Raw genomic sequence first — 144,179 nt, 5'->3', positions numbered from 1 at the left:
AGTCTTTGTTTCCCCAATTCTGCAAGTTTTAGTCTATGTGAGCACTTGACTTCCTTTTAAAAATTACCTTTTGCTTAATTTAGCCAGGGACAATATCTAGTGCTTTTAATCCAAAGAGTGTTAATTGATATACTAATCAAGTTAATAGAAATCAATTGGATTTTTTGCCTTGATGCCTGAGAAAGTTATTTAATTTCTTTTGTCTTCTGTACAATGGAGATATTGACACTTAAGTGAAAGTTATTTGGGACTATCACGTGAAAGGATATAAAGTGCTTGGTTCAGAGCAAGTGTTCAGAAATGGTAGGAAATATACAAAGTGCTCAGTTTCTGTGTGTGCACTTATAAGTGTGTATTTTACTATATATATATTTTTAAGACATGTATATACACATACATCTATAAATATACTTTGCATTATACATATTTAAACCTACCATATATGTTATATAAACACATGCACACACGTAACCTAGCACTTACATGTATGTATATCTCTGTGTGTGTATATGAGTGTGTAGTTAAGTATTGTGAGTTTTCATGGCTCTGTCAATTCTCTGGAGTTGGTGTTTGAACAATAACACACTTTGCAGTTGTTAAAAGTCCCTAGAAGATTTCTTGTTCACGCCTTTTAGTTGGTTTAAGAAATTCATTTGGCACTACATTTTTGAGATAGATAAGTTATAGTTTTCTGAGGTTCCTGTTAAATTCTTTGGATCTGTTTGGTGTAACCCTGGTGCTAAATAGTATATCGTTTTTTATCATAATTAGTGTTTTGATGATCAATTTTGCAGGCTGATTCTGCCCATTATTTCTTGCCCTATTATTTCTTACTTACAAGAAATTAACCTTTAAGGGTTTTTGATCATGTATCTGACTCCAGTAGTAGAAAAATACTGAAATTTTAGCATCAAGCTAAAAATGCTTCATTTTCCTAACAGAGAAACATCAATAATGAATCAATACTATTAGATTGATTATTCCTAAAGCATTTGTTTGCAAAACTTGGGTTATATTTAAAGGAAAATATGGATTAAAAAAACAAAACATGAGATTACAAACTGCACAACTACACAAACTTGAAGGGAAGAACAACATTCATAGTTCATAACCCTTTGTCATTCATGCGTATAGTATCAACTGCTAGATTTTACCAAGGCCTAGGCTCATTGATGTTATACTTCCTTTGCCAATTTGTCCAGCTTGTGGTACAATAAAACATGCCTCTTAGCACTAGCTGTTGCCAGAGCCTGAAAATTTTATATTTTTTGTAGTATTTAATATAAAATAATAGCATTCAAATGTCAGCATTTTAAGTAGTAAGAATTTTAACAAAAATACTGAAGAGAGTGTACTAAACAAATTTTCCATTAAGGCATATTCTTTGAAGACTGGAAATGCTAAGTCTCACAGGAATGTTACGTGTTGCCATCTGTAGGAAGAGATTACAAACATCTTGACTTCCTAAGAAAAACAGACAAGCAAATAAAACAAAAATGACTTTTATATATTGTGTACAATGATTAACCTTAGAAATCACAAACATACACAAACATGGCCACTTAAGTATTTAGTTTGATATATGTAATTTAAAAAAATTTTAGTCCAAACTATGTTTTGCTAAAAAATTTGTGTGATTAATGCATTGATTTAACTTCCCAATGTAGACTGCTGCTAGGCAGATTCTGATATTATTTATTTTTATTAGTTTATAATATGTCAATTTTTCTTGCTTATCTGTCAACTCCCAGAAAAATACATAAATCAAAAATGTAGCAATGTGGACACTAACAAGGCATAATTATTGTAGGGTCTGTCCTCCTTTAAAGAAAAAATACAATTACCTACAAGAATGCTGCTGGGATTAGGTCAGAATTTGCATAATACTGACTCATATTTTCTTAACAATTTTAATATCAGACAGTAGCTTTTGCAAATCTATAATCCCTTATTATATGCCAGCTTCACTTTTTGGGCTCAAATAAGGAGTTCAGTCAAAACATGGTTGTTAGAATCTAACCCATGGAAAACTTTAATTACTCAGTGGCATGTTGTTAAGATTAGGTCAGGATTTTATAAATTTTATATATTTAAAGTAACACAAGGCAATTAAGCTTGCCTAAATGTAATTTTTTAGAGTTGAAATATTCATTTTCTATAGATAAATATTTAATAGAAAATACTTCATTGTGCAAGCTTAAGTTAAAAAAAATTCTACTTCAGCATAATCTCTAAACAGCAGTTCTAAGACTGGTGTTATTAAGCAGTTAGAAGGCTATAACAATCAAGAGACGATGAAAATTTGGAAAATGCTAACTGCTATAAAATAATAGCTGCTAATGTGGAGGATTACGAAACACCCAGTAGCAGAATAAGTAACAAATAGATCCTTTCTGAAGTCCTGAAGTCTGGGGGTGGGATCTGGGGTTAAGTAACCGTGATATATTTATAGAGGGCAAGGGATCACCATAAAATAAAGCAGCAAATAGTAAAGAAGTCAATGTAAAAGAGAGGCCAGGGATTTGGGGTATAGAGATCATAAATTTTCATCGATATAAACAGCCTGTGTACCTCAGGAGTTGAGGTTTAGCTATAATTTCAGGTCTGACCTATAGGCCTTCTGTGTTCACAGTGCATGCACGATCAAGATGCCATCTAAGGAGGTGTAAAAAAAGGGAAAGAAAGAAAGGAGAAAAAAAGCTTTCAAATCTGTGTGATTTACTCATTTAATCATCTCCAAATCCATCCCAAATACAAGAGCACAGTAGTTGAGAAGATTTTATTGTCTCACTAAATTACATTTAATTCTTACCATAGCATATCCTATAAACAAGAAGAGTGAATGATGTCTTCTAGACCATGTTCGTACAAAGGAAAATTGTTAAGTTTTTAGGCATGTCATCTCAGAAGGTCATTTTACCTTTCTCTATATAATTCAGAAATCCATATTTACATGCTTAAATTTTAAATATGTATTTTAAAGCCTGCTTAAAACTTAGTGGATTAAAAAATCTCAGTGATAAAATGAGCTTGTTTAATGGTTTAACAGAAGCAATAAAAGCAAGCAAATAACACGAAGGAAGAACTATTAAGTATTTAGCTTTTAGATATTACCCTGAAACAGAACACTGAGTGGCTTTAAAAAGAGTAAGTAATCTTCATGAAGACTTTGACTTTTTATTTAGGAACATTGATGTTAATATATATAGGCACTAAAATAAACTTTCTGTTCTAAATTGCCACTTAATGAGCAAATCATATTATTATACGTGTATACACATATATACACACACATATACACACATATATACACATATACACAAGTACACATATAGATATATACATATATGATAATATATACATATATTATATATGTCATATCAATATATATGTCACAGATATGTCATCTTTTTCTCTGTGTGTGTGTATATAATATATATACACACATAGAGTATATATACACACAGAATATACAGTGTGTATATATATACAGTGTATATGTTTTAGGGATATAACATGTACCATTACACACAAACACTCTCAAACACACACACACTTACAAGTACACGCATACACATAATTCCTACCAGGGTATGCCAAGCAATAGTTAACATAAAAGTAATTTAAGTAAATGATGTATAGTGTTTATTTTTTATTGTGAATAGTTAATTCAGTATTTTTAAATTAAGATCTCAGAAAGTATACCTCAAAAACATTCACTTGAGTGTTCAATTATTAATATTTAAAGCCTTAGATTTGTTTTTCTAGACATGTAATGGGATCACTTGTATTCTCAACATAAAAAATGTAGGAATTTCTCTCTTTTTACCACTGTGAGGAAATATAAATGCATTAGGAAAGTTGAGAATGATCTTAATTTAAAATAACAAAATCTGTTGAAGAGCTCTCATGGCCTGCCTTGGTTGGCCCTGAAGGGCAGGGCTCTTTGCTTCTTCCACTAGGTTGCACTGTTGCACAGAAAAACAAAACAATGCTTGTTGTGCTCTGCCGCATAAGCATAGCTGCATGCTGTGAAGAAACTCGTAAATGCTGTTATGCTGATTTCACCAACAGAAAGAAAGAAGATTAAGATAGGAAAACTGACATTTGAATATTTGTGTAGAGTTTCCTTGAAGGTAGGCAAAACACACTAAATTTTATTTTTTGTAGTGAAGGAAAGGGTGTGAATAAAGGTTAGGGAAGAAATGTTGGTCAACAGTCCTCCAAGATGAAATGGCCTCCTTACATATTCCCTTAGATGTTGATCTTTCCAGGAAGTGGCAAATCTAACGTTTCTCATCATTTTTCCTCTACAATCAGGTATTGTTGAAATGTAAAATTCCAGGAAGATGAACTGTAGATTTTCCTATTGGTGTCACATTGAGATGGCTAATGACTATGTTTAAGTGGGTGATTATGGCTATCTCATTTATTCCTTTTTCCCCCATGGCATCATTTGAAATATTGATCTTCTTATATGACTGAATAAATTAATGAATGAATAAATAGAAGCAGAGTTCCTTTATACTAGTTCATATTATTCAAACCTTATTAACAGAACAGTTGTATCAATTCCCTTGTATCTGCTAGCATACTTTTCAGTCTACATATGGGCTATACTTTATCAAGGAAATTACTTACAGAGAATCTAGTAAGAGGTGGGAAAAAAGCTACTCCTTTAGTTCTGGTGTAAATCAATGGGAATTTTTGCTTCATGGATTAGCACCTCTTGTATCCCTCATCTCTTTAGGGCAGTAAACTGAGACAATCATAATGAAGACCAGAACTATTGGCTACCACCATCACAAAACTTTTCAGGGGAATAGGTCATCAGAAAGACCTGAGTCTGGAACTGGTTATTTCAGTTGGCTTGATATACATCCCACATTTGGTAATTGACCTACTTTAAGGTTTTGAATATTTTACTAATAACTTTCAGCTACCTAATTAATTTCTTATTGTTTTATGAATGTAACAATGAAAACCTGATTAACTTTTGCATCAAAGGGCAGAGGGGAAAACAAATCCAATGAATTATACAAGTATACATTGCATGTGTATTAACTCACATATGACATGGACTTTAGGAACTATGCTTATGAAAAATCATGTGTCTCATTTTTTGGAATAAAGGCCTTGTGGGATTTGTGTAATTTAAATTTTCCCCAAGAGGCTGCTTTCCCTTGGCTACTATCTTTAGATAAAGCTTTACCTTTATATCTTGCAGACACATAGATTGCATTCATTTTTAACAGTTTCCAGGAAATGAAATTTTATAGTTTTATTTCATTGTCAGCATTTCCCTTTATAGTCAAGCTCTGATCTACACAGTGTAGTTGGTCAGCTTCCTTTCAAACTGTATTCCAAAAAAAAATAGAAGTTAATATTTTTTGTGAACTTAAATGTTGTTTATATATTCTTTTACTTTTTCTCTTTTGAGTATGCCTATTCCTTTAGACTCTCATTGAAGGTGCTATTGTCCAACATTTAAAACACTTAAAATATGACCAGTAGAGTAGCTGAAATTTGATTGGCATTCAATAAACATTGAATGGCAAAACACATGCATTTACTAGGGATCTTCTCTTTCCTGAGCCCTTAGTATTTGTCAGTTGCCCTGGGAAGTATTTTACATGCATTATCTCATATGACTCATACTATCAATGTAATGAAGAGAGTATTATACTCAGTGTTACATATAAAAAATGAGGCTTAGTGTGGTGAAGGCACTTTCCAAGGTAGTGAAAAATAAATTTAGGATTTCAACTTAAATTTGTTGTCTGCTCTTACAACTCTGAGAAATTAATGTTTTTTAATTAAACTTTTCCTTGACTCCAGGCTCAATCAAAGTGCATTTATTGAGCACTTACTCCATGCCAAACTCTGATGAAATTATAAACACCAAAAAACAAATTTTCTAACCTTGAGATATGTATGATAAAGATGGGGAAAGAGATAGCAACTTTCAGAAAGTATCTGAAAGCGATAAGAATTTAGGTACTTCATTATATGGTAAATATTCAAGTCCTCTTGGCATTCAGAGAAGAAACAATCATTGTTGGATAACAATTTATCATTCAGGATAGAAGCCATTAATTAAACCATTTATTCAGCAAGTATTTAGAATCCATCTGTCAAGTACTGGCAAGGTATTAAAGTAAAATATATTACATTCAGATACAAAGCATTCAAAGCAGATAGAACTAAAGAATTCTTGAGCGAAGCCAAAGAAAATAAGGAAGAAACATCATACTGAGGCACAGATCCTAGGGAAGTGGTGATTCTAACCTGGCATGAAAAAAATTATTATCTATTGAGGCCTTTGGTGGGAGGCTAGGATGAAATGTTCAAAAATTATCCAATCAGCAATTATGTCATACTAAAGATGCATAGGCAGGAAAATTTAAGGGGTGTCTAAAAAATTCATTGCTGTGTGGGATGGATTTACTGAGGTTAAACATGGAGGAAATAAGGTCACTTGTTCTTTAATTTTTTTGAAAGCATAGAATGCCTCCTGAGTTTCCATGAATTCTTACTAATACATTTTAGAACCATACCTGATTATATAGGATCATCCTTTTGTAAGACAGAATGTCGTTAATCACCGTTATATCATTAGTTCCTAGCATGGTGACCATGACATAATTCATACTCACTAAACACTCATGTTATTAAAATTAATCTGGATTTCTCATGGACTCACCCATACCTTAAAATTTCAAGTGAATCCAAATGTATCAATATTAAATAAATATTTCCTGGCCATTATACACTTTTTCCTCTCTACCTCAAGTATTGACTTTTCTGTATTACTAACTTGATTCATGGTTTCTCAATTGAGTAAAATTTTTATTAAAATATGTATTTGCAGAAATATCTGTGTGATATCCAGAACTGATACTGTTTTCACTAATCTATAAATTTTATTGTCTTTTAAAAGAGAAAGACTGCAAATTTATCTGGAGTCTAAAATAGTGATTTAGTTTAAACATTTACTAAATGTATAGTGGATATAAATACTAGCTGTATAAAAGACGGTAGAAATATTAGACTTGGGCAGTTGGATAGAAGACCACATCTCAAAATAATGGATAGGAATCCTTCATCAATCACATAAAATGGTGCATGACAGGGATACCAATTGCATTTTGAAATGCATGTGTAAGTGTGCTGGCAAACATGAAATACGAATCTGTTAGAGTCAGTTCAAATTTCTAAAAATTGTTTATCATTTAGCATGGACTTCAAGTCATATCTTTTAAATTATCCTTATAAAATGAGAAAAGAACTCAAAACGACCATACTCCAAGGGAGGACTAAGTCAACTGGTCCAGTTTATCAAAAAGTATAATGGAAATATCCAAGAAACAGAATTTAGAGAAATATGCAATGTATACTCTTTTTTTCTTCATTTAAAGTTGGCTAATAATTCCAACATATGCATTGGACTACTGTTATTGGTTCTATTGCTTTTGCAACTGCACAATGTAAAATACCTAAGAAGAAAGACGTTCTGAAGTAAATATGAAAGTATGGGTAAATCCCTGGTGCTTTCCAAGACTTCAGGAAGGTTTAGACTTTTAAAAATGCAAAAAACATTATGAAGGAGAAAGGTAGTGGTTGCATAAACTGAATGAGGCCTTAAATAAGCCTTATTTGTTCAGGTTCTTTCTTACGTAGGACTTTTTTCCTCACTTGTTTCTCTTTTTATCTTTGTATGGAGAAAATTGCTGTTTATGAATTTCCACATATTCTCTCTTCACCAGTCAACATCACTAAGCCCCTACTTGTTCAGCAAATATTTTAATTTTTAATTGAATGGCCGATTCTGTTGGGTTATTCTTGCTGGTAAGAGACCCTAGTCTCAAACATTTGATGAACAGGATAAGTACACCAACAGAAAAGTCCTTGTGTTCCTGTATTGTAGACATTATCTTCTCTGTAGGCAATCAATATGGACAATAAAACAATGACTTTGGCCAATAAAATTCACCTAAATGTACTTGCCCAATAGGTGCATCATAGAATTGTGGTAGCTAAAGATATACAATAAACTAGCCCAGCAATAGTGACTATGTGCTTCTTCGTATCAGTGTAGGTCATATCTAAATAAAACATGTAATAACAGAAAAACTCTCTCCATGAAGCACATAGATATTGTTAAAATGTTGACAGTAAATCCTGTATCAAGGTGTGCACACACAAAAACTTTAAAACATATACACTCATGATTATTTGGAATGTTTAATAAAAAATATAATATGAATCAAACATACTTTAGTGTACCATGTAATATATATATTGCAATTATTGACATAGATAATGTTCCTTTTTCCTTCAAAATCCTGACCCTGAACCTTCTGCTTACCCTTCCCCCTCAGCATCCCTCTCCTAGATTCTCCCCTTGACCTTACAAGTGTAATTTCCCTTGGCTAAAGCTAGTTTATATTTATTATAATAACTCTGACTCTACTCTCTCTTTCAATCTCTTTCAGTGGAAACAATAAACTGACTGATGGCTAGAAAATTAGCTCAGGGAACTCTCTCTCTCTCTTTTCTCCCTCTCTCTCTCTCTCTCCTTCTCCCTTCCTCTATATACTTTTCTTCTCTCACTTTTCCTTGTTAGACTAGTGGACAGATTTAACCTGTGATGATCACATCCTCATCCTTTTCATTTCTAGCACTTCTATAGCTTGTGACCAAGTTTTCTCATTAGAATTCAGTGGGTAGGAGTCTGTGTATAAAGTCCTGTTCATGTTATGCATATGAAATTACCAGTCAAAATATATCAGTTATCTCTTCCCTTGTAACACCTCCCTGCTAGAAACATAAAAACATATAAGGTTACCTTTCTTGGGATTTTGAAAAAATAAAATCATTTTAACCTCTCCATTTTGTGTTTCGTGAAGGGGGAAATAGCTGTGGCATCAACGAAATATGGGTCTTTTTATTAAGGGAATCACAACTATAAAAATGATAAATATTAACAACAGAAGACAAGTAATGGCAATAGAAAATAGAAATATAATTTTTAAGCTTGAACCGCTCCATTGGTCATACATCCTGATCACAGGGAAATAAATCATAGCTAAAATGTTAAATAGCATGTTAAACATAATGCTCTTCAAAAAATCGAATGCTGCAATCTTCTGTGTGATAAGCAATTCAGAGAATAGCATGATTTTATTTTGTGCAATTTTGAAATTTAAAACACAATTTGGCTTCAGGTTGTCAATGATTTCTTTAACTTAAGTCTTTTATTCTTTCTGAAAAGGTTAGACATGTTTATTAAATGCCAAGTTAATACAATTTATATAATTATTTAACATTATTAAATCTAAAAATTAAATACTGTAAAATAGGAAAATCAAATCTGTCTAGATTAAGAATATCTGTACATAATACAGATTATTGTATAGTACTATTGCTAGCAGGAGAAACACTGTTAGTATTACGGCATGACGTGCCCCAATGATGAATTGTAAACCAAATTGGGAACGAGGAAGAGCCTCTGTAGCTCTCTTATACTCTGCATGGAAAAGCACTGCCGTATTAGAGACTCCATTACAGAGTATTCCAGCAGTGGTTTTCTCCTTGTTCCTTCCTTTTCAAAGATAAAGCCCAGGAAGATTTTGCATGTGACGTTTCTCCTAAAGTCAGCAGCACTACTTTTATTGACATTAAACATTTTCTGGATTGAAAATTGAGTGGATTTTTATAAGGAGATCTTAATATTTAAATTACTTTTTTGGTGGTTTTGTTTTTGGCAAAAATTAGCTTCAACTTTGAAGAGGCTGCTCTGGTAAAGAATAATCTGAAGCTCTAGACATGAACTTGAAAATTGAAAGCTTGAGACTTCAATCTCCTCTAGAAGCATGTTTTGATTGGCTTTCACAGTACTTTTCTAGGCAGAGTATTTAAAATATCAAAATAGCTGCCAACATGTAAAATTAGAAGATTTACATAGAAAAGCAGATTTACAGCTTCTTCTTAAGAAATCAGAAGCTCTGACAACACAGGACTCACTTCTCCACAAAGCAACAGTCAGCAAAAAGTACATGATGACTGCCCTTTACAAAGAACATCTCTCTCTAGGTTACCAGGTTTCCCAATCTCATTGTTTCCAGCGTCAGCTGTAACTTATCATTATCACATCTACACTTCTGCTTATCTTATACTGGCCCCACTTCATTCATTTGTCATCAGCTTGACTCGTGTAGGTATTTGAGTATGTGACAGCAATCCCAGAACTGATGTGATAGATTCAAGAGGAGAAAGATGAACTGTCTAGGTGTGCTATAAGGGAAAAATGAAAGTTACTTCTGATACCTGGTCATACTTGGATTGAAATTTAGGCCTATTTAACTCCAATGCCCATGCTTTATCTGCCACCACACAACCTTTTCTCATCCAGTCACTCTTATTCATTCAACAGATCCCTGCATCATTCAGAACTATTGAATAATCAAATAATGAGTCAGATTTTAAAATCATAATTTCAAGATTTTGAGTTTCTATTTCTATGTACCACATATACATCTTGATAAACTGACCTGAACCTTGTAAAGGAGATCATCCTCACCCCTTTTAATTTCTGAAATTATCAAAAAATTCTTTAAGGTAGCCAGGAATCATCCTTTGAATGTGCATATTAACATATAATGATATGATGTTTGTATGATACAGGTATTTTCATATTCAGTACTGCCTGAGTGGTTTTAGTCAGAGACCACATTGTGAAATGTGTGGGACCTGCATTATCTCCTCTAAGACTTTGAACATATTTCTAGGACATTGTTTACCAGAGTGCACTTTTATTTACTTGCACAACTGTTTCCTTCTCTAGACGAAGGCTGCCCAATAAAACTTTCTGTGATTATGAAAATGTTCTATTATTTGCACTAATACAGTAACTGCTAGCCACTTATAACCAATGATCACTTGAAATTTGACTAGTACAACTGAAGAACTTAATTTCTAATCATATTTGATCTCAAATAATTTAAACTGGAATAGCCACATATGCTTAGTGGCTTCAGTTACATGACTGTAGACTGCAAACTCTCCTGGACTGGAATCCGGTCTGTATGTTTTTCTATCTTTGACATCTTGTGCAAGGAGCAGTGGACATATATTGAATGGATAAATAAAAGCAACATATAGAGAAGCAGAACATATGGTAGTAAAAAATTAACTAATTGCATAAGTATCAGTAAGTCCTTTTACAAGAGAGTGTTTGAATATGGGAATTTGGGATGACTTCCAATAGAAAAATGTGACTAAGGGACAGATAGTAATGGATGGTGATAGCTAATTATTTGTGTATAAGAGGCCCTTCTGAACTCAATTTTCTTTTTAGTTTAGAGGAAAACTGTAATGAGGTGAAATTGGACAGAGAAGAGATCGTTCCATTTATGATCTCTCTGGTTTTCTGTGTGTCTAATGTTATAATCATGAAACAGAAGGAGTATTGCCTACATCTCAAACCATTACTAAACGTGGGTTATTCTTAGGAAACCTTTCAGACTTTGGATTAGAATAAATAGGTGGACACTGAATTGTTTTGAGGCATGCAATAGTGATAGTCACTAAAATGTAAAATATTCCTTATTTGTTTGCCTTTATGCAGTTAAGCCAGCAAAGCAGAGTTTCGGGTGCTATAAATCCCTTGTAAATCTAAATAAGGATCACCTTATTTCAATCAGTTTAATGTTCTGGACTGCTTTTTTCAGGATATAAAAATGAGTCCTTTCAAAATCGGAAATTTTTAAAGATATTTTAATGTACAAAAAGTTTAATGATTCAGCCTTATGCAAACTCCAGTTGCTAATTCATGGGCCTAAGAATCATAGTAAACAGGTGAATAGAAATAGTTGGTTCCAGTAGGCCAAAAAACAATATTACACTGTGTTTTTACTTATCATAGAGCTTAATAAAGAGTAATTGCTCAATAAAAGTACTCTATAGTTAGTCTCAAAAATGATTCTCATTTTCCATTTGTACTAATCTTGGGCTCCATTTTTCAGAGCTCTTTGAAGACAGTCCTGTAGTTTTTATCTTCCATGAACATCTGAAAATTTTTTGATCTCATAGCCTTGTATAATATCGAATTTCTCATATAGCAGACATGTTTGTGTTTGGGTAGGACCAATAATTAAGAGTAGTTTAAAGTTAGTGTTCCTTATTAGCAAATGGGTGAAAGGGCTCACTTCCAAATATTCTCTTCATTTAAATTTTTTTTTTTAAAGTTGATTCAGACAAAGAGGTAAGAAAACTAAAGCCTTACTAGATTTTAATGTAATGCAGATACAGCCTGAGAGGGGTTAAGCATTTTAGAGAATACATGAAATTTAAATACTTACCTTTGAGGTGCCGTTTTAAATTCCTTTCCACTTACTTTAAAGCACTTCAGGTCTGTTTCTGCTTTAAAAATTTAGGTCAAAATAATTTCAGATTAAATTAATTTTCTTTACCCACAGAAGACTAAGGTTAGCTCAAACATAGTTATAAATTAACAAGAACCTCTCTTTTTCTAGCTTTGTACTTGCTACAAAGTTTTGGTCAACTTGATATGAATGTCTGTACATTAAAGTTTTATGTTCTCTTCTCCAAGATTGTTCTTGTTAATGTTCAAATGTAACTGTAGTGAAAGTTTTGGTAGACAGTGACTGTAGTTTCAGAAATCAAGCTGTTTCCTATCCAATTATAATGTTCAACTATTGTTCCCTCCAACGGAGCACATCCATTCTTTTGTAAGAACTTAGTGATGATGCTAGTGTTCAGTGTGCTGATTCTTCTAATCTGACAATAGAAATTACCCAAGCTATAATTCAAGTTGTGGCAAATTCATTTAGATTCAAAATGAATCTTGAATTATGTTATCTTTGTAGAATTTTTTTTTGGTCTTTGTTTATATGAGGCATGTGGCATGCATGCATCATTAATAGAAGCCTTTTTGTAACTGAACACACTTGAAAATTAATTTCAATTCATTTATGCTGCAGAAATAAGAAATAATAGGTTTCTACATAGGACAAGGAATTGGAAGCTGATGACTGATAATGACTTTCCCCACTATAAAATCATGTAACCTCCATTTGCATTTCTACGTATGAGCTTTTAATTGAAAAGGCCTGTATGCCTTCTACAGTTAAAATACTGCGTATAAACTCTTGTTTCTAATAGCCTAAAATGATACCAGCGAACTATCAGTGAGTACCATGAGTTTATTCTGATTTCACCATCCCTCTTTTATCTTAAGATGTATATCCTAAATACGATCAGTTGAAGAAATAGTGTCATGGTCAACATGATATCAGATTCAGTAAATTAGAATTTTATTATAAATGTTATTTCAAATTGATTGTTTCTGTAAACATCTTTCAGATTCCTTTTTTAATATGCTAAAAAGCTATAATGTCAATGTCTTGTTAGCCAAAATTATTATGATTTTATGATTTTTGCCTATGATAATCCCGTTTTTTAGAATGATATTTATTTGAAGGAAAAGTATTAGTTTACAACCGGTAACTTTGTGTATATATGTATATATTTAATTGAAGCCAATTTATTGGATATTTTTGGTTTGAGAGTTGCAAATATTAAGAAGCTTCATAAATCTCAAATGCTTATATTGCCTTTTGTATTTCATTTATTTTATGTTTTGAGGATGACTGAAAGTACAAGAGTTTAACTCACATATGCTACCTAAAAATTAACTCATTTGTTCTCTCCAGGCACAGTGGCACACACCTATAATCCCAACCTTTTGGGAGGCTGAAGTGGGAGGACTGCTTGAGTCCATGAGTTTGAGACCAGCCTGGGCAATATAATGAGACCCTGTCTTTACAAAATATAAACAAAATTAGCTGGGAGTGGTGGTGCGTGCTTATAATCCCAGCTACTCAGGCTGAGGCAGGAGGATAGCTTGAGCCTGGAAGGTTGAGGCTTCAAGGAGCTGGGATCATGCTGCTGCACTCCAGCTTGAGTGAGAGAGACTCAACCTCAAAAACAAAAACAAAAACCAGACACCTTTGTTCTCCCCTTCAGTGTGTTTCTGAAGTGGTCACAGAAAGAGCAGTGCCTTTAAAAGCATATTCTGTTATTTTTTCTGAAACTTCATTCTTGATAGACTCTCATACCAATTTGAAATCCATTTACATACATATACCCTAATTTTGCAACTGTTGGCCTTTCTGGTTTCATCATATACTATATTTAATAAATTCTAGCTTTCATGTGAGAGGGCTGTATACTAAAGAATTTTAGAACCTTAAGTGACATTTTAACAAGTACTTTTCTGTATTTTTTTTATCCCTTTAACAAGTAGTTATCCAGCTTTCTTTTCCATATCTGGTTAAATACTAATTAAATATTTAAAATGTGTAAGAACACTCCTAGTTTCTGGGTACACTGCAGTGAACAAATAAACTAGTTCTCTATAGTCATAGAACTTACGTATCTCTCATCTCCCTCTCTCTTTCTCAGTTTGTTGAAATCTTGCTCTCAACATTTGATTAAAGACTTAAAAAAGTACATTTACATTTAATGTTCTAATTTTTGATATTTGGACATTTGTGTTGCCTACTTTTAAATTTTTATTTAACAAATATTGGATATGGCACAGCCATAGTTGCTGAAGAATCCTGCTTACATTAAAACATTTTTAAAAGGAGCAGATGCTTTTTTTTTTGTCTGTTTGCAGTAGAACAGCCTTTCATTTTCCCATGATAGATACTCCATTGCTTTCAATTTGAAATTCCTGATACCAGATAACATGACCAAATGAATACATCCTTTTAAGATAACCTCATCAAACCTTATTTTCCTCAGAGGAAGATAATAATTTGCTCTCAGGGCTGTTTAAAGATTAAATGATATGAAGTAGATGCAAATTCCTGGCATATCACTGAATGAAAATTATTTTTCCCTCTTTAATTTACATGGTGGATTTTACCTATAGCAACTATTCATTCATTGTTCTAGTTCTGCTCCTTAGAGTTGTATAGAAAAAAATCCATTATCCATATATAAATTATTGACATATTTTACAGTCATCTCTTCTTCTCACTAAATTTCTCTAAATGCTTCAATGTGTTCTTAAACTCTACAGTAAAGCATTTACTCACCAGACACAGATAGGTTGCATCTGATAGGACTTTAGTTTGTTCATGTCAATGTGGTTCAGTCACTGAACACAATGTTCTAGAAGTGATCTGACTTATGCAAGGTAAAACCAGTTGATCATTTATCTCATTTTAAGCCACTGGATGTCTATAAGGATAACCCTGGTATAGACACACTTTTTAAATAAGCTTAGACACTCTGTTGACACATTTTGAATTATGGTCAATTAATCATCTTTCATTTAGTTTTATCTGAATTTCTTTGAAGACTATGCCTTGTCATCCTTTTATTTTCACAATTGGTTTTTGAAACAAAGAATATCTTTACATACAATGCATTTCAGTTCTTCATTAACCAATCCCATATATTAGTTGAATACCCACTATATGGCAACTGTAGTTTAGGCAATCCTCTACACACAGAGTTTGAAAAGAAAATTAAGACACAGGCATGGCCATGTGGACCTCACATGCAAATAGAAGAATGGATGTGTAAAAAGCTAAAATCAGTGCTGTAGATGTTCACTTTAAGTCTCAAAGACTCCAACCACTGACATGCCTCTGAGAATTTGAGAAGGCTTGGACTGAATGCTGAGTAAAGTGTCTAAAGGGGTCAGCAAAAATCCATGGTGGAGTGAAGTGAGGTAAGGACGGGGCATACTAGGCAGAGAATGAAGCATGGATGAAGGATGAAGAGGTGAAGTTCAATTTGGATGTGGTTTGGGTACATGGCTGTTACTTGAGAGGAAATGATCAATCCAGAAGGTGAAGGGGCTTGAATGACAAAATAAGTAAGTAAATAAATAAGTGGCCCGTATTTACCTGTGGGAGACAGTGTGCTAAAAATGATTCGAGGTCATGAAGACATTATTTAACCTTTTAGAGTATTTTATATAGCTTAGAGTACACAATGAAGTAGGGGAAATTAGTGATTAAGAAACCATTTATTATTGTATATTTTTATTATACTTTAAGTTCTAGGGTACATGTGCACAATGTGCAGGTTTGTTACATTTGTAAAATAAAATTAAATAAAATTAAAAAAATATTTTAAAAAAGAAACCATTTAAAAGGCTATGGTAATATTTTAGATGACAGGTGATGAAGGCCTGAACTAAGGTATTGTTTGCATTTAATTATATCTTTTCTGCATATTATTCATACGAAATTATTGATCAAAAGATTTATTTTGTCTAATCCCCTATAATACCTCCCTGTTAGAAACAGAGACACCATTCCAGGCTGACTACTACTTATCTATCATTATCTTTTGGTACAGCTAGAAATTCACCCAAATTATTATCATTCTGTTTATATCTTTGCATTTAATCTATAAAGATATAATAGAATTGTGAAATTGTACCTGTTACAAGTCCTCATTTCTTTGCAATTTTGAAAAGGAAACTAATTTCCATCGAAAAAAGTAAGTTCAAATTATTACATAGACTGCAAGTAACTTTTAAATACTTTTTTTTTTTTTTTTGAGACAGAGTCTTGCTCTGTGTCCCAGGCTGAAGTGCAGTGGTACAATCTTGGCTCCCTATAACTTCTGCTTCCTGGGTTCAAGCGATTCTCTTGCCTCAGCCTCTTGAGTAGCTGGGATTAGAGGCATGTGCCACCACACCTAGCTAATTTTTTGTATTTTTAGTAGAGACGGGTTTCACTATGTTGGCCAGGCTGGTCTTGAACTCCTGACCTCTGGCGATCCACCCACCTTGGCCTCCCAAGTGGCTTACAGGTGTGAGCCACTGTGCCCAGCCTTAAACACCTTTTTTTTTTTTTAAAGTTGTGAACAATATGTCTTTATGTAGGTACATATATACACATACATATGTATATATTTACACACACTATATATCTTCCATGCATATTGAAATAGTAGAAAGATATATATATATTTTGAAACCAGGTCTCTGTCACCCAAGCTGGAGTGAGGTGATGCAACCCCAGCTGACTATAACTTCAAACTGCTGGGCTCAAGCTATCCTCCCACTTTAGCCTCCCAAGTAGCAAGGACTAGAGGCATGAATGACCACATTTGGCTATTTTATTTTTTTAATTTTTGTAGAGTCAAGGATCTTGTTATGTTGCCTAGGCTGGTCTTAGCTCCTGGTCTCAAGCGATCCTCTTGCCTTCTGCTTTCAAAATATTGGGATCACAGGCATGAACCACTGCATTCAGCCTGAAATGATTGACTTTTGCTTAAACTCTAAAAGGAAAATTATTTCCAAAGTACAGTTTTGATTTGTTTAATCCTTTGGAGAGGCTTGTCAAAACCAAAACAAAAATACAAGACTTGTTCAGTTTTTGATATTTTATTAAAATTCATACTTCTGAACAATCTTATTTTAGCATCTGGAAGGACCAGTTCCTTTATAGACAATAGAAACAAAGCCACAATAAACAAATCACCTATGTTTACCTTCAAATTATGTTCCATAAATTGTTTAATAGCATGTTGCGTGTCAAATAGTTTTACAAAGCCTGTATTTTATATAAGAATTATTTTAGAATTTTATAAAAGAATTTGCTCTAAGAATAAAATTTTTCAATTGGCCAATATAAAACCAATGTAGTAAAACCTGAGAAGGCTTGCAGTTTCATATTTCCAAATCTGAACTCAGAACAGACTTCCAAATAGTTTTACAGAAACCAAAACTTTTGCTACTATTTCACCAAAAACACACAAACATACAAATGAGTTCTTTTCCGTAATAAGACTAAATAAATACAGTTTGTGGATTTTTTTTTCTTCTTAACCTTTGTTTCTTTTCTCCCTCTCATTTGTTCTTAACCATCTCCCTCTCTTCTATTCCGTCTTTCCTTTGTGTCTCTCTCCATGTTTTCTTTTTTCTCCATTGTTTTAATTTCTTATTTGTTTTATCTCCCTATCCATCTTCCAGGGCTATGTCTCTCTGGAGTCTCCCTTGTCTCTTTTTTTCCCCTTGTAGTATGCTTAATATGCCTACTCTCTTTCATTTTTAAGATTTGCTTCTTAGTTCTTGTTCTTTACTTCGGTCTTACTTGAACTGAATTTTTATTTCTCTTATTTCTCTGTTCCTTTCTCTGACTCTTTTGCTCTGGATCTTGTGTGTATTTCTCTGACGGGGTATATTTTTTTCTGACTCTTTCTTTGGTCCTTTTGCAGGTTTCCTATATTTTAACTTTTTCATTCCCTTCCCAATTCCACTGATGTGTTCCACATTTTCCTTCCGGATTCTTCAATTTTTCTTTCTTATTTTTTCTCTTGTATATTTTATTATCCTTTTAGTAAGTCACAGTGACAAAGCAATAATGAAATAGTTTCAGGTACCATTTCACTGAAAATAGCATAAAAGTATTCATTTTTCATTGTATTATTTTTATCTGATGAACTTCAATGGATGTAATGAAGTACTCTTGTTTTTTAAGAAATATACAATTTATGAATTGTTTAAAGATTGTTGTATGTGCTGTATATCCTACTCATCTTTCTATAGGTACCTGGAGAAGCTTAACTCTTTGCTTAGAAGACAGAACTGATATTAGTGACAAAATTCAGAAACTGAATTCAGATTATTCTTTGATGGAATTGATTTACAGTCTTTTGCTTTGTCTATGCAATTCAGAGAAATCTTAACTTAATCCACATGTTTTGTGCATGCATACCAGAAGGCTCTGCCCCTCTATTGGTGGGTGCTGTAAATGTCTCAGGATGGATTAGGGGAAATGATGATGCTGATCTCTCTCATCATAGCTTATAAGTTTATTCCAGCATGCGATGCTATTTTATGCCTGTCAGGGAAATATTACCTAGATAATTGTTACTAATGAAAAAGGTGCAACATTATCGTTTATCTTTGCCCTTGTGAATTAGAACACTACATTAATCTTGCCTTTATTAACAAGTAAGGCATTTTGTCCCATGTGATACACCAAATATAAAGCAAAATGTTTACCATAAATGCTACGGCTTCACCGATTTATTCAGGGTCAGCAAAAATGAAAATACCATATGGCTGTAATGCAGGCAACTACTCGAGAAGTTTAGCCACTACTTTGTAGTCTTGTGTCAGAAGTACTTCTTTCTAGACTATTGGACTGTTAGTATTGCTTGGGCAAGACAGACTTTCCAACTCTGTGTATGCGTGAGTGTGTGTGTGTGTGTGTGTGTGTGTGTGTGTGTGCGCTATACTGCATTACAAAGCACCATCCCTGTATTGTGCTATAATTAACACTGGCCTTATTCTATCTTGGTTTTATGTTAAGGTAAGTTATCTAAATAAATCCATAAACATATATGTATGTATAAATGAATAAATAAATATTGGCATACATAAATGGGAAGAATTTCTTCTTCTTGCCTCAAAAAAAATGAAAGCTCTGTGTGGGAGAGGGGCAAAATTAAAAATATATAGTAGTATTATGGGTTTCTGTTTTTAATTTTTAATTGTGGAACATTTTTATCAACTACTAGGAATTTTTAGTGAGAATTTAAAATATATAAGTATCTTTAAAAGGTTATGTCTTTTGGTGTATCTCTATCTATATCTGTAGCTCTATATCTACTTTTATATATATTTTGTGGGACTGAAAGCAGTCTATTCTGACATGAGGAAACACATACATATGTACATACATACACACACATATACATATTGGGAAAATACTATAGATGAAAGACATTGAGTAATGCTTAAAAGAAAGTATATATCTTGGATGACAGATTTTAGAAAATATTTTTAAAAATACTCTTTATTTTACCAAAGAGAGTAGATGAGGCTGATGAAAATTACTCTCAAAGACTGCATGTTGATTACAGCTTTACAGCTTCTGATAATTAAAAAAATTGAGATCTTTCTGTTTTAAAAATAAAATCTGCAGTTATACAGATAAAAGCTGGTGTCTGTTATTCACCTAGAAAATAAAACAATAATGTAATTCTCCTAACAGATTATTTTTAAAAATGAAAGAATTTTATTTGTTGAGAAAACATAGAGTAGGACACTTTGAATTTTTTCATCTTTCTTAATGTACCTAAATTCTCCTGATACTATTCTTTTAACACTTGCTTTACCTTTGGCTAGCTAAGTGAAATTTGACAGCTATTGAGTAGCATGATTAATTATTGAAGGGCAGCTATTTTATAACCATAGTTTTGGAAGAAAAAGCAATAAAAAGTCACCAAAATATAACATTAAAAATAGAAATGTTTTATTTGATGTATCATGATAACTGACCCCTTGATGTATGTGCTGCAAAAACCCACAAAATTGCCTACTAAACGTTATGTTTTCCACAACCAAAAGAAACTGCAAGTTAAGCTCAAATTGAATTGAAATAGAGATCTACAACTTTATGGATATAACCAGGCAGAAATGTATTACATAACCAATGCTCACAGTATGTATTTACACTAAAGATATAGTAAAATGAGTCTGTTTTATTTTAAAAAAATTTTACTTAAATGTTCTATTTTGTTTTGTTGTCATCACAATGAATATTTCATTCAATGTAGTTGCACACGTCAATGTCATCGTTCAACTTCTGAAAACATTATTATAAGAAAACAAAATAACTTTTACAGTTAAATAAAGTACATTCTCACTCTTCATTTAATTATTGAAGCTAGAAAAATCTAAAAAAATCTTCCAGCTGCAAATAGTATGAATTATGTGGCTAAAAAAGTCTTGTGTTCTTTTTTCTGAATTATTGTACAATAGAAATTTTGATTCTTAAGTATGACTTTAGAGAAATAGAGTTTTTTCTGCACATGAGGTAGTTCTTAATAAAAGAAATAGCAAGTATAAGATATGATGATTGGTAAATCTTTCATGCCTCTGCATTTATTTGCAAATTAATTCTAAGGCAATATATTTTTCCTTTAGATATTATTATTTATTTTTTTAAAAAATTAACAGTTCCTATGTTCGATTTTACACTTTTCAGAAAGATTTCTTTGTATTACATATTAATTTATTTAGTATTTTTCTGTATGCAATGTAAAATTTAGAAAACTCACAAAAGCTGTGTATTTCAAACAAGAGTCACATTATAATAATGCAAGTTCCTATGGAAACATATTCCTAAAAATAAAAGGTTTAGAAATTTTTATTGAAATTTTTAAAAGAAAAAGTACCTCTTTGTATAACCCATCTAAATTAGTTTATGGATGTGATACATAGGCAACATATGTAATGTACTTTATCACTTAGCTTATATTTTATTTTAAATTTATTGTTTTAAAGCATCTTTTGGCTACAACAACAACTCTATTTTAAAGCTTTGCTATTTACCCCTCTATCCATCCCCAACTTATTAGAACTATCCACATGTTTTTGGGAAGAGGGGAAAAACATATAAGTGAACATCTGGAAATTTTAGTGACTTAAAATATTGTCTTACATGTTGAAGAATATTGAGAAATGGGTGGGTCCAATATGGTTAAAATAAGAGTCGTTTGTGGCTTTCACATGATGTCTGGTACAAGGTATGCTACATTCAGTAGTTCATTCTGCAGTGGTGTGCCCCTTACACCCTACATCACACCATAACTTTAACAAAGCATTGTTCCTGCTATAGATCTGTGAGTGGAAATGACTGACTCACTTTCTTGGCTTTGATGTCTCCAGTAGCAATTTATCCTGGTGTGTTAAATGTGAAGGTAAAACCATTAAAAGCAGTGCACACCAGAGGTTTGGTTTCATAAACTCGTTATTTTTCTTTTCCTTTTCCTCTCTTCTTTTATTCTTTTTTTTTTTTAAGGGGAAAACTACTTTTTAGTACCTAGGCATGAAAGAAGCACAAAATGAGAATTTAAAATCATAAAGCCTGAATGGAATTTGTATCATTTCCTTTTCTTGCTTTAGCCTTTGTCACTATAATACAAATGTCATGGAAGTAAGAATAAAACATCTCAGGCATTAGGATTGAATGATAGCTCATTCATATGACAATGACTGAACTGAGGACAGAACATTTCTCAGAATGTAGCCATTCTTGTGGCAAAGATTATAATGACAAGGAGAAATGGTAGAAAATTAACCAATTCTTGGATCTTTATAAAGAAATCTTATGAGTTTCCTCTAAGGTAGTGCTATATATTATATTAGCTAAGGAGTAAAATGGAGGAGAAAAAAAAAAGGCCTTCGTTATGTCCAAATCAAACTTGTACAGCTTGAGTGTTGAGGAGCCCGCTTAGGAAGGTCTCTGTTTCGACCAGTAGATGTCGCCCCAAGCAACAGAAATACCCCAGGGGCTCAGAGCTGATTTAGGATGATAGAACCACAAAGGACACAATTTAAAACACACACACACACACACACACACACACACACGCACACACACACACACACAGAGAGAGAGAGAGAGAGAGAGAAAGCTCATCAGTGATAAATTTTGTATTTTAGTAAAGCATTAGATAGTTTGGGTTTTAATTTTCTCTAAACAAAATCCTATACATTCTTGCCAGGATGAAGGGTGTGTCTAATAGGGTCCCGGGAGCGTGGCTTTGAGAGCATAATGCTGTCAGGACCTGTAGCTACCCAGCTTTACTTCCCTGTTGGATTTATTGGGCCTGTTGCTCCCTTGGCAAGTGGCTGGAATTGCTTTTTAACCCTTGCCTGGACTTTGACTCACTTTGTGATCTGGGTTTACACTGAATATGAAACAGATTTGCTGGGGAAGGGTGTGTAGTTTCTATTGCTACTGTTTAGGAGCTGTGGGGGCAATGAGGGGTGCCAGTCGTGGGCACTTTCTCTTCTCTCTCTGTCTTTATAGGGTGAATTGCATTATTGGTTTTTAATTTTTTTTCTTTTGCTTATCTCAAAGGCACTATACCTGAGTACTGTTTGTGTGTGTATTTGTGTGTGCATGTGTGTGTACACACGTTCTACTCTAACATTTTTCTTCATTTGGTGATCTTTACAAATCATATACAATAAACCATTCTCTCTTGAGCAGCTTCAGCTTGAAATGCAAATGCCACAAAAAGCACATTTCTTTTCACCCAAGAGCCTCATTCAGTCTCATGTGGGCACTCATCATTCTGCAACAGTTCGCCTGGGGTTAAGTTGTGTACTTTCAGGGAAGATGACAAGTTAGAAAAGTTTATGAGGTCACAGAGCCTTCCTGCAGCCAACACAATACACATTTCCTCCATGTATTTTGGAGACTCCTTAAAATGTCTTCTGTTTGATGAGTTTAAGTGGATCAAGGCAGGAGTGACTTGAAACTATTTGTATTTTAAAATCACCATTTCCATGTCTTTACTGTAAATGCTGGATGACGGTTATGTATCTAATGACAATGGCCTAATTTATTACAGCCAAGTGTGTGCTGTGTAACCCTGTTAGCGAGAGCTCTCTTAATTCCTGTGCAGGATGGCTTCACCACATTCTACCCAAACTTAAAGGGGACTTTTAACATCGACTGAAATTCAGATAACCTGAGGTGATATGTTTAGCTTGTCCTGAAGCTTGTCCTAAGAGTGTTCTGGCTTTTTCTGTGTCCCTTGAAGTGCTGGTAAAGGTGACAGCCTCACAGATCTCTTTTGTTCCAGTCTAAAAAAATCAGTCAGTTTTCCATTAGTCCTCACTGGCTCTTTTGAACACCAGGCTTTTATTTCACACTTAAAAGAAAATCTGTCAAGTATTTTGGTCACCAAATATATCCTACCTACAAATGTCAGATGGTGATGATTAGATTCTATATACTAGACACCCATTTAAAAAATCCAGTGTTCTGTCACTCTAATTCTGTGCCTTTAAAATAATGACCATTATTTGCAATACTTATGATATTTTGTAGTCTGCTTGGCTTTAGGTGTGAGAAAAGGTTGGATAGTATATATATGTATGTATATATATAATGCCAGAAATCTTCTATAGAAAGAACACGAGCAAATGAAAGGTAAACAAAGCTGATATATTTTCTCTTAAAAAGTGTAGGTAAAAAAGCATGGAATAGCAGATGAATTTATTTAATTTCAGATGTAAAATGATAGAGCAAATTGATAACTATTTTCATATGAATATAAAATCTGACTATAAATTTTAAGAAAAACTATATATTATAAAGCTAAATGTGATGTTGTCCCTTTAAACGTTCTATCCTTTGCAGCTTTGCTTGTCTCCCTGGCTCCTAAGATTGCCTGATCCCCTTTTCTGGAATTCTTTCAATTAGTTTTGGATCTGTCACCCTAAAGTCTCTGAAATTGCTTATTCAAAGAGATTTCAATATTTACTCTGATGACATTTTTGATTCTCAACACATAGGAATTCTTAGCAGTTTTGAATTTACTTTGTATCCTTTAGTCCATATAAATCTGGCAATCAAGATTTCCCTCAGTTTAATTTGCTTTCTGTTGAGGATTTAAATGATATTATCCTGAAGCTTTAGCCAACCACTTCCAGCCCCTAATCCTTGGCCTTCCTCACTGGTAAAAGGCTGTTCTCAGTTCTCTTGGTTCAGTTTAACCCTCCTAGTTAATCTCTGACTTCTGGTAAATTGCCATCATGTTTAAAATCTGCAATTGTAACTCTCTTAAAAAAATCCTGTTCACAAAGGACAATATGACTAACTTATATCATCCTATTTTTTAATTTAACTAAGAGCGGTGGAAGAAAGTCACTGCCGATCAGCTGCAGGAATATCTTAACTGTCATCAGATCTAGAATGAATTTCAGTCAGGATTTTTGTCCTTTCATAGCACATAAATTGCACTTCTTAAAGTTAGAAATGGTCTGGCCATCTTACTGACACTCTCAGGCTCTTTATAGTTTCTGCTCCTAGGCCTTTGGCTGGGCAGCTGCTGCCTGCCAACAGGAAATTTATTAAAATGCATTTCAATCCTACAAAGGTCTATCTGGCATTGGTTATTAGTTTTGTTTTTTATTTAATTCCAGTTTCCTTTATCCAGGACTAGTCAACAGATTATGTCCCTTGCATAATAGAGTCCCTTAAGGGTTAGAGCTGAATGCTATAAAGATTTATACATTAACACATACAGAGTTCTGGAAGATACATTCTGCTTAGCCATATGCATGTAGATGACATACAGATCATTTATTCCACTTCAAGAAATATTATACAAGTTCATTTTAGTGGATCTGTTTACATGGATAGCTGACTTACTGTGGGGAAATTGCCAACATTTTCTAAAATTGAATCCAGATAAGACAGAATTCCTTTTGATTGGAACTTATCCCTAGTTCGATCAACACTCTTCCATCACGGTGAAATTTGGCAACTCATTCATAGCACTGGTCCCAAAGGGGAAAACCTTGGTTTTATGCACAACTCTACTCTGTCATTTATGAATTGTGTAAATATATATATTAAACTGTCATATTTTTCTTTAAGAAATATAGCAGGGATAAAGTAAATAATATCTACTCAAATCTGGAAGTGTTGCTTTATGATTACCTCTTTTCATTTATAGTACTGAAATTCCTTAGTATTTGAATGAATACAGCAAGCATGTTCTAAATGTATACATTTTAATACTAATTTTAGGAAAGCTAACAGTATTTTACTTCCTAGCAATGGCATATTGAACTTGATTTATTCTCGAATGGAACGTCCTTGAGAGAGGAATAGATTTGATGACCCCTTGGGGACAAAGTTCTTACTGTGCCATGTTCTTGTTAGCTAGATAACTAGAAAGTATAATAGAGGACAACACTGAACATTTCCCACAATGGAAATTCCAATTTTGGTTAAATTATAATAAGAATTTTGAGAATCACAACAGGAATATCCAACTGTCAGTGGATCAGAAGCTGTTTTTTTTTTTTTAATGTTACTACCACACTTTCTTATAGCTTGATGCAAGTAAGATAATATATAAATTCCAACGAACAGTCAGCAAGGATGCACATGATTAACAACTGGGTCTATTTTCAAGCAGAAGCTCACTTTTGCTGTTAAAAAATATGCAATGAGGAGGGTTTCTATTAAAGTTGTGTTTAGGGATGGCATTTGATGAGGGTATACAGCTATACAGATTCTGCCCAGAATCTGGATGTTCATCCTGAGGACTATAGGCAAAGGCAGTGAAACATGGTAAAAATGGCACTGCATTACCATCTGAGCTACTGAGCATCAGATCTGAAAGCATTCCTTGGATGGATTGAGTTAGACCTCAAGGAGATCCTTTTCTAGATTTGTGAAAGCTAAAAGTCTATAACAAAGGCAAACTGAAAGATACCTCTTGAAGTCCACACTTTCTTTCATACATATCCAGTGGATATTTGATGTTAGTGATTTACATATTAAATTTATAAATTTGGCCGGGCATGGTGGCTCACGCCTGTAATCCCAGCACTTTGGGAGGCCAAGGTGGCTGGATCACAAGGTCAGGAGATCGAGACCATCCTGTGAATGGTGAGAAACCCCATCTCTACTAAAAATGCAAAAACTTAGCTGGGTGTGGTGGCAGGCGCCTGTAGTCCCAGCTACTCTGGAGGCTGAGATGGGAGAATGGCGTGAACCCAGGAGGCGGAGCTTGCAGTGAGCGGAGATTGCGCCACTGCACTCCGGCCTGGGCTACAGAGCGAGACTCCGTCTCAAAAAACAAAAACAAAAGTATAAATTTATGGTCTAGATTTTTATTGTATACAAGGTGACATGATGCACTTACAAGCATGATTTATAAATGGAAAAGACTAGAAACAACCCAAAAGTCCATTAATGGGGGATGGTTAACTAGGTTATGATATACCTAATCAGTGGAATATTATGAAGCTGTTTAAAAAATGAGAAAATATAGGGAAATGGAAAATTCTTCGTAAAATATTAAGATTAAAAATGTATACAACTGTGGTTACATGTTATTTTTTGTGTCATAATGTAAGGAAAAAGACTTGCATGTATTTGTATTTATGTAAGAAAATAGTGAAAAGACAAACCAAAAGTATAATAAAAATGTTATTTTGGAGGAGATGGGAGCAGAAAAGGAGTAAGAGTAAAATTTATACTCTGGAGCTTTTTATAGTCCATGTCTTTTCAATGTAGTGCTTTTCAAAAAATTAAATGGAATAAATTGTATTCGTATGTAGTACTTACTGTTCTCCCTAATATTTAATTATTATATCTCTTTCACAACTTTCATGAAAATTTTGTGGCTCTCAATATAAACAATGGGAGCAATTTGTCATACAGTATGTATGGTTCCCACAAAACGCAGCACTTGTCATTAAATACATGGGCCATGCACAGTAGCTCATGCTTGTAATCCCAGCACTTTGAGAGGCTGCTGCTGGAGGATCACTTGAGCCCACGAGTTTGAGACAAGCCTGGGCAACATAGGGAGACCCTGTCTCTACAAATAATTTAAAAAAATTAGCTGGGCATGGTGGCATGTGCCTGTAGTCCCAGCTACTTGGGAGGCTGAAGCGAGAGGGTCGTTTAAGCCCTGGTGGTTGAGGCTGCAGTGAGCCGTGAATGTGCCACCGCACTCCATGTTGAGCAAGAGTGAGACCCTGTCTGAAAAACAAACAACAAGAACAAAAGCACACATGGTCTACAGTATCTAGTTGTATGACTTTATGAAAATAATACATTTTCTTAGACTTCAGTTTGCTAAAAGGGAATTGTCAGTGCTTCACAGGATTGGTGTGAAGATAAAATTATACCATGTAGGTTCAAATGAAGGCTGTCTACTTCTGCTGTTACTATGGTTACTAGAAGAATCAACTTAAGAAACATTTATCTAGAAGTTTCCTTTAAGGAAAAGAAAGTCTAGATTTTTTTTTTTCATTATTTGGTGTATCCATTTCTTTAGAAGTCATGGGATTATCTTGGCAGTTACCCAAAGACAACATATGCTTTTCCCCTCACTCATGCTTGCATAAAAGATACATGAAAACACTTGACAAGTGATAGCCCTAGATAAATACAAATGCAGATATGGGTGCAGCTGTTTAATTTCTGGTTGCTATTTGTTTCATATTTATGGTAACACAGTACATTGTAGGGACTGGCTAGAATATACTTTAAAACTCTTGGCAACTCTGTTGCTTGCAATCTATATGAGGGTTTTGCATGATTGAAGGTGGACTAGATCACATGAAACCAGGGTCAGAACTGTGATGACCTCTAATGCCTTGTCTGAGATGGCTCCACACTGTACAAAAGAAAAAGAGCTTTCTTCATGTGTCCTGAAATCAATCAGTTTGAATAAATAAAGACTCCTTAGATGGAGAAGGAGGAGAAACAGCATAAGCTATAGTTTCTATCATTATTATTACTGGTAAATGGAGCAAGGTTAAAAAGAATAGAAAGTATTGTAGCTTATAATAATGTTTTCATAGTCCTGGGCAAGGCTGTGATGCATGCGTAGCTGCAGAAATGAGAATCTGGATTACTGGAACATAATTCTCTCTCACCCTACCTTTCTTCCATTTTGATTCTTCCTTTTCTCTCTCAACCAGTTTACCATCAGTCCTCAGTATTACCTTATAGTGCTCTGTCCAGATACCTTCTTCAAGGACTGACCCAGCCTTCCACCAATTGCTGGGTAAATTGGTTGCTGAAGATTCACAGCTGCATTCTTCACTGGGCATTGCTCTGGCAACAGATAATTGCCCAAGGTTAATGCTCCTTCACTAGGTGATGGTGGGATAGCAATCCACTGCCTCAATTAGGAATAATTCTGTAGTGACATCCAAGTTCTCCACATGATTGGCTAAGTCCACCATGGTATCATATGGAGGGTCAGTTTCTTGCTTTCTCTGTCCCTACTTTCCTCATTTCCTAACCAGTGGAGTTGCTAATCACCTCCCAGTAAACCTGAATGAAACTCAAGGTTTTTTTCCTGAGAACCTAATCTAAGATAAACCTAGTAGTAGCTTTAGTAATGGTAGAAGTGTCTGTGTTTGACTTTCACTGCTTCTGAAGTCATGAACAATTAAGTATGCTCCTCTAAGCTCAAAGGTCCTGAGATACAGGATCAATTTGGTTTATCCTCTTCCTCCAGTCATTCAGTTATTTCAAGGTGTCTCTTCTAGATTTGGGCTACAACTCTTCAAGCCTAGAAAATGTTTCTAAAAATCCTCAGAATAATTCTTATAAAATATGTTATTCTCCAGAGAGCAATTTGGAATTTCTAGGCTGAACTTAATTTAAAGAAAGAATCATCTTCAAGTATTGTCTTAAATTTGACTTTAAGCTTGTTTCACACCAACATCAACCCCAAGATTGGTCTTAGATTTTCTCGTATTTCCCCTAGATTTTGATCAATATTTGATTAAGTCACTAATGGAAAAACCTGTCTTCAATATCTGACTTTCATCATTGAAGGGACGTAAGTTGTATCCTTATGGCTACTACTAAGTAACCAAAAATGACACTAAGTGATATTTATTTCTTTTTCTGAATCTTTACTGACTCATAGCCATTAGTAAATACTAGCTCAAATTCCACCATATGCCAGAACCCTTTTCTGACTAGACCATTCTCTTCCAGATTGTCTTCAATTTTGAAATTCTGGTAGTGATAAAACCATTATGACTTAGCAACTGCTAATATATTGACTTAATTTCCTTTACTGTTTCCACAACTCCAAAAGTAGATTAAAGAATTTAAAAAAATATTTTTGTTACTCTTGCCATTCACTAGAGCATGTAGTATAGGAGTCGTTAAACCTACATCAATCAATTCTTAAAATAAGAGGTAGTCAATCTGTGAAAAAGAAGGCTGAAATCTATATGATACAAATTATATGTTTTACTCTATAGAAAGGAAGCTCAGTTTGGGGGTGGAACTGTGGTTAGCAAGTAGCACTTCTACAACAAACTTGAGTTCAAATCCTGGAACCACAAGATTCCAGCTGGTGACTTGGGCAAATCACTTAATATCTCTGAACTTTAGTTTTCCCCACTTTAAATTTAGGATTGTAGCTATCTATATCCCAGAGTTATTGGAAGCTTGATGGCTCACAATGAATACAAAGCACTTAATACAGTGATTAAGGAATTATTATTATATCAAAATATTACTGGTACGAAATTATGAATTAACTATTGTAGAGAGAAGAGTATAATATTGTATTAAAGTGGTATGAAAATCAAACACCTTTCTAACATTTCATTATTTTTTAATTTTTTCTAATTATAAAGAACGTAGATCCTTAAATAGAATGAAATATTTTTAGGAAAAGGCTTTATGTCAGAACATAGTCATGCAAATCTTCCTTCCAGATATCTTGAACATTTTGATCAATGGAATAAAATAGAAGACACAAAATGAGATTCTGTACCCATATGCTCATGTTAGATCTTCACCATCCACTCTTCCACATTTCACTTCTCTATGCCTTTATTTATGATACTCTATGAAATCTCCTCTAACTACATCCTGTTTTTATATTCTCCGTCTCTTACACAAACTCTGAATCAAGATTTATCATCTTTCAGGCCCCAGACTTTAACGTTTTCTCTTCTAGTAAAGCTGGAGAAAGAGTTGAAGGTGGTCCATTGTATTGGTTACATATTGCTGTGGTACAAATTAACACAAATTTAGCAGCTTAAAACAGCAAACATATACTATTTCAAAATTTTTGAGGATTAAGGATCTAGACATGACTCAGCTGAGTGCGTCTGGCTAAAGGTCCCTTATGAGGTTGTAGCCAGGTTATCATTCTCATCTGAAGCAAAGGTCTTGTGTTAGTCCATGTGAATTGCTATAAAGGAATACCTGAAGCTGGGTAATTTATGAAGAAAAGAGGTTTATTTTGGCTCATGATTCTGCAGGCTATAGAAGAAGCATGGTACTGGCATCTGCTCCTGGTGAGGCCTCAGGAAGTTTACAATAATGGTGAAAGGTGAAGGGAGAACCAGTGCATCATATGGCGAGAGAGGGAGGAAAAGAGGGGGGCAGGTGTCACACTTTTAAACAACCAGCTCTTGCATGAACTATCAGTGTGGGAAATCACTCATTACCATGAAGACAGTGCCAAACCATTCATGTGGGATCCACTCCCATGACCTAAACATTTTCCACCAGGCTTGCCCTCTGACATAGGCAATCACATTTCAACACGAGATTTGGAGGGGAGAAAACATCCAAACCACATCAGGTCTCATCTGAAGGTTTGCCTTGGGGAAAACTATGTCCAAACTGACTCATGTGATTGTTGCAAGGATTCAGTGCCTCTTCGGTTATTATATTGAGGGTCTTGGGTCCTTACTGAACATTGGTGAGAGGCCTCCCTCAGTGCCTTGCCATGCGGGTTTCTCCACAGACCAACTCACAATATGGCAAAGTGACATTTCATTACTTTATCACGTTCTCTGCACATTCTGTTCACTTGAAACAAGTTACCCACTCCAATCTTCACTCAAAGGGAGGGGATTATAGATGGGCATGAACACCAGAAGGCAGGGATCACTGGAGTCATCTAAGAGACTGATTACCACACCAGTCATGATTGAGAAGCACTCTCTTTACTATGCTGCACCAATAGTAACATGTTAAATAGAACACTGCCCTTTTTTAAATGGCTACATTTTTTGGTATTTTTTCTATAATGTCTATCATAATTGTTTTCCAAGGATCCCTCATCTGTATAAATTTGGTCAAAATTTTAGCATTTTAAATGTTGTCTGGAGCAAAGTGAGTCATGGTGTGACTGGAAAATGAGAGGCCTTGTTTATTTTTATCCTGGATGCATCATGTACTTACTATTGTTGACTCTAACTTAGAGAGTTGCCAAATCGCTGGTTCTTTCTCATTTATAAAAATAAGGCAACAATTTCAGCTTACCAATAATGGGGCTATGAATAACAATTTTTTAAAGCACTTCTCTGTAGTGCTTTGAAATCACCCATGCGTTCGTATTACCAACAACTTTTAAACAAAAATAAAAACAACTAAAGCCACTTTTGCACTTGGGGTTCATAGATATATTTTAACAATTTACTGGAAAGAAATTCTTAATTCCATTTTCTTAATTTTCAGGTAACTTTTACAGTGAGCTTGGGGATTCCTATTAGTACATGCACTTCATTTGTAAATAAGAAGCATTCTAATAGAATAAATAATCAATTCAGTATACTTAACATGAACACAGAACCAGCTTTTTAAGCCTGGTACTTCATACTCTGTCACTCCATTTTGTCTTAAATATGAGTCTTTTAGACAGTTGATGACAGCTATCTCAACTTGGAAATGCAATACCAACATTTATTGAATTGAAAATAGACTCTTCAAGCCATATTTTGGCATTGCAAAGTTAAAATTAGACCCCACTTCAAACAGGTTTTTTAAATTAGGAAGCATCCCTAACAAAGGACCTCGCATCCCACTGAATATTGCACCATTATGCTAATTGAAATGGCCACTGTATAAGTCTTGGGTGGATCTGAAGAAAGTAGTATTTATTCTTGCCTGAGTTTCCAACCACACTCATTTTGCTAAATTGCATTTTCTTTTGGAAAGCAGTCTGATAGGCTACAAGTGTTACTAATTCTATTAAATACTCCCTTTTTCATTATTCTTTCATATTTAATGATCAAAAAACTTAACCACTGTCTATTTTAAAATGATGTATTTCCATAAACAGATTGAGATACTTGAATAACCATCTCATGGTAAATAGTTTTTCTTGAATTACCACCCTATTCCTTTTAATTTTTCTAAGCTGAAATTCTAAGTTATGCAAATGGTAAAATTATGTTTAGAGAAATATGTAATTATATAGTTGGTTGGGATAATTCACTTTGAAAATTGACAGGAATGATATATATGCTACAGGCTCAAATCTAACCAGTCTTCTAACAGTGTTTGCAACATACATATTCCTTCCCACTCTTCCTCTTTTCTTCTGCTTTTCAAATGTCTGTGATCCAGAAGGACTTGTCCATATTCCCTTGAGGGAGCATGTCGAGAAAAGCAAAGCTATGGCACATAATTGGAGACAAGTTATTTTTAAAAGCCTAATGAACCTTATTTTTATCTACTGATGGAGCCCTTTCAAAAATACACTCTCTGTCTCTTTCTCTCTCTCTCTTTCTCTCTCTCTCTCTCTCTCTCTCTGTGTGCATGTGTGTGTGTGTGTCTGAGAGAGAGAGAGAGAGAGAGAGAAATATTTGCCAATATAATATGTAACACAGAGGGAAATTTTAACAGGTTTCATTTTATACTATATTACTGATCAAAAATGTCCATAATTATGCTTCTTTTGTACTGTTTCCACATTTTCCCAACATTCTTTCCTTTTCTTTACTTAAGGTAATTCTCCACAAACATTTTAACATTTTATTTTTGTTCATCATTCTCCATTTCTTCAACAGGGTATATCAATTAGAGAGAATTTGTAATATACATGATATGGTTTGGCAGTGTCCCCACCCAAATCTCATCTTGAATTATAGCTGCCATGATTCCCATATTTCATGGGAAGGAGCCAGTGGGAGGTAATTTAATTATGAGGTAGGTTTCCTCATGCTGTTGTCATGGTAGTGAATAAGTCTCACAAGATTTGATGGTTTTATAAAGGGCAGTTCCTCTGAACACACTCTCTTGCCTGATGCCATGTAAGGCATGCTTTACTCCTTCTTCACCTTCCTCCATGATTATAAGGCCTCTTCAGTCATGTGTAACTGTGAGTCCATTAAACCTCTTTTTCTTTATAAATTGCCCAATCTTGGGTATTTTCTTCATAGCAGTATGAAAATGGACTAATACAGTAAATTGGTACTGGTATAGTTGGGTACTGCGATTAAGATACCCCAAAATGTGGAAGCAACTTTGGAACTGGTTAACAGGCAGAGGTTAGAACAATTTGGAGGGCTCAGAAGAACATAGGAAGATGTGGGAAAGTTTGGAGCTTCCCAAAGACTTGTTGAATGGTTTTGATCAAAAAGTCCAGGTTGAGGTGGTCTCAGATGGAGATGAGGAACTTATTGGAAACTGGAGCAAAGGTGATTCTTGCTATGTTTTAACAAAGAGACTGAAGGCATTTTGCCCATGTTCTAGAGATCTGTGGAACTTTGAATTTGAGATAAATGATTTAGGGTATCTGGTGGAAGATGTTTCTAAGCAGCAAAGCATTCAAGATGTGACTTGGGTGCTTCTTAAAAGCATTCAGTTTTATTCATTCACAAAGATATGGTTTGGAATTGAAACTTACATTTAAAAGGGAAGCAGAGCATAAAAGTTTGGAAAATTTGCAGCTTAATAATGCAATAGATAAGAAAAACCCATTTTCTGAGGTGAAATTCAAGTTGGTGGCAGAAATTTGCACAAGTAATGAGGAAGCAAATGTTAATCACCAAGGCAATGGGAAAAATGTTTCCAGGGCATATCAGAGGCCTTCACAGCAGCCCTCCCATCACAGGCCCAGAGGCCTAGGAGGAAAATATGGTTTTATGGGCAAGCCACAGTGCCTTGTTGCTTTGCAGTCTCAGGGCTTAGTGCCCTGCATCCCAGCCATGGCCAAAATGGGCCAGTGTACAGCTCAGGCAATTGCTTTAAAGGGTGCAAGCCCCAAGCTTTGGTAGCTTATATGTGGTGTTGGGCCTGAGGTACACAGAAGTCAAAAATTGAGGTTTGGGAATCTTCACCTAGATTTCAGAAAATGTATAGAAATGCTGGGATGTCTAGGCAGAGATATGCTTCAGGGACAGAGCCCTCATAGAGAACCTCTGCTAGGGCAGGGTAGAAGGGAAATGTGGGGTGTGAGCCCCCACACAGTGTCCCCACTGTGACACTGCCTAGTGGAGCTGTGAGAAGAGGGGCACCGTCCTCCAGATCCCAGACTGTTAGATCTACTGACAGCTTGCACCGTATGCCTAGAAAAGCCACACTCAATTCCATTCAATGAAAGCAGCCAAGAGAGGGTTTGCACCCTGCAAAATTACAGGGGTGGAGCTGCCCAAGGCTGTGGGAACCCACCTCTTGCATCAGCATGGCCTGGATGTGAGACATAGAATCAAAGGAGATCATTTTGGAGCTTTAAGATTTGACTGCCCTGCTGGATTTCAGACTTGCCTGGGGCCTGTAGCCCCTTCATTTTGGTCAATTTCTCCCATTTGCAATGAGTGTATTTACCCAATGCTTGTATCCCCATTGTCTTACTTTTGATTTTACAGGCTTATAGGTGGAAGGGACTTGCCTTGTCTCAGATGAGACTTTTGACTGTGGACTTTTGAGTTAATGCTGTAATGAGTTATTAAGACTTTGATAGACTATTGAGAAGGCATAATTCATTTTGAAATGTGAGGACATGAGATTTGTGAAGAACCAGGTGTGGAATGATATGGTTTGGCTGTGTCCCCACCCAAATCTCATCTAGAATTGTGGCTCCCATAATCCCCATGTGTCATGGGAGGGACCTGGTAGAGGGTAATTCAATCATGGAGGCAGGTTTTCCCATGCTGTTGTCATGATAGTGAATAAGTCTCGTAAGATCTAATGGTTCTATAAATGGCAGTTCCCCTGCACATGCTGTCTTGCCTGCCACCATGTAAGACATGACTTTGCTCTTCTTTCACCTTCCGCCATGATTGTGAGGCCTCCCCAGCCATGTGGAACTGTGAGTCCATTAAACCTCTTTTTCTTTATACATTACCCAGTCTCAGAAATTACCCAGTATTTTCTTCATAGCAGTATGAAATAGACAAATACAATACATATTGGTATTTTTAAACAGAAATACATAGTATATCAAGTTTGTATATGTCTTCATTTTACATTTTTATAACCTGATATTTTTATTATTCTTCCATGTCTTTTATTTTCATGTAACATTAAGCCTTTGTTTATTTTATCATCTTTTCTCATTTGCAATGAGTCCATGTCATGCCACAAGTAACTAGACATCCTGAAGCACTTTTTTTTTCTTTCAGTAATTTGGTGTTTGTCTTGTTTTGACTTTTTCCTTTTCCTTGAGTTACTTTCTTAATTCCTGTCCTTCTTTTAAAGTAAAAATTATTAAGAAGAAGATCTTGAATAATAGCTCTTCCTTTGTTCTTTTTTTCTGGTTGGATTGCTCACACAATAAAAATACAAAACACTTTATATAAAACAAAAGGCAAGAGTTTTTGTTCGTTTGTATCTTTGTATGTTTGTTTTTGAGATGGAGTCTCACTCTGTCACCCAGGCTGGAGTGCAGTGGTGGGATCTAGGCTCACTACAACCTCTGCCTCCTGGGTTCCATCAAGTCTCCTGCCTCAGACTCCCAAGTAGCTGGGATTACAGTCGTGAGCCTCCATGCCCAGTTAATTTTTGTATTTTTAGTAGAGATGGGATTTCACTACGTTGGTCAGGCTGGTCTCAAACTCCTGATCTTGTGATCCGCCCACCTTGGCCTCCCAAAGTGCTGGGATTACAGGTGTGAGCCACAGCTCCCGGCCAAGGCAAGGTTTTTAATCAAATGTTTCTTTATACAGCCTATTAAATAAAAAAGGCAATAACTAATGATCTATGAATATTTTATGTATATATGTGTGTATATATATGAGTATACATGCACATGAGTGCACACACACACACACACACACGCATAGTTCAGAAATCCCCCTTTCTAGAAATGACACTGCTAAGAATTTGGTTTGCATGATTTAAGATATTTTAAATAAACATATAATTCTTCATTTCTGCATGTATTTTTCAAATGTGTGCATTCAGTTATTAAATTGGCTTATACCCTACAAAATATTTTGCATATTATTTTCACTTATTTTGATGCCTATACTTGTTAGAAAATATGCATGTACATTTTTTTTCTAGTCCTGAACTATCTCAATGCACCATAATTTATGTAATAAATACTCTGCAGATGGGCATTTAGACTACAACCAATGAATTTCCATTATAAACAATGTTGCAGCAGCAACATATTTTTGGAAATCTCTTTTGATCATGGGAATATTCTTATATGATAAATTTCCAAACTAAAATTGCTGTGTCAAATAGTCATGCTGATTTTGCCTCTAAAACATTATACTCATTTATATCCTTAACATTATAATGTGTAAGATCATTGTCATTATAATTTCACCATCCAAAACTTAAAAAGTAATATTTACATTTTAGTTTCTGATTTTTGTTTATCCCTAGTAAATCTGGACCTATTTTTCCACATTTATTTTTGATTTTTACAAATTTTCTCTGAAATGCCTACATTTTTTGTCTAATTTTTAAATATTTTTTCATCATTTCCCATTGCTTTATATTATATGAATAATTAAAGTTTATTTTAAAACTTCTTTAATGTATAGTTTATCCCAGATGGATAATATTAGCATAGTGATTTATAAACATGTATTATACCAATGGAAGTTTATTTAAAAGTAAAGTAAGTCAGTAATAATTAAGCATTATGCTCAAGAAAACAACAGTTGTTGTAATAATTTCCTGTCCAACAACGAACATTTTTTAATGGCATTTCAAATCTTGGGGATTTCTCATGTAATTCAAAACACTCCATCAGAGTGTTTTATAAGTCAATTTGTTTTAATTTTTCTTTAGGTCCAAGTAAACTGCTTTCCACAGTAAGGATGTACTGTGTCTTGAAGGGTTTTCTTGTGATTTGGGTGCTTTGTTCTCCAATTTGTCAAGTATGTTGTGAGAATTATAGTACTTTTTGCCTGATATAACCTTGTAAGTTTTCCTAGTTCATGTAATTTGGAACATCTTTACTTCCACAACTGCTACTGCTGCTTGTCTCCTTCCCTTTCCCTTTCCCTTTCCCCTTTCCATTTCCCTTCCCCTTCTTTTCCTCTTCCTCATCTTCCTTCTTCCATTATTTCAGTGGTGACAACTGGGCCAGATTATTCAGGTGTCGTTTTTGTAAAATGTTAGCATGCATATTGCTCCTTGTCACACCTAGTTACTTCGTCCATGTTGGAAACTTTTCAAGAAATCGGGATGAGTTGATCATGTATTCTTCAATGTAATAAAATGCTAGTTCAATTCTGGTCATTTTACTGCTTACCTAAATATTATAAATATCTTACAAGAAAGGTATGGAACTGTGTCTCATCCAGCAAAACCTTCCTTTTCTCTTTTAGTCCTTTTATAAGTTTATAAAATAAGAAAATTGAGACATGTGTGCTCTCATGACAATAAATGCATCCTACCTGGATGTTAGTTCTGTACTTGTGAAGGAGTCAACTGCTAGAAAAAGGGGTTATGGTAGGTAATGGAGACATGGATGTACAAGAAGTTAGCCTGGAATTCTTTTGAATTCAATTTAGAGTTGAGAATCCCTTTCTTGTCTTTACTCACTCATCTCTATCCCTCACATAATGACACAGTTGTATAAGAAGTACTTCTACTTATCTACAAGTTTACCAGCACTATAAGCTATGAGAGTTTATACAAATTACTGCTGAGTAAAAATTAAACATTACTTGGAACTCTTATTGCTTGAGTTCTGGCATATCTTGGCCAGTCCAGGTTAAGATTATTCTTAAACAGAGACACCTCAAGACTTTCTGAAAACTCCACTAGGTATGATCGTTAGGGAAAGTTAGAAATCTTAATGCTTAGATTCCTTTATTAAACCACCTAATATTAACTAAAATATACTAAAATATATATTCAATATATATTTTATTAAAAATATATATTTAAATATTTATATTAAATATATTAATAAATATCAGTTGCTTAGAAAGTGCCATATCTGTAATACTGTGAAGATATAAAATTTGTCTCTAATACTTAAATGCTTGCCTATGGTTTAGCGCCCTAGAGTTGCAACCCTCTAGAAAATATTTATCCAAAAATTGTGGCTACCATAGTTGATAACATACTTTAAAGAATACATTTGAGAAAAATCAAAGCATAATAATACTAACCAACTTAACATCTTCCAGATTAGTGTGGTACATGAAAGATGGATGTGTGTGTGTGTGTGTGTGTGTGTGTGCTGGTCTCTCTGAGCTGAAACCATAGTACTTGCTGTTTCCAATACAAGAGTTGAACACAGTAAATTAGAGGGGAGGGGTGGTTAATCATTTCACTGTCAGTGTGCTTGTCAGTGGTATTTTTTTCTCCAAATCTTTATCAGAATTTCTTAGTTAGTTATTAATAAATTTCGGGTAACCTTTAGGTAAGTCTCTTAGCCTATTTCTGTCTCCTTTTTCCTCTATGAAAAGAAAAGACAGATACTTAGTTTGATATGCCTAACATTGTTGAGAAAGCCATGGTGAGAATGCTGAAGAGGCTGGAGGAATAAAAGGAATTCTAAACTCTGTGAAGAAAAACATGAATACCAAAGAAAACCAGGCCATCTGTTTTGTATTAACATAAAATTCCATATAGAGTAAGGAGTGAAAAACTGAGGGTAGGATTCAGAATTAAACAAGACCATGTTATTTTTTAAAATGTTAACACTACATAAATATGGTGTGTTTACTAAATTGTACTAATTTGAGCATTCTTGTGAATTTCTATTTTGTTATGTTTCCTGGTCTTTAAAAGAAAACAGAATTCCTTTAAATTCAAATATCAATTTGTCATAGCTTCTTTATTCACATTTCCTCAAATGTTTTAGACAGATGTCTGAAATTCCTACATGATGCCCCATGAATTTAGATTTGGTCCCCTGAATCCCCAATATAGTTGTAAAAGGGAGATACTGTCACTGCTTAGAGTCCCCTGGGCTCATTGTCACATCAGATTCTGAAGCACATATATTCAAACATATCTTAAATACCTAATTGTGGTCAATTTCTTGGCAACAAGAATTCTTCTATATTTATTTCATAATATGCCTTATTTCATTAAAATTTATAACTTCTCAATGATTATATTTCTTAATTAAATAAAGATGCTTTCCACACCCCACCTTATGGAGAATGTACTATTGTGCCAGTAAAATGATGACTCTGACAGCTAGAGTTCTTGTGTTTGAGAGTTTTAAGAATCTCTTAGAATATCCTGGTGCAGTCATCTTTTACCACCACCAAATGGTTTCTTCTCGTTTTGTTATATGTGGCAAATTTCATATGAGGCTTTTGGAGGCTGTTTTGTGGCTTCTTCTTCTGGGGCTAAAATGTTTGTTGCCTTTGCAATTTGCACAGATTGCTTAAGAAAAGAATGGTTTGTTTTGCAAGGACTGCTTTTAGTTTAGTGGGTTCTGTGCATAGTTAGCTACAATGTTTTTATTTTGTGGTGATGGTCCAGATTGTGTTTTTTGGAGGTATTTATTGCTTTCTTACAAATTACACATATTGTGAAAGAGCAGTTTTTATTCATATATGGAGAAAAGATAAATACAGTCATTGATCAAATGAAAACCCCCAATGAAATAAGCTTATATCACACTGTCAAAGAAAAATAATGGAGTCAAGAAGGAAAAAAGAAATACTTTCTAGAATGCTTATTCCAAATGTTGGAATATTTTCATATTTTAAATTAGTGTTATTGTACTTAATGTTATTGTGATATTCCTAACACCTTCAGGAGGAAAATCAACTTGTGTGATTTGTTCTATGATAAACAAGACTAATGCTAACATCATATCACTGTGTTACATGGTATATGATGTATAGTGTGTGCCAGTGGTATTTATAAACATAGTATCATTTAGATATTAATACAGCTTGTTGAAAAATTATTTTCTTCTATTTTACTAAGAAGGAAACGGAGCCTCTAGAAGTTAAGTAATTTGGCAAAGTTCACAAGGCTAGTAGCCGGCCAGAATTTAAACAGCTTTGATTGATTCTAAATCATCTGCTTACTTTGCTGTGCTGCCATGATCTTCCTAAGAGCAATTACTCCAATATATTTATGTTGCCAGTTGAGAAACCTCTTGTTACTGATTATTTTTACAAGTAGCTTTATGATTTTTAACTTATATAATTCCAAAAATGAAATATTAAACCTAGGCCACAAAAATAATGTAAAATTAGTTATTTCATCACCATCCAAAATGTCAAATGTAAACACAGCATTGATCAGATTGATGTCTGATGAGTTGTATGATTGCTTTTTTCAGACACAAAAAATAAAAAATAGTGAATTTAAAAAGCGAGGCACCTCAGCATTTGTACACCAATTGCTTATTAAATATATCAGCTGTGGTATCTTCTCTCTGGTGAAAGAAGACATTATTCCACAGATAAATATGGGTAGGGATGAATAACCCAGAATAATATTTGTTTGTCTTCACTGGCAGAGTAATGACCGTGATTCTCTATGCTTTCCTGGTAACTTTTTATATTTTTACATGCTTTCCCATTTGATTTCCAATTATTTTGTCTACCTCTTTCCCAACTACACCATGAGTATCTTGAGAGCAAAGACTGGTTTTGGCAGATTCTTTTTCCTTTTCTCGCTGTTAGGTGCATGGTAGTATTCCTAGCACATAGAAATTGTAACACTTAGAATTTGTACAAAAATTGCTGCTTGAATGAATATCTTTAAATTCAACAGTGTAATGATAAGATCTGAAGCTGCATTAGTTCTTCATTGTCTACCTGCATTTAGTATTTCTATCTGTTATTGATAATATCAATGACTATTTTAAGAGTTATTGATAGAACCTCAAAATTTCTGATTACTTAAAATAGGCTCTTTTTGATGATACTGATAATGATGACTATGATTATTGTTGACATTTTTGAGATTATCAACAATGTCATCATCACCACCACCACCTTCTAAAAAGGCAACTTATACAGATTCAAACTGAGGATAAAAACACAACATGAATCAGAATGGGTCATAATAACTAGAACAAAGAGAAAAGAATCGTATATTTATTGTGAAAGAATATGAGATTTACCTTCTGAAGGTCAGTATGCCTGCTTCTGCCACATAATTGCTGAACGATCTTGGCTCTGTCCACTTAACCTATTTAGGTTTCATTATCTTTAAAATGGGAAAAATTATGATTCCCAAATACATCTGTTCTAAGGATCAAACAGGACATTCTTTTTAAAGACCTTTGTAAACCATAAATATTAAAGATATCCATGCTAGCTAATATTATTCCTGTAATTTCTACTCTGTATGAGTAAATATAATTTAATTGCTGTTCTCTGGAAGACTCTATATTCTGTCTGAGCTTAATTAATTTTTAATTTTATTAAATAGATTGATATTTTATTCCTAGTATGATGGGGACTACTTAGCATCCCAGATTTTCCAAGAGATTATATTTATTCGTGCATTTCTTACTCTGATTTCCTGCCTCTGATAAATTCATTAAATCAGATATTCTCTTGCTTCCTGTATCTCTAGGGATGGTTGTAAACATCTTTACTCTGTGATACCCCCTCCACATTGACTCATCTCATAAGACAAGAGTAGCGCAAAAATCTTCTGCAAAACAGACTTAGAATGATGATTTCAAGTAGAATTTTAGAATGCATACTAGGTAGAAACTCAAAAGTTGAATATCAATCATTAGTGTAAAAATAAAAAGAAAACAGTCAATGAACCTTCTGCACCCTGGTAGTTTTTTTTTTCTTAGCTATTCATGTTTTCTTTAGATGCTGACTGCTGTCTTCCCATCCCTCTCTCCTTAGCAATGCTTTTCTTCCATCCCTCCACTTCTCTGCCAGTCCTGTTTTGGCCTTCTTGGAGAAAAAGCACTATACTTGTTAAACTGCTCTGAAAACGAAACTAACAAAACGATACAGGCTGTATTGATATTTTCGCTTTTGTTTTTTGCCTAAAAGGTAGAACAGTTCTATCCCCAAATGAAATGTGGCTGTTTAAAAGAGTGAACTCATATAAGCTGAAGACAGTTCTTAAACGAATATTTCTTTGTTTTCTGATGTTTATGTCAAATATTTGAGATAAAAATGTACAAATGACCCTTACTTTTCCTATTCCATACAGCTTAATTTTGCCTTACTTTTGAAAAATATAACATGAGTCAAAATTTGTAAGAACTTTTAAAAATTTATTTACTGTTTATTAAGCACTTACTATGTTCCATGCTGGCACTGTACAATGGAGCTATAATGAGAAATCACTATGTAATTTAAAAATTTTGTAGTACAGTATCCATGTTAAAAAAAGGAAAAACTGGCAAAATTATTTTAATAATATATTTGAATTCAGCATATATAAAATGTAACCATTCCAACATGCAATCACTATAAAATATTAATGAGATATTTTGTATCCAACATGCAATCACTATAAAATATTAATGAGATACTTTGTATCCTTCTTTTGTATTACATCTTTGAAATCTGTTGTGTTTTAACACTGCATGTCTCAGTGCACATGAGCTACATTTGCAGTGATCAATAACAACATGTGACTAGTGTCTATTCCACAGCCCAGCACAGTTCTAAGCACATGAGTGTTGCATATCTCTATAAATCTCACAATGGTCTGTATTAATTCCATGTGACAGATGAGGAAAGGGAAACACAGAGAAGCTAATTAAGTTGTTTAAATTCACACATTCATATTAAGGCCAGATATTGAATTTAGCTTGTGACTGCAGAGTTTTCAATCTCAACATTATGTTCCTACTTCTTGACTTCACTATTATTAATATTTGGCCAAGTCTTTGATAAAATTGAGTTAGGTCCTCTTCTTTCTCTTTTTACTGCTTGTATGAATTTGGTAAAGAATGCTGAATCGACATATCTCTGGACTAAAATGTTTTTGTGGTCAGAATGTTATTATAAGAATAGATTTAGGTTACATAAGCACATGATGTTCTTTTGAAAGGATGTACCTTAACACTGCCCCAAAGGGATTTTATCTATGCGATTCTTGGCCTTTCTGCTGAATCAATCAAAAAAGGAATTGATTTGTGGGTGGGAAGTGTGGTGGGTTGAGTTCAGGGGCGAGCCTACCACATTTTAGTAATTACTGGTTTCATGTTAATTTAAGAAATCAAAGTTGTATCTGGTATCATTATTCCTTCCAACATACTTATGTTTTCTTCTTTTAAAAGGAAAAAGAAAGTTATGTTTGTAAAGTAGTTCACTCAGCTGGCAACAGTATTCTTTTAAAAGTTTAACATAATTTGTTTATAGTGGATAATTTATTTTTTCAGGAATATTTGTTTATGATTTTGCCAATAATTATATAGAATTATTTAAACAGATCATCTAGCTTTACAAACACTGATACACTTACTTTTTATCCATAAGGTGCTAAAAATATTTCAAATAGAAACCTAAAATGTCTTTACTGGCATTCTCGTGAAGTCACTATAATGGGAAACATTCTCCCCAGGCTACAAGTGAGAAGTGGAAGTTGAGTGACGTTCCCAGCCTCAGAAGCTAGTGGTGATGGAACGGCTGGAGGGCTTCAAGTGGGTTCAATCAGCAGTCATTGAAGATGCAGTCCCTTTCGAGTAAACTGCCCCTTCTAGATTTCCTGGAGCTCTTGTGGTTGCGTCATGCCCACTGACATGTTACTGGCCTTTGACAGTTTTTGGTGTAAAACTAGGAGGTATGCTGAAAGGGAGGGTGACATCCACACATCTCTTTTGTTGACTGTCTGTATGAGAGAGATGTGGCAGACAGAAAGTCCTATGTAGTTTACTGAAGAAAGAATGAGTTCCATCTGCTCACTATGCAGGCTGTCCTTGGGTACACAGTAAGGGCTTTCTCAGTGCCTATATTTAATTTCCACACAAAATACAGGCTTTTCTAAAACCCTCACCACATTTTACTCTGTGTCTGCATAATTCAGAATATTTCCCTTTGTGAATCACACGTTGAAAAAAATAGTGCTCCACCCACATAAACTATTAATTTATTTACATGAGACTAAAGATAATACACGTGTGTAAATACACACACACACGCACAAAAATGTATGTATTTTAACAAACTCATGTTCAAGATTTGATTTTGCCACTGCCTTCCCTTTGCCACTAGACTCTGGGTTTTAGCATTCCTTTTGCCTGGAACTGCTATTCAAATAGTTGTGCAGATCTTTTGTTGTCTACATTTAACAAATAATCTCTCATTACTCAGAGGCCTGATTCCAAAGTATGTTTATCAAATAGTCTCTCAGTGTTCAGAGGCCCAATTCTAAAGTCCCAAGAAAATAAAATTACCCAAATCATCTCCTTTGGCTAGGCTTATCAGTCTGAAAATTGGCTGTATACGAATTGACTGCCCAGTACACACCCCATTCCAATGAGCCCTGGATAAAGGACAGCTTTGTGCAAGAAAAGGGATAAACATATCAACGATTACTTCAGACAGTGACAGGAGGGGGGCAGAAACAGTTCCTGCCTCTCTCTTTTAAAAACTTATACCTTGATTTTCTTCTCTCATTCTCTCTCTTCATCTCTCTCTTCATCTCTCTCTTCCTCTCTCTTTCCCTCTCCTTACCACACCCAGTGATCATAACTATTTACTAAACTTGCAATGGGATGACCCATAGCAGTGCTTTAGCCCATTCTAACTATTTGTTTTGCTATCCCTCTAAATCTCTGTGTTAGATTTAAGTAATAATAATGAACACAAAAAAGTCTGATCAAACCCAGCCAATATTTGGTTACTGTCCTGGTGGCCTTTGTATCCTAAAGGTGTGCAGGTTAGATAAGATAATTAAGTAATAATGAATTAATTTCTTTATAGAGAAAGGAACTATATTTATGGAGAATATAATATATTTCAGGTATTTGCATGTAATCTTTAACTGAAGCCACCAAGAAGGACATTATTGATGTCCATGCATTTGCTTAAACAGACTCAAAAATAGCAAGTTCCCTAGTGTGAGTTCAAGCAGATAGTCATGGACAGTGATGTAATTTGAGTTCAGGTTCCTCTGATACTGCATCGCTTACCTTTTCTGTTACATTCTTTCATTCTATAAACAGAAAATCAATCTACCTGAGAAACCAGTTTTTCAAATTTCGCTCAATTTACTTTTTTTTGACAAACATTCATAACCAGATAATTACTGCAGAGGATATGAGAACATTTACCTATCCTTCCACTCCAATTCACTGAAGAGAAAAACTGTTGGGTTAAAGGGGGAACATTGTTTAACAAAATCGTTGCAAAATCTTTGTCTATTAACAGTTTCCTAAAGGGTTCACTAATATGCTGGATAGTAAGGAAGGTAGCCTTCTTTTAAAATTATCTTTTATAATAGTAATGATAAAATTCCTTCTGGGAACATTTCATGACCACATAATTGATTCTTTTTTTGCTTTTGATGTTATTTTCCACATCTATAATGCATACAAATATAAAATTATTAACATTAATATCATTTTTAATCAAATTCAAATTATTAAAATAGGTATATCAAATGGTTCATCTAGCTTTTAAAAAGATCATCTAGCTTTACAAACACTAATACACTTACTTTTTATCCATAAGGTGCTAAAAATATTTCAAATGGAAACCTAAAATGTCTTTACTGGCATTCTCGTGAAGTCACTGTAATGGGAAACATTCTCCCCAGGCTACAAGTGAGAAGTGGAAGTTGAGTGACATTCCCAGCCTCAGAAGCTCGTGGTAACAAATAAAATGTTGGTAACAAATAAAATAAATATATATTTTATACATTAGATATGTCATCAAGATCTACTTATAAGTTTCATTGGTAATACTGTTTATCATGATCCTATGATTTAAAGTTATAAAAACATACTGCCAATTATTATATTTTTGCATTTGATATTATATTGTTCCATGCTTCTTCTGTTTTTACTCTCCATATCTGCCCCCACAAACATTCTCTCCCGTTTCTGTAACAGCCTTAAGGGAGTTCTGGCAAGAACCAGTGGAGAAAGAATAAGAGATATATGAGTCACTTCCGACCCTACAATTAACACATGAGGAGAGAACTTAGTGAAAACAATAACTCCTCAGGCATATGTGGTTTTTGTTTTTAAGCCAACATACTTTCCCTCTGAGTTCATTAGCTGCCATTTTGTAAGTGAACCTTTTGCTTGCAAGCATCAGCTTTAAGTGTTTTAGCAAATTGGAATTCACACTGCTCTTACCATTTAATTTAAGGGAATGCTCTGTACTGGATCTAAAGGATTTTTAAAGAACTACTCTCATTGGCAAAGCCCCAGGAAATCATTAAGAAACTTTGGGAAATGCAACCCGATAGTATTTGGCCTATGCATAAAATATATATTTATTTTATTTGTTACCAACATTTTATGGCCATGCTAAAAATGAGTTCTAAATTCTGTGATGCCAGTGATTTTACAATTACAGGTAGATCACTATTTAGTGCATTATAGTATCAATTTGGATGGTAGGGACGGGCAATGAGAAGACAAGACTAGAGTGCATTGCACACAGGGAAGATGATCTTTGTATGTTGGTAGCAGTGAGCATTGAATGGAAAAGTGGCGTGCATTGCTGTTAAGTAAAAATAAGCTCCCTACTGTGAAATAGTTTTTCAGTTACATCTACATATTTCTATCTATAAATGGATATATGTATGTATGTCTGCTCTAAATCACTATGTAAAATATATTTCCCTGTAGATCACCGTATAAATATTTGAAAATGTAGAATAAATCAATAAGCATTTTAAATATAAGTAGTTCTTTTTTTCTCTATTGCTTCAGACACTGGACTACTAAATGAATAATCTACTTTCTATATGTCCAAATTTAATCAATAAGTTAGAGATTGGCAATTTTAGATTTCTTATACTTGCTCAGGTCTACAGCAACTTTTAGAAAACCTTTGGTGAAAAAGGTTTTCACTAAATAAGATAATTAATTTCTCGTTGCTGAAAAGTTTCTCTGCAACATTTTTAATACTCTCTGGAAAAAATGAGTGCAACAATTATAGGAAACTGAAAGATGCAAATAAAATTAGACAATAGTGGCCCCTGTATGTGTGTAAATATGTATGCATGTGTGGGGGTATGTGTGTTTATGTATATATGTGCATGTGTGCATGTAAATATATACATACATACACACGTGTATATGTATACATATATACATATGTGTGTATGTATGTGCATACATATATACATGTATGTACGTGTATACATATATACATGTATGTGTGTGTGTATACATATATGCACATATACACATATGTGTATGTAAGTATACACATATATGTGCTGTGAAGAAAAATTACACTGGAGTTAAACAAGTGAAAAAGACTGTATTCTGGATACTGCAATAAGGAAGAGAGAGTGAACTCAACTTCCCTAAAACTAAGGACAGAAAAGATTTTAAGTGCTGAGGTGAGCTAGTGGGAAAGTGCCAGAGTATGTGATAGGGAAGTTTGGTCATGTGATTAGGCATCTGTGTTTGCTAGTAGTTATTCATAGAAGTTAGGTTCCTATCTACCTATAGAGTTTGGGAGATAGTGGCTTTATTTTTCTTGATAATAACCTGACTTCCAGGTTTTTGAGAAAGATATTCCTGCGTTGTAAAACCGGCAAGAGGCTTGTAAAAGAGTTACAGTAAAAAGGGCCACAGAAGGAATTTACAATTGCAAGCTTTCAAAAGTTAATGCTCTAAGAAAAGGGAGGTCAGGGTTCTGTAGTCAGGAAAGGACTTGTCTAAATTTTAAGCTTATTCAACCTAAGGGAATGTTAAAGCCATCTTGGTTTATAGATAGATAGAAATGTTAAAACCATCTTGATTTAGATAGATGGAAAAATTATATATATATATATGTGCATGTGTGTGTGTGCATGTATGTATATACAGAGACAGACAGAGCGAGAGGCTGAATCTTTCAACAGGCAATGAAGAAGTATTTTTCATAAAATATTTTGGAGATTATTTTTAAATGAAGGCATTTCTTAGAGTACCTTGAGTAAACTTTCAAAACACGTATTTCAAAACCATAATGTGTTTAACATCTGGTTTATACAATCCAGGAACTCCTCAAAAAATGGGAATATTATAGATTATTCATCATTTAAAATTGCCTGCACTTCTGCATTTTTCCTGTAAATACAAATAATTGACAATAAACTATGCAAAGATGTGCTTTACCTAATTTCTCTGAAATTCATAAAATGTGACAATTGAAATTAACCGGTTTCCCCTATTACCTCCTTACTAACTGTTCATGCTTCTACTTAGGCATTGGTGGAGATACCATAATTCAATTTAAATTTAAATTAAAGGGACTAAACAAGATAGTCCTATCCCTTTCTCCTTAGAGGGTTTTCAGGTCAAAGATTTCTACCATGAAAATATTAAACCAAATTTAGTGGTAAAATGAATCACTACTGTCATTAAAGAAAGCAATCCCAGCTTCCCTGGAATATAAACTGCTTATCCGAGAAGCAGCTCAGATTTAAATCAAGTCAGAGTGGTTGCCTTTTTAATTTTTAGTTTGGGTCTCTTACTTCAAGTTATTGTTTCTGATTCAACAGCATCTCCATTTGTGTTGCAGGTTATCCAGTTCATAGAGACCTTGTTGCCCATCAGTGGCATTGCTCCAGACAAAAAGCCTCTTTGATTGTATTATTTTCCCACCCAGTCTCATTGCAATGTTAAAGTCCATTACATCACAGAGCACATTTTTTAGTCCGGACTATGTCTTCCAATTTTGGCAAACATCTATTTCTCTATTTTTGTGAAATGTATTAAGAAGCAGTATTTAATTGTATTAATTGAGTATATAATACCAACAAAAAGCATTCATTTTCAAAGCTCGAATCCTTAATACTTGCTGTGCCCTTTGCAGAAAATACTCACTCCTTTGCTACTTTATTCCCTTAGTCTGTCTACCTCATATATCAGGTAAGAAAGCATTTGCCGCCGGGCGCGGTGGCTCACGCTTGTAATCCCAGCACTTTGGGAGGCTGAGGTGGGCGGATCACGAGGTCAGGAGATCGAGACCACGGTGAAACCCCGTCTCTACTAAAAATACAAAAAAAGAAAAATTAGCCGGGCGTGGTGGCGGGCGCCTGTAGTCCCAGCTACTCGGAGAGGCTGAGGCAGGAGAATGGCGTGAACCCGGGAGGCGGAGCTTGCAGTGAGCCGAGATTGCGCCACTGCACTCCAGCCTGGGCAACAGAGCGAGACTCCGTCTCGAAAAAAAAAAAAATATACCCAAAGGACTATAAATCATGCTGCTATAAAGACACATGCACACGTATGTTTATTGCAGCACTATTCACAATAGCAAAGAGTTGGAACCAACCCAAATGTCCAACAACGACAGACTGGATTAAGAAAATGTGGCACATATACACCATGGAATACTATGCAGCCATAAAAAATGATGAGTTCGTGTCCTTTGTAGGGACATGGATGAAACTGGAAAACATCATTCTCAGTAAACTATCGCAAGGACAGAAAACCAAACACCGCATGTTCTCACTCATAGGTGGGAATTGAACAATGAGAACTCATGGACACAGGAAGGGGAACATCACACTCCGGGGACTGTTGTGGGGTGGGGGGAGGGGGGAGGGACAGCATTAGGAGATACACCTAATGCTAAATGACGAGTTAATGGGTGCAGGAAATCAACATGGCACATGGATACATATGTAACAAGCCTGCACATTCTGCACATGTACCCTAAAACCCTAAAGTATAATAAAAAAAAAAAAAACAAAGAAAGCATTTGCCCAGGGATGCCTTTTCTCTTCTGACAGATGATAAGTATCCCTGTCTTATGACCTCGTAGTACCCATCTATGTTTACTAGAAATTGTAATTATTTATTAGTCTGTAAGTGCTAGGAAAGTATGGACAATGTTTGCATTCCCCAACTTTGTATTACTAGCATGTAGTACGGTGCCTGGGACATAGTAGACGTTTTATAAATACCTAATGGTTAATGATAATCAAATGAATAAGTGTGTCATATTCAGAGTTAGAAAGTGAGACAATGGAAACTAAGCAGGAAGGAAAATCAACATGACAGCAGACAGAAGACTTCCTTTATTCTACTGTGATAAATCTATTTTGGTAAGTAGTATGCATTAATGTTAACATGTTTTTATCCACAATTTGGAATCAAACATTAAATATTAAAAATAATAGTATATTTCCAGTTCCTTCCCAATTCCCTTAAAGTCTGTATTTGGCATGTGATCCTATTGAATTGCACTGTTTTAAACTATTTCTTCAAATTGTTGAGTTCATATTATTGCTATGTTGAATTTTGATCTTGACATTCAAAGTGTTAATCAGTCTTTCCAAATAAAGAGAACTGTAGGTTACCAAATTCACAGTCTTTTCTATCATCCAAGTCATTGATGAAACGAATAAATAAATAAATGAATAAATGTGTTAGTAATAAGATAAATTGATGAATAATATTTAGAAGTTGTGATACACTTACAAAGTCATAATATTCCAAGCATTTCCATAAACGCTCACATTTATACTTATATCCTTCTCATTATTTATATATCTTAGAATTACACTTAATTTTATCAGCAGGGATATAGTATATAACTTCTTGAGCATACTGTGATAATATGTACAGAAACATTTATAAATGGGTAAGAGCTATGCCAAGGAAAGAGAAAACATATTAAAAGCTAGTGCTATATTCTTGACTCAGGTCATATTCAATGTTATTTATTATATCTTTTATTACATACATACACGTACACAAACATTCATACATTCTCACTAGCATGGTATCATTTATATTATTATAATTTCCATTTCCTTCCCAATTCCCTTAAAGTCTATATTTGACATGTGATCCTATTGAATTGCATTGTTTTAAACTACTCCAATTTGTTGAGGTCATATTATGGTCATGTTGAATTTTGATCTTGACATTCAAAGTGTTAATCAGTCTTTCCAACTAAAGAGAACTGTAAATTACCAAGTTCACAGACTTTTCTATCATCCAAGTCATTGAAGAAAATAATAAATGGCCCTTGGCCCACAACTGACCTCTACATAATAAAACTTCTGTCCACCTTGGTTGACAAAGAATAATTAATGACTTTGATTGTTGTACCTATTTTGTTCCAACAAATAGATCTATGGTGCTGATCTATTTGGATCAATTTGTGAATGAATTCAATTATTAATAATTTTATAATTTTAATATTTAATTTTTGATTTCAAATTGTGAATGAAAACATATTAACATTAATGCCTACTACTTAACAAAATAGATTTATCATAGTAGAATACAGTAAATCTCTGCCTGTTGTCATGTTGATTTTCTTTCTTGCTTTGTTCCCATTGTCTCATTTTCTTACTCTGAATATGACAGCTTCATGCAATACTTCCTTTCCCAGCTGCTATGCCACAAAGAAGTCTTTGAGATTATAATAGGCTATAATCTTTGATGGAAAATAAGATAAATATGTTTGTGCATTCTTAATCACAAATCTGTCTCTTGGAGAATGAAATTATTTCACTTGTTGCTTGCTTATGAGGACTTCTTTCTCTGAATAAACAAAAATGTATTTTGTTCGTTTATGCTGTCATCTCTTTACAGTTCTTTTTTTAAAATTATTTTTCCATAAGTTATTGGGGTACAGGTGGTATTTGATTACATGAGTGAGTTCTTTAGTGGAGATTTGTAAGAACCTGGAGCACCCATCATCCGAGCAGTATACATGGCACCATATTTGTTTTATTTTATTCCTCACCCCACCCCACTCTTTTCTCCAAGTCCTCAAAGTCCATTGTATCATTCTTATGCTTTTGCGTCCTCATAGCTTAGCTGCCACATATCAGTGAGAATATATGATGTTTGGTTTTCCATTCCTGAGTTACTTCACTTAGAATAATGGTCTCTAATCTCAACCAGGTCATTGCAAATGCTGTTAATTCATTTATTTTTATGCCTGAGTAGTATTCCATTTATATATATTTATTATATAACATATATAATAATATTGGTATCATACATATAATCCCAATACTGGGATATATATATCCAGTATATATAAAATATATATTATATATATTCCCAGTACTGGGATTGCTGGATCAAATGGTAGTTCTACTTTTAGTTCTTTAAGGAATCTCCACACTGTTTTCCATTGTGGCTGTACTAGTTTACATTCCCACCAGCAGTGTAGAAGTGTTCCCTGATTGGCACATCCACGCCAATATCTACTTTTTAAAAATTTTTTTGATTATGGCCATTCTTGCAGGAGTAAGGTGCTATTACATCATGGTTTTGATTTGCATTTCCCTGATCATTAGTGATGTTGAGCATTTTTCCGTACGTTTGTTGGTCATTTGTATATCTTCTTTTGAGAATTGTCTATTCATGTCCTTAGCCCACTTTTTGATGGGATTGATTGCTTTTCTCTTACTGATTTGTTTGAATTCGTTGTAGATTCTAGATATTAGTCCTTTGTCAGATATACAGATTGTGAAGGTTTTCTCCCACTCTGTGGGTTGTCTGTTTACTCTGCTGACTATTCCTTTTGCCGTGCAAAAGCTCTTTATTTATTTATTTTTGTTTTTATTGCAATTGCTTTTGGGTTTTTGGTCATGAAATATTTACCTAAGCCAACGTCTAGAAGAATCTTTCCAATATTATCTTCCAGAAGTTTTATAGTTTCAGGTCTTAGGTTTAGGTCTTTTTTCCATCTTGAGTTGATTTTTGTATAAGGGGAGAGATGAGGATTCAGTTTTGTTCTCCTACATGTGGCTAGCCAATTATCCCAGCACGATTTGTTGAAAAGGGAGTCGTTTCCCCACTTTATGTTTTTGTCGGCTTTGTCAAAGATCAGTTGGCTGTAAGTATTTCGGTTTATTTCTGGGTTCTCTATTCTGTTCCATTGGTCTATATGCTTATTTATACTGGTACCACACACTTTTGGTGACTATGGCCTTATAGGATAGTTTGAAATCAGGTAGTGTGATGTCTCCAGATTTATTCTTTTTTCTTAGTCTTGCTTTGCCTATGCTGGCTCTTTTTTGGTTCCAAGTGAATTTTAGAATTGTTTTTTCTAACTCTAAGAATGATGATGGTATTTTGATGGGTATTGTGTTGAATTTGTATCTTTACTGTTCTGCCTCTCTCTTCTTGTTTGTATATTCCTTAAAGACAAATGAATATTCATTCATCTTTGATTTGTAGTGCCTAGCACACTTAGTAGCTTCTAATAAACATTTGTATAATAAATTAAATACTATTATAAAATCAAGCAGGAAAATTTGGGAATTCTAGATAGTCAACATAAGGTAAATTAAAGGGCCCCCTCTGAAGTCTAAATATACTTAGAATGGAATGGATACTTGAACAGGCTGACTATAGTTGACAGCTAGTATCTATTCAATTTTAAAATGTTATATTATGAATATTCCTGGATGCATCTTGAAATAGATGGATCTGAAAATTTGTGCCTTTTTTTTCCTCTCTGATGCTCACTAGGTAACTGTAGGTTTCCATTCTCGTGGCCTCCATTGCTTCCTCAGAATATTTCTCTCATATCTTAATGCCATCATTTTCAGGAAGCCAAGGCATTTTAAAGGAAAATAACAGTAGAATTTTTTCTTTCATTTTCTAAACTACATGGAAAAATACATGAAAAACATGCTTATTTACATTTTTCAACAGATCTAGATTTCATGGGATACAGAATAAAAAAACTAATCAATATAATAAGATGCATATGTGTATATAAAATTAGCATTCATTAAAAATCCAATTAAAATTAAAATTCATTCATTTTTAAAGTAAAAATGAAGTTAATAAATTATTTCCATTACTGATTTGCAAACTTTCAATAACAAACTTAAGCTTAGGTATTTCTAAGTCTTTTTTAGTGCCATTTAAATATATTATCCAAAATTCATCATAGCAGAAACATGGGCTGCAGGTTAAAATATAAAGATAAAAATTCATTATTTTTACCACTTTAGGTGCTTTCCATGAACGACAGATGACTTCTTTAAATATTTGCAGTAATGTCTAATTAAAGTTGCAGCAGTGGATGCTGCAACTTACCCTATATTATTTATACCTGAGCAAGATATGTTTTAATAATTTTAGTACTTTATTGGCCTTTTCTTCCATAATAAATAAACTCTTTTCTTTCACTATAGAATTTGGATTTTGGTTTCTAATCTTCAAGTTTGCTTTAAGTAAAATTCTACTTTTTTTCTGTCAGGCAACTACATTTTGATGAGAAAATTTACTCCAACAAATATTTAATTAACTTAATATTAGGAATAATCCTAAGATAATTACTTTGTTTTTGTAAATGTGCTGTCGTTTTTAAGAAGGCTAAACACACAAATGTCATTTTTAGTGGAAGTTATAAATATATTCTACTTCAGGGAGAGTTAAAAAAAAGTTCATACCAGTGATTCAACAAATATTTTAAAGCATATTTTAACAATATTTCTAAAGAATTTAAAACTAATTGTGTTTGTGGTGACCATCAATTAAAGATGTAAACTGAATTCTGATATTTTTAAACATAATTAAACAAAAGAAAAACTGTGCATAACTAGCATGTTTTATAAAAATAATCGGCTCAACTAAGCTATAACAGCTCATTCTCATTTCTAAATTCTAATAAAGAATGTATAGAAATAGTAAGGTCAACTCATTGCATAATATAGGTATTCATGTGACAATTATAATTTCTACACACATGCCCATATTGTTTAAAATTTTACTGTTTGTACAATGACTCATGCTGTGAAAGAAGAAATGAGGAACACTACAGAAATTGGGTAATATGAAAATAATATTGTCAAGTCATTTCGGTATGGTCATCTCAAATTTATGGTACAGAATTCAGTACTTGAAACAAGAATTTTATTCTCTACTTTGGAATAAAAAAAAAATGAGGTCATATTTACAATAGCCTTATCACCAAAACCACTTTTCCAAACTAATTTTTAAAGTTTACGTTTATTATTTGAATGTTGTGTGTGTGCGAACATACACACAAACACGCACATTAAATAAGGCATTGTAGGTGAACTTATCACCTTTTTTCTCTTCTCCAGTCTAATATCACTCTCATTTTTCATTTTCTTAAGCAACTAGTATCATTAATTTGATATGAATACTTCCAAATAATACTTTAATATTTTTACTGTATTCAAATGAATTTATTAACAATGTGTGATTGCTTTGAGTCTTCAATTGTTCTTAGTCTTTAAAATTTGCATATATTATACCAAATACATAAGTCTGAAAAACATTTATAATATGTATAATTAATTATTTTGAGTATGGAACTGCATCTTATAAATGTTTCATATGTGTCTCCTGTAAGCAGTATGTAACTGGAATTCTTAAATCTATTTTTGTTGTCTAAAATCACATATATTGATTATTGATATATGTTGACTTAATTCCTTATTTATTGTGGCACGTTCTTTTCTTTCCTGCATTCTTCTTGCTTAATTACATTTTTATTCTCTTTTTAAAAACTAAAATTATTCTTTATTTTTGTGATCTGTAATTTTTATGAATCCTATATGCAATATCCACTTCTAGTATTTTCAGAAAATTTCAATACGCATTTCTAACTTTATAAAGTCTAAAGCTAATTATTATCTCATCTTCCTCCTAAACAGTACATAGGACCCAGAAATTTTAATTCCGAGTTCTAGTCTTCTGATATTCTAGTTCTACTTTGTTAACCTATGTCCTATTTACTATTTTTTATACTTATCTCTTATTTAAATTCACCCCAAATTGCTAATGTCTTAGCTTGCCATTGATCATATCACCCTACTTTTTTTTTTCATTTTTCTTTCTTACTGGAGACTATTCTTTGTGCAATGATTCCTAATCTTAGCTAAAACACATGAGAATTATGTGGGAAGTTTTAAAGACTTCCAATATTCAGCTACCAGCCCAGATCAATTAAATAAAAAATTATCAGGGTGCTGTTTCAGGCATCAGAATATTTTTAATGCTCCCCACACAACTCCAATGGATGGTTAACACCACTGCTTAGTCATTTTTTCGGTTAGAGTTTGTTGGTGGTAATCCTCTTTGTTGCTCCATTAATAAAAATGTCTTTATTTACTTTTTGTTCCTGAATGAGTTTTTAAGTGGATATAGGATTTTAATATGGACAGCTATGTGTCTTCAGTACTTTGAAGATATTCTATTGTTTTTCAGCATCTATTTTGTTTTTGAGAAAATAACAACAGTTTTTTTAAAATCCAGTCTTCTTAATTGGGCGTGGTTGCATGTACCTGTGGTCCCAGCTACTTGGGGGGCTGAGGTGGGAGGATCGCTTGAGATTGCACCACTCTACTCCAGCCTGTGTAACAGAGCCAGACCCTGTCTTAAAAGAGAGAGAAAAAAACTCCAGTCCTCTTATTTCCAGTTCTCCCTTGAATTATTAAGTATTACTTCAATGTTGAATTTGCTTTTCCCCTTAAATTCTTGGATCACAAATTTCTCCATTTCCCTTCCTAAGCTTGTTCACTTACTGTTTGTTATGTTTTTTTTCTTTTTTTTTTTTTATGTTGCCATGTTTTGGTCACTCTATGTGTTTAGATGGGAGAAGGAATTTCCAGCATCAGCTCAGCCTATTTTATTGACTGAATGCTTGGCCTTTTTGTTTGTTTGTTTGTTTGTTTTTGGTATATCACTAACTTAAATAATATGAATCTTGCATTCACTATACTCTCCATCTCTCTTGAAATATCTATTTTTGATTAAAACATAGTTTAAACCATCACTAGCACTGCTTTTTTCTACATGCAACTTCACTGAGTTCCCATATGCATAGAACGATCTCCTACTTTATATCAAATTAACTGGCATCCTCTCTCCTTTGTTTTCATTGACTTCTCAGTTTTACTTTCAGCAGAAGGACGGTCCCTAAAACTTTTATATCTTAATGGATCCAATAATCAGGACTTACATAAATTTCTGTGTCACAGAGTCATTTGTCTTTATACTGATTTACATTCTTTGTGCATATTTCCATGTTATATGTCAATGTAACATTAAGGGAGTTAATTTGCTAACTGTTACATCTAATAAATATTCAGCAGAATATTGTCATTTAGGGTTTTTTCATTATTTCTACAATTAACATCAACAACAAAAATAATGGTAATATAAACAACAATTTTCCACATATAGCAGTCTCAGTCTTTTCTTTAATGCAGGAGAAGGCCCTTCACACTCTATTTGTCAGTTTGGCTTTAAGGTTTTCATTTTGTTGGCTAGAAGACAGATAAAGGGGATTACGGACAGAACTGAGCCTGGTTTCTGCTAATCTCCAGCTTGAATTCTTTCAAGGGTTGCAAAATATGATTCTTCACAAGCCTGTATAACCTCAGCCAGACTTTGTCGTCTGTCTGGAATATGTGCCATCATGGGTGGATTGGAACTGACATTTTCTATCTCTGATCTGAACTGTATAAATGTTTGTTTAGAATGACTATCAACATAGCACACAGGCACTTTCTCCTCTGATGTATAGATGATAGAATCATTCTTAACTGGGGACCTATGGATTGGGCAGGCACAAACCATCAGAGGGCAATGAAGCAAATTTTCAGTGAACTAAGATTTTATATTTTTCCATAGGTAGAATGTACAACAGATTCTTCTGTTCCAGAAAACCACTTCTTATGATTTGGTTTACATTCCAGGTATCTCATATATGCAGCCATATATTTGAATCTATAATGGTGAATTAGTTTTCCCAAATATCTTGTACATGGAGCCTCCTTTTACTTCGGAATTACATTGAGATTCTCTTTTTCTTTTCTATTTTCTTCCCTTGACATCATTTTGGAAAACTGTTTTAAAGCATAAGAAAAAAATTTAGGCAATATTATATAAATATCTTAACACTTATTTGATGAATTAATACATTTGAAGTTGTGACTCATGTTTATTTAATGAAAATCAAATTAAATTGATATGACTATCATTTATCAATAAGTTATTTCTTAAAATACACAGTATATTATATAAAATCTGTAATCTTAAAAAAATGGACTTATCACCTCAAATAGTTGAGCAAAACTTGAAAATGATAAGGATTAAAATGATTGACATATCACAAACATAGAAGCTTGAAGAGTTTGGAAGAATTTTAGAGGCCCCTATTTCTCTCAGTAAGAAAATGAAAGCTGACACCTTAACAAGTTTTGGAAATTCTTCTTAAAAGTATCCAATTTTCCCTTAGAATTAAGGAGTAACTTAAAATTTTCAATTCTGTTAATCACATACATATTTTCATTTATTCAACAAACTTTTGGAAAATCTACCTTTTACTATGCATTGGGCATGTACTGGGCTACAGAGATAAATAACAGTTTGTGGTCTCAAATCACTGAAAGACATAATGATCAAATATTAATCTATGCTAAAGAACCTAAAAATAATTCTGTAAAAAATTATTTCATAATGTTAAATTTAATAAATTATATAAATATTTTTGAGATTGAAAGACTTGTTTTAATTTTAATAATGATGAATGATGATTGTAAAGTTTTCATGGAGCAAAATAAAAAGTTGGTAATGTGACATAAATTTTGTCCCCCAAGGGGATTTCATTGTCATTTCCATTGTTGTTGTTACTGATACAAATTTTCGGGAACTATTGGAATATATCTGAAAATCAGTATCTAATCAAAGAGAAGGGGAAAAACTCTGATAATTAGCTCATATTAATAACCAGTAAATTAGAAATATGCTCATATGCTAGAAAACACTATTGTGAAAGTTTTGCTTTCTTAAAGCTCTAATAATGAGTAAGAGTTATCTAGGTGACATGAGTGTGGGAAAGTATGCTAACTCAGTGGCTAACTAGGTGTAATGGATTGGTTGGTAAAATTTGGAATTGTTCCTTGGTATTAAATCTCACTTAGACTTCTGCTCCTGGCCAAGATTGAGCAATAGGAACTGGATTTGCCTCCCTGCCTAACAGAACTAAGAAAAAAAAGTATATATTAAGCAAGGGTTTGTAGATATTGGACAACAAGCAGCACAGGACAATGGGTTTTATTAGATTGTTAATTATGAAATTATAATAACCGTTGATAAGCCAGTGGGATGATGTCTGTCTAAAGACAGTAAAATGTTAAGACAAGTCCCTGGTCATCTGTAAAAAAATAAAACTAGATTCCCTTTTTACATTTATTAACAACATGAATTATATACAATCTAAAATTACCAAATATAAAAAGAAGGAAAATATAACCCATAAGAAGGAGAAAAATCATAGAAAGATAGAAAAAAAGATGCATATATATATAAGTAAACAGACAAACAGTAATTGTGACTAATTTTTATTGGTTCATAAGTTTAGAGGAAAGAATCAACACCATAAAGAGAGAAATAAAAGCTATAAAATGACCCCAAAATTATTTTATTTAATTTTTAAGATATAGTTAAGCTGTCCCATGGAAAAAGTGATATAAAATTAATATATTTCCTTTTGTGAAAAGCAGGCATCAATATAAAAGCTAAATGGGCAGATAATCTTTAGAAACAATTCATTTTAATATATTATCAAACTGAATTTGTCTTTTCACTGACAACAGTTCCTGCAAAAATTATAAGATTTTTCAGGATATTAGTTGGAGGGTAAGATGCCAATATTTTTAATGGCTGTAGAAATGAGGGTCAGTAAATTGTTTCTTTGAACTTGAATACTTGAAGTTGAAAATCATGCCCTTTTTGCCAAGGTGATCTTATTATAGGTAACTGTATTTCAGAGCAGTTCAAAAACAAGACAGTATACTATTCTGGTGTTATCCTACATATATGTGTGTATGTGTGTGTATATATAAATAGTGTGTGTGTGTGTATATATATGTGTGTGTATATATGCTTTTTATCTATATTAATATCTACATTTATATCTCCAAAAGATCTGTATTATATATAATAAAGTCATATTTGTGACACAGCTATTGTGGTAGTTCCTGACAAAGTAAGAATTACTGTTCATTATAGTGCCATTTATCTAAAAATGTGCAAGATGAGAGAAATAAGCTGAAGATTTAAACCATCTTGTGACTGTAGTAGTGTTTTCAGTAATTTTAGAAAAGATGATTGATTTATTATAAACTATTGTATTTTTCATTTATTAGATAGAATCAAAATGAATCAATCTGAAAGACTTGTCCCAGAAGATAACATCAGTGTTTCTCACCTTATGCAAAGAAGTGTATCACTGGCAAACAATTAGAAAAATATATACATTATTATAATAGATTGGTTATTTTTGGTTAAATAAACAAAAATAGGAATATTTCATAATTAATTGTATAATTGATTCCAAATGTCATTGCAATACAAAAGTATAAGTACATATTATTTATCAGTTTTTCTCTCCAAGTGAAAGAAAATGGTATTCCCATTGTCACCATCTATACTCTGGAAAAGAAAATATAAAGGTGAATTCCATCTGGTATAAATCTCTAAATAGGCTGTTAAAGGGAAATGGTTGGGTGTTCTTCCAAGAAGATTCTGGCAGGAATTACACTGGTTTTCATTAAACTCTTGAAGAGGGTGTAAATTGTACATTTTCTGTTTAACATTGTGATCACCTGACAACCATCATCAAAGTAAGAATGCAAAAATTAGGACAACTGGCATGTGTGAGCCCAGACATTGCTCATTCTTTGATTACACTGTCACCACTATCTTACTACAGAAAAACTGCATCCTAATAACAGTGATGAGATAAAGATATTCCAACTGATTTGAATATTTTCAGCTGTAACATTGCTGAGCTTAGGTTTCCTTTTCACTATATAATCCTTTCTTTTCATTCATATGATGTTGCCACTTGATACAATTTTAGCATCAAAAGGAAATCCACTACAAATAGTCCTTTGAACAACAACAGTTTCTAATATGGACCAAGAATGGTATCAAAATCATCACATTATGTCCTAGGCTACAGTAATAGTAAAGTTTTACAACACTACAGTGCTTACGAAGGTCATATCTTAATGACAGAAGGGAACTGATGGATGTTTAATAGCTACAGGTGAGCTTCAGCATAATGACAGCAACTTTTTTAAGAATATAAGAAATGATAAGTTCTCGGTTTGTAATTTGTGTGCATGCTTTTTGCTTTTTCTTCTATTTGTATTTAAAATTTGAATACTCTGATACCTAGCAATCCAACTTACAAGGGATGTGAAGGACCTTTTCAAGGAGAACTACAAACCACTGCTCAATGAAATAAAAGAGGATACAAACAAATGAAAGAACATTCCATGCTCATGGGTAGAAAGAATCAATATCGTGAAAATGGCCATACTGCTCAAGGTAATTTATAGATTCAATGCCATCCCCATAAAGCAACCAATGACTTTCTTCACATAAACGGAAAAAAACTACTTTGAAGTTCATATGGAACCAAAAAAGAGCCCACATTGCCAAGTCAATCCTAAGCGAAAAGAACAAAGCTGGAGGCATCACGCTGCCTGACTTCAAACTATACTACAAGGCTACAGTAACCAAAACAGCATGGTACGGGTACCAAAACAGAGATATAGACCAATGGAACAGAACAGAGCCCTCAGAAATAATGCCACATATCTACAGCTATCTGATCTTTGACAAACCTGACAAAAACAAGAAATGGGAAAAGGATTCCTTATGTAATAAATGGTGCTGGGAAAACTGGCTAGCCATATGTAGAAAGCTGAAACTGGATCCCTTCCTTACACCTTATACAAAAATTAATTCAAGATGGATTAAAGACTTAAATGTTAGACCTAAAACCATAAAAACCCTAGAAGAAAACCTAGGCAATACCCTTCAGGACATAGGCGTGGGCAAGGACTTCATGTCTAAAACACCAAAAGTAATGGCAACAAAAGCCAAAATTGACAAATGGGATCTAATTAAACTAAAGAGCTTCTGCACAGCAAAAGAAACTACGATCAGAGTGAACAGGCAACCTACAGAATGAGAGACAATTTTTGCAATCTACTCATCTGACAAAGGACTAATATCCAGAATCTACAAAGAACTCAAACAAATTTACAAGAAAAAAACAAATGACCCCATCACAAAGTGGGCAAAGGATATGAACAGACACTTCTCAAAAGAAGACATTTATGCAGCCAAAAGACACATGAAAAAATACTCATCATCACTGGCCTTCAGAGAAATGCAAATCAAAACCACAATGAGATACCATCTCACACCAGTTAGAATAGCCATCATTAAAAAGTCAGGAAACAACAGGTGCTGGAGAGGATGTGGAGAAAGAGGAACACTTTTACACTTTTGGTGGGACTGTAAACTAGTTCAACCATTGTGGAAGTCAGTGTGGCAATTCCTCAAGGATCTGGAGCTAGAAATACCATTTGACCCAGCCATCCCATTACTGGGTATATACCCAAAGGATTATAAATCATGCTGCTATAAAGACACATGCACATGTATGCTTATCGTGGCACTATTCACAATAGCAAAGACTTGGAACCAACCCAAATGTCCAACAATGATAGACTGGATTAAGAAAATGTGGCACATATGCACCATGGAATACTATGCAGCCATAAAAAATGATGAGTTCATGTCCTTTGTAGGGACATGGATGAAGCCGGAAACCATCATTCTCTGCAAACTATCGCAAGGACAAAAAACCAAACACCGCATGTTCTCACTCATAGGTGGGAATTGAACAATGAGAACACATGGACACAGGAAGGGGAACATCACACACTGGGGCCTGTTGTGGGGTGGGGGTAGGGGGGAGGGATAGCATTAGGATATATACCTAATGTTAAATGATGAGTTAATGGGTGCAGCACACCAACATGACGCATGCATACATATGTAACCTGCACATTGTGCACATGTACCCTAAAACTTAAAGTATAATAAAAGAAAAAGAAAAAGAAAAAAATTTGATTACTCTGGTTTCCATTAAAATAATTGAACTAGTAATATTTTTCTGTATTGTATCTTGTTTATCCTTCTTGATTAGCTAAATATAATTAATTTCAGATAAATTAATTTCATCATAAAAAGATCATACAGGGACATATAAATCTTACTGTGAATGAGGTGATTAAAAGGCTAAAAATCTGTCAGATTTGCAGAATTAATTCCATTTTGAAAAAAAAATTGGTAAATTTAACTTTCTAAATATTGTTTAGAAGTTGTATACAAAATAATTTTCAGCACTCATAGGTAACAATCATTTTATGTATACATTCCTATTTATACATTGTTTTCTAATTTTAATATGATAATATTTATGGTAGAATATTTGTAATATACAGAAAATTATGAGAGGGAATGAAAACTTGTAATTTTATCACCCACAAAAATACCACAATTAATGTTCTGTTGTTTCCATACAGTATTCTGTTGACTCTTGTGAGTCCTTTCATTTATCCTACCTTATAGATTTTATGTAGTCACTAACTTTCTTAAACTCTGTAACCTCTTTATATATACCTGCATGACTCTATATGACCTATAAGGCCTATCTCGCTTTATCTCCTATTTCTCCTCACCTCCCTCACTACAATCCAGGCACCCTGACTTCTGTTCTATGCTTTCTCTGTCACCCTTCCACAGGTTTTACAAATATTTCTTTACATTATGCATGTTTCTGCTTAAAAACTATTTTTAATAAGATATTCTGACACTACTACAACACAATTAGAACTTCCTCACTCTATCCTTCTCCATGATGTCACTTGTTTGGTTTTTATTTTTGTTTTCATTGTTGTTGTTGTTAAATAGTGGGTACCTCTGCTAAAAAGTATTTTATTTTTTTATTATACTTTAAGTTTTAGGGTACATGTGCACAATGTGCAGGTTTGTTACATATGTATACATGTGCCATGTTGATGTGCTGCACTCATTAACTCGTCATTTACATTAGGGATAGCATTAGGACATATACCTAAAAATTATTTTAAACTTCTACTTATAGGTATATATTTTGTTCTCTGACTCTAACAGCAAGAATATATACTCTATTAAAGTAGGAATCTTGTTTATCCCTAGGGCTTACAATATTGCCACACACAAAAGACATGCTCATAAATTATTTGTCCTTATTGAAACAGGACTGAGCTTTTCATTTACAAGCATCTGCTTCTACATCACATACAAATTATTCACTAGAAATATATAAAAGGCCAACAAAATAACAGCTTTGAAAACACAGAAGAACCTACCAATAGATTTTTAGTATGTCTTTCCAATTGAAAATATTTAGAAGTAAGGGAGAAAAGTTATATGAGCATGTGAGAATTTTTTTGGCTGCATTTTCCTAGATCAATGATTCTGCCACTCTGAATTCACAATGAGATCTTCAGTTTTGCTTTAAAAAAATTGAAATTGAGATTAGAATTGGGATTTTAATTTCTATGCTGCTGGAGTTTTGCCTCTGCATAGAATATAAAAAATTTCAAAAATGTTTCTCCCAGACTAAGAATTATCTCATGCCAGTGGCCCTCCTAGGGACTGGTAGAAACGTAGGAATATCTGGCCCTGAAAGCTGACAACAAGCATGGTGCCAGGACTCTTGATGACTATTGTGGTTTTTGTTTGCTTGGGTTTTTTTGTTTGTTTTCAGGGAAAGGAAGTTGTTAATACTAAGAGAAGTTTGCAGGCAGGAATTTAGTAGGCACTAGGAGGGGACTTCTCTCTCACCAGTGGCCCTCCTAGTGGCCCCTAGAAACCCATGAATATCTGGCCCTGAAAGCTGACAGCAAGCTTTCTGCCAGGACTCTTGATGATATGCAGTTTTCTTTCAGGGAAAGGAAGATACTAACACTAAGAGAAGAAAAAAAAATATTAACACAATGAGAAAAAAAAATCCAGACAAAATACAAAATAGTCATTTTTCATGAACCCTTCAGAATGCTGATACTTTACATGAACCAAGTAATATAGACATAAAAAGAGACACACACCTGTAAGGAGAGATGAGATACAGGACTGGTGTTACTTTTGATGAAGAGGCTTCTTGCCAGTTGTAACTGAAGTGAGTAAGAAGAAATCAGCTACTTTTTTCAAGATCTATTGTAGATAAAATGTAGGTCAGTTTCAGTCTGAAATAAATGGAAGGGTGAAATACAGAAGTACAGGGACAGAGAGAGAGAACGTAAATCTAAGTTATCAACATCAGGAATGAAAAAGAGGACATTAATGCAGACAGAAATTATTAATAGCAGAATATCATAGATGTTATGAACAATTCTTGCACTAATTTTGACATTTTTAATGAAATGGACAAAATAGTAAAAACACACATACACACAAAACTTAGCAAAGCTGACAGAAAGAGAAACACTAAATCTGATAAGCAGATAAGTCTACAAAGGTAACAAAATCTATTAAGGAAACTTTACCCATGAAGCATATCTGAAGCACTGGTGGTTTTACTTGCGAATTAATCTGAATATTTAAGAAAGAAATAATAACATTTTTGAAACAATTTGTCCCAGAGAATAAAACATTATAAATATTTTCAAACTCTTTATGTAGAGCTAGGAAAATGTTAATGATAAAATGTGACAAGACCATTATAGGAAAATAAAATTACAGACAAATCAAAAAATAAAACTTTAAAATTTTTAAATAAATTAATCTACAAAAAGCAGAAATAGCATTTTAAAAAATCACTCATTTATGTATAAAAGCTGTTATCAACAAAGAAAACATTAGAATTTATTTCCTCTGATTAAGGATATCTACATGAAATCTTATAGAAAACATCAAACTCAAAGATGAAATTTGAAAACCTTTCCACTGAGAATAATGTCCATGGCTACCACTTCTCTGCAACATTGTACTGAAGGTACTGTCTTATGAAATAGAGAAAACATATTTATGATGAAGACATGAAAATTAAAGTGGAAAAAAGGTTATTGTCATTATTTGCAGATAAAATAATATGCACCTAGAAAATTGAAAAAGGAAGAAACTTAGTTGAAAATAAGAATCAATCAACATCAGTGAACAAATCTTCATTGTGCAAACCTTGATTCCACTTCCATATATTATCCAGAAATATTTTAAGAAGTGAATATATATAATTCATTATACAATTAAAATCAAATGTCTAGGAATAATTCTAACAAAAAGCATATATAATCTTTTCTCTAAAATCCACAAAATATGTTTGAGATAATTTTTAAAAGATGTAAATTAATAAAGAGATATGTTTTATTTATAATTTAATGACTTGATATTTTAAAGATTTATCTTTAGAATCTCCTATAAATGTATTGCAATTCCAATTTAAATCTTATTTCCTTTCTTTCTTCTTCTTTATTTCTTCCTTCTTCCTTCCCTTCTCCTTCTCCTCTCCCCTCCCCTCCCCCCCCCCCCCCCCCTCCCCCCCTTCCCCCCTTCCTTCTTCTCTCCCTCTCCCCCTCCTCTCTCCTCCTCCCTTCCTCCCTTTCCCTCCCTCCCTTCCTTCCTTCCTTCCTTCCTTCCTTCCTTCCTTCCTTCCTTCCTTCCTTCCTTCCTTCCTCCCTTCCTCCCTTCCTTCCTTCCTTCCTTCCTTCCTTCCTTCCTTCCTTCCTTCCTTCCTTCCTTCCTTCCTTCCTGTCTCTCTCTCTTCCTACAGTAAATGCCAAAAGCTAATTACAACATTTAAATGGATTCTGGGAAGATGGTAAAGTAGGAAGCACCAGTCATTTTTCTCCCCACCTAGCCAGCAACTACACAAGCAGAATCTGTCTAATGAAACTATTTTGGAATTCTGGAGTCTATTAAAGCTTGCAACTTCCAGGAAACAGTGTGGATAGTAAATTGCAGTTAATTTAGGTCAATTGTAGCCCTTAGCTCAGTAGCAGCAACTTTATTCTGCACTTTCCAGTTGCATGACAAGCAGCTGCGCATGCATCTTAGAAGTAACTTCCATGTAGCTTGTGCTAATCCAAATGAACATAGGAACATTGTCCTCCATGAAATTGGAGATCTGTGTTCTGATTTGTGTTTCTTATCAAGTAGGTATAGACACAGAGGTGAGCAGCCATTTATATACCCTACTTTTGTTCTTGCAAATACCTCCCCTCTGACTAAAGTGACTTCAAGGGGATTTAAAGGACAAGCACCCTGGCCTCATTTATTTTTCTTTTTCCTTTTTTTGGGAACCAGACTGTGATGGTTAATACTGAGTGTGAACTTGGTTGGATTGAAGGATACAAAGTATTCATCCTGGGTGTGTCTGTGAGGGTGTTGCCAAAGGTGATTAACATTTGAGTCAGTGGGCTAAAAATGGTAGACTCACCCTTAATCTGGGTGGACATAATCTAATCAGCTGCCAGCGTGGCTAGAATATAAGCAGGCAGGAAAATGTGAAAAGATGAGACTAGCCTAGCCTCCCAGCCAACATCTTTCTACTGTGCTGAATACTTCCTCCCCTCAAACATCAGACTCCAAGAGCTTCAGTTTTGGGAACTCGGACTGGCTCTCCTTGCTCCTCATCCTGCAGGTGGCCTATTGTGGGACCTTGTAATCATGTGATTTAATACTTAGTCATCTCTCCTTTATATATATATTCCATCAGTTCTGTCCCTCTAGAGTACCTGGACTAATATAGGTTTTGGTACCAGGAGTGATTCTAGAGAGAAAGAATATTAAGGATAGAGTTCTTTTGTTGGTTTTGGGGTTTCTGGAGTTGACTGCGTAATATGATTAGACCCCAAAATGCTGAGGACTCTATTTATAATAGTATGGAGAACACTGATAGTCCTTGGTATTAACTGTTTAGAGAGTTGTGCAAAATAAATACGTTTGACACTCATGATTCATCCCTCATGAGAGGTAAGGAGTTTAGTGACTCTATACATAATACTTTGACTATATGTGAAGAAACAAGGAACATAATGAAGCTGGTTGGTTGCTCCTAAGTTCAGTGGACAAAGTGATGAAAGATAATGATGAACTCAGGGATTCTATCTCCCAGCTTCAGAAGCAGATGCTGAGCCTCAAATCTGCTGAGATTGCCCTGAGTGAGAGTCTTATCTCCTGTAGAGAAAGAGCTGAAATTGTGGAAAAACAGACACAAGTTCTTATCATGCGAGTGACTGACCTGCAATGAAAGGTGCATGTACAGCCTCACCAGGTGTCTACTGTAAAAGTGAGGGCATTGATTGCAAAAGAGTGGGACCCAGCAACTTGGAATGCAGATGTGTGGGAGGACCCTGATGAAACTGGGGACACTGAGTTTGTAACTCTGATGAACATTTTTGCCAGAAGAAACAGGTTTCCTATCTCAAGTGTGGCAACATCCACTCTTTGACCCATGCTGCCATCAGCCTTTCCACCTTTTTTTGTGGAGATAAACCCTGCGCTGCCTGAGGCAATAGTGATGACCTCCCCTCAGGTAGTTGCCAGGAAAAATAACGTCAATTTTCCTCAGGAGCCACCCCAAACACCCCTGTTTGCTTCTAGACCTATAACTAAAGTCCCAACAGGCCCCTAGAGGTGAGGTTGAGAGTGTGACCCATAAGGAGGTGTGCTACACTTGAAAAGAACTGCTTCAGTTTTCTCATTTAAATAAACAGAGATCTGTAGAACAGGTATGGGAATGCATATTAAGGGTGTGAGATAATGTTGGAAGGAACATATAATTGGATCAGGCTTAATTTATTGATTTGGGCTCACTAAGTAGGGACTCTGCATTTAATGTTGCAGTTCAGGGAGTTTAAAAATGTTCTAATAGTTTATGTGCTTGGTTAGCTGAAATGTGAATTAAAAGATAGCCCACTGTGAGTGAGCTAGAAAGCCCTGATCTCTCGTTTTAATGTAGGAATAGGGATCCAAAAGCTTAGAGAGATTGGGATGTTGGAGTGTATTAGTCACTTTAGATCTACACATCCCAGCTGGGAGGGTCCAGAAGATATACCCTTGACCAATGCCTTATGAAATAGACTTGTGATGGCAACATCTGCATCTTTGAAGAGCCCAGTAATTGCTTTTCTCTGTATGTCAGATCTAACAGTGGGAACCACAGTCATTCAACTACAACATTTAAATACAATGAGAATAATTGGACCCTGAGGTGGCAGGGGCCAAGTGGCAGCACTCAACCATCAAAGGCACTGTAATGGACAGAAAATACAAAGTGTCAGTCAGAATAGCCTAACTTATGTAGACCTCTGGCATTGGCTAATCATGGTGTTCCTAGAAGTGAAATTGACAGGAAGCCTACTGCATTCCTACTTTATTTATACAAGCAGAAAACTTCTAGATTAAATGGACAAAAGATTAATCTGAATTATAAAAACAAAGAATCATGACCTCTCAATCAATTTCCAGACTTGAGCTAGTTCACATACCCAGAAAACCTTGAATGAAAGGGATGCTGGGTCCCCTTGAGGAAGGACCCCACTACATTTCCGACAATTTATGCAGTGAATCTTTCTTCCATCCTTCCTGAATGAGACCTCTGGCCTTTTACCAGGGAAACTGTGCATTGGGGAAAAGGAAATGGCAGCAATTTCAGGGAATACTGGACACTGGCTCTGAGCTGAGGTTGATTCCAGGGGACCCAAAACGTCATTGTGGTCCTCCAGTTAAAGTAGGGGCTTATGGAGGTCTAGTAATTAATGGAGTTTTAGCTCAAGTCCGACTTAGAGTGGGTCCAGTGGGTCCCCTGACTCATCCTGTGGCCATTTCCCCAGTGCCAGAATGCATAATTGGCATGGACATACATAGCAGCTGGCAGAACCTCCATACTGGCTCCTTGACTGGTAGGGTGAGGACTATTTGATGGGAAAGGCCAAATGGAAGTCATTAGAATTGCCTCTACCTAGAAAAATAGTAAATCAAAAACAATATTGCATCTCTGGAGGGACTGTGGAGATTAGTGACACCATCAAGGACTTGAAAGACACAGGAGTAGTGATTCCAACCAAATCCTATTCAACTCTCCCATTTGACCTGTGCAGAAGACAGATGGATCTTGGAGAATGACAGTGGATTATCATAAACTTAACCAAGTGGTGATTCCAATTGCAGCTGCTGTACCAGATGTGGTTTCATTGCTTGAGCAAATTAACACACCACCTGGTACCTAGTATGCAGCCATTGACTTGGCAAATGCCTTTTTCTCCATTCCTGTCCATCAGGACCACTAGAAGCAATTTGTCTTCTGCTGGCAAGGCCAGCAATATACCTTTACTGTCCTACCTCAGGGGTATATCAACTATGGCTTTGTGTACTAATCTTATGTGGAGAGACTTTGATTGCTTTTCTCTTCTCCAAGATATCACACTGGTCCATTACATTAATGACATTATGCTGATTGGATCCAGTGAGCAAGAAGAAGCAAACTCACTGGACTTGTTGGTGAGATTCTTCCATGCTAGAGGATGGGAAATAAATCTCAGTAAAATTTCTAGGGGTCCAGTCGTGTGGGGCCTGTCTAGATATTCCTTCTATGGTGGAGGATAAGTTGCTGCATTTGGCCCCTCCTAAACCAAGAAAGAAGCACAATGGCCAGTGGGGCTATTTGGATTTTGGAGGCAACATATTCCTCATCTGGGTGTGTTACTCCAGCCTATTTATTGAGTGACCCAAAAGGCTGCCAGTTTTGAGTGGGGTCCAGAACAGGAGAAGGCTCTGCAGTAGGTGCAGGCTGTTGTGTAAACTTCTCTGCCACTTGGGCATATGACCCAGCAGATCCAATGGTACTTAAGGGTCAGTGGCATATAAGGATGCTGTTTGGAGACTTTAGATGGCCCCCATAGGTAAATCACAACAGAGGCCTCTAGGATTTTGGAGCAAGGCCCTGCCGTCTTCTGCAGATAGCTTCTCTCCTTTTGAGAGAGCGCTCTTGACCTGGTACTGGGCTTTGGTGGAAACTGAACATTTGACTATGGGTCATCAAGTCTCCATGTGACCTGAACTGCCTATTAAGAACTAGGTGCTTTTGGACCAATCTCACCATAAAGTGGGTTGTGCACAGTGGCATTCCATCATCAAATATAAGTGGTATATACGTGATCAGGCTCGAATAGGTCCTGAAGGCACAAGTAAGTACATGGAGAAGTGGCTCAAATGCCCATGGTTTCCACTCCTTCCACCATGCCTTCTCTCCCTGAGCCTGCTCCGATGGCCTCATGGGGAGTTCCCTATGATCAGTTGACAGACGAAGAGAAGACTACAGCCTGGTTCACAGATGGTTATGCACGATCTGCAGGCAACACCTGAAAGTGGACAGCTGCAGCACTACTAGAACATCCCTGAAGGATAGCAGTGAAGGAAAATCTTCCCAGTGGGCAGAAGTTCCAGCAGTACACCTGGTTGTTTTAAACTACTTAATTTTGGGGTAGTATGTTATATAGTAATGGGTAACCGTGACAATATATGAGATAAAATAGAAAGAAAAGTCTAAGAAAATTTCCACATTTCTGACTCAGTTGAGTGAACAAATTTTTATATCTTATTTTTAATTATAAAATGGTTGGAGTTATCAGAAAAATCACTTAATATGGAGGAGGTATTAAGACAAAACATTAGGGAATAATATTTTAACATAGAGCAGATATCCCAAAGAAGGGAGTAATCAATAGCAAAAATTGCTAAACCTAAATCAATTGAGATGTAAACTACAAATACAAATATACAAATAATACAAATATATACATATATCACATTTGGAATGATGTTGATGACCAAAGTCATTGTCTATCTGGTGTATTTTCTCTCCCTATGGCCACCCAATCTGTTTTATTTCTTTTCACTGTTCAATCCTACTTGAATTCAATTTTTATTTCATGTATCAATGACACAATATGCCAATTGTGAAAAGGAAACTGAAATACCCTGTGAAGGTACTTCTGAACTTCTGGCCGCTCAGAATTCAGAAACATATTCTAGATTAACTGGAGAATCTCAGAGCAACACCACTAGGATACCAAAGTTGCATCTCAGGTACTCCCCAGATTTAATCACAACCAGTACATGACAAATCAAATGTATGCCATCTTTACTTCTCCATCAGGGTGTGCGAGTGCATGTAGTTTCCTTGGGTCTCATCTCTTCTTGACTGCCCTGGCATCAGTGTCATTCCTGCTCATATACTGCTTTCTCTTGTTCTCCCTACTTCCTCCCCTCTCTAGTCTCAAGTATTCTGGCCTCATGGATAAGATTGAAAACTTTAAAATACACAGCCATAAGCCAACAAGAAAAAAAATAGTACAAAAGGAAATTGAACTTATGTCAATTTTAAAGATTATAAAATTAAGTTGTAAGTGAATTATGATTCTCCATTTAAAATTGGCCAAGTAAATTTGGTACCCTATTTCTAACTAATGATTGCAATATTGTTTTTGTACTAATTAAAATATTTGGTTGAAAGTACAATATGAAAATGTTTAAGTTTGGGAACTATGTTTGCAACTTCTATAAAGACTAAGTTTAGTGTTCATAATATATAAAGTATTTCTCCTCCTACATAAGAAAGAACACACCAATAGGAAAATAGGCAAAAATAAATAGCCGATTCACAAAGAAAAAAAAAACAAAGTCACTCAACTGTATTAATGGTTAAAGAATACAACTTAATATAACAATGATATATGATTTGCTTTATTTTGGAGGAAAATTAATAAAAGTTATAGTTCACCAAAAATGAAATGTAACTTAATCTTTATCCAAGGACTGTCTTTATATATATCCAAAAATATATAAAGTAAAAATTTTTAGACATAGAAAGTTGATTAAAAATATTGCATTCATAGTGGTATATTCTTCAGATCAAATGGACTAATAGATACATTTAAAAGGATATAGGGTATCGTTTTCCAAACTTGGCTTCAAATCAATTGGAAAAACTTCTTTAAAAGTTTTGTGCTTGGACCCAACTCCCTAAATTTACATCAGAATCTCTGTGTCTAGGATTGCTTCACAGCCGTTAATTTAAGAGGAATGTAAGTGTGTAAAAATATAAATAAACCACAATTGGCCATGTTTGATCATTCCTAAAGCAGGGTGAAAGATAATTTTTTAAACTTTTTAAAGTTGCAATTAAAAAATCAGAAACTCTGCCTGGAAGGTTATTTATCTAGAAATAAATAAAATTTTGCAGAATATTTGTAATTATAAAAACAGTATATTGGGCATATTTATTCCCTCACACAGATCTTACTTACACCCATTCATTGTTAAACATTTACCCCATGCACTTTATTGCTTCTCTTCCTCTCCCTCCTCCCTAGCTCTATCTCTATTTTTTTAAGATCTATATTCCTTCAATTGGGCATAGGCTAAATACATTTTATATTCCATATCATTTAAGTCATATCCATACTACTTTCACTCTCTAATGTTTTATATTATTGGAATCATATTATTATATAATTTTTCTAATTTTTTACTGATGTCTTCTAACAACTTATCTGCTCTTATAAGAGCCTATATTAGTTCTACATTTGTACACGCTCTATTATTATTTTATTACAAAGCATATATTGTTGATAAATGTTTTTCTGGGGGCTATTCCTTTTTTATATATGCTTTACATATGCTTTTTGCTTAACTTTCTCCTTTTGATTTTCAGTATATGTAGGTTCTATGTAGTTTCTAATGAATATTATTTAATTATGGACTGGGCTATACTTTGTAAACAATAGTGGGAAAAGGAGGATCTCGTCAAAAACAAAACACTATCTAATCAAATTTTTCATTCTGTTGGCCTCAGGAACACATCACCTCTCTTTTGAGGGATTCAAGAGGTTACCTATGTTAAAGATTCTCTGTTCTGTAATCTGGTAGTCTCCAGATCTCCTTCAAACTCTTCCCATATAACCGCCAGAAAAGATTTTAAGCTAGGATGCTGGGCTATAAATATGAGAAACAGCATGTTAGAATTGCTTTTCCTCTTCAGCAACATGTCACTTGACATTTAACAATATGAACTGGGATTGTTACTAGGGGATTTAAAAAAAATTTACATGGCTAATCTACACTTCTAAATCTCATTGCCTTAAAAAAGTGACCATTAGATAGATAAATTGGAGCTATATAACTTATTTAGGTAAACCTATATTCAATTCTAGGCTTGAGGAAAGAACTTGTTTCTGTGATTTAAGTGCAAACAAGTATCAAGTACTTAGAAGAATTCATGTATATGTTTATGGTTGTGAAGGAGGAGAATAGGGTCTGGAGACAGGGAGCCTTCACTTCAGCCTCCTATTGGTCACAGGACAAGTCTTTATTTGCATAGGGTATAACCACTTCAGCCTCTGATTGGTCATGGGCCAAGCCTTCACTTCAGCCCCCAATTGGTTGTGGGCCAAGTCCTCATTTACATAGGGTGTAACCAATAGGAAACCTCTAAAGGGTACTTAAATCCCAGAGGATTTGCAACTGGGACTCTTGAGCTGCTTGCTTGAGCCTGCTCCTGCTCTGTGGAGTGTAGTTTTGCTGCAATAAATGTGTGTTTTTGTTGATTATTTCTTTCATTGTTTTGTTTGTATCTTTTGTTCAATTCTGTGTTTAGCTCACCAAGAACCTGGACAACTCTTGTCAAGACCCTCCCTCACCAGCAATATATTTTGGTGAGCCAGCCAGGAGGCAAGCCAAAATTCTGGGATTTTTTTTTCTTTATTTTTTCTCTCCCCCCTGCCTTTTTGTTTCTGTCCTTTACTTTTTTTCAGTCTTTCAGCATCTGTTTCCAAGTAGCTCCTTGGCAATTGAGGGCAACTGGCTGGGTCCATTCTCTGCTGTTACCTGAAGCCCAGTGACTTAATGGGGATAGCTGCCCTTCCCTGAAGGGGGAAAGACTCTTTTCTTTCCTGGTTATAGTCCATGATCCCTACATGTGATGCAGTTGACAGAGGTAGCTCACCTAGTGTGCACTCACACATGTTTAGGGTGACTTAAAACCTCTTTTCTCATGCTAAATTCTCCTATAGGGTTAGCCTGTAATGGCAAAATATAATGTCTCTTAGGTGTTTTGACCACCCTTCTCCTACTCAGTGTATTCAGTTGGCTGAGGATCTTTGGGGCCCACAAGCTTTAGAATATGTTCTACATCTTGGACCTCCACTGAAGGGATCTTGTCTCTTTTGGCATCATCATATTATTTGTATAGATTGGCCTGCCCTTGCAGAAGACCCACTGTCATGGTGGTGGATTTTTAACCATTTCTTCTCTTGTCCAGGGCCTGAGTGGAATAGTCAACCCTACTCTTTCAATGTTCATGACCAAAATCCACCTGAGAAATTAGTCATAATCTCCATGACAAAAGGAACTCACCCAGCCTCCAGGTCCTGTCATTAAAGTTTATAGGTAACACTCTAGTGGAATGGGAAGCATGGGAAAGCATAGTCTTATAAAATTATAGGGACATTAGAAGTCAAGGCCTTCATCTATGGATAAAAGGAAAGCTCATATTGGGCCATCAGTGGTGGAGAGAACTTTCCCAAATTGGTACTGGCACCCATCTAAGATCAGGGATGTCTGACAGACTAAGATGAAGGCCTAAATAAGGACACCCTTGGGGACCTTGGGGCCCAGAATTTTTCCAGGGGGACACCCCAGGTAGAATTTGGGTCACCAAATAAGCTAGACCCACTTTTTTCTTCCAGACCACTATGGGCAACTTTCCATACATTCCACCTAATTCTTCGCTTGGCTGCATCCTCAACAGTTGGAATCAATTTAACCCTGATCATCTAAGGAGAAAATGTCTGATTTTTTACTGTAATACTATATGGCTCCAACATCAGCTGGACAGCCAGGAATAATGGGAGTCCCCTTCCCATTGTAAGGAATTAGCGTAATAATACTAAATTCTCATCCCACTCAGAGGGAAAAAAACTATTCAACTCCCACTCCAGCCCTGTTACACCTTAGGGAAGTAGCAGGAGCCGAGGAATCAGTCGATGTGCATGCTCTTTCTCCATAACTGACATAAAACAATGCAAAGAAAAGCTAGGGAAGCTATTCACAGAACTGCAGAAAACCTGCAGATGGTTCCAAACTTTGACCTTAATCTTTGTTCTCTCCAATTCATTCTAGCAACCTGTTGCACCTCCTTGAAAAGGGAACATTTTTTTAAAAAAAGCAGAGTCTTATTCTGTTACCCAGGCTGGAGTGCAGTGGTGCAATCTCTGCTTATTGCAACCTCCAGCTCCTGGGTTCAAGTGATTCTTTTGCTTCAGCCTCTTGAGTAGCTGGTACTACAGGCACACGCCACCACATCTGCCTAATTTTCGTATTTTTAGTAGAGATGGGGTTTTGCCATGTTGGCCAGGCTGGTCTTGAACTCCTGGTCTTAAGTGATTCACCTGCTTCAGCCTCAGGAATAAATCTTTGAGGCTGCCCACTGGTAAGCAGACAATGTATTCACCTGAAACACTCAGAGCAATTACCCAGGCTCAGACACAGTCACCACTACTGATCCTAATTGAGACTATAACACTTCCATGGGAATGGACAACTAGACCAAAGGCTAGTTCTTGAGGCTCTTATTGGAGGAATGAAAAAAAGAATAAGGTGGTAGATTATAATAAAGTAAAGGAGGTTACACAGGCAAGGAGGAAAATCCAGCCATATTTTATTGCAGGCTGGGAAAGCCTTTAGAAAATATACCCATCTGGACCCTTCCTTTTCAGAAGACAGTGTTGAGCCCTCTTTTATTCCTAGTATTACTACCTCCAGTATGAACTCTTTTTTTTTAAGTGATTACTCTATCTAGAAGTTTATATATTTTATCGATGCTTTAAATAAATACTCTATGTCATATCATTTCAAGCCCAAAGAAATGTATAAGACCTATAATTTTGATGTTTTTCAATTATTTTAAGGTTATAAGCATGTAAAATACTGTTGATATGTGAGAATACATATAAATACCACTAGCTAGCTTATTTTGAGGAGAGATTCTCTAAATTTTTGTCCAGAGTAGATTGATTGCCATTTCTTTGATGTGGTTCTCAATACCTTGCTTCAATGTTTTAAAGCATATAAAAATTTGAATACTGTTTAACCATATGTATTTCTTTGTAGGCTAATATTTGTAAGGATTAAAAACATTACAGCCCCTTTTAGGATTCAGTAATATTAATAAAATTTGAGATATATGGGGTTAAAATACAACAAATTAAGATAAAAATTGTTAAATTATACAGCTGTAGAGCAGAAAATAAAAACCGTGTTCTAAGGGGGCAGGAAAACTGTTAAGTGCACCGTGAACTACCAACCATGTGCATCAGTGACTGGGCAGAGAGTAGGGAGAATGACAAGATGGTTAAGGGAGTGAGCTGTGGAGCCTAACTCTATGGGAACATGAATATTTAAACTATATAGTGCCACCATTTATCCATCTTTACAATAGGGATAGTACTAAGTTTTTGTTTGCTTTTCTTCTCAGTTGACTGGGTTATTCCTTCAGTCTGTCTTGCCACTCTCGAGGCCCACCTGAGAAGAACTAAGGTAATTTCTAACAGCAGGAGACTCCTTGGAAAAAACAGAAGGCGCCACAGAAATTATTTTACGAGAAAACTCTGTTTTCCTCATGGAACCCAAAGAACTATAAACTGACAGGTCCTTCTCAAAATCTAAGGCTCTGCTCTGTTTTGCATCATGATACCTGACCTTTCTGACTTTTGAGAGCATCAGAAATTACTTTAGTAGGGGAAAAAGATATAAAGAAAATTATGGATAGGAATATGTATTTATGGTAAGGAAGCTTATGAAGAAAAGAAATTGTATATGAGAAAGGATCTTGTACGGCAAATTCTTGTCTTAAAGTAGAATAACTAATTATTTAGTAAAGAGGGAAATATAGGATAAGTCAGAAAGTCCAAGCATGTCATAGATGGCCTGTGGAAGTTGTGATAAGATTCATAAAATGGGAAAGAAAAAGTTAATAACTGCTGGATTTTCCCTTGTATACAAGTGTTGTGTGTGTGATGTTTATATAAAGGAACTCTAATTAATTGGCTTAAAAGCTACACCCTAGAGATTAATCTCTCACATGATCATGTAAGCCATGCAATTACCCAGGCTGCATCATTTAGAAAACTTATACAGTTTTCATGGAAACCATCTCTAGTTAAGGGCACTTCAGAGGATATACAGTCTAAGTACTTTCAAGGTAGACCCGCTAGCTGTGTTCACATATTCCCTTAGGAAGACTGTACTAACCCTGAGACATCTAGTTGCCTTTTGGTGCCCCAGTATGAAAATACCTCTTGGTAGTTGCTGGTGGACACTAAGCGTAACTACCTCCACTGGGAAAACAGAACTGCTGGGGCAACTCCAGATACTTCCTAAGGCCCTTTCCAGCCTTTAGCTGGGGCCACCTTAGCAGGGACCTTAACTACTTGGGAAAGCGAAAACAACAAGTTAACTCATATGTTCACCATAGAGAAAAATTTTTTGTCTTGAAAAACAATGAGCCTTTTTCCTGTATGCAACCTGTTCCTGCTTATGTTTATCAGCCAATTGAACTGGAACCTGTACACGTGTTTATTTAGCCCACCAAATCAATATATCTTCCACAATAGCCAGTCTGTACTGCAAACACCAGGCACAAAAGAGCCATCTAACTCATACCCATTTTGGTAGGGCTAGGAATAACTGCATGAGTAGGATCAGGAGTTAGTGGGCTTGCAGTTTCCCTATCCTGTTACCAACACTTCTCCAAGGATATCTCAGACAGCTTGGAAGACATTGCCCAAAATATTGTCATCTTACAAAATCAGATAGACTCTTTGGCAGTAGTTGCTTTACAAAATAGAAGGGAACTGGATCTCCTAACTGCTGAAAAAAAAGTGGCTTATATCTTTTCCTAGAATAAGAATGTTGTTTTTATGTCAACCAATCAGGATTAGTAAAAACTGTCACATGAAAATCACTCACCAGGCCTCTAAAATATAAAAACAGCTGTCTGAGTTATGGGGCTCCTGGTAAAGGGCACTTAGTTGAGCTTCATGTCTTTTTCCCCTAGCCGGCGCATTTTTAATAATTATACTTGCATTAATATTTGGACCATGTTTGTTAAATCTTTTAACCAGATTTATTTCTTCTCACCTAAAATCCATTAGGCTTCAAATGATCATGCAGTAGGTCTTTCAGCCAGTTCTAGGTGATGATGCCAGCCCTGGCCCTCAAGAAGTCACCTTGTCCCCAGTAGAAAGAGCAAGGTGAGAGTACCTTTGTCCCCAGCAGGTAGGAACTGCTCCCCAATTAGCATGAAGCAGTTACAGAAGAAAAACAGTTAGTCCCTCTGCCTCCCATAAAGATTTATGGGGATCACATCTCTCAGGAGGAAATGATGCAGGAGAATAAGATCTGGAGACAAGGAGCCTTCACTTCAGCCTCCAATTGGTCATGGGACAAGTCTTTATTTGAATAATGTGTAACTTCACTTCAGCCTCTGATTGGTCGTGGGCCAAGTCTTCAATTAACATAGGGTATAACCAATAGGAATACTCTAAAGTGTCCTTAAACCCCAGAAGGTTGTTTGACCTTCGTTGATGAAGCATATTAGAAAACTTGCAGTGCAATTCTTTTAATGGAAATATGCAGCAACTACTTAAGTCATAAGTGTGTAACAGCTGTGACTTTGCAAAATGAGTTGGTACCTTCCACAGTGTAAAATCTAGAAAAAAATAGATGACTAATGTGAATCTACAAGGTTTCATGTAGCATGTCACAGTGGGAATCTTAATAATCTTCTACCTGGATTGTTGTCTAAGACTCCCATTTTTGGTTTCATGAGGTGTGGCTGTTAGCTAAGCTGGAGATAATTTGAGACTAATTACTAGCCATGTCAATGGCAATTCTCCTACAATAATCAACCATATTTTCTCTTTTGAAAAATCATTTCTTGGATAGCAACTGTAAAAGTAAAGAGGTTTCAGGCTGTTTCTTCCCCTAGAAGAAACCAAGCATCACTCAACTGGAGATAAAATCTCAGACTTTATTTGAACTGAAAATAGGTTGAAAGGATGAAAACAGCAGACTAATGTATCAATAGTAAAGTATGTAACGGAAGAAATCAGTTCTAATCGTTTATTTTATCAAATGCACTTAAAACAGTGCAGAGGCCTATGTCGTAGGTGTCAGCTAAATGATTGACTTAGATATATGCTTACTATTATGTTATCTTGCTTTTCTTATTTCTTATTTCAACACTTTAGTGGAGTAACTTGAAAAATAACCTCTCAGTACATCTTTAAGCTATTTTGCTTTCTTGAGAAATATTTCTTAAAAGGAAGTCTTTCCAGTGGAAATATAAGAAAAACTAGACTCGATTATAGCAGATGCAATATTTCCACATTAATTTAATGATTCCCATTATGATATAATTGATACCTATAATGTAGACACAGTGTATTGTATTAACAATGTTTTCCATTTTAAAAGTCTCCTTAGGTTTGAACTTCCATTTGACAAATGATTTCTAAGGCACTAAATTGTATATATTTTCCTAAATATGTACAACTGTTAAAACTAGTCAAAATTTCCTTCAGGAGAAAAACTTTCCCTGCCTGAAGAGAAAATGAGGAATAGATAAACTTACTTGTTTTAATAAAATAGGGACCTTATGTATATCACAAGTTAAGTTGTGTTAGAATATTTTATGAAGTTGCTTTAAGCTCATTGGAAGCCATTGTACCTAAGTAGCCGGGTTTAATTATTACAAAAATCAGCTTCTCTGGTATACTATTGAGTGAAAACAGTTTATTATACAGTCAATGGCTTTGTTACCAAATTGAGTTTAGTAAAAAAAAAATACAGATAGAGCCATTGAAGCATATGTCCCATGAAACTTGACCTATATGGAAGTGAGAATTTGGTATATAGCTCATAAGTGAAACATGAGAATGTTATTGAGTAGAAAAACTGCAAGCTGTTATCCAAAGGCAATTGCCAGAAAGAATCTCATGTAAACTGATAAATTAAGATACTGCACCGTTTTTCCTTTTGTTTCTTTTATTGAATACAATTACTTAAACATGCTTTCCACATCATCCCATGGCATGCAAAAATATAGAAATTAAAAATATATATTTTATACAATGTTTTTCTCCAAAGATCCAGCTTTCTTTACTCATTATTACAACAAAGTAAGGAATCCATCTAAAATTACTATTGTTTTGTCAAAAAGATTCAAAAAGCTAATTTCTATAAATTGACAATGGATAAAGCACAATTTAAGTATCATTAAAAATAAATGCATCAATATGAAACAATTCTAAAAAAATAAATAAATGCATTAAATTGAAGCATATCAAACTTGTTTAAATTCATGGAGTTTATTATTGCTATTAAGAAACAACAATAGCAACAAAATCCTGGTTGGTCACCTTTAGAAGAAAACGGAATCAACTTATTACTTTGAAAATGGGTAAAAGGAGAAAAAAATAGGGAGAGGAGGAAGATGTAAGAGTAAGCAAGCATTTTTTCATATTTTTATACAAGAACTGTACTGTTTTTTTTTTGTTGTTGTTGTTGTTGTTGTTGTTTTTGAGATGGAATCTAGCTCTGTCACCTAGGCTGGAGTGCAGTGGTGAGATCTTGGCTCATTGCAACCTCCGCCTCCTGGATTTAAGCAATTCTCCTGCCTCAGCCTCCTGAGTATCTGGGATTACAGGCATGTGCCACCACGCCTGGCTAATTTTTGTATTTTTAGTAGAGATGGGGATTCACATTTTGGTCAGACTGATCTTGATCTCCTGACCTCATGATCCGCCCGCCTCGACCTCCCAAAGTGCAGAGATTACAAGCGTGAGCCACCTCACCCGGCCAAGAACTGAACTTTCGAGAACAGAAAGTTTATAAACGAAGTCGTGAAAATACCACCACTCTGAGATTATTTTTTCGATCACTAAATGTACCAAATATGAATATGATCAGACCTCTATATCTATCTGCTAAACTACCAATTTACAGGAAATACAGGGGCAGAAAACATGTTAAATAACACCGTGGGGATGCCACTGGAAAAAACTATAGCATGGGAAAATCTACAGAACAAACATATTGGTTTTTTTAGGCACAAAAATAACATAACATCAAAGGGAGGAGAGGAAGACATGACTGAGATTTAAAGGGAAATGCCAGCATATCAACCAGTTACAAAATATAGAACTTATTTGTATTCTGAATAAAATCTTATTTGAGAATTATGATAATTGATAAAATGTGAATAAACTTTTGATACCATTAAGGGATTATTAAGAATTTAAGATATAAATAATGCTTTGAATATTTTTTAAATGAAAAGTGCCTTACCTTTTATTTACATAATAAAATAGGGAGGAAATGATATGATATATGGGATTTGATGCAACATTATTTTTGATGGATGGCTGTGGCTATAGATAAAAATGAGATTGGTTAGGAAATTAATCGTTTTTGTAGCTCAGTGATGGGTATTTGGAAGTTCATTATATTATATATTTTCCCTCTTTATTTTAATATAGGTTTTAAATTATCTGCAATATAAATTTAAGAAATATAGAGAATACTTCTATCCTTAGATAAAGAGGGGTCCAAGAACAATTCAGTCTGTGGTAAACGAAGCCAATTCTGACCTGTGAACACTTGCAGACCTCAAGATTCTGAAACCTCAGGCAGGGACAGGAGACATGGCCTAGGGTTACATGTCAGAGTATTTGGAAATGAGAACCCCACAAAAAAAAAACTGTTATCACACTGAAAAAAAATGGACTGGAGAAAGCACACCTACCAGGACACGGAAGAAGCAGGGAAATGAAATTGCTCTGTTTTCTCCTAAGTCTGAGTGGGTACAGAAGGACAAGCTAGTGGACACCAAAATAAAGCTAATAGAGAAACTCATACGGTGTTCTATTTCATAGGATGACTGCCACCAGTCAGTGGATTTCAGAATTAGGTAAAATGATTGGAGAGACTGCCCTATATCAAGAAAAATTCAAGAAGTAAAACAAATTCTGTGTTGTGTTGTCCTAAGTTTAGTTTGAACAAATTGAGAAAACTAAATTATTAAGATAATTGGGTGAATATGATTATGGGCTTGGAATTAGATGATACTAAGTAATTATTTTTAGGGTTTTTTTAAGCTTTTGTTTTAAGTTTGGGGTACAAGTGCAGGTTTCTTACATAGGTAAGTTTGTGTCACTGGGGTTTGTTGTACAGATTATTTCATCACTCAGGTACCCATTAGTTATTTTTCCTGATCGTCTCTCTCCTCCCACCCTCCACCCTCTGAAAGGCCTCAGTGTGTGCTTTTTCCCTCTGTGTGTCCATGTGTTCCCATCACTTAACTCCCACGTATAAGTGAGAACATGCAGTATTTGGTTTTCTGTTCTTATGTTAATTTACTAGTGTGTGAACAGCACATGGCTGTGTAAGAAAATGTCCACATTTTTAGAGATGCATAGTGAACTAGGTAGAGGTGACAAAGCATATTATCTGATGTATGTTTTATAAATATGCTAAAATATGGTTTTTAGACCAGTAGTATCAGCCCTACTTGTAGAATTATTAGAAATGCAGAATCTCGATATCCACCACAGATACATTGAATCATAATTTTCATTCTAAGAGAATCCTCAAGTAATTTTTATGGGCATTAACTTTTTTTAAGTTCTGATTGTACAAACTCCAACAAACAAGAAAAGACAAAGAAAATTATGGAAGACAGTGTGGCAGAATTTTCGTAAATATTAAATTGGGGAAAGGACATGTAAAACTCATTGTATCATTAATCCTACTTTGATATGCTTTAGAAATTTTTATTATTAAATCTAAAAATAATATTTGAAAAAGACAACAAGATTCAAAGGTCGACAGACAAATTTGTATAATTTCTTCTGCATTTATTCTTGCTCTATCTCTGAAACCTGAATAATTTTATTTATTTGTTTATTTATTTTTATTATACTTTAAGTTTTAGGGTACATGTGCACAACATGCAGGTTTGTTACATATGTATACATATGCCATGTTGGTGTGCTGCACCCATTAACTCGTCATTTAATGTTAGGTATAGCTCCTAATGCTATCCCTCCCCCCTCCCCCTACCCCACAACAGGCCCCGATGTGTGATGTTCCCCTTCCTGTGTCCATGTGTTCTCATTGTTCAATTCCCACAAACCTGAATAATTTTAAAACTCAAATCTACTATATGAATGTTAAAAGAAAATAAGCTGTTATGCTACTTAAACTACAGAATGTACTGGAAGGTAGAAAATTTGATAAATAAAGATAATTTTTCCCAAAATTTATGATAAAGTGGAAAAATATGTCATGAAATTACTAGAATGTTCAGCCTTAATGTATAAACACAAGTTGTGGTTCACAATAATATAATTACTTAAAACATAACTCTAAAAATGAGATTTTATTATTCACCTTGGCAAGAAATCAATATTAAAGTGTACTCTACTTTATGATTATAGAATCAAAGAGCTAGTAATCATTGAAACAGGAATAACTAACATTAAATTGGGTAATTCTCAAAATACTCAGAAAATAATGGTCAATTTGTATTATTGTGTGTAAACAGAACTGTGAAAGAAATTCTTTTTCTATATTTAACAGAATAGAAAAATACCTTCACATGAAGGTTCAAAGGGCTTTACAGATATAGCACAGTTAACTTGAAAGACAAAAAATGACAACTTCCATGCATGTAGCACATAAAACATATCTTCAGCACACTTCAGAGCAACTTGTGTAAAATAGCATAACCAATATTGTTCTTATGCATATTCAAATTATCAACAAAATTAAGGAAAAAGAGGACAAAATCATTTTGTGTTTTATAGCTGTAAATGCACGTTCTAGAGGATAATGTAAACTTATTTCCATGTTTCTTTGTGTTTGAAAGTATTATTTTGTTCAGTAGTATTTTTAAAAAATTATTATTGTAAAATAAATATCTCCCCAGGAAATTGTCTACCTTTTCCCTTCCAAGTAACACAATGGACATATTTACAGAAAGTTATCACTAAACTTTGTATTACTGAAGTAAGTACATCAAATCAGAGCCCTGAGTGTTAATTGAATTTTCTAGATTAGCAATCTAAGAACTTTATTACACTTTTGTTGAAGATCCTACTTTAGTTTTTGTGGGTTTTATCAATATTTTCTCCATTGAAATTAAAACAGCTTTAGTAAGTTATAAAATAGATCAATTTTTAAAAGTTAATTCAATCACAAATAAGAAGTCTATTACATATAAGTCTAAATAATACAGTTTCATAAAAATGACCATGTTTTGAAGAACAAAAATATCGAGGATAAAATTGGCATTATTTCACATTTTTACAAATTTCAGAAGGTATACAATCTGGAAAACTCTACTTGTGAAATAATGAGAATAAAAACAGGCAATGATGTCTTAGTATTATTATGAGAATTGTTTTAGCCTTACAGACCCCCAGGAGTCTCTGAGCAGCATATTGAAATTGTTGTTCTAATTTAATTCTGGATCATATATTGTTTTGAATCAAAGGATAAGATTCATGCATTTTCCACTGGGCACGGCAGCTCACACCTGTAATCCCAGCACTTTGGGAGGCAGAGGTGGGTGGATCACCTGAGGCCAGGAATTCGAGATCAGTCTGGCCAACATGGTGAAACCCCATCTCTACTAAAAAAAAAAAAAAATACAAAAATTAGCTGGGCTTGGTGGTGCGGGCTTGTAACCCCAGCTACTTGGGAGGCTGAGGCAGGAGAATCTCTTGAACCCAGAAGGCGAAGGTTTCAGGGGGCCAAGATCATGCCATTGCACTCCAGCCTGGGCAACAGAGCGAGACTCCGTCTCAAAAAAAAAAAAAAAAAAATTCATACGTTTCCTAGACAGAGTAAAAATTATATCGAAATTGCCAATTCTATTTCTTAGTTAAGGAAATGAATCTTTTAATAATTCACTTGCTCATTGAGCAAATATCTATTTAATAACTATTTTTAACAGATATAGGACAATGGACTGGTGGCCCAAAAATAAATACATGTGTCCATGAACCCTTCCCCCAATATTCCCTCAATTGATTTATGTTCTGATAGAAAGTACCTATACACATAAATGATGAGACACTAAGCCATGATGAGTGTTGTATTTATGTACAAAAGGTGACAGAGATAGGCATAGGAACAGTACATGCTTATATTTGAGTGAGACAGTGTGAAAAGATGTGAAGGAAAATTTATCAGAAGAGTGCAGGTTAAAATACTAAAGCCAATAACAAATTTGGAAGACAGCAGTTAGAAAGATGAGGTGGAATGAAAGTGTGAAGAGTAATAGGAAAAGTTGAGCCTGTAAATGTAACTTAGCATAATACTATAGCATAATTCATTTTGGGAAATATAAGAAATTCACTATTGCTAGAGTATGGAATTCCACAAATACAGAATAATAAGATGGGGAAAGGAAGAGATAGGAGATGTGTCTAAAGGATTAACAGATGGTCAGAAAAGTAAGGCTCATGCAAGATGTATTCACAAGTTAGAACATTCTGGAGTTTTACTAGAGAATTTCATTTATTATTGAATAATAATATAAATACAGAAAGGTGTACAGCTCTGTGAATTGGCTTCTATGCAATTTTGATACATGTTTTTTACTGAAAATATGAATATATTCTGTTGGTACTATACCTTATAGGGGAAATTTTGAATCATGGACTCTGTATATGTTCAATTTTAGCAGATGCTAAGAGTTTTTAAAAATGCATACCAGCTGCTGTACGTTTTCAACAATACTTGAACTGTTCCACGTTTTGCAGTTTCCTGATTCTGGTTGGTTTACCTTAGTATTTCAATATAACTAATTTTCATTTCTAAAATGGTTAATGAAGTTGGGCATCTATTTTATATGTTAATGTGGGCATTTGAATATCATTTCAGGAAATGTCTGTTAAAGTCTTTATTTTTCTATTGGGTTATCTATGTTTCTCTTACAAATTTGCAGGAGTCCTTTATTTGTTCTTTTCTCAGATAAATGTGATTGGAGAAGAAACTATCCCCAATTCTCTCTTCGTTGACATTTGGTAAGTAACAGTTGTAAATTATAATAAATTCTTCATTGACGTTTGATGAGTGTAAGTTGTAAATTATAAAATAGATTGATTTATCCATTTTTTAAAATTGTATATTTATAACATCTTGTCAATTTTAAGATATCTGTCTTCTCAAGGACTTAGGAAGATATGTTTCCAGTTGTTTACTAAAAACTTTATTATGTAAGGTTTACACTTAATACACAATCTATTTGGAATTTATTTTTGTGTATGGTGTGAGATAGGGGTTTGATATGTTTTGTCCCCATATAGAAAACAATCAGCACAGGTTATTATTGAAATAATTACCTTCTTTCTAATGTATTGCAGCATCACTTTTCTCATAAAACATATCAATGTATATATAAAGTCTGCTTCTGAACTCTGTATTTCCTTCCATTGATCTATTTCTTTGTTTGCACAAGTATCTCATTCTTTAATTATTACAGCTTTAAATTCATCTGGTGCTGTCTCTAGCTTTCTTCTTTTTTTCAGATTTTCTTGGCTATGCTTGACAATTTGCATTTTTATGGAAAATATTTTCAAATTTTTATGTGATAAAATATACATAAAGTAAAATTTACTATCCTAATCATTTTTAATAGTATAGTTCATTGGAATTTAGTACAATCACATTGTTGTGCATAATTGCCACCATCCTTCTCCAGTACTCTTCATCTCATAAAACTGAAACTCTATACCTATTAGACAATAACTCCCATTCCTCTCCCAACAGCCACTGGCAATGACCACTCTACTATTTGTTTCTATAACTTTTGACTACTCTAGGTGCCCTCATAAAGTGAAAACATACAGTATTTGAACTTTCATGACTGGCTTATTTCACTTAGCGTAATATCCTCAAAGTTCTCTCATGTAGTAACATATATCAAAGAATCCTTCCCTTTGAGGAGGAATAACATTCCACTGTATGTGTATACAACATTTTGCTTATCCATCCATCTGTCCATGGACGTTTGGGTTGTTTCCATCCTTTAGTTATCGTGAATAGTGCTACTATGAACATGATAATACTAATAGCTCTTCAAGATTCTGCTTTAAATTATTGTGAGTATACATCCAGAAGTGGAAGGACTGGATCATATGGTAATTATATTTTTGCTTTATGAAGAGCTGCCATGCTGTTTTCTACAGGGACTGTACCATTTTACATTTTCACCAACATTCCCACCATTGTGGTGGCCAGCAACTGAGGAGGCTGAGATGAGTGGATTTCCTGAGCCCAGGAGGTGGAGGTTGCAGTTAGCCAAGATTGCGTCACTGCACTCCAGCCTAGGCAACAGAGTGAGACCTATCTCAAAAAAAAAAAAAGAAAGAGTTAAATTAAAAAATGAATAAAAATCATTTGACCATATATGTGATTGTTTATTTCTTGCTCTGCATCTATTCTATTTATCTGTATATCTGTCTTTATTCCAGTACAATGCTGTTTTTATTGTAACTTTGAAAAAAGTTTTAAAATCTAGAAGTGTGATCTTGGACTTTTGTTCTTTTTCAAAATTATTTGGGCTATTTGGGTTCTCTTGAGATTAAATATGAGTTTTAGGATAGATTTTTCTATTTCCACAAAAAATTCCACACCATTTGAATTTTGACAGAGATTGCAATTAATCTGTAGTTCACTTTGGATAGTATTGAAATTTTAACAATATTAAGTTTTCCAACCCTTGGACATGGAATGTCTTTCCATTTGTCTATGTCTTATTTAATTTCTTTTAGCAATGTTTTAAAATTTTTATTGTACAGATCTTTCACTATCTTCGTTAATTCATAAGTATTTTATTCTTATTGATGTTATTGTAAGTGGAATAGCTTTTTTTTTTTTTTTTGAGGCGGAGTCTCGCTCTGTTGCCCAGGCTGGAGTGCAGTGGCACAATCTCGGCTCAATGCAAGCTCCGCCTCCTGGGTTCACACCATTCTCCTGCCTCAGCCTCTCCGAGTAGCTGGGACTACAGGTGCCCGCCACCACGCCCGGCTAATTTTTTGTATTTTTAGTAGAGACGGGGTTTCACTGTGGTCTCGATCTCCTGACCTCGTGATCCACCCGCCTCAGCCTCCCAAAGTGCTGGGATTACAAGCGTGAGCCACCACGCCCGGCCTGGAATTGCTTTCTTTACTTCTTTTTCAAATTGTTCATAATTAGTGTATAAAAATGCAACTAATTTTGCATTTTGACTGTGTAACCTGCTACTTTGTTAAATTTATTTATTCTGACAGGGTTTTTTTTTTGGTGGAATGTTTAGGGTTTTCTACATATAAGATTATATTATCTGAGAATAGAGATAATTCTTATTCCTTTCCAGTTTGTATTTTCTCTTCCTTCCTTCCTTCCTTCCTTCCTTCCTTCCTTCCTTCCTTCCTTCCTTCTCTTTCTTTTTCTTTCTTTCTTTTCTTTCTTTCTTTCTTTCTTTTCTCTTTCTTTCTTTCTTTCTTTCTTTCTTATTTATTTATTTATTTATTTTGACTATTGGCTCTGGCTAGAGCCTAGTACTGTGCTAAATAGAAGTGGTAAAATCAGGTAGCCTTGTCTCGTTTGTGATCTTGGAGAAAAAGCTCTTAGTCTTTCATCATTGAGTGTGATCTTGATTATTAGCTTTTATATATAATTTTTATTATGTTGAGTTAGCTTACTGCTGTTCCTAGTTTATTAACCATTTTTTTTTCCTGAAAAGGGATGTTGAATTTTGTCTAATGGTTACTCTGCATCAATGGAAGTATTATGTGGATTTTATTCTTCATTCTGTTAATGTGGTATGTTATGTTAATTGATTTTCATAGTTTCCACCATCCTTACATTACAAGAATAGATCCTACTCATCATGATATATAATCTTTTTAATATACTGATGAATTTGGATTGCTAGTATTTTGATAAGAATATTTTAATCAATGAGTATAAGGTATATTGTTCTGCAGTTTTGGTGGGTGTTTACTTAGTTTGTTTTTCCCTGTGTACTATTTTTGTATGGCTTTGGTATCAAGACAGTGCTGGCCTCATATAATGAGTCAGAAAGTGTTTACGTTCCTATGTCTTGAAATTTCTGAAGAAGTTTGAGAAAGCAGAGTTAATTATTCTTTAAATGTTTGGTAGAACCCACAAGTGAAGGTAATAGGTCCAGGGCTTTTATTGGTCAGAAAATTATTGATTACTGATTCAATCTTCTTACTAGCTATAAGTCTACTTAGAGTTTTCATTTTTTAAACTGTTAAGTTTTGTGTTTTTGTAATTTTTTCCATTTCATCTAGGTTATCCGATTTTTTGGTAGAAAGTTGTTCCGATAATCCATTTAATTTCTGTAGATTCAGTAGGAATGTCCCCACTGTCGTTTCTGATTCTAGTATTTTAAGTTTTCTTTTTTCTTAGTAAATCTTAAATGGCTGTAAATTCTATTTATCTTTTTGAAGAAGCAGCTTTAAAGAAAATTTCTCTGTAGTTTTCTACTTTCTATTTCATTTATCTCTGCTTATTCATTATTATTCACTTTCTTCTGGTAGCTTTGGGTTTCATTTTTTCTTCGTTTCTTTTTTGATTTGAGATCTCTCTTTTAAGATGAAATTTAATATAAGCATTTATAATTATGGTTTTCTCTCTCAGCACTGCTTCTATTGTATTCCATAAATTCTGGTATGTTGTGTTTCCATTCTCATTTATCTCTATTGTAGTAATGTCTACATGTCCCATAATTTTTTTATCCATTGGTTAAGAGTGTATTGTTTAATATTTAATATTAAATTTGTGAATTTTCCAGTTTTTCTTCTGTTGTCGATTTTTAACTTCATCCTTTATGATTAGAAATTATACTTTATATAATATATATATCTATATATCTAAATATATTAAGAATTAAATTGTGGTCTAACATATAGTCTATCCTGGAAAATGACTTATATGCACTTGAGAATAATGGATATTCTGTTGTTCTTGAGTAGAGTGTTCTATATATGTCTGCTAGATCTCGTTGGTTTACTATGTTGTTTAAGTTCTCTATTATTTTCTTATCTCTTGTCTGGCCTATTATTGAAAGTTGGGGCACTGACATCTCCAAATATTATTGTACAACAGTCTTTTTCTCAAGTAATTCTGTCCATTTTTGTTTCACATTTTTTGATGACATATTATCAGATACATGAGTGTATATGAATGTTCATAATTGTTATATATTCTTATCTTATTGAACCATTAATATGCAATGACTTCTTTGTCTGTTGCACACTTTTTTCATTAAAAGCTTTTTTTCCTTCTGATGTTAGCATAGTTACTCTCATTCCATTTTGGATACTATTAAAACAGAATATTTTTTCTATTCTTTCACTTTCAAACTGTGTTTTTTGATCTAATGGAAGTCCATGTAAATAGCACAGAATTGGGCCTTATTTTTTTAATTTTTTTTTCCTGCCAATTTCTGTCTTTTAATTGGAAGGTTTAATCCATTTACATGTAATGTAATGATTGATAAGAAGAGATCTACTTATTTCATGTTTGGTATTTGTTTTCTATATGTCTTACAGCTTTTTTATTTTTCCTTTTCTGCATTAATGTGTTATTTTATGCTTAATTTTTTTTTTAGTGAAAGGTTTCAATTCACTTATCATTTGCTTTTGTATATATGCTATATAACTATTTTTGAGGGTTAACATTAAGACTACATTAAAATCCAGAAGTTACAATACTCTAATTTGGATTTATACCAGCTTACCTATAACATACAAAATCTCTGGCCCTTTGCAGTTCCATCCTTGCCCTTTTCAGTTATTGATGTCACAAAATTTCAGTTATTCATGTCACAAAATGTAAACATGTTTTGAAACATTAATTATTTTTAATGCATTAGTAACTTATGTAGAAAACAAAATATAGAGTTATAAAACAAAGTTACAGTAATACTGGCTTTTAACCTAATAATTATACTTAATATGTTAATCTCTTAGATCATATGGAAAACAAAAGGTGAAGTTACAAATTATGCTAAAGTAATACTAGTTTTTATACATACCATGTATTTAACTTTACTTATGTTTTATTCTTCGTATTTCTTTGAATTGCTGTCTAACATCCTTTTATTTCAACCTGTAGAACTCTAGCACTTTTTGCAGGACAAATCCTGTAGTAATAAACTACATTAGCCTTTATTTGTTTGGGAATGTTATAATTTTTTCCATCACTTTCAAAATATGATTTTACCGAAAGTAGCATTTTAGGTTGACTTTGTTTTTCTGTTAGCACTTTAAATATATTAGCCCACTGCTTTCTGGCCTTCCAAGTTTGTATTAAAAAAATCTATTATAATCTTATTGAATGTCAATTGTATGTGGTGAGTCACTTATTTCTCTATGTTTTCAAGGTTTTCCCTTTTGATTATAATGTTTGAGCGTGGGCCTCCTTTTGTTGTTTCTAATTTTGTTCTGTTGTGTGTGTGTGCTTCTTTGATATTTATGTCTGTCATCAGAGTTGGAAAGTTTTGAGCCACTATTTCTTTAATAATCTCTATGTCTCTTTATCTCTCTCTTTTCCTACTGGAATTCCCTCAATATGCATCACGTCAATTATGCTTGATGATATTCCACAAGTGTCTTAGACTCTGTTAACTTTTCTACAACTTTTTTTGCATATATTCCTTAGGCTCAATAATTTCAACTGTTCTATCATCAAGTACACTAATTATTTATCTGTATGCTAACAGCAGCCTTTGAATCCCTCTAGTAAATTTATTATTTCAATTATTATGCTCTTTAACACTATAATTTCTTTTTGGTTTTTTCTTTTTCTTTTATTGATATTTTCATGTTGTTCATATATTATTGTCTTGACTTCCATTGCATTTTCCTTTAGTTCTTTGGACATTTTTAAGACAGCTATTTAAAAGTCATTGTATAACTAGGTCTGCCATTTATTTCTTCTTGGGGAATGTTTCTGTGTGGGTGTGTGGGTGTGTGTCTGTGAAACTTTCCTGTTTCATTGTATAACTTGTGATCGTATTGAATGTGATGTCCTTGCTTTTCCAATATATGCAGTGACTTTTAAATGTTCTAGTCTTTGAAGTCTGTGTATTAGAGTTCTCTAGAGGGACAGAACATATATATATACATATGTATATATATCTATTTATATATATATGTATATCTATTTATATATATGTATATATATATTTATATATATATTTATATATGTATATATATTTATATGTATATTTATATATATGTATATATATATTTATATATATGTGTATATATATATTTATATATGTATATATATTTATATATGTATATATATTTATATATGTATATATATTTATACACATATAAAATATACATATATATTAAAATATATAAATACATAAATATATATATAAATAGTTATTAGTTCTGTGCTTTATATATATTAGTTCTGTCCCTCTCTAGAGAAAAAATATATATATGTATTTGCTATTAGTTCTGTCCTTTATATATATTTATATATATATTTATAAATTATATATTATATATATAAGAGGAGTCCTGTGCTTTATATATATATGTGTATATATCTATATGTGTGTGTATATATATATGTGTGTATATATATGTATGTGTATATGTATAAAGGGGAGTTTATTAAGTATTAACTCACATGATCACAAGGTTCCACAATAGGCTGTCTGCAAACTGAGGAGTTAGGAGAGCCAGTTTGAGTCCCAAAACTGAAGAACTTGGAATCCGATGTTCCAGGGCAGGAAGCATCCAGCACGGGAGAAAGAGGTAGAATGGGAGGCTAGACCAGTCTCATCTATTCACATTTTTCTGCCTGCTTTTCATATTCTAGCCATGTTGGCAGCTGATCAGATGGTTCCCACCCAGATTAAGGGTGGATCTGCCTTTCTCAGATCACTGACTCAAATGTTAATCTCCTTTGGCAACACCCTCACAGAAGCATCCAGGATCAATATTTTGTATCTTTCAATCCAATCAAGTTGACACTCAGTATTAACCATCACAAGTCCACCCCTTGTCAACTTAAACCCATACACATCTTCTGAGATCATAAATAATCTTCAAATAGGGTGAATAATAAGATCATAATTACCATAATTACTCCTAACATAATAAAACTGTCCTTCATACAACCAGAAATGTACCAGTCCCCAACTTTTTGTTACATAAAGTTAACAGTACTTAAATGCTGATAAGAAGTCAATAAATCTTATGTCATATGATAAAGGAGAAAGGAAATAAAATGAAGATATTTTCTTAGTACAACTGTATACATGCACAAACATGTTTTCACAAAAGAAGGAGGAAATACTCTTAATGTGTACAGTCCTCGTTTATGCAGCTGGTAATGATGACTACCTTCTTCTACTACCCATTCTGTATTCCCTTTGCCTTCAGCTAGTATCTCAGCAGGTCATGTTTTTTTTTCCTGGTGGAGTACCCAAACCTTCATTCCTGAAGGGTCTAGGACATTTGTAGTCCTGCCTGAATTGGGCCATTGTAGTTTCCCATTGACCTTAATCACGGGGAATGGTAGTACTAAGAGACCCCTAATGGATCTCCTATATTCTATGCATACGCATCCTAACATCCATTGCGGAGTAGTAGACTGGTTTAATCTTGATAGTCTGGGTCAATCACCCCAGCTAGGACTGTAACTCCCTTCTTAGCCTGTTGACTTAAACATTGGAGGAGACCAAAGTGTCCAGGTGGCAATCTTAACTTCCAGTTTAATGGAATCATTGTGTCTCCTGGTGACAGCATTCCTCCATCTGGAACTAACACATTTAGGCCAGCAGAAAGCAATGCCATGGGAACAGGAATCAAAAATTTTGCTAGTGGATCACTAGGGGCAATGGTGAGTGGTGCCACTTCCACTTCCATCCCTTGATTCCTGGACGTGTGAATCCAACAATGGGAGAAACAGTACCATATATTGGATGCTGATGCAGAGCATATATGGCCTTCTGCAGAATTTTGCCCCAGACCTGCAGAGTATTTTTACCTAGTTGGCACAGTAATTGTGACTTCAAAAGGCCATTCCACCATTTTATCAATCCAGATGCTTCAGGGTGATATGGAACATGGTAAGACCACTGAATTCCATGAGCATGAGCCCACTGCTGCACTTCTTTACCTGTAAAGTGAGTGCCTTGGTTAGAAGCAATGCTGTATGGAATACCATGATGGTGGATAAGGCATTCTGTGAGTCCATGGATGGTAGTCTTGGCAGAAGCATTGCATGCAGGATAGGCAAACCCATATCCAGAGTAAGTGTCTATTTCAGTGAGGACAAACCTCTGCCCTTTTTATAAGAAAAGATGTCCAATATAACTACCTGCCACTAGGTAGCTGGCTGATCACCCCAAGGACTGGTGCCATATTGAGAGCTCAATGTTGGTCTCTGCTGCTGGCAAATTGGGCACTCAGCAGTGGCCATAGCCAGTTCAGCCTTGATGAGTGGAAGTCCATGTTGCTGAGGCCATTTGTAACCTCCATCCCTGCCACCATGGCCACTCTGTTCATGGGCCCATTGGGCGATGACAGGGGTGGCTGGAGAAAGAGACTGAGTGGTGTCCACAGAACTGGTCATCATATCCACTTGATTATTAAAATCCTCCTCTGCTGAGATCACCCATTGGTGAGCACTCACATAGAATACAAACATCTTCACAGTTTTTGACTACTCAGTGAGATCCATCCACATACATCTTTCCCAAATTTCTTTATCACCAATTTTCTAATCATGCTTCTTCCGAGTCCCTGACCATCCAGCCAAACCACTGGCTACAGGCTATGAATTAGTATATGATCACACATCTGGCCATTTCTCCTCCCATGCAAAGTGCACAACCAGGTGCACTGCTCGAGGTTCTGCCCACTGGGGAGGTTTTCCTTCACCGCTGTCCTTCAAGGATGTCCTAGAAAGAGTCTGTAGTGGTACAGCTATTGACTTTTGGGTGTTGCCTGAAGATCGTGCAGAACCATCTGTGAACCAGGCCCTAGTCTTCTCTTCCTCTGTCAACTGATCATAGGGAACTCCCCATGATGCTATCAGTGCAGGCTGGGGGAGAGAAGGCAGGGTGGCAAGAGTGGAGACCATGGGCGTTTGAACCACTTCCTCATGTAACTTATTTATACCTTCAGGACCTGCTCGAGCACAGTCACGTGTATACCACTTACATCTGATGATGGAATGCTGCTGTGCACAACCCACTTTATGGTGAGATTGGTCAGAAAGCTTCCAGTTCATGATAGGCAGTTCAGGCCGCATGGCGACTTGATGACCTGTAGTCAAATGTTCAGTTTCCACCAGAACTCAGTAACAGGCCAAGCATCGTCTCTCAAAAGGTGAGAAGCTATCAGCAAAAGATGGCAGGGCCTTGCTCCAAAATCCTAGAGGCCTTCTCTGTGATTCACCAGTGAGGGTCTGCCAAAGGCCCCAAACAGCTTCATTATCTGCCACTGACACCTGAAGCACCATTGGATCTGCTGGATCATATGGTCCAAGTGGCAGAGCAGCTTTCACAACAGCCTGGACCTATTGCAGAGCCTTCTCCTGTTCTGGACCCCACTAAAACTGGCAGCCTTTTGGGTCACTCAATAAATAGGCTGGAGTAACACAAGATGAGGAATGTGTTGCCTCCAAAATCCAAACAGGTTCACAGGGCTTTATGCCTGTTTCTTGGTTGTTGGAGGGGCCGAATGCAGCAACTTATCCTTTACCTTAGAAGGAATTTCTCAAAAGGCCCCACACGACTGTACCCCTAGAAATTTTACTGAGGTAGAAGGTCCCTGAATTTTATTCAGATTTATTTTCCATCCTGTGGCATGCAAATGTCTCATTAGTAAGTCCAGTGTTTGCTACTTCTTGGTCACTGGATCCAGTCAGCATAATGTCATCAATGTAATGGACCAGTGTGATATCTTGCAGAAGTGAAAAACGATTGAGGTCTCTCTGAATAAGATTATGACACAAAGCCAGAGAGTCGATATACTCCTGAGGTGGGATAGTAGAGGTATATTTCTGGTCTTGCCAGCTGAAGGCAGATTGCTTCTGGTGGTCCTTACGGACAGGAATGGTGAAAAGGGCATTTGCCAAGTCAGTGGCTGCATACCAGGTACCAGGAGATGTGTTAATTTGCTCAAGCAATGAAACCACATATGCTACAGCAGCTGCAATTGGAGTCACCACTTGGTTAAGCTTATGATAATCCACTGTCATTCTCCAAGGTCCATCTGTCTTCTGCACAGGCAAAATAGGAGAGTTGAATGGGGAAGTGGTGGGAATCACTACCCCTGCATCTTTTGATTCCTTGATGGTGGCACTAATCTCTGCAGTCTCTCCAGGGATGAGATATTGGTTCTGATTGACTATTTTTCTAGCTAGAGGCAAGTCTAATGGCTTCCAAGTGGCCTTTCCCACCATAGTACCCCTCACCCTACCAGTCAGGGAGCCGATATGGGGTTCTATCAGCTGCTATGTATGTCTGTGCCAATTATGCATTCTGGCACTGGAGAAATAATCACAGGATGAGTCCGGGGATACACTGGACACACTGTAAGTTGGATCTGAGCTAAAACTCTATGAATTATTGGACCTCCGTAAGCTCCTACTTTAACTGGAGGACCACAATGATGTTTTGGGTCCCCTGGAATCAATGTCAGCTCAGAGCCAGTGTCCAGTAGTCCCTGAAATGTCTTTGCCCTTTCCCTAATGGACAGTTTCCTTGGTAAAAGGCCAAAGGTCTCGTTGAGGAAGGATGGGAGAAAGATTGACAGCATAAATTTTCAGTAATGTAGTGGTGTCCTTTCTTAAGGGGACCCGGCCTCCACTTTATTCAAGGGGTTCTGGCTCTGTAAACTGGCTCAAGTCTGGAAATTGATTGAGGGGCTGTGATTTTCTGTCTTTATAATTCAAATTAGTCTTTTGTCCATTCAACCTAGAAGTTTTCTGCTTGTATTAATTAAGTAGGAATGCAGCTTCCTATCAATTTCACTTCTAGGAACGCTGTGATTAATTAGCTAATGCCAGAGCTCTACACAAGTCAGACTATTCTGATTCCCACTTTGCCTCTGCTGTCCATTACGGTAGCTATGCCCACCATGCCTTTGATTGTTGAGTGCTGCCACTTAGTCCCTGCCACCTCAGGATCTAATTATTCCCATTGTATTTAAATTTTGTGGTTGAGTGACCACAGTTCCCACTGTTAGATTTGACATACAGAGAAGAGCAATTACTGGGCTCTTTAAAGATGCAGGTGCTACCCTCATACACCTATTTTGCAAGACATTAGTCAAGAGTATATCTTCAGGACGTTCCCCATTGGGGAGAGTAGGTCTAAGGTGACTAATCCACTCTAACATCCCAATCTCCCTAAGCCTTTGGATCCCTTCCTCTACATTAAACCAAGGGAGATCAGGCATTTCCAGCTCACTCACAATGGGCCATCTTTTAATCCATATTTCAGTTAACAAAGCATATAAACTATTAGAACCTTTTTAACTCCCCATGCTGCAGCATTAAATGCAGAGTCCCTACTTAGTGGATGCAAATCAATAAATTCAGGCTGATCCAACTCTATGTTCTTCCTCCATTATCCCACACCCTTAATATGCATTCCCATGCCTGTTCTACAGATTTCTGGGAAACAGAAGCAGTTCAAAATTAGAAAACTCAAGCAGTTCTTTTTGAGTATAGCACATCTCCTCATGGGTCACACTCTCAAACTCACCTCTTGGGGCCTGCCAAGACTTTAGTTATAGGTCTAGAAGCAAACAGGGGTGTTGTGGGTGGCTCCTGAGGAGAATTGACATTATCTTTCCTGGCAACTGCCTCAGAGAAGGCCATCACTGTTGTCTCAGGCAGCCCAGGGTTTATTTCCTCAGGCAAAGGTGAAAAGGTTGATGGCAGCATGGGTAAAAGAGGGGATGTTGCCACTACGGGGGATGGGAAAGCTGTTTCTTCTAGCAAAAATGTTCATCAGAGTTACAAACTCAGTGTCCCCGGCTTCATCAGGGTCCTCCCACACATCCCCATTACAAGTTGCTGGGTCCCATTCTTTTCCAATCAATGCCCTTACTGTAACAGTAGATACCTGGTGAGGCTGTGCATGCACCTTTCATTGCAGGTCAGCCACTTGCATGATAAGAGCTTGTGTGTTTTTCCGTAATTTCAGCTCTTTCTTTGCAGGAGATAAGATTCTCACTCAGGGCAATCTTAGCAGATGTCAGGCTCAGCATCTGCTTCTGAAGCTAGGAGATGGAATCCTGAGTTTATCGTTGTCTTTCATCGCTTTGTCCACTGAACTTGAGAGCAACCAACCAGCTTCATTATGGTCCTTGGTTCTTCACATATGGTCAAAGTTATTATGTATGGAGTCACTAAACTCCTTGCCACTCATGAGCTGTGAATCACTAGTGTCAAATGCATTTATTTTGCATAACTCTCTAAACAATGCCAATGACTGTCAGTGTTCTCCATACTATTAGAAGTAGAGGCCTTAACATTTTGGGGTCTAATCATATTAAGCAGCCAACTCCTAAGACCCCAGAACCAACGAAAGAACTCCAGTCTTAATATTCTGTTCCTCTAGAACCACTCCCGGTACCAAAATCTCTCTCTCTCTCTCTCTTAAGTAGTACTTAATACTTTATTAAGTATTAACTCATAGGATCACAAGGTCACACAATAGGCTGTCTGCAAACTGAGGAGTAAGGAGAGCCAGTCCAAGTCCCAAAACTGAAGAACTTGGAGTTCAGTATACCAGGGCAGGAACCATCCAGCATGGGAGAAATATGTAGGCTAGGAGGCTAGACTAGTCTCATCTTTTCACAGTTTTCCACCTGCTTCTTATATCTAGCCATGTTGGCAGCTTATCAGATGGCGCCTACCCAGATTAAGGGTGGGTCTGCCTTTCCCAGCCCACTGACTCAAATGTTAATCTCCTTTGGCAACATCCTCGTTGATACATCCGGGATCAATACTTTGCATCCTTCAATCCATTCAGGTTGACACTCAGTATTAACTATCACAGTTGGAAAACTGGGCTTGATGGAATTGTCTATCAGAACATCTATGTTTTGTGATTTTAGAGTGGTTGGACTGCCTACGTGGTAGCTCAGTGCTTTCATAGAGGGTGTTCCAAGGATCAGGGAGTAACATATTATTTTCCCCGAGGCCTATGTATGAAAATAGCATTGTATCACGTCTCCTGCACTCTTTTAGTCAAATCAGCCATAAAAACAAACCCATATTGAAAGACAGAAAACTCCAACTCTCAGTAGATGCAAAGAATCTGTGGCCATGTTTAATCAACCACATGTGTCTACTAAATATTATAGTTTCTGGTTTTCTGGTATCCTTATGTTTCTTAAATTTTTCCACTCCGATCATCCCCACTGGCTCATTCTTACTCCGGCTTTCATAACACGTAACTTAATTAAGCTACATTGTAATCAGGGTCAACTTGTTGAAACCATTCAATAGTTCCTAATAGGGAAATATCCATTCTTGGCAAAGTATACCACTGCATCTATGATCTTGTTGCTGCTTAGTTACCCAATGCTATTTCTTGATTTGTCATCCGTCCCCAAAATTTACCCTAATCTTCAGACTGGATAAACTATTGAAAATTCTATGAAGAAAACGATTTGCCTTAACCACTTATCTCCACGTATCTTTGAAGATTTTTTCCAGTTTGACTTTTGTTTGAAGTCTTTACTGAACACTCCTCCATTCTAAGATAAATTGACCACTTCCTTTTTCATACCCCATGGCTCCTTGTAATTATTTCTAGCATCAGTATTTATTGGCATTTATCTTTACATAACTGTATGCACTTGTCTTTAAGCACATTAAAAGTAATCACTCTATCACTGTGTCTTGGTCATATTTGTAATCGCCTGCCTCATTTTGTCCCTTCATTGACAGCTAAGAATTTTTAGTTAGGTAAATAAATATAGAATAATGAGAGAACATGTCTTCCCCCTTCATGTTGAGTCAAGTAGATAGATTGCCAGAAAGCAAACACACAGTGAAGAAGAAAATGTAAACATACAAACAAACAAAATTCAGATATTGAGAAAGAATACAAACTTCAAGACGAAGTATAAGACTTGGGCTAAAATACTGACTTCAGAATGTGAATAAGAATGAACAACATCTTAAACTTTTTCAACAATGAGGGCCTCTGGCAAGAGCTAATTTAAGAGTCAATCACTTATTGTCCAAGTTAAGTTATAAATCAAGGAATCTCTAAACCGAAATGAACATGCATTTGTATTCTATGTAAACAATGACAATGATTCAAATTAGTCTACTAGGTTATTATGTTTTGAAAGCAAATGACAAGTACCTGCATCCCAAGAAGCTTAGATAAAAGAAATACAAGATGGAATCTATTGTAAAAAAGTGTAATTCAGCTTCAGGGACAACTGGCACTAAGGACTTGAAAAATACCAGAACTCTCCTTTTACTTCCAGTATCTTAAACCTGATTTCTTTCTGAGTATACTTCATTTTCTCAGGTCTGCTCTATGTTGGATAGGAAATAGGGCCCCTAGTAGACTCCATCTTTCTTCATAACACCACCTATGGGAGAGAATATAACTTTTTTTTCTCTCTTTCTTTCTCATGCTAAGTGCACAGATTCTGAAAATCTTTCAACAGGTACAATTTATACACATGCTCACTGCAAGATGAATATTTAGGCTGGGGACAAGGATGAATTGTGCTGTTTTACAGAGCTTAATTCAAATGTACAGTATGAGCTGATCAATAATGGAAAGAAAGGCAGACTCCAAAGAAAGATTATATTTATTAAAATTATGCATAGTGGAAGCAAACTTTTCCACCAAAGGAAAATTACTGTTATAGAAAGACAACAACTGATATACACTACATATCTTGTATCTGCTAGAAAATCAATTTGGCTGATACAATAACAGAGATACAAAGAAACAACTTCAATAAAATATGTTTTTTTCTCCTCTTTATAATAAAATTGCAGTGATAGGCAGCCCAGCATTGTAATGTGGTATCACGATGACCTAATTGACCATGGCTCCTTACGTCTTTCTGTTGTATTTTCTTATTATGTAGTTTCCATCTGCAAGCTCTTTTCACACCCTTAAGATGATTGCTAGAGGTCCAGTATTTACGCATGTAATTCATGCTGAGTGAAGGGAGAAATTAGCAAGAGAAAAAGAAGGAATTTGTTACCAGAGACATATTTAGGAGCTTTCACAAAAGACTTACCTAACGATGGAAAATTTTTAGCTAGGTTCTTTGTGATCTTCTAAGAACATAGGGAATCTATAATAAAAGAAATAAGAATGGATAGTGGACAAGCCACTAGCCATCTCTGCCACATGTCCCAGTTTCTCTGATAAGATTTACCATAAAGCTTACAACATAAAATTTTATATCAAGAAGTAAGAAATACATTTTAAGTAAATTTTATATTGGATATAAAACAAGTCACAACTATAATCATAATCCTAAAATATTATTTTGTCATTCTAAAATATTCACAGTGTGAGTTCTTTCTCTTTTTCTTAGACGAGGTAAATCAAATCAATATTTTCTACTATTGGCAAATAGTAGTCCATAATCATGAACATGTGTATGTGTGCAAGAAAGGCTGAATACCAAGAGAACTGTATATAAACTTGATTTTTCCAAAATTATTCCTTCAACACCTTTTATGAAGATGGATGCAAACTACCCTGCAATTTCTATATTTTTCTCTTCCAATTAGGAAAGGAAAAGTTACATGAAACATGACAGCTTTTGTGCCAACAAATGTGTTTCTATTTTAGATTTTATTATTATGCTTATTTAGAGACACAAAAATTTTGCTTAAAAACATGTCCAAATGTCCTGCAAATACTGAAACTTGGGGGTGATATTTGAAAATACCAATAAAACAGAGATTTTGTATATGCCATGTTCTTTAATAGAAAATTGTTAAAAACATTCTGGATCCAAAGGAAACTGATTTTTAAGGTATTTGTTTATTGATATGCCACTGCCTCGTAAAGCTTATAAATGATAGGATCAGCTATTACAGAAATCATCATGCCTAAAAAATATGTCAAGTCCTTCCAAGTTGCCTAACCTCCAAAAGATTCAGCATTCTGGCTATTCACTGAGTTAAACTATTCATGGTGATTAATTTGTCAAATACCTAGACAGAAGAAAGTGACATGATGGTTTTCAAGCTACAGGCTACAATCACATATTTTGCAAATAATCGTACCTCAGAAAAACATATTTTTTGGCAGGAACATCATGATTTAGAGCAAATGCATTCCACTACAGGGGTTGGGGAGGAAGGATTTGTATAGTTATCCTTTCATGAGTAAATTGGCACCAATTCCAGAAAAAATTAGGCATGCATGCTGAAAAAAGGAGTGAAAGTTTTCTATCTGCCAATCTCATAACCAAAAGAGTTCACTTACATTCACAATTGTTTTCTATGGATTGACAATGCTGTCCTCAGATTAAACTCTAGTGGAAAAGGATAAAGAAGACCTTATATAAAACCTTGTCAAACAATGTTGAGGTGTTTCTAGGTATGTTTTGAGTGTGTGTGTGTGTGTTTGTGTGTGTGCGTGTGCATAGGCAGAGTTGAGTAAGTAGGCTTTGAACATCAATGGTGACAACATTATGAAGTAAATTCCCCATTGTTGTTTGTCTTTCCTTTATTCTCTTCTTCCTTAGCCACCAAGCATTTTTATGGCACAGGCATCATTTTGACTTTCAAGAGCCTGTAACTCTAAAGGAGGGAAGCCTTCTTTCTGATTGGAAGAGCTGTGGTTCCAAGAGTGTTGTGCATATCCGTGTTGTTTTTCTTTCTTTCTGATCTCTCATTGTTTGTCCCAGAGTTGTAGGAAGTACACAGAAGATCAGGGTAAAGTCCCACCTTTCTGGCCAGAGAATCAAAAAGATGATCCCAGCGTGCCAGAAAATACCGGAGAGGTTGTGGGAAGAAAGAAGCTTGGAAAAGTGCCCCCCGTTTGAAATTCTTTACTTACCCTTTATTCATGTATCCATTGAGCTGACCCTATGCAGCCTAGATTAGACTTTGAGAATGGAACTTAAAGAGACTACTGCTCAGATCACAGATTTTCCACTGGGTGGTGCATATGTGTCAGGTCTGAAGAGCATTGTAGCTATTGAAACTCCAACACACAGAAGGCTACTTGAAATTGTGATATAAATCCAACTGAGTCAATTGCCTGCCAAGACAAAAATATCAACATTTTCTATAGGATTTAAATATACCCAGTGTCTCAAATATAACATTCAAAATGTCTAGGGTAAAATCGAAATTACTCAGTGAAATAAAAATTGGGAAAAATCTCAAATTACTTAGGAAAAGACATGCAACAGAGGCCACAGCTGAGATGACAAGGATGTTACAATTATCTGGCACAGACTTTAAACCAGCTATTATAAAAAATGTTTCAACAAGAAAGGGTAAATATCTTGGAGTAAATAAAGAGCATAAATCTCAGCAAAGAAGTAGAAGGTATAGGAAGTCAATGGAAATCTTAAAACTGAACTATATAGTAACTGAAATAAAAATAAAAGCTTACTAGTTAGGCTCAAGAACCAAATGGAAATGATCAAGGAAACTGTCAGTGAAGTTGAAGATGAATGAAGAGAAATTATGTAATCTGAACAGTGTAAATTTTTTTTAATGAAAAAAATGAGAAAAGCTTTAGAGACTTCTGGTATACTATAAAAAATTCTAATATACCATAATCCCCAAAGAAAGGAAGACAATGTAAAGGAGAAGAAAGCCTGAAAATTTGCTGAAAGATATAAACCAGATACAAGAAGCTCAATGACTCCTCAAAAAGATAAAGGAACCCATTTCCAGTTATATCTTAGCCAAACTGATGAAAACTAAATACAAAGAAAATATCTTGCAAATAGCCCCCCCCAAAATGACACATTATTTATAAGAAGAAATTATAAGGAATGACTGTGGATTTTTCATCAGAAGCCGTGGACGCCAGAAGTAAGTAGGCTAGCATTTGTAAAGTGACAAAAAGAAGTCACCTCAGAATTCTGTATCCTGATAAAATGACTTTCAGGAATGATGACAAAATAAAGATATTCTCAAATGCAGAAAATCTTAGAGAATTTGTTGCCAGCAGATGTTCTCTCAAATAATCACTAAAGTAAGTTTTTAAGATAGAAAGAAAACATTACCAAAGGAAATTTAGAACATCAGGTATGAAAGAGGATGCGATGGTATGAATTTTTTTCCCTCCAAAATGCATGTTTAATTTTAATCCTCAATGTGGCAATATTGAGATGTGGGGCATTTAAGAGTTGCTTGTATCATGAGGGCTCTGCCATTATAAATGGATAAATCCATTCATGGATTAATGGGCTAATGGATTAAGGAGTTACCATGAAAGGGTAACTGGTGGCTGTACAAAATGAGGAAGAGAGACCCAAGCTAGTATGTCAGCCCATTAGCATCAATATGGTTCTGCTCTGTGCCCCAAACCAAATCTCATCTTGAATTGTAATAATTCCCACATGTTGTGGGAGGGACCTAGTGGGAGGTAACTGAATCATGGGGGTGGGTCTTCCTCGTGCTGTTCTCTTAATAGTGAATAAGTCTCACAAGATCTGACGATTTTATAAAGTTGAGGTCCCCTGCACATACATACCTCTTGCCTGCTGCCATGTAAGGTGTGACTTTGCTCCTCACTCGACTTCTGCCATGATTGTGAGGCCTCTCCAGTCATGTGGAACTGTTAGTCCACTAAACCTCTTTCATTCATAAATTGCCCAGTCTTGGGTATGTCTTTATTAGCAGTGTGAGAAAAGCCTAATACAAGCATGCTTAGCCCCCTCGTCATGTGATATTCTGCACTGCTTTGAGAATATAGAGGATCTCTACTAGAAAGAAGGTTCTCACCAGATGTGGCCCTGGACCTTGGACAGCCTCCATAACTGCAATAAATGAATTTATTTTCTTTATTAATTACTCAATTTCAGATAGTCTATTAAAAGGAAAAGAAAACTAAGATGAAAAACAGAAATGGTAAATATCTGGATCAGCATTGTAAACCAAAAAGTGACTGAGGCAGGTCTCAATCAACTGGAGATTTATTTAGCCAAGATTAAGAACATGACCAGAAAATCACAACTAACAGAAGCATCTATGACCTATGCTTTTTCCAAAGGAAGTTTGGGGAACTTAGATATTTAAAAAGAAAAGAGCAAGCAGGAGGGAAAAAAAGGGGCAGAGTGGAGAGTGAGACAAATGGTTATATTATTGAGAGGCTCTGATTTGCCTCAGTAAATCGACATTTTACATGTGAATAGAGGATACAGAGGAAAAAGTCAATTTTACATTGTCACATTTTACATATGATAAAATAAACAAGTGAAAAGTAGGGGAACAGCAAATGAGTCTATGACACAAGGTTGTGAAATTATAGCTAACTGCTTGGGAACGAAAAGGAAGACACTATTGGTGACTCAGTTCCCAAGCTTACTTTCCCTTTGGCATAGTGAGTTTGAGGTCCTGAGATGCTTTCTTTCACAATATAATGGAATATTCTTTCCTTTTTCTAGTTCTTTAATATATGTCTTATGGTTGAGATTTAAAAGAAACTATAAAATTGTCTGATGGAATTCAATGTATATATTGTAATACATAAATAACTTATATGGTAGTAAGTTTATATATTTCACTTGAAGTGCAAAAGATATTACTCAGACTGTAAAAAGTAAAGGATGTATATTGCAATCTAGTCACTGTATATTTTAGTGACTACAATCTAATCATTGAAACTAATGTAGATTCAAGGTCTATTTAAATAAGACATTAGGTATGCTAATAATATTCAAGTAACCCAGAAAAAGATAGAGGAAAACAGAAGGAATAAAACACATAGAAACAGAGGGGGTACGACTTCTAGAATGACTAAGTATGGACTCTAGCAAATCCTTCTGTGTCCAGAGTTGGTTCCTTCCAGTGGGTTTGTGGTCTCACTGACTTCAAGAATGAAGCCACGGACCTTTGCGGTGAGTGTTACAGTTCTTACAGTTGGCATGGACCCAAAGAGTGAGCAGCAGCAAGATTTATTGTGAAGAGCGAAAGAACAAAGCTTCCACAGCGTGGAAGTGGACGCGAGTGGGTTGCCAGTGCTGGCTGGGGGTGGCCAGCTTTTATTCCCTTATTTGTCCCTGCCCATGTCCTGCTGATTGACCCATTGTACAGAGTGCTGATTGGTCCATTTTACAGGGTGCTGATTGGTCCATTGTACAGAGTGCTGATTGGTGCATTTTACAAACGTCTAGCTAGCTACAGAGCACTGATTGGTGTGTTTTATAATCCTAACTACAGAATGCTGATTGATGTATTTTACAATCCTCTCGTAAGATAGAAAAGTTCTCTAAGTATCCACTTGACCCAGGAAGTCCAGCTGGTTTCACCTTTCAATCCCCCCTCTAAACAGGACACCCCAACTGCTGTTGGGAATTGGGTGATGACCACTGTAGCTACTTCCTGCTGGATAGGGGCAAAGAAGGGGCCCTGCAGTGGTATGTCCTCTAGAGGGGAACTCTCTAGGCCAGCCAAAGGGCCAGCAGGTCATTCCAGGGGACCTTAGTAAAAGTTGTGAGTTTAGCTTATTTGGGGTTCCATTTGTAAGACCATCTGTAGCATGATGGCCTCGATCCTGGAGGAAATAAATTTGACAAGGAGGTTAAAAACAAAAGGCCTGAAGGTGAGTGATAGCAAAATGGCTGTCATGGGACCTAGAAAGGGGAGAATCCATGTCACCCAACTCCAGAGGTCAGTATAAGAGTTTGAAAGGCGTCTTATTTCAGAAGCCTTTTCCTGTAAACTCTGGGTGGTGTCTCGTACTATCATTGACTGGTTAGTGTAAAAGCAATACTCTTCCCCCTATGAAGGTGCAAAGTCCACCTTTCTTAGCAGTGAGGGGGTCTAGGCCTTAGCAGTTTTGGAGAGTCACAGCTACCAAAGAGTCCATTTGGGATTGTAGAGTAAGGATAGATTTTATTTCTTGCAAACTGTCTGAGAAATCCTTTGAAAGTCTGTGGTAGTAGGATAATGAAGTATATAAACCTGCTATTCTGGTTTCTGTAGCAGTAGCCATTCCTAACCCTGTAAGTAGGGGTGTTAGTTGTATGGCCCTGTGCTGATGGACTTGAACTTTGAGGGGCACAGATAGGGTCTGAGTTCCACAAGATTAGAAATTAGGATAATACATGTTACACTGTTAACTTTTAGCAAACTCTTGTTGAAAACCTTGTAAGTTTGGGATTTCAATTATTCTTTGCTATTAATTAGACCTCGTTCAGTCCATATTAACTTAGAATTGGTATAGATGGCTCCTTCCTGGTTCTGTAGGTACATTAAGGTTTGGCTGAGTGCAAACAGCTCGCACATTTGAGCAGACCAATTGTTAGGCAATTTTCCTAACTCTGCTTCTACAGGAGTTTCCTTATCACTCACTGAATACCCGTTGTGTCTTTTTCCCTTAATCACCTGGGAGGAACCATCTATCATCCTGTCCTGAAGGGAGTTCCTCCTAGATCTGGTCGGACCTTCGTATGGTAATTAATTAAAATTTAGATCACCTGTTAGGAAACTTGCTGTGTTAAGGATTTTTGATAGGAAGGCTATGGATTGTCAGTGGCCTCAGTGCTTTTACTGACAAGTTGGTATTAGAGTGTTATAGGGTCACAGAGAAGTCCTTCAATTATCAATTATAGGTTCTAAATTTACCCTGGCTTTTAAAGGAATAGAGTACACTGTTTTTTCTTTACTACTTCTCTCTCTTTCTCTATCTCTTTCTCTCTTTGACTTTCTGTCTTTCCTCTCTCTCTCTTTCCTTTCTGCTAGTCTTTTCCTGCCTCTGCCCACCACTTATGCTGCTGTTCTCCCCTCTCTTTCCCCTTTTTGATGGCTTCAGCAGTGTAATACTGCCACCTCCTTGGGTTTTTTCACTGCATGCAATAGCTCCATAATTTCCTTGTGGTATTTATTGGGGGTTCCCCCAGAGGTTAAGAACTCCCTCTCTTTCCATATTACAGCATGGGCATGTAGGTTTATATAAGCATACTTGCTATCTGTATACACATTTATTCTTTTTCCCTTTCCCAATTCTAAGGCTCAAGTAAGTGCCACTAGTTCTGCTAACTGTTTGGTCCCTGGGGAAAGAGGCTTACTTTCAAGTACTGTTACATCACTAACTGTGGCATAACCTGCCCTTCATATCCGATTATCCATAAATGAACTTCCATTGGTATATTGGTTAAGGTCAGGACTAGCTAAGGGGACTTCTAAGATCCTCTCAGGTGGCATAAGTCTGGACTATAATTTGTTGGCAGTCATGCTGGATTGGTTCTCCATCCTCTGGGAGAAAAGTAGCATGGTTGAGGGCTGCATGTGTGTGTAGTTGAAGCACCAGTCCCTCAAGGAGTAGCGCCTGTGTCTGAGAGCCATAAACTTCCTTTGGCACCTAGTCTGCCATATACATCATGAATAGTCCAGACCGTGAGATTCTTTCCTTGTATTATTTTGATAGCCTTTGATACTAAGATGGCCACTGCCACAACTAGTTGTAAACAGTGAGGCCAGCCTTTTGCTACCACATCAATTTCCTTACTTAGGTATGCCACTGGCTGTGGGGTTGTCCCACCAGTCTGAGTAAGGACTCCAAGAGCTATTCCTGCTCTCTCTGTGACATATAAAGTGAAGTTTTGTCCTGTGGGAAGGCTTAAGGCTGAAGCTTGTACTAGGGCCTGCTTTAAGGTTTTGAAGGCTGTTTCTGCCTCTGGTTCCCATTCTACTAGATGAGTATTTCCCCTCTGGGTCTCCTTGATTAGAGTATATAGTAGCCTGGCCATCCCACTATATCTGGGGATCCATAGTTGGCAAAAGCCAGTGATTCCAAGGAACCCCCTCAATTGTTTTAATGTCTTAGCGTGAGGATAAGCCAGTATAGGCTGTATTCATTCCTTGCTGAGAGCCCTGGTTCCTCTGGCTAAGATTAGGCCTAGATATTTGACTTGTTGTAGGCAGAGTTGGGCCTTCTATTTAGACACCTTGTACCCTTGATTAGCTAGAAAGTTTAAGAGATCTAGAGTAGCCTGCTGGCATGAGGCTTCTGAATTTGTAGCCAAAAGTAAATCATCCACATACAGAAGGACCAGAGTGCCTGGACTTGAGAAGTGACCTAGATCTTGGGCCAGTGCCTGACCAAACAGATGAGGGCTATCCCTAAACCCTTGGGGCAAGACCGTCCATGTAAGTTGTGATATGTGTGGTCTGTGGGATCATCAAAGTCAAAGAGAAACGGGGAGTCAGAGTGCAGGGGAATGCAGAAGAAGGCATCCTTGAGGTCCAGACCAGTGAACCATTCTGCTTCCTCTGGTATTTGAGAGAGCAGGGTATAGGGGTTGGGTACAACTGGATATAGAGGAATTACTGCCTTACTGATGAGTCTAAGATCTTGCACTAGACCACTGACCGTTTAGTTTTTGTACTCCTAGAATGGGGGTGTTGCAGGGACTGCTGCATTTTCTTACTAAGCCTTGAGCCTTTAAATGTCTAACAATATCCTGTAATCCTTTATGATCTTCAGGCCTTAAGGGATATTGCCTTTGACAAGGAAAAGTGGTGGGATCTTTTAATCTGATTTGGACTGGGTGGGCATTTTTTTTTACCCTTCCGAATTGTCCTTTCAATGCCCAGACTTCAGGGTTGATTCCCTCTTCAAGTAGGGGACAACAAATGGGTAACTTTTTCCTCATATTCATGTAGATAATAGCCCCAGCTCTGGCTAATATGTCCCTTCCTAATAAGGGTGTGGGATTTTTAGGCATAACAAGAAATGCATGTGAAAAGAGCAAAGTCTCCCAATTACAACTGAGGAGGTGGAAGAAATACCTGGTTACAGGCTGTCCCAGCATTCCTCGGATGGTAACTTACCTTGAGGACAGCCATTGGGGCAGGAGATTAACACTGAGAAAGCTGTGCCAGTGTCCAGGAGGAAGCCAATTTCCTGGCCTTCAATGGTTAAACATACCCAGGGCTCAGTGAGGGTGATGACATGAGCTGGTGCTTGCCCCGGGCACCCTCAGTCCTGTTTTTGGATCATCTGGTTGAGGGCTTCTGGCCAAGAAAACCTTTGTCCTCTGGGGCAGCGGGCCGTCCAGTGATTGCCTCTGCATAATGGACATGGGTGAGGGGGCAGCTTATTTCTCATTGGACAATCTTTTTTAAAGTGTCCTTGCAAACCACACTGATAACAAGCCCCACTGGGTGACTGGCCTGCTCCATTTTCTTTCTTCTCTGAACCACCAAGGTTTGTTGTCTGAGGGCCATGACTAAGGCTATGGCCTTTCTCTGATCTTGCTTTTCCTTTTTGGCCTGTTCTGCTTGGTCCCTATTATAGAACACTGAGGTTTCCAGGTTTAATAATGCCTCCAGATTTTGTTCAGGGCCCAAGGATCACTTTTGGATCTTTCTCCTGATATCTGCAGCTTATTGGGTAATAAACTTATCTCTGAGGATTAATTGACCCTTGAGGGAGTCGGGTTACAGGGCAGTATATTTTCCTAAGGACTCCTATTGCTGCTCAAGGAAGCTGGAAGGATTTTCTTCCTTTCCCTGAGTTATGGTGGACATCACTGAATAACTCATGGGCTTTTTCCTAATTCTCCTTAGTCCTTCTAGAACACAGGTCAACAGATGTTTGTGACTCCAGTTCCCATCATCTGAGTCGAGGTCCCAGTAGGGATCCATACTGGGGATGGCTTGCTGACTGGTAGGGAATTTGTCCCTTTTCAGGTATCTCCAAACTCTCATGCTGCAACTAAAGCCATATTCTTTTCATTAAAGGCCAGGATTTGATCTAACAATAGCATGACATCTCTCCAAGTGAGGTCGAAGGTTTGCCCTAGACCCTGTAGAGCATCTGTATACCTATCAGGATCATCTGAAAACTTTCCCAGATCTACCTTGATCTGTTTTAAATAAGAGAGGGAGAAGGGGACATGTACCCAGGTTGGGCCAAATTCCCCTCCCCCTACAGCTTGAAGGGGCCATAACTGACAGCCCAGGAGTTTTTGTGGTCCTTTGGGGATTTCTTTCCTTGTTTCCTTCTGGGCGACAGAGATTAGAGGAGGCTTATCATTAATAGGAAGGGGAGCTATAGGGAGGCTAGGATATGGAGGTAAGCTGAGAGGTCCTCTTGTGGGACGTAAATTGCAAGCTTTGCATAGTTGTAGATTCTCCTTCAATGAAAAGAAAGCTTGGACATAGGGTATTTCACTCTACTTGCCTTCCCTCTTACAGAAAAGGTCAAGCTGCAGGACAGTATTATAATTTATACTTCCCTCAGGTGGCCATTTTTCCCCATCAGAGAGAATATTGGGGCCAGGCTATAGTGCAGAAAAAAGTGAGTGGCCTCTTTTTCAGGATTTGCTGATCAAATTGGTCCCAATTGCTTACGATGCATTTCAAGGGTGAGCCTGTTTGTGTCTGAGTGTTTCCCATGTGAAAGAAAAAAACTGCCCATGGTTTTGGTGTGTTTGTTTTTCCCCCCTTGCCCAAGAAACTGCAACAGTCCCTGGACTCTGCTGATTGGAATAGTTGTGCTCACTGACACAGCAGCAGAAACACTAGTTTTCCTCCTAGACAACAAGAAGGATCAAGAAAGGTCGGATTTAGTGGCCCTCAATGACGCATTCTGAAAAACCTGTTAGAGTCCTAAGCATTTTCTCCTGTCAGTATTGGGACTTTACCCCTGTCCTATAAAGATGATATGCTGCAAAAATGGAGCAGAGGGCCATACCCTGAGGGAGGGAAGGGATCTCCAGGGTTGGAAGAGTGACGCCTTTTGTCCTCACTTCTCATCATACTGTCATGGCTGTCAGTTATGTCCCCTTAAAGCTGTAGGGGGAGAGAAATTTGGCCCAAACCGGGTACATGTCCCCTTCTCCCTCTCTGATTTAAAACAGATCAAGGTAGATCTGGGAAAGTTTTCAGATGATCCTGATAGGTATACAGATGCTCTACAGGGTCTAGGGCAAACCTTCGACCTCACTTGGAGAGATGTCATGCTATTGTTAGATCAAACCCTGGCCTTTAATGAAAAGAATGTGGCTTTAGTTGCAGCCTGAGAGTTTGGAGATACCTGAAAAGGAACAAATTCCCTACCAGTCAGGATAGGATATCATTTCTGGGGCTCCCCATATCCTAGCTTCAGAAATAGCCTTTGTTAGGCCTGCTAGTCTGAGGAGGGATCCTAAAATTCCAGATAGTCTCCTCCAAACTGGGGTTTTGGGCAAAAATTATGTCTTTCTGATTGGTGAGACTGGCTGCCTAAAGAAAGGAACAGAGTCCCGAAATTCACACTAGAAATTATTCTTATAGGAGAAACTAGAAAAGCACCAGAAAGAGGGAGTGGTTTTTAGAAGTGGGACTAGCCTCAGAGAAGAGAGGTGGGAGGAAGTTTGTCTGACAGGCATTAGGACCCAGGAGGCAAGGGTCAGGATAGATAGGATAGATGGCGAGTCTCGCTTGGGCGACATGACTTTGAGAGTTCTGCTCATGGCTGCAGGGTCAACCAACTCTTTGTTGGGACCCTGGAGCTGGATGGCTTTCCTCTCTGTCAATCCTCAGCTCAGCCCAGAAGTACAGAAAAAGCGGAAGCTGGTTCCAGACAAACCAACGCTCCCAACTTCAAACAGTCGGGGGTTGTTAGACAGCCCTTTCCCAGAAAGCCTGACACCTGTGTCTTTAGTCTGGCAATCATGCTAGTCACTTTTAACTGGCCGACAGGTGCCCAGTGTTTAGCCCCTGAATTCTATGGAAAAACAGAACAGAATAGCAAGCAAAAGGGGTCCAATGGTACTCACTGCTTGGAGATAGTACCATCTGGGTCACCAAGATATGTCTAGAGTTGGTTCCTTCTGGTGGGTTCATGGTCTTGCTGACTTCAAGAATGGAGCCCCAGACCTTTGTGGTGAGTGTTACAGCTCTTAAAGATGGCATGGACCCAAAGAGTGAGCAGCAGCAAGATTTATCATAAAGAGTGAAAGAACAAAGCTTCCACAGCATTGAAGGGGCACCTAAGGGGGTTGCCGCTGCTGGCTGGGGTGGCCAGCTTTTATTTCCTTATTTGTCCCCGCTCACATCCTGCTGATTGGTCCATTTTACAGAGTGCTGATTGGTCTATTTTACAGAGCACTTATTGGCCCATTTTACTGGATGCTGATTGGTCCATTTTACAAACCTCTTGCTAGCCACAGAGCGCTTATTGTTGTGTTTTTATAGAGTGCTGATTGGCGCATTTTACAAACCTCTTGCTAGCCAAAGGGCGCTGATAGGTGCGTTTTACAATCCTAGCTACAGAGTGCTGATTGGTGCATTTTACAATCCTCTTATAAGACAGAAAAGTTCTCCAAGTCTCCACCCGACCAAGAAGTCCAGCTGGCTTCACCTTTCACTTTCTTCAAAATGAAGTTTAAATCATCTAAAATTATCAAAAATAGCCATTTAAAGAGACTGAAATTGATCAAAGTTGTATGGTAAATGTGAAGCATTTCTTCAAGAAAACTGAGCCTCAATAAGAACAGTAGGAATCTGTGATTTTTTAGTCTGAGTCTACTCTCAACCACCCCCAACCCCCAGATCCAGATCCATGACTCAAGTGGTACCAAGAAAGCAGAAGGAGACTCACTTTATTTGGAGAAGGATGCTAAAAATGACATGACCTGGGGTATTGCCAAAACCAATAGGGATCTCAGCGGCAAATGATCAGGGTAAGCAATAGATTAGCAGATCAGCTAGAAATTTAACAGGGAAACCTGGAGAATAAGACAGTCAAAGCCAGCCTTGATGGAATCCTAAACTGGAAGGTTACGGCATAGACGAGGCTACACAGACTCAGGAGAGACTGGACAGGGCCCTAATGAGCAAATTACAGATGGTTAAATATGAGACCTTGAGAACACAGACAGTAAAATAAAGAAGGCACATGCTTGTAAACTCCCTGTAATATTGAATTCAGTGCTGAGATGGTCTGTTAGTCTAATTTGTATTGATTTTATGTATTACTTTCCATTTTGACGCAAATTGGGTCAAAGCTATATCATTGTATATCATCTTAGAAATCTAGGTCTTTTAATATTTTTACTTAAAACAGAAAACTGCTTTTGTGTAATTTTAGGGATTATTATTTGTTAGTTGGGCTAGTAAAAACTATCCAATAATGTATATCACCAATTTTTCCTCAGTGTTATAAGTGAACTCTCTCTATCAGAAATAAATTATAGAAACTGAGGATGAATGAAAAGTGGCTTGCATAAAAGGGAGAGTGAAACAACTTCACACATGACTCTATTGGAGCTTGTGAAGCAGGATACTCACATTTTCACTGGAAATAGTTGCAAAAATGAAGGGAAAAAAAGTAACACTAGATCTGATAACAATAGTTGTCAGAAATTAAAAAAACTTTATAATAGAATACTGCTACAAAAAAGGGATAGTCCAGAGGGTGTCATTCAATGTATACAGGTATCAAAATGTGTGTTTGGGCCCTGTGGTTTTTGACTAGCCAAAACCCTTGCTAACCTCCCTTGTTAACTTCTTGTTTGCTTGTTAGTGGGAAATGTTTTTACCTGGAAACTCTTGTCCCTATTTTTCTCTATTACACTTTAAGAGTTTACTTTGATGGGAAATCCTTCTGTAATTCTTGCTTTTGTATTTCTACACAATTGAATGTTTAAAATAGGATACATTTCAGAAAATGTATTGACTGGCAAGCTCCTGTATTAGTAGGTAAGGAAACACAGTTGTGACCTTGGGAATCAGACAGATGTGGGTTTGGAATTCAACTTCACCAATTATGAGTTGTGTTGATACCTCCAAGCTTCATTTTTCTCATCCATAAAAGGAAATAATATCTACTCTACAGGGTTGTTGTGAGAATTAAATAAGATAAATTATGTATAATGACTAGCACAATGCTTGATAGATAAATGGGAACTATAATTGTAATTAAAAATAGATGTTGTAGCTCAAGGCTTTCACATAATGGATGTTTTGCAGTGCTGTTTTGTTTACCAGTTCTTTTGAATTTCTTATGCATTTTTCCAGTGGCAAGACTATTATCTCAATATTAGTTATACTATGTTTAAGTAATCTGCATCTTCACTTGTTTGTTCCTCAAAGTATCTAGAGTTTGCCAGTAAATACATTGTATCTACGTACCAAATGAATTCAGAAAGACAATAATTATATCCCATAGTAGATAAAAGCTCTCAAATAATGATTATCTAAATCATTGACTCAAAAGTTATGCATGTATGTATACAAACACACATATATCTGTATATAGGGGCATAATATAAATGCATCAAAAATTTTGAGTGTATTTATATTTTTATTTTTTTGAACAAACTATGGTCTAAACCCTACCCATAAAGGACAAACACACGATTATGCATTCACATGCATACATGCACTGGAAGTAGTCTCATAATCAGAGGACATCAAAGAAATATCTTTGTCTCACAATACTGCTTTCCAACTTGAAGATAGCACTGGAGATGGCTCCACAGCTGTACATGTGGAAGTGAGCCAAGATAGTCTCAAGTGGATAAAGTAATCCAGATGTCACTGCTACTGCTGAGGAGACGTACTCCAGAGGTTGTCATCTGGGCACTACCACTGCCAAAAATATTGCCTTGGCCACAGTTATTGGCTTTCTTGCTGGAAGATGATGGAGCAAGAAAACATTTGAAAGTCTTGCCAAAACAGTTGGAGGCAGCTACAAATGAGTACATATTAGTGTAAAAGTCATTGCTCAATTTGCTTTGTCACAATTGTAATAGTTTGCTTACATATATTAAAATCATCAACGTACTGCATTGCACGATTTCAAAACTCATAAACCTTGACCATTTATTGGTTGAACTTACTAATGATCTATTTGAAATATGTTGATCTATGAAGGGCAAGTATTTCAAAACTGAACTTTGAGACACAGATCCAAGTGTGATCTCTATCCCTACGTTTCACCAAAGTTAGTATTTGTCTACAAATAATTCATTATATTTATATCTCCTGTTGTGCTTAGCCAACTATATTCCTTGTAGTAAATGTTCAAAACATGCTGTTGAGATGACATGAAATAGAACGAAATTGATTAAAACTCAATAGAATTGAATTGCTTCTAAGCAATTTGCCCTATGAGTTAGCTTTTGGTCTTTGATTCTGCTATGACCCTCACACTGGCAAGCATTTTATTGTTATCATTTATAATTTTTTACAAATATTAGTATGCAGAAAGAAAAGTGAAAAAAGTGTGGGTCAGGTACCTGAATTAATACACTACCACAGATATTGATGATGGTTAATTTCTTTTTTAAGTTAACATTTAATGTGTGAACAAATTACACTAAAAATTTTACATATTAAAAATCCACTAATAAATGGAAAAATTAAAACTGCCTTAGAAAAATATGATAAAGTATATTTTTCTATAAACATGGTATACCTCACTTTCCTTCATTTATTAATTTATTCAACAAACAGATATTAAATAATTACTTTGTGTAAAATAGTTTCCTAGAAGATAGAAAAACAAATGAGATGGCCCTTCCCTTCCAAGATCTGCAAAGGATGATATGTAAATAAGTATGAGAGGTCCATACATAAAAAGGAATAAATCATAATATATTACGGTAAGGATAGTGTTGGAAATATGCACAGGAAATCTGCCTGTAGAGAGAGCGGGGGGAAAGATTACGGAAAGGTGACACTTCAGCACATTCTTAAAAGAAATGCACATGGGATCCAGATAAGGGGATGAAGGGAACAGAAAGAATATCCCACAGAAGGAAAAGATACATAAACTTGGTAAACATGAAACTGCATATCAAGATCACTGACTTTCTTTTGCATTGTGGTATTAATCAGGTGGTTTTGTTGTTTGGTTTTGGTTTTTTGATACTATGATAAGAATTTAAAATCAAACAATCTTAGGTACAAATAAACTTCTCGGTTTCAAGTTGTTTTCTTTATTTTCACGAAGATTTTAATGAGAACAGAAACCATACAACAATGTATATATACATATATATGTATATGCATGTTTGTATATAAACTGAACTTTGACATGCAGATGCAAAAGTGTGTACTCTATTCCTACATGCTTCACCAAAGTTAGTATTTGTCTATAGATAATTCATTATATTTGTTATCTCCTGTTGTGCCTACAAACTGTATGCCTCATAGTAAATGTTCAATATGTGCTGTTGAAATGATGTGAACTCAACAGAACTGACTTGAACTGAATTGAATTGACTCAATTCATATGAGTCATTTGCTCTCATCCAAACTATGAGCAAGACAATGGCATAAGTATGTATGGAGCCAAGGGCAGAATCCTTTTTCTTCTCTATTATTTCTTGAATTTTGATTTACTGTTTTTAAAAAACAGAATAGCTTTGTCAGATAATAAAAATCAAGACTACAAGTATTCACTTTTTTTTCATCTGCATAATACAAGAGGCAGGACAGTGTTCCCTAGAGAGTTCAGTTAGTAACATTTTATGCAGGAGCACTGATTGGCCCTACCTGGGTCATTTGCCAATATCTGGATATGTCTTTGAGGCCAAACAGGGGAGCGATATGATTGTTCAGTTTCTCTCTTATGTAGCAAACCTCTCTGAACATAAAGGAATTGATGATGCTTACTAGAATCATATAGAGATGAGGAGAAGCTTCCTCTAAAGAATGAAAAGGCTGATACCCCCCAAAAGAGGAGGTCAAGATGCTGGTCTGATAAGTGTATCAAATGTGCCACAGCTTCTAATAAGTGTGGAAATTTTCCATGACATCATGGAAAATTATTGAAGGGTTTTTTTCAGAGGAGTAATGTGTGTGTGTGTGTGTGTGTGTGTGTGTGTATGTGTGTGTTTAATGTATCAGTAGATGCTCTATGGAAGATTAATTTGATAAGAAAAACAGAAAAAGAAATGAATATTAGGGCCTGTCTCAGTAATCTTGGTGGGAGGTGAGGAGAGATTCTACAGTGACAGTGGCCATAGATGGATATAGATCTAGGGAACATATCTATAGCTTTAATTCCACTCACTAGAATTTGGGACTCTTACAGTTACAGATGCCAGTTATTAAGAAGATACAGCAATATGTTCAATACACTGGATCCTGAGACTGCCACCTGGCTCATTTGGATTCCTCATCCCACTAAATCAATAGGCAAGGAAGGAGCCACCATAATGGCTGAGATGACTGATCCTGAATAGCAATTAAAAATAGTGTTATAGGCTGGGCACAGTGGCTCACACCTGTAATCCCAGCACTCTGCCCAGGCAGAGGCAGGCAGATCACCTGAGGTCGGGAGTTTGAGATCAGCCTGACCAACATGGAAAAACCTCGTTTCTACTAAAAATACAAAAATTAGCTGGGCGTGGTGGTGCATGCCTGTAATCCCAGCTACTCGGGAGGCTGAGGCAGGAGAATCACTTGAACCTGGGAGGTGAAGGTTGCGGTGAGCCGAGATCACACTGTTGCATTCCAGCCTGGGCAACAAGAGTGAAACTCCATCTCAAAACAAGCAAGCAAGCAAACAAGCAAACAAACAAACAAACAAACAAAACCTACTGTTGTAGCCACAAAGGGGAATTAGAGGAGTATGTCTGAAAGACAGAATCTTCTCTGGGGGCACAGTTTAGTACTTGCAGCTTACATGGAAAAAGCTAAATAAAAGACTGTAGCATTACAAAAAAGTAGGCCAAAAATGAGTGTTGTAAATGAATGAACTGTGTACGAGATTGTTAAATGTCTTAATTTTTGTGAGAGATAGTCTCATTATATTGGATGGAAGAATGATATTGTTTCTATTGCTGATGTTTGGAAGTTAAATCTAGGTAGAACCAGTGCTATGCTGTACTCAGTCTTATTGACATAGTATCAGGTTGATATTTTAAAATAGGTCATTGTGGTAGTATTTCTTTTTCTTTTTTGTTAAATCCCAGACGGCTGATTGTTCAATGTTAATGGACATATCACTGGATAGACAAAAGTGTATGTTTATTTATAACTGTGCTGTGTATTTCAAAGTCCTTTAGTCAAAGATGATATAGAGTAGACACATTTCTCTCTGAGCGATGGAGAGAAGGAATACAGATGCTTTTTGACTTATGATAGGATTGTGTCCTGATAAACCCATTGTAAATTGAAAATATTTTAAATCAGAAGTGCATTTAATACACCTAGCCTACTGAACGACATAGCTTCTTAATTCAGCCTACTTTAAATGTGCTCAAAATATTTGTATTAGTTTATTGTTGGGCAAAATCATCTAACAAAAAGCCTATTTTATAATGAATTATTAAATCTTATGTAATTTATTGAATACTGTACTGACAGTAAAAAACAATGGTTGTAAGGATACCATTGTAAAGTTGAAAAATTGTAAGACCAACCATTGTAAGTCAGGAATTATCTCTGTATATGCATCCATACACACATACACACAAACATATATATATATATACACGCAAATATGTGTGTGTGTTCATGTGTGTGTGTATTCCAGCCAACTCCTTCTCAAGCAGCATTATCAAACTAAACTTACAAAAATATAAGATGGAAAATAATTCAAAAATTTAATATTGTTCTATAAAGTAGTAGAAAATGAGGCATTTAATAATATTTACAATTAAATTTATTGTGAATTTATTTGTCATTTGAATTCAAGTGTTTTCTACCAAAATTTCTTTTTAAAAATGTATTTTTAAAATGTCTATGCAGGCATTTGTTCACAGTTTCTAATATATAGGCTGAAATAAAATTGAATAACAATCATAAATTCTAATATACAATCTAGACTTAAGCACATTGTTCCCTGTGTGTGATGATGGGAAGCTCAAGTAAAAGAAAGTAAAATTCTTGAGAACAAATTAAATGTGTTGGTTAAAAACACATGATGGAGGACATAGAAGTGAAAAGGGAGACAAAAAATCAAATCAATATATTCAGAAATTAGAATATATAATTTAAATTGTTCTACCATCTATATTTCCATGTTTTAAGTAGAACAAACACATTGGGTTTATTTGTTCAAATGTATTCTTGTTTAAATGGAACACCAATCGTACTTTAGGTAAATTTTTCAGTAAACTCTTTTATAACTATTATCCCAAAGCAGTCTGTATCAAAATATCTGCAGTGCTTCTTTAACATTTAGATTCATTGACCCCAAATTCACATCTTTACAAGATTTTATTCATATTAATATTGGGTAAGTATAGCTTTGTATGTTTTGAAAGGTCCAGCCATTTTAGCAGCCAAGAGACACCTTCAAAAGGGATATACTCTAGAAAATGCATAATTATTTAATGTAGAAGTCATTATATGATTACTTGAACTTTCAAATTGCTATATACTTAATGTAATTGTATTAATGCAATCATGATGACTACATTTTTAAAAAGCATACAGTAAGCCACAGTAGTTTAGTTGAAAGGTCACATGTTAATGTCATAGTAGTCCTACATTGTGGGTAAAAAATAGTATTCTCAATTGTAACAAGTGGAAACAGATTTACATGGATTAAGTCTTCTAGGTAACAAGGGGAAGATCAAGCATACCCATCCACGAAGATCTCGATATCATTCCATTTCCCATGCTCCTAACCAGTATGAACAAGGAAGATGGTAAAATCACCTTGGGGATCATAACAAAGAAAAAAAAGACAGCTTTACTTTTATTTACTTATTTAACTTTTACATCCCATTGTAATGCGTTAGCATCAACCAAATTACAGCTTCAAATCTGAAACTTTGAAATGGTCATTGGTAACTTGTGTCAGCGTTTCAAACTTTAGTTAATCTTGAGAATCCCCAAGATAAGTAATGAGTTTAATTTTCCATGGAATAAACACCCTTCTTTGGTCAAGCAACATAAAGACTAGAATTTGCAAATTTCTCGTAGGTTTGATCTAGCGTACATTTTCTCCTCATTATAGAAATGTACAGAGGCAGTGACTGAAATTTTTGCTTTTACAAATCCTGCCAAATGGTATGCAGAAATTCTATGTGGCAATGGTGCAGTTTCAGTTGTGAACTCCCATGCTTTGAAATTTTAGACTAGAGTATCTTTTGGTGCCTAGGTTAGAAATCTGAAACCCTCATTATTTCTGCATTTGTTAAACTGTGCCTTTTGTTCCACTTGCAGACCAAGCAGTTGCCTTTGATAAAAGTTGATCTATATTCACACATCTGCTCTGATCTTGGCTTTCTAAATGGTTCATCCTAGGGCACCCTAGAATGTTTGAGAAGATGCTTTTAACTGGCTTTCTTTTTTCACCCTTTAAGCTTGTCTATTTTCATTTACATACCTGAAAATTTCAAATGTCCTATTTGCTGTATTTCCAGGACTGAAATATTTTTGAGACTTTTCTATCATAAAATCTTTGCATTACATATATTTTGTAGGGTTTTCATGTACTTATGTCCTGGTTTCAAATAAAAAATCTTATTAATAATTATCATGAATATATATATATAATATATACTTACATATGAATATATGTGGTTGTGTGTGTGTGTTTGTATTTGTGTTGTGTTTGTCTGCATATTTTGTAAAGAGAATTCGCTAATGTTACTAGTGCTGCAATGACTTTTCCAAACTTCTCTCTTGGCCACAGTAATTTATTCTGCATTACAATGTGTTGATCTAGATTTGTCTGTGGTTTTAGGAGTGATGAAATTATTCTTCAATGGTACATGTTTTCTATCATGTGATGAAATGCTTCTTCAATGGTACATGTTTTTCTGTTTTTCTAAAACAGAAATATTGAGTATGTTCTACCTATGGTTAACTAAAATGTTTTTTTCAAAATCAGAAATTAAAAGGGATGCTTCCATATCTATTTTCTTTGAAAATGTGTTTACTGAAGGATGTAGCCTGTTTCCTAGCTTCTAATGTGTCTGAAAACACTGTTTATTTTAGAATTCCATACATAAACAATTTTGGGGACTAAAAATAATCTTATTCAAAGTATCATGTTATTTTTCTATTTGCAAGCTATTCTCTGCATGTCAACTTTTAATTTATTAGAATTTATGACATTAAATTGGTTATGCCAAATTTTGTCCCCCTGCCCCTCACCCACAGTATTTACATCAGTCTTTTGAATCCTTACATCTACTAGGCATTCTGCCAAAGAATCTACACTAGAGGATAGAGAGTGGATTTTCTTCTCCAGAATTATATCTCCAGCTTGCCTTCCACTTTTCCAATTCTCATTAGAATATTTACTGTGTATTTTAGATTTCTACCAGTACCTTGAATCCAATATGTGTCCAGTGTAATTCTCTCTCTCTTTTTTTTATCTCTGAGTAGGTGTGGCCTTGGGAGTCTTGCCAAAAGTATGGGAATGGTATGCATACTTCTCAATACAAGAGTAAAGTTTATTTCCCATGGTGCTTTTCTGCTTCTCTATAAATCAATATTCTGTCTATTTGGCACATTCTGAATTTCCTTCATTGGTTTTACTAACAGGAACCTACGTGAGTAGCTTACTCAGATCTATACGTAGAAATGGGGTAAATGATGGCTATGAAAATATGCTGCTCAGACATTACTTTCCAAGGAATGTAATTGTCCAATGGGCCCTGTTGCTGCCTGTATGAATTCACCATTGCATTAGCACTAAGGCCATGTTTTCCATAGCTTGTTCCTGATCAGTGACTGGACACAGTAGAGGGACTAAGACAGATCCATTCCAGCGAAAATTATGGCTCCTCCAAGACACAGATATGTCCAAGAGCACACAACCACCCAACTGAAGCATTCCTGGAACTGTGCTGCAATGTGAGACTCCTCTACTACAATCCTCATTCCATCACTCTTTTTTTTTTTTTTTTTTTACAAAGAACTCATATTTATATCATAGGCTGAAGGTTCTCTTTACTTTCTTCTGTTGTTCCTCCATCTCATTTGCATCTTTAATTCTATCTTGTTATGTGTTTCTTGGAGAATCCAAACTAACACAAGTGATAACTAGAGAGGTCCAAGAAAACAGGTGATAAGATGCAGATTTTGAATTGGTTCACTCTTCACAATGCTGATGAAAAGTACCACATCCTGAGTGGTAACTGGGATATAGTTACCCCCTGACAAAAGATGGTCACCCACTTGCTAAATAGTTCCCTGATTAAGACCTGGAAAACTATGCTGGTGGAGAGAAATGCCTGAGGTTGTAGCTAATTCAAGCATATTGTAAAACATGCTTGGAACTATGCTTGTGAAGAAACTAGAGTTGCTGGTTCCTGCTAATCTCTGTTGATACCTTGTAGAGAAATGACAAACCAAGGGCAATGAACAAATAGATAAAAGCTAGGTATGAAAGCCAAATGCCTATTTGGTAGCTTACAAAAAGGACCCTTATCTCTATAGTAAAGGCTGAGCAGCACACATAGATCTATTAGAGTAGAACAGAGCTCCAGAGACATTTGGAAACTGTGGATGAAAGCTTCTGGAAATATGTCCCTGAGAATGTGGCTATGCAGACTCCTGAACCAACCGTCAATACTTTTAGAGGTTACCTACGTTTTTCCTCATTTGAACTAGCACTTTTCCAGTTTTGGAAGATGCTGCAGAAGCCTCTCCTTCACAAGGAGACATGTAACCTCTCAGTAACTTCCAATAGCATCTTTGCTAACTCTCATGCTAATAACTAAGATTAAATTCCAGCATAACTTGACTGGGAACATGCAAGGGTTGAAAACAAAAAAAGAGATGATGCACTAGAGAAAACATGAAAATTAGCTGGTATGGACTGCAGGGGCCAAGAAAGCAACCAATCCTAAGATTGGATTTTGAAGGTGTTTGCTTGATCAAGAGGGTTGAAATTTAAGACTAGGTAAGTAAGAATTAATTTACTTAGAAACATTCTCTGGGAGTGGGGTATAACACCCTGACAGGAAACTCTAGAAATTGGTCAAATTCATTGCTAGAGAGGCTTTTAAAAGTATCAAAAAACGATGACCAATGCTGAACCTTTGACATGGCTCTATTGCTCTAAAAGACCAGCTGGCCACTATTGACTATGGAGGACCTGTTTTATTTTCAAGATGGGCCAGGTATTTATCCCCACAGGTATAGATACTTATTCTGAGTGTGACTTTGGCTTTTGTGTTTTCAGGGTCTCAGAGAAACTCTCTGGGGGAATATATAATGCCTGTATAGTTATAGAACTCCATGCAACATAGGATCTGATCAGAAGTCTAACTTTATATTGAAGGAAGCACAAGAGTGGGCCTGTGACTATGGAATCCACTAGTCACCTCATATTGTACATCAGCCAGAAGTATCTGGCTTCACAGAATGGTTAAATGGCCTTCTAAAGGCATGGATACAACATCATCTTGAAGGCAAATCTTAAAGGATAGGATACTATTTTTGGGGGATGCAGTGTATGCATTAAATCAGAGTGTATGTTTTATATGACTTCATGGTCCCAATATTGCCAGGACATTTAGATGACCAGCAGGTGTGATGAGGAGACACTATCATGGTAGGAGTAATCAATCATCAGCAGAACGGATTAGGTTTATTTTCACAAGATTTTGTCAAGGAAAAATTCATGTGGAAACCCAGTGGAATAACCTTGAGCACTTCTTCGTACTCCTTAGCCCCACTGTAGTAGTGAACAGATATGTTTAGGAGCTCCGACCTGAGAAAAGTATAATTAACAAAATCTCAGAATCTCAGAAATGAAAGTTTGAGTCATACTACCAAGAAATTTTGAAGTGGTAGTGGGAAACAAGTTTACGTTAATACTTTCGTATTTCTTAAAGTCAGAGCTTTCTGAGCAAAGATTACTAGAAATCTCGGTAAAGGCTATTTGAATGACAAACATGCCTTGGAAATTAGAGATTGTGAATTGCTACAGAGCCATTTTCTTGTATTCTATTTTAATAGAATGTATAAACCAGGAGACTCTTTTCTTACCTCTCCCATTTGATTGCAATTCAGGGTAGAATTCTGAAAAGAGAGAAGATGTGTATACCTTGAAGTTCAACTCTCTCTCTTTTGCCTCTTTTTTTTCCTGTTCTTCTTCTCCTCCTACCTCCTCCCCTCTGTCCCTTCCAGAGGGGAAGAATAAGAAATATGTGAGCCACCCTATATAAGCTCCAAGTCTCATAATTTCAGAGGCTCTCTACTGTGGTGCAATCCCTGCACATTCAGGTGACATCTGGTCAACATTTTCAGGTAAGGGATTTTTAGAGTTGATACTGAAGAAGGGCAGGGATGAGTACTGGTTGTAGCCTTGAGACCATTTGCAGAGAGAGGGACTGTAGTCATCTCATTGACCTTCTACTTTTAAGACTCCCCTCTGGAAAAGAGGCCCACAGGAACCACAGAGATGTTTCCTCCAAACATCATGGGGAAATGGATGTGATGGATGTGTGTGGCATAAGGGATGGACTGTGGTAGCTTGGAAACATGACTCCTCGATCTTATTGACCAATAGCTCCAGTTACTGCTACACTTTGTACAGGCTACCCGCAGCACAGGGCTGAGCTTGTTTATGGGCAGTAAGGTTGACCATTTCTGTGAAATATGAGATTGCTTCAGCAAGTGACTTGGGCTCAAGGATGCCCTATTGGCCCTACCAAACCTTTCCTAGAAATATGATGTAGTCTGAAACTCTTCCTATTCAATTTCCCTTCCTTTCCCTTACCCTTCAATGGGTATCAAGTCCATATCATTTTCTGAAGGTCCTTCTTACCTTTCATGATCCTTGCCCTGAGTTGTCTCACAAGTCTAATCCTGTCTTGCCATTGGCTTCCCCAGAATAATTCAGAGTGTAAACTCATGAAGTCACCTAACAGAATCCAACATGGTCTTCTCTTGTGCATATAAGAGGCACTCAGTAAACTTTTCTTTAATATTTTTTGAGTGAACTTTTTTTGGAATGCACATGAGGGCAAAAACCAGCAGCCAACATTTATTGCTGTTTAGTTTGTCCAGGCTGCTATAACAAAATACCATAAACTGGGAGAAAACAAAAATGTATTTCTCACATATACGTTTCTGGGGTCTGGGATATCAAGGTGCTGGCAGATTCAGTGTCTAGTTAGGGCTCACTTTCTGATTCACAGATGGCAGCTTCTTGCTGTGTCTTCACATGGTGGAAGAGAAAAATGAATTCCCTTGGGCCTATTTAATAAGGGTATTAACATCCTTCATGAGGGGTCTGCCCTCCTGAGCTAATCATCTCTCCAGAGGCCCCATCTTCTAAGTCCATCACCTTGGGCTAGGGGACAAAAACATTCAGACCCCATGTTACTGCATATCCACCTTTAGTACTGAGTGAATGTAGCTAGCTAACAGCCTGTATAGACATAAGGAAAAAAATAAAGAACTCTTGATTTTAAGAGTGAGTTGAAAATATAGTTGACTTTGTAGGTGGGTGTTGAGAGTTGTACCTAGTGAGGCAATGACAGCCATTTGTCACCCAGTAGCACAATATGGAAACATTTTTCTGTCAAAGAAATTTACGCAAAAGTGTGGTATTGTCAATCAAACATGATTTTTAAAGAAAGTTGGAGGCATGCTCCCTCTGATTTGGTTGAGAAAGTAAAGGGGAAAGATGGAAAGCAGGCCAAAAAAGCTAGTCAAGCATAGCATTATTACTAAGTAGTTGGCAATGACTGTTTAACATTACAGTACTCTGGAACAAATTATTATGTGGGAGCTTGTCATCTACTCCATGACTTGTTCATAGAAACACACACACACATCACATATTTCATGCTGCTGTTTACACTGAGCAAGCTGTTGATTAGTATCTCCAAAATGTTCCCAATGTTGGATGCTCATTTTTGTCACTTGGAGAGTTTTAAAAAATACTCATTCCTGGGTCACACCCATGAAGATTCTGATGAGTATGAGTTTATTTTTCTTGGTGGTATCTGGGCATCAGTATTTTAAATGCTTCTTGGATATTTCTAGTATGCAACTGGTATTAAGAACAATTGGTAAGGTTAAAACCAGAAAGAGAGAGAGAAAAACAGAGAGAGAAAGAGAAGAGTGAGAAAGGAGGAGAAGGATGAAGAAAAAGAACAACAGCAACAACAAGAACTAATTATTGCTTCCTTTTTCTACATTAAAAGAAAGTTATATGTACACTCCAATTGTTTGCTGAGGTGACAGTAACAATATCACACTAGGGAGGGTTCTGAGGTATCTCCCTGCCATGTTATTTCTTGATTAACTAAATCAAACTACACTTTCCACTCAAACTGAAGATCCATGCCATAGTCTTTAATTGATTGCATCCAAAACCCTAGTGTTTAACCCACTGTAACTTTGCCAGAGTCTTCCAGTCTAGATCCATGGGAGTTACATATATTACAAATTGTGGTTTTTATTTATTTCCTTTTAAATCATGATTTCAGGTGACTGGTAATTTTATTTATACTTTTTAAAAAGTTATTCTTTTAAATAAAATAACATATTGTACTGTGCCAAAAAAAAATTTATGGAATTAAACCTGGCCAAAGAGTAACTGAATGCTCATGGATTAGACTTCAGGGCTCTTTGCTCCCGTTTCTGCTGCTAGGTCACTGAGAAATGCTGCTAGTATATGGCTTTGATGCCAGCTACAGACTTTAGACTTTGGATTAATCTTTAGCCTTAGCGCCGTAAGACTTAGTGAGCTGCAACATGCCAATTCCCTTATGTCCTGTTTCCCGTAGTGATTGGTTAGTTTTCTCTTCTTAATTTCAGCAAGTATCATCAGTGTCAAATGAATCGATAAAAGCATCAACATTAGGACAGTTCATGTCCCAGTGGTCAGCTAGTGCCCACATGCTGAGAATCAAGTGGTGTAACACTCCATGAGTGTCTCCAAGACATAAGGAGTAGGCTGCATTAACACGTTTCTCGGACAGAGCAAAACAATAATTTCTAATCTGTTACATTCCATTGTTGAATTTCTCAGTCATTTCACAGAGAGTTCTGGTAACAATTAATACAGTCATAAAAAGAGAAAATAACAGGGGAAAACATGCACACAAATTGAAAGCAGATATCTACATGCTGTTGTCCCACAAACTTAGTTCAACCACACATCTGGCTGGAAATTTGCAACTAGAATTCATAAGTGATGTTATCATACGAAGTGTGGTGGAGAAATCACATAGGAGCATATTTGTACATTCTGGAGTTAATATCTATGTATAGATAATTAAGAGAACAATAAAAATACAAAAAATGAATGTACACAGGGGAAGGTAGGAACTGAGTGTCATCCAATCCTCTCATATCATAGAAACCTTGGGGAAATAAAGCTGTATAGGATGTTGGCGGACAATATTGCTGCTGGAACCAGGAATTTGAAGTATTGCAGCTTAGAAATAACGTTTTCAGTTAATAAGGATGTGTGGGTGGAATTAAATTTACCACTCCCACTATTGTAGTCAGAATTATGTGCCTAATTCTCATACACCGTCTTGGAAATATTTCTTCCAGCCTCATTTATGAGAATGCTTTTAAACCATGGTAGCATCAAACAATATCAAGATAAACATCCTTCCGGTGCCTTATGTTCACATCCTTTCAACATTATAAAGGTTTATATATGCACATTGTCATCAGGAATACCCTAGTGTATTCCAACAGAGCAAACTTTAGTCAAGTAACTCCATTTTGGTTTCTGACCCGGTGAAATCCTTTTGGAGACTGCAGAGGTTACTGAAAGGTGGTGACACTACAGTAAGCAGTGCCTTCACAGTCTAGCGCTTCCTGGTTTTAAGAATGTGTGTTGATAGCAAATTTTCAATTTTATATATATATAAATATATAAATATATATATATATAAAGCACGTGTTTATATATATATGGCTTGATATATATGGCTTGATATGATCTAATTGTTTTAAATGTTTTATTTATGAACCTCACAGTATAATGTAGAAAGCTTTGAGAAAAAGCAAGTCTTATATTTCAGGCACAATTAAGTGCACATGTAGCTTTCAGTGCACAATTCAGTGCACTTTGCTTTCTTTATAAAAAACTGAATTTCAAAATCAATATGTTTACATTATCAATCATGTGTGTGTGTATGTGTCTGTGTGTGATAGGGAAAAGGGAGTTCCGATTTGTTTTAAGGAATCTTTGGTATTTCTTTAAAAATCAATTGCAGTGAAATTAGCGCATAAGATAATTTTTATAGATGATTTTACAAGAAAATTACAAAAACCTCAACATAATAAAATTTTGCGACATAATTTCCAAATACTCCCAAACACGTGCTTTCTTTTGAGAGAGATAGACAAAATCAGTTTAGCTCATTGAATAGTGTAGACACAAAAATTTCTTTCACAAATTGCTTTAAAACAATGTAGTCTCCCATTCACTCTCTGTGCAGTTGTTAATTTTCAAGTAAGAATCCTATGGCTGGGTGCAGTGGCTCACGCCTGTAATCCCAGCACTTTGGGAGGCCAAGGAAGGTGGATCACCTGAGGTCAGGAGTTTGAGAACAGCCTGGCAAACATGGTGAAACCCCATATCTACTAAAAATACAAAAATTAGCTGGGCATGGTGGCGGGCATCTGTAATCCTAGATACTTGGGAGGCTGAGGCAGGAGAATAGCTTGAACCAGGGAGGCAGAGGTTGCAGTGAGCCGAAATCATGCCATTGAACTCCAGCCTGGGCGACAGAGCGAGACTCAGTCTCAAAACAAAACAAAACAAAACTACTAATTTCAGTGGCAAAAAAATATTAAAACCTTAATGTACATATTTTCGATGCCCTTCACTAAAGTGCCCTGTGGAAAAAGCCAGTAAGAAAAAAATGAAATTAAAATCAAACATATTACCCATATAACAAATAATTCTTCTTCCATTTCCTTTGCCCTGTTCCCTCTGATGATTCATAATCAATTGTTTTCTGTATCCTCATGAGAAGTACACCTTTTCTCACATAACAACAATGTTTACTTGGTTTAAAATGTAAATTCTATTGTATTGGAACATGCTATGGGCTTCTATGGGGAAATATTAGTAGGGGATTTTGGTTTATCATCAAAAAAATCTCAAGATATTAGTAATAGAAGGGCCACAAAAAACATTTGCTGTTAGTCCAGGAAAGGGGTAGTTAGTCGCCATAGGATAAAGTACCACACATCAAAAGAAGCTACAATACCGTGGAACCTGTAGGATCTGTGTTAAAAAGTATTGTTCCCTACATTTTGTTAGGGGGACTTGAAGAAAGTCTTGGCTGTGATTATTCATGTTTCTATTAATTCTTAGGTTTGGTAATTCTTGATAGAGGAGAGTACTCTTTCTCCCAATAGGAAAACTGTGACAAATGTAAAGTGTTTTTGATCTACATTAATTTACCCTTATCTGCCCCTTCCCCAATTTCTGTCATGCATTTTTTCAGCCTGCTTCTTAACAAACTTTCTCTGAAACATAAATTCATTTAAACTTCCAGGGATTAAAGTTCACTTCTCTTATGGGCTTTTGGGATTTTAAAAAGTGCACTTCGTCTATTTGACTTAAACCTCATTGTGAATTTCAGAAATAAAGGGAATGCCCTAATGAGTGTATGTGTGCACATGTGTTATTTTGGACACAGTACAGAATTACCTTGGGGTATAACACATAATACGGAGACTGCACACTCTTCCATTTTGGAGAACAATGCTATCAGTGGGAGTTCCTCAAATCAAAATTCCTTCACATTTGCACTATTCAGCATCCACAACCTCAGAACACTGTCACAAAAAATAACTTTTAACTATTCATAAATGGTCTTCAGGATTTCTCTTTAACCATTAGGATCTCACATCATTCATGGAGTTATTCTTCATCAAGACACCTTGCACATTGTAAACACTCAGTTTGTATTTGTTTATTTATTAAATAAGTGATACGTTGGCAAGTTATGCTTTGTCTGATATTATCCCAAAGTGAGTTCCTGAGGCTCACCTTCATGATTCTGTAAGCGAGACAAAGCTCAGTGATACATTGACTATGATAGTGATACACACAAAGAAAAAAAAGATAAACACAAATATTTCTTGCTTCTAGTAATTGGTCAAATATTGGGATCTGATGTCGTAATAAAAGTAAAAGTTAAAAATCATTCTATACCTGAAAAGAGCTCGCCACCCAACACACACAATACTTTATAAAAATGGAAACATCTTTTCAGAATTTAAAGGATATCCCATATCTTCAGGGATATTTTGTCTAAAAAGAAATCTCAAGAGATTAACAATGACATATGTTAAATTCTCATCTAAACCATATTTAGAGATGTGTGCAGTAACTGCACCTCATCATATACGATAAGGTGCTCCTTCTCTCCATTGCTTCCTATGATGTGTCAAGCCCTTACCATGTACTTTAAATCACTTGGTGGATACAAAAGTATATGGGATGTGAATATGATATAATTCCTTTTTGTGACAAATTCTCCAGTCTAGCACAAGAAAGAATGCATAAGCAAATACTTTTATTACAATATAGTGATTTATTCTATGAAAGTAGTGCAAAGTGCTAAGAAAGCATTGAAAAGAAGAGATTCAAAGAGTAGGTAAAATGTTAGTTCATTATTATGGAATCAGTGAGAATTATTACAGGCAGAGGTGGTTATTGGAGAAGCCAGCCAATCAAGTAGAAATCACATTTCAAAGCCACACAAACTTCATGTGTTTGGAACATGAAGGTAAGAGGAGACTGAAAAAAATGGTTAAAAATAAGCATGATAATATAGATTGGGTCTAGATTGAACAAATCGTTTGTATTTTAAAAAGTAGTTTCTACCTCACCTTATGCACAATTGAAAGTTATGAAACATATTGAACATGATTTTGGTCATCTGGATGTGCAGAAATTATGATGGGGAGAGATATAGATGGGAGAAGAGAAATAGAACAATCAGTTCTGATTGAGTTGGAAACTTTATTCCTGTTGTAATGCGACATATAAGACCCAACCTTGGACAAAATGAAGCAGTATAGTACCAAATTTGCATTGATCAAATGTGAAAGCATGCAACATCAGCATACCCCTCTGGAAGGCTGGCTGATGCTGTGTCTGTCTTGCACATGGTAAAAAATGTACAGCCAAAATGTTAAGTCTCATTCCTCATGGCTTATTGAAATGATACAGAAAAGGTCGAGACTCGCATTTTCAGCTCCACATCTCTAATGAGATGTCAGTGGGTTGTAGCAAATTGGAATGACAAAGTATTATTCATTTGTGTACTCCCAATGAGTATACAGTCTGTAGTAAAAGTTTGTACACAGTCTAGTGTCAAAATCCAGAAAAATAATTCCAACCCGATGCAGTGATATTGTCTACAAGTCTATGTATTATCCTGACATAAATATTCTTCCCAGCTTCACGGGGGGCGTGTCTCATGAAAAATGGTGATATATAATGTGTAACACATTTTCACCTAAAAGAGACAGACAACATATCTGGCCACTTATTTTAAGGAATGTTTCATAAACTAGACAACTTAAGAGAAATGAATGAAAATCCAGTGGACTGCTTACTTGAATTATTTTATTTTAGGGTGAAAATGAGTTTAGTATTCAGTATGGCTGGTCACTACATTGCACCTGAACTGAGCATGTGAACTTCTAAATCAACTAACATCAGGATGGAAAGGCAACAAAGTATCATTTATTCATTCATTTTATACTTACTCATAATTTGCCATTTTAAAACACTTTACTAAACACTGTGGATATAAAGTTAATAAAACTGATAACTCTATTATTGAAGAATTTGCAGACAAGTAGAGATAAAAGATAGACATACAAATAGATAATTTGTAATAAAATGTGGCAAGTTCCATAGAAAGATGGAAGCAACCATATGGGTTCCTCCAGGAAGAATTCACAGTGGTTATATTAGAATTTTTTAAGTATGAATGACAGTGAGCCACCTTTAAAGAAGAAAGTCATACTTGCAAAGACATTATAGCTCAAAAATGTATCTCTGAAAATAGTTTGAGAATATTCAGCTCTAATATATTACTTTTAAAACAACAAAAACCAATAAGTAGGAAGAGATACACTTGAAGTGCAGTAAGTAGCTTGGAGTATCCATCTTTTCAAAATGTGCTGGATAGTCTACTGCATTTTGCCAGAAATAGTAACAAAGAAAAATCTTCTCTTCCATTCAGTGCTAAATTGTGTTTTCTTAATTCCTTTGCTTTTCTTCCATCAGGCTCTCATTCTGAATGGCAGCATCATTAGAAACATTATTTGGCATAAAAGTATACAGATAGATATTATTAAAAGCCTGCCAATCTTATATTTCAATATTTTTGCTTAGTGAAAAATAATTTTTAAACTTAGAATTTTATTCATCTCCTGAATGTGATTGATAGTTTTGTTTCTTAATAAGTGTGTGAACTTAACCTATTTATTGAACTCTCAGATCCTTAGTATTTTAATCTATAGAAAATCAACAATACTTCTTGCTTATCTAATATGAAAAGTGGAAAAGACAAATGTTCCCTGGGTATTTCTCTACATTGGAAAATGTAAAATACCACAAATGTGAATGTGATGTTATTATCATAATGATTACCTATGATATCAATACATGTCTGTTGAATTAAGGTTAGAATGAATGTCCTGTTAATAGAAAACACACTCTGCTCAACTTTGCCTTTTGAAGGAGAATAAGGGAACTTGTGTGTGTGTGTGTGTGTGTGTGTGTGTATGTGTATTTCTAGTCTTAGTCCTACACATTAGTATTCATGTGACAATCATCTTATCTTTCTGCATCTCAATGTTTCTCATGTAAAAAATTGTAGGCGAAGATAACTAACATGTAAACATATATTGCTGTTTACAATAGGACTTTGCATACGATAGTTTGTAAAATTTATAACAAGTTTATCAGGTAAACAAGAGTATAATCTACATGTTGCTTAACACAAAAGCTGAGACTTAAGAAAGAATATGCTTTGAAGCCATGGGTCTAAAAGCTAAGGGAGCCAAATTATGACTCCTCTCTTTGTTGTTTTATGCTATGTTCCTTCTACAATAACAAGCAGTTACCATCCCTATTTCTAATTGTTCTACATTTATTTTAGGATTGTGGAGGTAATCAAATTAAATAATATATTTAGCTTCAAAGTATATGAATGCTCATGAATAAGGTGCTGTTATTGTTATTATGTTATAGGAAATAAGAGTGAAAGACATGTAACAAATTTCTGTTATCGTATTGCTTCATATTATAAAATAAACATTCTCCTTAGATTTTTACACTTTGACTATTGTTTATGAGTGTGGAAGAATTTAATTTAATTCTGGATACATAAGATAGGGCATCAGTGCCTTGCTAGTTTGATTGTTTTAAGAAAGACAAAGCCCATTTAAGTCATACTTGCTCCTAATTCTCACACTTAGGCTCTGTTTACTTTGGTTTTATTTTAAGCTATGGCATCCTCAAAGAATTAGCTGTGGGCAAGAAAAGACTCTTTATTCCATTGGAATAATCAACTGAATTACCCTGGAATAGGAAAACAGGAGTGAGACACGGATTTGAGTACTTTCAAGCACAGAGTTAGATTTGAGGACTCTTGTCTGCTTACACTAAAGGATTTTTAAACAAAAAGGTATCCATTTACCTTAAGAAGTACAAAGTTTATTTAAGTGCCCCTGATTTCTTTAGAATATGATCTGAATCTTGGCAATGAACAGGAACACGTGATTTTGCAACATGTGTCCACATGTGGTCCAAGTGCTCCACATGTGCTCTTTCTTTGGGTCCTGTGACCTTGCTGTGGATCACATGTGTTTCACATATGGTTTATATGGTTCACATCTGCTTTAAACATATTTTTCCTGACAGTAGACACCCTTGTTACATTACCATTTGCTATAATAATTAAATTTGAGGAACCTAACTTGAGAGGATTTGTGAGGGAAGGTGTTTGTTAGTTTTGATTTATATTTGGTGCTGTGTTGAGTGATACCCATTATAACTGCTTATCGTATCTCTTGGTAGGCACACTGTTCCTGCGTTTAACCTCACTGAAGCCAGACTAATCCATAGATGTACTTAAATGCCTATGACTCATATGAAGGTTATCGTTTTAGAAGAGACCTTGAAAACATACTCTGGATTTAGAGTAAAAAAAATAAACTGACATTTCCAAGAGGAAAGACTTCTTTTAATTTTATATTGCAGATGCAGAGCTAAAAGCATAGAAGCATGTACAGTAAGCAGCATAATATTAGTCACATAATGAAAATTACATCTAAATGAGAAACATGTTGTAAACTACAGTCACAAAAAAATCATACAAAATTAATGTGGACACCTGCCGGCTTTCCTTATATCAAGAGAAAATAAAACTCATTGTAATTTAATGAGTTATTTTCTGTTATAGTGCACTAATTATCTCTTCCTTTCACCCTCAGGAAGCATCTTTTTAAATTTCCAGTTGTATCTCAATACATGCCACCTATTATACAGGGAAGAAATACTTTTTTATTAATTACAGCCTATTTGTTTTCATCCGTCTTTAGAGAACATTCTAATATTAGAGACTTGCCCCTGAATAAAATAACACTGTGCTTAATGAAGTTTGAGAAGCAGTGACTCCATTCTGTATCTTTTCTTGATTTGTGGATATAATGTTCATTAGCGTTAATAATACTTGGAAGTAAATGAAGCATATCGGATTGTGGCTACCTTATCCACACACTGAGTAGGAATGTGGTGCCCCTCAGCCAGCAAGTTACCTAATGCTCAGTTGGCCAAATGTTAAAAGAGATTTGGTGCTGTAGGCGATTAAATCCACAGTCCGCCCCTGAGGACCATGCAGCCGTAAATAAGCATTTTAAAAGAATCTCGGTCTTTAATGAAGAACAGGGGAATTTTCAACCAGTAATCAGAAACAGCTTTGGAAATACAGGGATAGTGGTATGCATATTTTGATTTGGTGTGTGGAACATGAATTGTTTTAGAGACATTCCAAAGAATGGATCTTATTGTGTAGTAAATGTTTAGTGGATTTTGAAAATTTGAAGAATTTAGAGGCATCATTCTAGAGTAAAAAAAGGAACTCGTTAGAAATAGTTATATTAATTAAAAAATGACGTAATGAGAGAAAGAGAAGATATAGCAAGAAAAGAAAATATATGAAATACAACACGTAGTTATTCTAGTTCTCACAGGCATTGCATATGACTTTGTGCATATTTAGAAAAAACCTTTAAATAAAAAAACTTGCTTTTCTCTTACAGTCTGTAATAACAAGCACATTAATGCAGCATACAATATCATCTCAGCTAATGAATCATCAGAATACTCAGGAGTAAATAAAATTCCATTTTCATGTTGTTAAATATACTTACTTAGAACAGGCCAGAAAGACATTAAAAGTAAGAATAAGTCCAAGGGAAAAAGTAAAAACTGGTAATAGGAGGAACATTTACCTTTGGACTGATGAAATGAACACAATTTTATGCTCACTTTCATCTGCAGGGATCACTATTTTGACTAAATTGGACGGTCAAAATTAGTCAATTATTTTGTTTTCTTTTTTATCCTTCTGCTCAGGGTCAATAATCGCCCTATACATTTTGCTACCGGTGAGAACGAAGTACAATGAATTGTGGATACAGAGATATAATGTAAGGAGAATAATGTCTAAATGTGGACTGATGGCAAAAAAAAAAAAAAAAGGAACCAAGAGTTGGCAAGGCTGTCCCTGCAGCTTGCCCCAGGCAACCATCCATCTTGCTTACACAGATGTCCATTTACAGTTCTACCAGTACCTTATTGGGTGGGCTTGAAAGGAAATTCTTTTTTTTTTTTTTTTTTTTTTTTTTGAGACGGGGTCTCCCTATGTCACCCAGACTGGAGTGCAGTAGCTCCATCTCTGCTCACTGCAACCTCTGCCTCTCTGGTTCAAGCAATTCTCCTGCCTCAGCCTCCCAAGCAGCTGGGATTACAGGTGCGTGCCACCACACCCAGCTAATTTTTTTTGTTTTTAGTAGAGACGATGTTTCAGCATGTTGGTCAGGCTGGTCTTGAACTCCTAACCTCATGATCCGCCTGCCTCAGGCTCCTGAAGTGCTGGGATTACAGGCGTGAGCCACCATGCCCAGCTGAAAGGAAATTCTTATTACTTACTGTCATATTTATTTGCATGGATGTAATGAGAGAGATGACTGGCAATATGGGGTCAATGCATGAAAATAATGGGCATATGCATGAAAATGAGGAGTCTACTCCTGACTAACCACACTTTGACCTTCTACTCCACTGCCTCCTTAATAATGTCATGGAAATATCTAATAGTCATCTCAAATTTAGGCAAATTCACAACTTGATTCTCCCTGATTCTCCAAACCCTAGCCATCCCACAATTTTTCCACCTCATTAAACATCAACTGCATTCTCCCAGATATTCGTAGCAAAAAAAAAAAAAAAAAAAATAGGTAGTCTTTAACCTCTTTCTTTTTCTCACATCCACATCCAATTTGTGAACAAATCCTGTTGTTCTATTCTCAGATGCTGTGTATGCAGACCCAAATTTGTTCTCTATCTTCAGTATCACTACTCTTGTTCAAGATATTACTATTTCTTGCTTAGATATTTGTAATACACTTATTGCATTGACACTTGTCCTACTATAATCTGTGTGTAATACAATAGTCGAAGGATTGTTTTGTTTTGTTTCTTTTTTAAACCATGTTTGATCATGCTGCTTCTCTTCTCAGACCCTTCAATAGTTTCACACTTCACTCAGAGTAAAAGCCACATTTCTTATGAAGGTCTGCATGATCTCATCCCTTAGTGCCTCATAATCAGTTTTCTTCCTTCACTTTGCTCCAGACACACTGGCTTCTGGGATGCACTAAACACCAAGAATGATCCTACTACTAATCCTACTAGTAGGATCCTACACGATCCTACTAATCCTGCTAATGGGTATTTGCACTTGCTGCTATTTCTCCTTAAAAATCTAATGGCTCAAATATCCTTCTGGATTAGTGGCTCTGTTCTTGTAGGTCTCTGCTCACATGTCACCTTGTAGAATAAGCAACACCCTGTAGCTCTGCATCAGTCTGATACAACATTCATGCATCCACAGCGTCCAGAATAGTACCAGGAAAATGGTATTTACTCAATAAACACTTATTGAATGAATTAGTTCCTTCATTGCAAATGAAGAAGAGTAAAGGCCTGAAAGTATTATCGAGTATTGACCTAGTCACAAAAAGCTATAGCCTAAGGGAAGGTGGTAGGTAGGAAAGAATCCATAAAGAAAACACCAAAAGAAGAGCTTTAGTCATGAGCTCCCAGGACTATACAGAGCCTGTTGAGGGACACGAAATGGAAAAATAGACCTCAAACAGTAGTCACATACTTACTCCTTTTAAAAAATGAGGACACCAAGGTTCAAAGAGGTTAAATCATCTGTCCAAGTCACTTGATTCGAAAATGCTGGAGCTGGAATTCAAACTAAAGCAGGTTGGCTCAGGGTTTTCCCTTCTCCGTAACCTTGAATACTGTTTGGTCAAGAGAACCCCCATGTGTCTCACTCCTGACTTGATGAAATTGCTGAACTTTAAAACCTAAATAATTAGTTCTGAAATTATTGTGACTCTGCCACACTGGCATTACTTCTTTAAATGCAACATATACCAAGTCATGAATAGTCAATTTAAAAAAGATATTATTCTCAATGAAGATGACTATAAGCTTATTCTATAAGCCTAAATGTCTTTAATAAATCCATCTATTCTAGAGTAAGTTAAGAGCAAGTTTTGCATGTACAATTTTAACCACCTTCCAGTTAGAACTGCTGCATTTAGATGACTTTCATCTTTTACATTTTACAAGCCCAGGAGACTATCCCGTATAATTAGCACACTTAATATGTGTACAGAAAAGGTATAGGTTTTATCCTCATATAGTATTCAATATGCTATTGCATCGATTTGCTCTTATGCATGTAGATATGGACACATACCACACATACACGAACACAACTGACACACACACTTGCCTTTCCACTTGAAAATATTTTGTCTCACACACATGGTTAGATACTTCATTTGCTGTCCGAACTTGGCCTTTTTTCTTAAAGATACCTTTATTGCTTATAAGAAAAATCCCTGAATTCATCTTAAAATCTCTTTAATTTTAGTCTATACTTCTTGACTCTTAAGGATAGAAGAAACCCAAAAGATTATAGTACAGTACATTGATTTTTTGTATGACTAAACTAAGACACAGAAAATTTCAATGGCTATGCAAAAGGTATATTGTTATTAAATAACAACAACAACAAAATCTTCATGGTTGGTGTATGGTTTCCTAGTCTATTGCTTCATGAATGTGCACAGAGAGACTAGTATCTATCTTAAATAATGAAGCTGCAGGCTTCTTGCAGATACATAAAGGTGCTGAATAATTCCCTGGGGACCTTTGTGTCATTGTTGTTGTGTCACATTGTTTCTGACCTTTTTTACTCCCCAAATATTTTTTATCTCTCTCTTTATATATATAAAGTGAAACACTGGCATTTTAAAACCTGAATGCATCAAATGATAGTATGTTAGTTTGACTCCCTGGAGACCTTCATGTCATTGTTATTGTGTCACATTGTTTCTGACCTTTTTTATTCCCTAATGTTTTTTTGTCTCTCTCTTTATATATATAAAGTGAAACACTGGCATTTTAAAACATGAATGCATCAAATGATAGTATGTTATCAATTTAAATGTAAATATATGTATGTATAGATAGATGTGTAGGTAGGCAGATAGACCTCATTATTGCTACCATACTGACAGACATTGAATATTAAAACTCAGCATTGATGTGTTTGGAGGGAGGTGAGGTTTAACTGAAGACAATGAGCAATGTTTCCCTTTTCACATCAATGGTGGATAATTCAGACTTTTCCCCTTATTATTATTATTGTCACTTTGCTTTTTGACAGCAATCTATTTCCCATTACTTCATGGTTGGTTCTTATATCAGTCTTTATTTTTCACATTCATAAGTTTTGCTTTTACATTTTTTCCATAGATAACACTTCTCCTTGTTTCCTTTGTGGACTAATAAAGTTTAAAACAAAAGCTGTACAAAGTCGTAAGCAGGCCCATTTATATGCCATCTGCCGCATTGTATTAGTGAGTGTTCTGGGCTCTAAAGAGGTTTTAAGAAACATAAGCTCTTAATGCTAAGATTGTTATTGTGTTAACAAATACTATTCTGTAAACTCAAACTCCATACCTGTATGAAACATCTTTTTATTTATTTTTTGGTTTAAAAACTTTATTGCAGCCAAGACATCTATCTTTTATGATTATGCATTTTGACTACATAGTTGGTTTAGATCTTATTACTTACTTTGGTCTAATAAACAGAGAGTTGAAAATTGAGCAGCTGAATAAAGCCCTAAAACTCTGAATTTCATGTGGCCTGACTCAGCCATCTGGTTGCCTACAAAGAGATCTTGACCTATGTCACAAATGCGTTGTTGTGGAGATTAAATAACAAATAGCTGCAAGTGATTTTGAAGGGCAACTCTGGATGACTTCTGGGTGTCAGTTTACCCTGGTTGTCCTATGAAAGGCCTGAGCATGAGAATAATGCACTTGTACTACGGCATTAGACTTGACTTGTGGCAGGTCACCAACATACCTTCTTTTGTTACAGTGGACAGGGTTGAAGACAAACTATTCACTTAAAGACTGAATGCTATCGAGTACAAATAACAGATAATCTTACAATTTTTACATTTTTTTGTTTTTTCTTCACAATGAAAAGAAGTTAAGAGAAGCCAATGGGTTTCATTTTTTAAAAACTTTTAATTTGATTAAATGCTGTGGTAAGAAGTTATCTTCCTGGCCTAAGATTTTATCATCATGTTTTTTCCTCTTAAAATGCAAAGACCAAGTCCTTTGCTAAATTATTGGAAAAGTCTGGTTCCTTTTTTCGGTGTAGACTCTATAAGGTTTTATCAGCAGATCACATTGTTAGTATACACACAAAAGAATATAGACTGCAATTGAATAGTAAATATTAATCCAATTAAAAAGCAAACTGCTTCAAAATTTGTTTCTTAGAATCTAAATTCATTTTAATATTTTTTTCTATATTTTCAATTGTAAAGGAGAATTGTTAAACGGGATGTGTTCATTTTGTTGGAATATACTGGCCATACTTAGTCTTTTCAGAGCAAGGGTATTCCTCAAATCTTCCCCTGCCTCCCTCAGACCAGATTCTCATTATCTTACACCTGGGCTCTGTCTCTCTCTCACTGATCTCTCCCCTTTCAATCCCTCCTAGACAACACATCTCCTCTTTGTCTTTTACCATCCAACTTATATGTTCTCCCATTTTTCAGAGATTAAAGGTTAAAAATCCAGAGCCATGTAATAAGATCATTCTACAAGCTCCATTTACTTATCCGCCCAATTTTATCTCTAACCAGTTTTTGACATGAAACCTTCACTTCAGCCAGATTATGTTAGTAATTTGTCCTCATGCCCATTCATTAAACAACTATCTACTTCTCATCCATTACACGTAAGATCTTGTCTCATGTGCCCACAATGAAGAGGAAAGGAACGCAAGGCAGCAGCCCCTGCCCACATCAGTTTTGAGCATGCCCTCCTTCCAGCCAGGAGTTCTTTGTCTACTCCTTTCCAAGCTTCACTTGAAGATTTTCCTGGAAAGGCCTAGTCTTAACGATCAGTCCTTCCTCTACATACACAGTGATTGTAACACTGTATCAATAAAATTCGCTATATCAGTTAATGCACAGAATAAAGGATCTTATGTTTACTTGTAGCCTACACGGGCTTTTCCCAGTATCCTTCATACAATATAATCTCAGTAATTATTTATTGGGAGGAAACATGGGAAAGTAAAAGAGGCTCTGCTTTAAGGCAGATATAAGTTTGAATCCTGTCTGTGTCACTGGCTAGATTTTTTTCCTTAGGCAATTTATTTAATCCTTCTTAGTGTTTTTTCCTCATTTTATAATGGGGATGATAATAACTACTCCATGGGGAGCTTCGAGTGCTAAATATTTAATCACCTTTCCTCTTGATGATGAAGAGGTACTGAAATTAGAACTTGTGAATGTATTATTTGGATAATCTTTTTTTTTTTTTCAAAGAAAAGATTACAGAGGAATGGTAATCTATTCCTGTTAGAATCAAATCAGAATTGTCTTTCTGGTCTAGGTACATGCTTAACC

The 144,179-nt window shown here is 35.5% G+C and overlaps 1 pseudogene; it reads right to left on the bottom strand.

The window, feature by feature from the left end:
• Nucleotides 1–70,456: 70,456 nt before the first annotated feature.
• LOC131384164 (uncharacterized) lies at nt 70,457–111,852 on the bottom strand (annotated as a pseudogene).
• Nucleotides 111,853–144,179: the final 32,327 nt, after the last annotated feature.

This window comes from Hylobates moloch, unplaced genomic scaffold (genome assembly GCF_009828535.3).
Source record: "Hylobates moloch isolate HMO894 unplaced genomic scaffold, HMol_V3 SCAFFOLD_9, whole genome shotgun sequence".
NCBI classification, from domain to species: Eukaryota; Metazoa; Chordata; class Mammalia; order Primates; family Hylobatidae; genus Hylobates; species Hylobates moloch.
Note: the sequence above shows the minus strand (reverse complement) of the source record. Positions and strands in the feature narration are given on the sequence as shown.